Here is a 142,721-nt window from a genome sequence, read left to right as displayed (position 1 = left end):
TTATTCTTTCTGAGGCAAGTGGGATCGAAATCAGTTTGATGTCTGTATATATTATTGTATTATATTTATAATATGTATTATACCTTATCCATCATTAATATATATGCTAATATCTATGTTTATATACATGTATGTTATTTATACTTCCACTGTTTCCATTCTTTGGTTGTCTGTAAGAGATTGCCTTGTACGACAAGACCGCCCATTTTACTTTTTTGTTTATTATTATGAAACTATTTAAATATATCTTAGTGTGTACAATAAAGAATATTAAAATTAAAAAAAAAAATCCATTAAATTCGATTTTCAAATATTTAATTTTTTTTTGGTTATGATGGTATATTGATATATGCTCACCAGTTTGTTTCAAGTACACTGACTTTCCACTTGCGTTGGGTCCAGTTAGGATCTTCACGAATCCTGCCTCGGAGCTGCTGTCCACGTCATTGGGGACCAGGTGGTCGCATGAGGTGATGTACAAAGGATGCTTCCCCTGCTTTATCTTGATCACCTTATCATTACTCAGTTTTGGTCGCACAAAGTTGAACTCCTTCGACACCTTCGCTATTGCTATAAAGCTGTATGTTTGCAGGTATGTTAAAACTTTGATTATTTACGTTGATTATTTTTACTTTCTAACTTTACGCCCCCTATGTAACATGTATAATTTTTATATTAAAACGAAAGCGTTAAATTTGGTTAGTCCACTTTGAAATTGCCCCCATTTGATAATTAAATCGAAACTTTCTGGCATGGGACCTACGTTGGGAAACACTAGTGTAAACAATGCGTATAATAAGAACAATTAAAAAACTAACTTTAGATAACTTTCGAATAGAGTATTAAATATTTAATGGAATCAGGCGTTATTTTGCGGAAGTCCATCCTAAGCAAGAAAAGGACCAATATTTAGCCACTTCCGTGCAACATCGGCGGGCTGGCGGGCGGTGCCTTTGTTGCATGACTACGACTGCATGTGCGGAAGTGGCTAAATATTGGTCCTTTTCTTACTTAGAATATTAAACACCCTTACCTTCCTATTTTAGCCGTAAAACTATACTGCTAGAAATAAATCAAAGACTTTAATATAGACCTAAAAGTTAGTTGTGAATCTAGTGCTAAATAAATAAATCGAAGTCCTTCTTGTCTAACTCATGAGATTCCCTTTACGACAAATGCTCCTCATACAGGGTTAAGCTGTATGAACGCCAAGAGTCACTTTCACCAAGAACCCGCAAAGTTCTAAAGCGAACTTGAACATCATCATCATTCACAGCCATTGGAAGTTCACTGCTGGACATATATTCCCAAAGATTTCCAATAGGACCAGAAGGGAACAGCCTGTATCTCATTGTCCGACCTTAACAAAGTATATCCATGTTGTGGGCAGACGTACCACACTACGTTTGTTTGTGATATCTATTCCAGAAACTGAAGGCTCCTGTGGTCATCTATTCTAGGCGTTATGTTACCTCACACTACTCACTAACTTGCCAATTTCTGATTCGCAGATAATTCTTGAACATATCCGAACTGTGTTTTTGTATCTCAAGTTATCACCGGTAACACAGATCAACCTTAAAATGATTACAAAATGAATAACTAAAAGTGTTACCAGTCGAGCTCAGCGCACTTGTCTATGACTGCTGCGAGGGTGTGGAGGTTCTCCATGATAACGGCAGTCAGCCGCATCATAATCCTGGTTTCATGCGCCACCACCTCGGGGTACGTGTCGCCTATCATCACGTCAAGCTCTACGAGGTGGAATATTTATTTATAGGATATACATAACAGCCGAAGTACATTATCAAAAATATTTTTTTTGATTATGAAGTAGTCCTAAATTTAAAATGCAACCCACACTGTACATATATATATATACATATATATAGGTTTTAGGAAAAATACAACATATATACAAAACACTATGAGGTTAAAGAGTTTATATATTTATTCATTTTCTTCACCATTTTCATATTTTAATTGATCCGTTTTTGGGACCTCTCAACCCCTTTATTGAGCGTCTGAACATTTTTATTTTAAACATGTTTTGTTTGTTTGTATTTTCTTACTCCCTTTTTCCTTCACTATCTATATTACTTTTCTTCTATTTTTCTAATTTTTATTCGTTCTCTTACCATTTATTTACATTTCATTCAGACCTCGCTTCTCTTCCGTCACTACACCCTTTTGGTATATCACAGTACAGTTTCAATTTTGATTTTTATTTCAGAACTATCATACTTTTGTCATATTATTATCATATTTTATTTATTATAATTAACAGTTTGTATCTAGTTCTTATTTTTACCCGACTTACGTTGCGTTTTTGATTATCATCATCTTTATAATTTTTCGGCAACACTTCTAAAATATATGGCAACACTCTTTGTCTCCAAGTAGGGAGACGATAGTGCCACTTTCCACCCTTCTTCCTAACTCTAGCTCACAATCTGCAGTTCGATTGTTCTTCACTTAATCTCATGTAATGATCACTTATCATCACCATCATCAGCCGATAGATGCTCACTTCATAGCCTAGGCCCCTGGTTACTTTTATTTTGTTTTCGGATCCTTCAGTTCTGAAAACTCAATTTCGATGAAAAAAAAGCCTCCAGTCTTGCAGCATTCTAAGCAGGAGCATTTTGAAAGCATTAAGTATCTTAAATATATCTAGATTTATTATATAGTAATAACAAACAGATGTACATGTAGTATAGATATGTATATATATTAATTTACATACCTTCGCAGCCTTTGTTTTTGTAGTGAATGTAGTCGTTGTTCTGAAACTGAATATTTACTGATTCGTATATTTAAGTTTAATTTGTACTGTTAATTATAAATCGAGGTAGTGTTAACTACCCGACCCACGTGTTGGTAGTGGGCCTGGACTTCTACTAGCGTCTCCGAGTCTGATGATGGATGGATATGGTACAGTACCATCGAGGCTTTTATAGGTAGCGTGATAATAACCCTGTCGTATCCTGACAAGCAACATCATTATATCAGCCGATAGATGCCCGCGACAAGGCGTAAGTCTACCCCAAAGATGACCACAATCAGAGGCGGATCTAGCTCGTGTAGCATCTGTATGCAATGACAACCTGGCGCCCCATAGGCCTGACCCCTCCCCCCCGACGCAGCTATAAATATTAACTTTGCCGTCGTAGCAAAAAAGTTTTTTCATATTCCAACAAGCTATTTTATAAGTACGTATAGCTTATCGTATGGTATTAGTTACGGTCTTTGTTATGATGGCAGAATAACACTCATTTTTTTGTAGCTGTAGCACATCTCTGTTGCGAAACTATGCGGCGAACTGCGATAGTTTATGTTTCGTATTGTGTTTTAAGTTTTATAGACAGCGTAACAGAAGTACACGGGCGCTACTCGAGCTAGAGCCGCCCTGGTCACAATAATCCCTAAACTCCCCCTAGCGACTATAAGTGGAACGACAGATCGATGTGGCTTGTAATCAATTTGATTGCAAAACCAGGACTTCCAAGACTGGACAACGCACATGTACGGATTATCTAAATAGCGTTAAAAGGATAAGACTCTCATTGGACTATTTTCACATATTTCGATTACACTGGGCTCAAGGTAACCCAGGCACCAGTCCATAACTATGTGGACAGTATAGGTACCCAAGGGCAGAGACCTATTTATGGTATGTCTTACTTCTAGCGTCTCTGATAGTGGTGTTTGTTTAAGGTAATTACCCCGTGCGCAAACGCAGTACTGACTTTCCAAGCAGGTGATGGAGTTGTAAGGCACCAGCGATTTAATTAAATCAAATCAAATATATGTAGGAATTGATGAGCGTTAGAGGGTCGCCTTATTGACCCATCATTGTCGCAGTAGATGTTCTTCCAGAAGGCAAGATATTTGGACCGAGCCCGGAAGATTTCCCCAAAAAAAAAAAACAAGATATTGCCAACCATGAACTTCATGTTGGGCAGCTCCTTCTGTTCCATGGTCAGGTTGTCATCCCATGCCTTCACTCCCAGCAGGTAACCCAAGTGCGGCATGTACAGCATGGTGCACTCCTCGATGAAGGACGGCAAGCGTTCCAACTCAACTTTCGCCGTTTCCGACATGAGCCCGTGCAGACTCGCCATCGTCTGTTTCTCTTTTGTTCACAAAAGATATACCTTTTTAAATTTCTATCATAAAAATACTTTTAATTTTAATCGTATATTAATTTACGTCAGGTAAGTTTCTTTTCTCAGAATAAGGTAGTCGGGTCTGTCGTTATAGGGAGAGGGTCTATTTAGGGTACTCGGGGTTGACGACCTGTGTAGCGTGTTAAATGAGGCCTTCTTGCAATTTCGGCGACTCTGAGGCGGACGATGGTTCGACGTGGTCTCGAACCATCGTGATAGCACCACGAGGGTTTCGGGGGTAACGTATCCACGCATACCCCGGGACGGGCTATCGAAAAATAGCACGGCGCGAGGGAAGACCGCGTGGCGGTCCCTGACCGGGAGATACCGCGGTCCCCCGTTTAGCGCAGAGGGCGACCACCGGGGGGGGGGGCTTAGTGGGTAGGAATCCCACATACCCCTGTCCTCCCCCCAGAGGCAGAGCATCTTGAATACCGGAAGATTTCCCCCACCAAAAAAAAAGGCCTTCTTGCAATGTATTGTTTATCTTCAATAAATAACCTTCGATCCTACCAATGCTATTTATTACCAGATGTTTGCTCTAGTCTGGCTTCTTCCTTACTTATTAACTTATTAAGTGGTTTCTTCTTTCAGCCGATGGACGATCATTGTAAAGCACGTCTCATTCAAAGATTGTCAAGATCACCGATCTTGCTCTGGACGCATCCAGCGGCTATTCATGATGTTCACTATCACATAGGTCCACCGAGTAAGTGCCAATTCACGTGAACCCTGACGTGAGAAAGTCGAAGACTTTTATCATCGACGTCGTTTGTAGAATTGCTCCTGTGAAGTAGCAGTGGGCGACCGACCGATGGCTGTTGACACCGAAAGTTTCTCGAGTGGCCATCACGAGCTGGTAGACGCAGTATGGCCCTCCCTCTAGATGAACCGGTGACAAAGTTAAAGTCGCCGGAAGTCACTGAATGTTAGCAGCGCAGGACCCATTATTGTGTCGATCGTTGAGAGAGGCCTATGCCTTATAGTGGACCTCCATTGGCAGAAAAGAAGAAGTCCGTAAATAGTAAAACATTTTGATTTATATTCTGTAACTTGTGTAAGTTACTGAGTAAAAAAGAGGTGTAAAATCATGTTAATTTAAATGTAGAGAGGATACATCCTTCCACCTTAGTTTAGTGATGAGTGACAAGATAAGACATAAGGTCTAAATTGCCACTTCACTAGCGCTTTTCTACCTTTACAGTTACTTACACGCCTCATGGGTTAATATATTGTATATAAAGTGGAAGTCCAGAAAGGTTAAGTACAGGAACAAGCCATTAAGAAGGCTAAGTGTAGAGATGCCTCTACGAAATCAATCATGAATCAAGGGATCCGTGGACAAACGAAGGTATCACGCTAAACCTAATGGGTTGACAAGTTGAGGTGACATGGCAGGTCACATTATGCACAGAACACTTGGATATTTCAGCTTTAAGGTTCAGGAGTGGGAATACCAGACCGGAAAGTCCAGCGTAGAAAGTCCAAGACCTGTTTAAAGCGGGCGGAAGATTACAGACGTACTCTGCTTCTGAGCGGTCCTGTTGAAAACTATGGGAGAACTGGATATACCAGCAGTTGTCGTCCTGAGGTTGATGTAATGAAAATTAGCATGTATTTTCCAGTACATGTAGCCTACTCTGCTTCTGAGCGGTCCTGTTGAAAACTATGGGGGAACTGGATATACCAGCAGTTGTCGTCCTGAGGTTGATGTAATGAAAATTAGCATGTATTTTCCGGTACATGTAGCCGAGCTGTTCCCTTTACTAGTTACATAGGTCACAGAGCCTTCCATACCGTAAAGCTTCCGACGAAGTTGTAAAAGCTCCCATTGCTAACATCATCCAAAACAATATATAGATTGATATCGAAAGATAAATTTGTCGTAAACATGAAAGAACAGATTCAGACTTACTGATATCTAGGTCCGAGTCGACTCCTGCCTTGACTGTGAATTTCCCTTCAGTCTTGGAGAGCTCAAAGTCTATAATTCGATTCATACACAGCGCCATCTGGTGGTAGAAGTTTTGTAATAAGTGTAAAAAATAAAGCGATGTCATTATTTGAACCGGCAGCCATTTTGTTATAAATTATAAAAATGAGCTCTAAGTAAGAAAAGAACCAATATTTAGCAACTTCCGCACATGCACTTTGTTGCACGACTACCACTGCATGTGCGGAAGTGGCTAAACATTGGTCTTTTTTTACTTAGGATGGACTTCCGCAAGGTAACACCTGATTCCATTAAATAAAATGAGCTCTGTTATTGAAAAAAGCTTATTTGAAATTATATTCATTGGAAAATCATATTGTACAGGTGTCCATCTCCTGTGTTGATGCAATGGGTTCATTTTCTCTGACTTCAAATTGTAGATATCTTCTTCTATGATAGCTTTCATGGCTAGTAAGGCGACATTTAAGTGCGGTGCCATTCCCTGCTTAAGTTCACGTTATGTTGGGTTCTTGATATTTCCAACTACTAGAAAAAATTCTAGATAATCCTGGACCGAATGATATAACAGAAAGTATTCAGAAGAGTATCGCGAGAATAGAAATAGAGAAAATGATTAGAGGAATTAAAATGGAACAAAGAAATGACTTTTAACACGTTCACTGCGGCTTGAGGTCGATTCAGCCTCATGGTAAACTTTGCACTGGTGCGGCGCGTAAAACTCGTGTTTTCTCTCTAGTGCGGCGGCTGCAAAAATATTGATGAACATGTGGCAGAAAAGGCCTCAACCGCACTACTAGGAAGTTCAGCTTGAGGTTGATTCGACCTCAGCCGCACCAGCTGAAAGTTCTTCAAAATTGGGCCCGCAGTGAACGTGTTTATAGCTCTTGAGGGTAAATATGTTTACCTCGTACAAGTTGCGATTGTCGCTGCAAGCCAGCTGTTGCAGCAGTTCGCTGGTCGACCCTGCCCGCTCGCACAACTCGCAGATCAGCACCGCGTGGTACAATGTCTGTTTACCCTCAATTAGTTCAAACTTTTGCTTAAGGTTGTGCACTCAAATGTTTATTATTATAGAGCATAGACTAACTTTTTTATGAGACAATTTCTTATGACCTCCCAGACTTTATGTCGTCCAGAGACCTAACGCTGACCCTATTTACTGCATAAAAATGTTTTTTTATTTTAATATGTTTGTTTTTGCGGTGTTTTTCAATCGTGTTTCATTTAAGTGCGATAGTTCAACTGAAAGCTTTCAAAACGACGTAATCCGATTTTAAATGTGTTTGGCATGTAACTAGCTTACCATCCCGTACTCCGGATTTTAACATAAAAAATCGCATAACTATCAAATTTTTATAAGAAAGATTTTATCATCTTTTCAGTCAAATGATGTCCATTTCTGGACATATGTCTGCCTCATTGATTTCCAATAAGACCGGTTGGAAGCTGTCTACATCCAGTGTTTTTAGATATTACATATAGAAGTAAATGCCACGTAACCCTTAAGAGATTGCAGTGCAGAGTTTGAACTATTTCGTCTTGCCAAGAACAAAGAAATACACAGAAGTAGCTGGTAAAAGTTCAGTAATTTCATTTATTCCAATCAGTGCGTCTTGGAGGAAGAAGGTGACTCATCTAAACCGGCTCCACACATGGTATATTTATCGATATATATATGTGTGGTAATCGGGATGCAGGGATTGAATTTTAAAGTCCTTCGTGGGGCACAAATATTTATACCATCTGACGTTCCTATTCACGTATGATCTAACGTTCCATTCCACACACACACACACACACACACACATATATATATATATTTTCCTCTTTTCTACAATAATTTCAGCCTATAAACGCTCAAGGTAGTCAGGTAACGAAGCATACAGGGGGAGAATCAGCCAACCCGTCGTCTCTGTTTGCCAAGTATTGGCCGTTTTGCGACTGAAATGATAATTATCATGACTGTTTCAGCCCATGGACGCCCACTGCAAGGCCCAGGTCTCCCCCAAAGATATTTATGGGGGATATACTATAATCGCCAGGTTCTAAACCAGTGTTTCCCAACCTTTTTTGTGCCATGTTCCAACTAAGCCTTTCTGAAATTGTTACATTAATTTTATGTAAAAGCTAGAAGGTTAAACTTATGTATACTTTATTTTCAAATTGCCCTGTTTAACTATCAAATTGGATCTGTGGGCCCAACGTTGGGAAACACTGATCTAAACAAAGTGAAGATAAGTGATAACAAGGTATGTACGTACATTGTAAAGCGATTTCCACTGGAAAGGTTTCGCTGATAACGCCTTGATTTTCGCCAGAATACCCTGATGAGAAAAAAGATGCACCTAACTAAAGGTTTTCAAAAAAATTATTCATTTCTGGAGGTAGACTGAAGGTCTGGGTCTAGGCGTAGTCTCAAGGACTTCATGAGACAGTCGAAGAGGTACGGCATCTCAAGACAAACATATTAAATATAATTTATTTAGCCTAATAATGACGAGAGATTTACCAACGGTCATATAAATACATTCAAAGTCAATATAGATAAATAATTAAGTTATTTATTGATTCATTTTCAACATTAACTAAAAGTAAATTTAGTAGAAACCAGAACCCAAAATGGTCTTTCCTATAATGTTATTTTACAATTTAAAACTTAATATTTTTAAAAGTATCGTTATCTGTGAAAACCCCATAATAAAACTCTGTAAACGGAATTTTTTAGTTTTTAGATATATTCATTACTAAGACGTATTACAATTAAATAAATAAGAAAGGAATTAATATCTAGCTACTTCCGCTATGCAGCAGTAGTCGTGCAATAAAGTGCACCGCCCGCCTGCCCGCTGATAAATGCGCGTGCGGTAAATAATGCTAAATACAACTACCGCCGTTGATCTACTCGACACGTGTTTCACCCCTCCACGGGGCATCCTCAGATGTTAGATCGGCGCACTTCATTGCACGACTACTGCTGCATAGCGGAAGTAGCTATATATTAGTCCCTTTCTTAGTCAGAATGGACTAACGCGAGGAAACGCCTGATTCTATTAGATAATTAAATAAATGTTTATTTTAAGATATTTTATCAAAGCTTGATTGATAGTTTAAAATTTTCTTTTTTAATGACTACAATTAGGTTTTTATTAAAGATTTGTTAAACATGTAGAACCTTTAATTGCGCAAAAGGTCATCGCATTTACTGTTAATAAAAATATGGTACATCTTATTTAAAAGACTCTTCCTAGGACCAGAAGCCTTAGAGGTAATAACAACACGAAGTACTAAGTGCAAGTTTGTATATTCATTGCTATTTGCTATTTAATGTTGTGCCGCTAGCAGGTATTGGCTTTGTGCAGCTTCATCGAAATTGAGCCCGTGGAAACAGAGGTCCATGGACTAAAAAATTTACTCTGGGGATCGTACTCCAGTTACGACGAAGACGTCTACACGCGGAGAACTATAAACATGTAGGTGTATAGTGTAGTGAGTGGGGTGTAGTGTATGTAGCACGAAGCGAGGACTACTCGGCAGTCGGGAGAGACATGGGCCTCTCCGGACCGCCCTCACTTGAACGCGGGTTAGGCGGACGCGGCCGCCGTGTCATGTGTAGGTGAGTAGTGCATGACATATGCATCGAGACCGCCGGGGCTCGATGTGAGGCGTGTATCCAGGCGTTGAGACGGGAGAGCGGATATTATTTAAATTCCGCTTTAAGGGCGGGAGAATTATATTTCTGTGGAATTCCCCTTTTCGATGCGCCGTTGACGACGACGTAATAATTATAATATAATACTACACATTAGAATTAAATATTGTTTACTATCTGTCCTTGCAGAGTGTACTGCTAGATGTCATTGATCTGTTGCATTTGAAAAGAAAAAAAATAATGTAACATCAGGTGATCACTTTTTAAGTTATGATTGGAAAAATGTGTAAACGCCTTAGAGCTTTTTCACCCCTAACAATATTTATCGTGTAATAAAAGTGTGACCCTTCTTTTTCGAGAAACAGTATCAACTGAAAATGTAGGGTAGATGAAAATTTGGTATTTATTTGCGTGATAAAAAATAAAAAAAAATTAACAATTATTTGTTAGTCTTACGTTGACATTCTTTATGAAGCGAAGGGAAGAACAGATGTTCCTCATCAGAGAGTCGTTCAGTGGTTTCGTGAAGAACTCCACGACGTCGAGCCGTCGTTGCAGCGTCTTTATATCTGAACTTGGGTGACGAAGTAACACCCTGGGGTTTAGAATGAGGGTTAATCATCAGCTCCATGATATTTGGTTTCTTCTTCCAACTCTTCTACTGTGAAAACTACGTTAGAAGTTCAGAAGATATTCATCTCTGCCATAGGCTTTATCCAAAGATCACCATGATCTTTGACCTTGCGCTGCCCGCTTTTAGCGACTTTTCACGACTTTGACTTTGTCGTCGGTCCATCTAGAGGGGTTTTGATCAGCTTCCTCTCCAAGAAAGAGGCCATAGAGACAAATATGTAAACTTTCTTTATATATTCTGAAAGTTGTCAAGTAACTGTTCAATTTTTTTTTTACTTAAAGTACTTTCTTCAACGTACCCACTTTCAAAGTATAAAGAAAATTGTAAAAAAATTGGTTGAAATCTATCTGTAATTACGGTGTGACCACTTGTGGTGACACACCACACAATAAATATCTATATCACTTAACCAAGAGATATAGATATTTTTTTTAAATACAGAGAAGTTAGTTAAAGATGTGAAAGTTTTAATGGCATGTAATGTATGGTAAACCCTATCCAAAAGTCAATAGTCTCAGAAATAATAAATAACGTCATAATAATATAGTATTTAATGGAATCAGGCGTTACCTTGCGGAAGTCCATCCTAAGTAAGAAAAGGACCAATATTTAGCCACTTCCGCACATGCAGTGGTAGTCGTGCAACAAAGTGCACCGCACGCCAGCCCGCTGATAAAACCGTATGCGGCAAACAATGCGATTTATACAACTGCCACCGTCAAATCACTCAACACGTGTTTCACCCCTCCACGGGGCATCTTCAGGAGTTATGTTACACCGATTAGTGCCAAACACAGAGTTTCTCTCTAGAGAGAGAAACGCATTTATCAGCGGGCTGGCGGGCGGTGCACTTTGTTACACGACTACCACTGCATGTGCGGAAGTGGCTAAATATTGGTCCTTTTCTTACTGATAATATAGTAAATAAAGCGTGTTTAAAATACGTATTTATTTTATTCTTGCAGACTTTGTACTGCCAGAAGTTATTTTCCTGTCGCATACCAATACATTTAGCATATTTTAGGGTGATTGAAAATACACGTAAAAGGCTTTAAACACAAATGAGCACCTATAACCAAACACACTGTATATAGCAATTGAAAACCTCTATACAATGTTATCAAATTATAAGTGTAATAACTTTTAAGAACAAATTTGCAGTGACCTTAGCCGCGCGTGTCCCACGCGTGATGCGCACTTGCCCAACAGCTGGTATAAGCTGAGACCCTCTCTGCTGGAGCCGAGAGCACCACGCTTGAACGCGCTGGGATGCGGCTGCGAGCTGAACACCTGAAGACCGCGGTATGTGTCTTCGTCCATCCACACCATATCCGCTCTGTTATAACTTGAGATTTAAGCGACAAGAGGTATGTAACTTTATGCAATTTTAAATTAAGAACATATATCTATCCCCCGATTTACACGGTACTTCTTTTACACGTTTTTGCTTTTACACGGTTTTCCAAATAATTCTTTTTTTTTTGTTTTTATCGCACTCTACTAAATGGTACTGCGATTGAACACGTGTGCTGTGTACACATTTCACGGGGAATCCCGAGCGTATGAGCGGAATTCCTGCACACATATTTCTTCGCATAAAATTAAAATTTTATCTACGGAAAATTGTATTTGAGTGAAAGTTTCGCAGTTTCAGAAAGATTTAATTTTCCATATTAATAAATTACATGTGAGTACATAATTTAGATTATTATATATGAAAAAACAGTGTTTCCGTAATATATTAAATATTTTAACTTGTCAATGCATTTTATTTTTATTTCTGTGTACACCTTAAAATATTGAAAAAAATCACAACTGTTATATAGCAAAATCATGCATTTTCTGCAAGCTTTTCGATTTACACGGTTTTGACTTGAAAATTTTTAATTTTCCATTTACACCTTTTTCTCAGGAACGTATCTACCGTGTAAATCGGGGGATAGGTGTATTTGTTGAGTGGTGTGAAATGATTATAAATGATTCAAGTCTTAACCAGGAGTAATATCGAAGCCAAATCCGGGGACGATATCCTAGTGTCATTTGAGTGGTTAAAACAATGGTATCCTGACATTATACCAATTTACATTTAACTGACAGTGATTTGGCACACACGCACAAGAACATTTGAAATTTTATTATTTGTTTTGCGACTTTTATTTCGTCGATTACAGGCAAAGCATTTGACCTCTCTCTCGTCTGATGTTTTTTTTTATGGCTCCCGCTATTGGGGGCCTCTCGTACCCCTAATTCGTTGGGATCAGGGTCTTTGTTTACAAATAAGTTTATCAAATTTTTATCTTTATTCTTCACTCACTTTCATACTTCTCAATTTATTTTATTCTTACCTTTTTTTCTTTCATAATATCTTTCATTTTTTATTTATATCAATAATCGAATATTCAGTTAAGTGACGAGGTCCATTATGCCACATGCTTGTCAAGAAGAAACATATTTAACACGTTCACTGCGGGCCCAATTTTGAAGAACTTTCAGCTGGTGCGGCTGAGGTTGAATCAGCCTCAAGCTGAACTTCCTAGTAGTGCGGTTGAGGCCTTTTCTGCCTCATGTTTTAATCAATTTTTTTACAATATTGAGCCAATGCTTCGCAGACATAAAGAAAGCCATATTTGTCTTTGTCATACCTCATACGGTTGAGTGTAAACAGCCGCCGCACTAGAGAGAAAACACGAGTTTTACGCGCCGCACCAGTGCAAAGTTTACCATGAGGCTGAATCGGCCTCAAGCCGCAGTGAACGTGTTAATCTTGACTTGAAGACTCCTAAGTTAGAGTTGGCTGGAAACAATGACGCCGGTATACCCTTGACTGTTTGTGCTATGAAAATAGTATCAAAACCCATTATCTATGCCGCATATAACGGATCGTGGCCTTCACTCTGTACCTTTTTTTTTATAATGGCTCCCGTTATTGGGAGCCTCTCGTACCCCCTATCTGGTGTGGGACAGGGACTTGTTGTTTACATTTATTTTATTTTTTCACATACTTTTTATTTTTTTATTTTCTTTCATACTTCATATTATCTGTCGTTCATTTCTTTCTTTCCACAATTCCACTATCTTTCTCTTTCTCTCTGTATCGCCTTTCATGTATTCCTATGTACCTCTTGGCTCCAATCACCATTGATTGAATGAGCAATGTGCCCGCCTATTGCCACTTTATACAAACAATTGTTTTAGCTACGTCGGTGATATTGTTTCTTATGCAGATATCTTTCTGATTCGATCTCGCAGCTTTAAGGTTTACTACATGAATAAATATATTTTGATCACGCCAAATTATTTCAATGTCAACGTTTTGCTTTATTTTCTAAATCTAATATATAAAATTCTCGTGTCACGGTGTTCGAACTTGAACTCCTCTGAAACGGCTTGACTGATTTTTGCCAAATTTAATATGCGTATTCGGTAGGTCTAAGAGTCGGCTACTATCTATTTTCTATACCCCTAAGTGATAAAGGTTGTTCACACTTAAAAAATTTTTTTTTATTTTTTTAAGGAAATTTTTGTTTTTATTTTTTATGATACAGCATACAAGAATACATACAACCATAAATTTTCACCCCTCTACGATCAACCCTTATTTTTTTATTTGTAAATTAAAATATCAATTTTTTTTGCAAAACAACGTTTGCGGGATCAGCTAGTAATATATAAACACTTTACATGAGCTGGCGGTTGAGGTTGAGTTATACCAATTTTAACAAATGTATTTTTTTTGATAGAGAGATAATTTTTTATTGATCGTATTTTAATACCTATTATCCTATTCGGAACGAGGACGAATTCAAAAGTAAATAATTTAAAATGTTCAAGCCATCATTGAGTTACAAATGGTGTAACTAATATGACATACGTATATATAAATTTAAAATTATCACTTACAGAGATATTCTCTTCAAGCAGAGAAACTGCGGTGTTCCGTGCATGCTTAGACTCAATTTAGACCAATTGAGATCTAGATATCTGAGCAAGGCGCCGAGGGCATGGATACTTTGGACCTGGGCAAAATCGACAGCTGTCCGCAGGAACATTGCACGGTCCTCATCCGAGCAACCAGAGGGCTCGTGTGGAAGAGAGAGGGAGAGGACACGGCGTCTGCACGCTTCGTAGCCTGTATGCAGGTTATAATTAAAATTTCCGTATTTAATGGAATCGGATGTTACCTTGCGAAAGTCCATCCTAAGTAAGAAAAGGACCAATATTTAGCCACTTCCGCATATGCAGTGGTAGTCGTGCAACAAAGTGCACCGCCCGCCAGCCCGCTGATAAATGCGTGTGCGGCAAACAATGCAAATTACACAACTGCCACCGTTAACTCACTAAACATGTGTTTCACCCCTCCACTGGTCATCTTCAGGAGTTATGTTACAACGATTAGTGCCAAACACAGAGTCTGTGTTTGGCACTAATCGTTGTGTGAATTAACGCTACCACTGCATGTGCGGAAGTGACTAAATATTGGTACTTTTCTTATTTAAAATTTCCGTCACAGCATACATGGTGTCCCAAAAGTTTACATTTTGACTGTGATTAAAATAATTATGTTTTCGTAGACTTGTTTAAAACTTGAGAGGTGACAAAAAAAAACGAAAATATCACGAAAGTAGGTTCAAAAACTCACAAATTCTCAAATATCATGGGGGTGAATTGGATAGGTATTGAGGACTAATCGGTGTAACATTACTCCTGAGGATGCCCCGTGGAGGGATGAAACACGTGTTGAGTGATTTAACGGTGGCAGTTGTGTAATTCGCGTTATTTGCCGCACGCGCATTTATTAGCGGGCTGGTGGGGGGTGCACTTTATTGCATGACTACCACTGCATGGCGGAAGTAGCTATACATTAGTCCTTTTCTAACTTCTGATCATATTGATAAAGTCGTCTGTCCATCTCGTTGTAATCTTTTCAGCCAATGGGCGTCTTCTGCTAGGCATAGGCTCCAATTATCACCATGATGATCGGTCATGCGCTGTCAGCATCCATCGACTTCCCACGACATTAACCATGTCGTTAGTCCACCTAGTGGGCTGCATACCCACGCTGCGTCTACCGGCTCGTGATCACCACTCCAGAATATTCCATTCACAAAAACCATCGATTGCATGAGCAATGTGTCCCGCCAACTGCTACATCAGACAAGCCTTTCTTAGAGCTACGTTTGTGATCTTGGTTCCTCTGCGGATCTTCTCATTTTTGAACCGATCTTACAGCGAAACCACCAGCATAGCCCTCTCCATTCCTCCCTGGGTGACCTAGAGTCTTTTTATGAGGGCCGTTGACATAATTACGAATTAAAATTGAAATTTTATAAACACTTACTGTACTCTTTTGAGGATATGAAGATGAGCTTGCAGCGTCCGTCCTGATTGGTTTCATTGAAGACAACCGATTTGACGGTAGACACCAGGGTGCCTTGCGTCTTGCCGTCCACAAGTACCATCACAGGTTCCACTTGCCGGAACAGGCTCATGAATACCTGATGCTCTGGTGGACGATCCACCGTCTCTTCTAGCACGTACAGCTATAAACTTTGTGTTTTATTTGGTACATACTTATTAACACAACCGCGGAAAAAGTTCTATTAACAAGCCGATAAAACAAGAAGGTAGGTGTAAGTTTGGCTGTATTTGTTTTTTGATTTTATGAAAAGTTGTTCATTTTATATTTAATCATCAGTAATATAGGTTACAGTGATGTGTCATGGCACAATCTTTTCAGGTAATATAGGTTAATACTTAAGTACCTTTTATTTATACTGAAGTAGTGTCCAATTTGTTAGAATTTTCTATTAAATTGGAGAATCAAATCGACCTCTTATATAATGACATATGATTTTTAGTAGGTCGGAATATTGCTCGCAAACTATTGTTCGTTTTTTTTTTTATATTCAATAGGATTCATCATTAAAAATACACCTAATAGGGGGCGTACCAACTCAGCGTCTCATACTCTATCAACTATTATTTTTAAACGGTTTTATTTAGTTCGACTCATACGAAATTTGTTTATTTGGGTCAAAATTATAAATTGAAATTTAAGCACCTTCCCGTTGTCAGATTGATCTGAAATTTGGTACACACGTTTAATTTAGATGACAATACAATATAATAAAATCAATAACATTATTAATCTAAGATGGCCGCCGATACAAAATGGCGGATTACATATTTTTCCTTAACCCCCATAATATGGGTATCAAATGAAAGGGCTACACTAGTAAAACACGATGATTATGTCAAAATTTCAAATTCAAGATGGACGCCGTTCCAATATGGCGGACTAGATACATATTTTTCCACAACCACCACAATATGGGTATCAAAAAACGGTTTAAATTTTAAGTTTTTTAAATGTATTTATTTAATAATAATATTAATACATCAATAATTTTCTGCTCACCCCGTTTTACTAATCATCTTACCGCGTACACTGTAGTATTGAGGTATATAAGTACTAAGTACACTATAGTATGATTCCTTTACTGGTAATTATTTGAATGAAAATGCTATATTAACCTCTCCTGTTTGCAATGTGTAATATGCTGCACCCAATCTTCCGCTGCGACTGTATACCGCCAATAGACGCTGGTTCAATCACATAAATTAAATGTTAGACATAAAGACAATCATTTATTTTAAATATTATAAATATCAATAAGTGTTCTTAACACGTTCACTGCGGCTTGAGGTCGATTCAGCCTCATGGTAGACTTTGCACTGGTGCGGCGCGTAAAACTCGTGTTTTCTCTCTAGCGCGGCGGCTGTTTACACTCAACCGTATGAGGTATGACAAAGACAAATATAGCTTTCTTTATGTCTGCGAAGCATTGACTCAATATTGTAACAAAATATTGATGAACATGAGACAGAAAAGGCCTCAACCGCACTACTAGGAAGTTCAGCTTGAGGCTGATTCGACCTCAGCCGCACCAGCTGAAAGTTCTTCAAAATTGGACCCGCAGTGAACGTGTTAATATATGTAAAATAAATTTAATCCTTTATACTTGAGTACAGTAACCGACGATAAATATTGCAAATCGACTTTAGGAAAGAGACAATCGGCTGATTTCGGCTTTGTAGAGCGTTATCTCTGTCGCACGAAATACAACAACTGACAAAACGTCACATAGATGGTGTGGGACAGAGATAGTGCTTTACGAAGCCGAAAGTAGCCGATTGTCTCTTTCCATAGGTCGATGTGGAATATTTATCGGCTGGTACTGTACATGTCGAATATACCAACCAATAAATCGAAACGTAAAATAGTCACACACACTAACACACAAAACTTTTATAATTTATTATTTAATGTATCTTGACATCTTTACGAACATAATTTCTTAAACATTGAGACTTTGTAATTTTGTTTGTTTGATATTTTATAAAACAATTGCCTTCAGTAGACAAATAAATAACGAATGTTACACAATATCGTATTTTAGAGGCACAGAAAGTGCTCTGTAACAATCTTTTTAAATGCAAACAGCGATTTAGCGCATCTTATTGGTTTTATTTATATATATATATATATATATATATATATATATATATATATATGTATGTATGTACATACATTGTTTCTCAAGATGTTAATGCCGTTAGCCTTAGGGCTTCACGGAGCGGAAGGGTCCGTGGTATATATGTATATATATATATATATATATATATATATATATATATATATATAAATATATATATATATATATATAGGGGATATCAAACCGATACTACTTTCCCCTCACTACCCTGACGTGTCAGATGTCCCACATACATAGTAAGCTAGAAGGCTTTTAAAGGAACTTTGCAGGGCCTCCAATCTGATTATATTTTTTTTGCTAAACTTTCTGATAGATATGTTTAAAAATGGAATTTTTGGATATTTTAATCCATGTAAAACAATGCCTTTTTAATACAAATATACGCGTTTGTGGAAACTATTAAATTGAACTGTAAAATAAAAAAAAAACTATGGACTTCGTGAAAATTGCATACGTCGACAATACTTTGTTTTAATGCGTCATTACAAGAAAAAAAATGCGGCCAAATACTCTCAGTACGGAATTCTATTGGGATAATAATATTGTAATATTTTTTTCCAGTTTAAACACTAAGGTGATGTCAAAAAAAATATGAACTATATTTTGTGACAACGTATATTTAATGACGAAAGCACTCCATACCTCTTCGGCCTCCGACTCCTCGCTGGTCTCCTGATTGTCGCCCGTATTCGCGTTACTGTCAGTGATTTCCTTGATACTATAAAACAATAATTAACGTCTTAAAATACATTATTCGTTTTTACATCTTACTGAATTAAATTCAGGTCGTAAAACTATATTTAAAATTTTAATTAAATTTTATTTTTTTCCGAAATTTATGTTTACAGTACCCGGCGATAAATATTACACATCGGCCTTTGGAAAGAGACAATCGGCTAATTTCTGCTTCGTAGAGCACTATCTCTGTCCCACACTACCTGTGTGACGTTTTGTCAGTTGTTGTATTTCGTGCGACAGAGATAACGCTCTACAAAGCCGAAATCAGCCGATTGTCTCTTTCCACAGGTCGATGTGAAATATTTATTGCCTGGTATTGTACCTAATTTAATATCTGTACGCAATTATGTAGCGCTTATTTTTTTAATCTGTTACAATAAACAATTGCTTTAATTCAATGTAGTAGTATAATGTATGTGTATATATATATACATATATACATATCTTTAACAATTATGTAGATGATAATAAATAAGCTTATATCATAAAAATTAATAAAACAAAATTGTTTTATTCATTGTATTTGCAAATGGTGTATGCACAGAGTCTGAATATCCGACCATGGAAAGAAGTTAGATGGGTTTATTTTAAAAATGTTATGTAAAGAAACCAAATTATGTCGTCACAATTGCAATATATCATTTACGTGAGTACAAATTTAATTACATAATATTTTACGATAATCTACTGAAATAGAATACTAAATATGCGCACGTAACAATTAAATTAAGATTGTTCACAACGAATATTGTAATTATTGAAATAACATGGGAGCGGATCTCTTTCACTTACCGTTTACATCTACTAATGATGAATAATTTATGAGTAGAATCTTTATCTCTATTTTCAGAACTAGGATCAGTGTTCTGTTTTGTTATATTATTACTAGACGCACTGCTATTTTCCATATTGAAATAAATAATCACAATACGCAATCTCCGATCAATCTTCACACCGTATGTCAATACGACAGATAATTAAACATTTTCCCGCCAATTTTAAATTAAAAAAAAAAGTGACGGCGAGCTATGTTTTTGATATGTAAATTATTTGCTTATTTAAAATATTACATCTATTGTTAAAAATTTAGGAATATGTGCGCACCTAAAGATATTATATATTCGCAATTTTATAATTACATAATTATAATATTTTTAAGTACGTAATGACCTAACAATCTTACGCAATATGCAGACAATGCAGGGCAGACATATAAACCCTTTCCCGCCAATTTTAGGTTACTTTTTTTATAGTATATGCTAATGATTTTCTTTTTAATTATTTTGTATAAATTATTTAAAACTTTAAATCTTTAACGAAATAATAAGAATATTGGTAAAGATAATTATAAAAGATGAATCAATTAAACGCAAATTTCAAACAATCTCAAATTACCGTATGACAACACCACCGATATACATGTAAAACCATGAACCATGAATGATATTTTTGTATATTAATACATATATTACAAAAAACTTAAAATCTTTTTTGAAATATTTGGCAATTTTTGCTTAGACTATTATAAAAATATAAAATAAATAAAACGACTATTCACATTGGATCATTTTAATAAAAAAGTAAACAGTAATAAAGACAAAAGTTTTTTTGGTTTTGTAATATTTTTTTTCGATTTCATGACCTTTTTAATTACATATTTATTATGATTAGAAATCTTTTACACATTTTGATATTGTTATAAATAACATAATGGCGACTGTGGCGTGTTGGCGTTCGTTTGACCTGATTTGAATTTAATTTCAGTCAACAGCACGGTGGCCACGTAACTTATGGCAACATTACAGTAAACTACAACAATAAAAAATTCTCTAATTTGTTTGGATGTTTTATATTACATACTAGGGAATATAACTCTTGATTGATGTGGTGGTTATATATAAAAAAAATTAAGTAAAAAATTTAACTATATTCAATGCTTATTATATTCAATATTCATATTTTTTTTCTCATAATTTTTTTTAAGTGGAGTCATTCCGTAAATCAATAGTAATTTCATGTTCTAAAATTTTTAAAGTTACTGCGCCATTTTTTAAATTTCTTATATTTAATCAGACACTTTAAAATATAACGAAATTTATAGAAATATTTATTAATGAGATCGGTAAAATATTTATCTAGTTATGACGTCAGCAAGGGATATGAGAGTCAATTTACAATGTACAGAATTCAGTTAGTTCAGAAAGTTTATTTTTGGAGTAACTATTGGTAAACAATCCGTCAAAAACGACCTTCTAATTTTAAAAGCTAGAGCGATAGACACGTTAGGTATAAAATCAGACCAGTGTGTTTTAGGGTCACAGATAAATTAGAAATTCTCGCGAACTGAATATCTGTTCCGTAGATAATATTAGTTTGTTTTTCTTATTTTATTTTTTTTTATAAGTCAAATAATAATGCAGTAGTGTACATGCGGTTGTTTTTTTTAAATCATTTCCCAATCCTGTTCTCTTATAAATAAACTGCGCAGTTGTGAAGTCAATTTAATTTTCTTGCCTTCTTTATTTAAATATATAGGTTTTAGAATCTTTGTACCTACAATTGTATAGTCGATAAAGATTTAGTGGTTTATATGACTTGAAGGATATATAGTATATGGTGTAAATCTCTTGGAGATTACACAAGGAGCACGTCCCGATCATCAGGGGCATCTTGCCGATGGTTGATACGTATTTGTCTGAAGAGATGACCAGTAGCCTCCATGACCGGGGCCAGGGTCGCTGCCAAGCACGCCTGCACAGCACCCCGACAAGACGAGCAGCAAATCTTCAGACATCTCAACCCGGGTGTCGAACACCATATTTGCTGAGAACAAATTTATAAATTCTACACCAAGATTCAGAAATTGACATGTACTCTTACGTATTTTATGGTTTAGTATTAAAAAACCTTTCATTGGCATAGCTACGAAAATTATAGATTTTTACTTAAGGTTTTATTTCTCGGTTCGTACACATAAACGCCCACTGCAAGCCCTAGACCTTCCCCCAAAAGATATCTAAGGGGGGATATATCATAATCGTAATACTTGGCAGTAGTGTTTCCGATCGCAGAGAGCGCTGCTGTCGAACCTCTTTAAATAAGTTTGTGTGTAGTTGCTATCCTACATAATTAATGCACATAATTTCAATAATACAACACTGTATCCTGGGAGTCAAATACAATAATCGTCACGCTTGGCAGGCGAGTTGGAGATCACAGTGTGGTATTATGGTATGAAGAGAACGCTGCTGCCCATCATCTGGGAGATTCTTTGTAAGCAGAGTCAATTCTATATAATTAATGAACAAAGTGTGTATTATTCCGGGAACTGAATCCGCTACCTACGACCGCAAGTTCTCTACCACTGGTCTACCACTGCTGTTGATTGGTTTGACGTTAGAACACACTAGGTTTATGTCGATTCCAACTGCTTCTTTTGGAAATCTGTGAGGAGGCCTAGGTTCTGTAGTAGACATTTCATATCTGAATTGTTGATGACGACCATGATTTTTAATTTTCCTTGTCAAACCATATTAGTGTCCACAAGCATTTAAAAAGTTCGAAAGCACTCAACTTACTTACTGCCAAAGCCGAGGCTTTTATATACTTAGTAACTTATTTCTTGAGGCATCTTTATTCTTAAAGGCGTTAAGCAATTTAAAGTTTGAATCATCATAATCATTTCAGCAACAGGACGTTCACTTCTGGACATAGGCTTCCCCCATAAGTAAGAGAGACTTAATGAGACCGATATGTCTTCTGAACATTGCAGAATAAGGCTTTAAAATAATTATGCTCAAACACAATGTCCGCCAACAAGGTAGACTGTCGACTTAAAGTCCTCAGAGGTTGCGGAATGCTGGCCGCTTCCAGCTGGTCATATTGGCAATCAATAGGAGAAGCCAGTTTCCAGTAGCAACTTGTCTTAGTGGTGATAAAAAATGTTGATAAAAGGATAAGAAGGTACCGAGAAGGCCAGACAGGCGAAGCTACAGCCTAAGAGCAGCGCGCAGGGCGGCGCCACGAGCACTGCCAGCAGAGTGTAGCAGGCGTGGCGCGCGTGGCCGTAGCAAACGTGGCTGACACGCCACGCGCACTCCGGCCCACGCACGCCGTCCGGCTCGCCCACGATCTCGTCCCACACCACCTGATCATCACATGTTTGCATACATTACCATATTCATACATGATGATTACTGTTAAAGATTATAAGATATGTTTGATCTGACTATATGTACACGATCTCAGCTAGTGATGTTTATATAAAAGGTTGTCAAATATCTCCCTTCCGCCTTTTTGTCTTTTGAATTTCGCGGCTATGTACAAAGCGCTACAGAGCTCGTATCTGGCAATACTATACATAATTTGAAAGGTCTTAACATAACCTACAAAACGACGCTATGCATGATTAGTTTGGATATTGCGTTCAACAGTTATAGACGTGTAAACATTGAGTTCACTAACGCCGAAATTATTGTTATATTCATGAATGGGTCAATATTTTCATCACAAGTCAGAATCCTTAAAGCACTGCAAGGGGTTAAAGACGTGAATGTATATATGATTTGTCAGCAAATTTTATAGCTTTCACATATATAACTGATCAACCTGTATATAGTATCAACACCAACTAATTGTTAAATTGATAATACTTACATAGACAATGCTATAAAATAATAAACTAAATCACAGAATATAAAATTAATGAAAGTAAGTTAAATTAGTGTTGAATTAGAATATTATGTATAGAGAAAAAAATAGTAATGTATTCTATATATAAATTTGACATAAATATTATTAAACTGATTGTCTATTTATTTAATGTTTAGAACAATCAATGAATAAATAAAAACAAAAATCAAGTCACCTATCACGTTATTATGAAACGTGCTAATACACTACAGTACCCTGCGTTTAATATTGCACATCGACCTTTGGAAAGAGACAATCGGGTAATTTCGGCTTCGTAGAGCGTTATCTCTGTCGCACGACTAACGAAATATCACATAGGTGGAGTATTTCTAAGCAAATGGTTTATAAATATTTATTACATCTATGATTATTTATCCGTTAATTCATTTCTTTTTCTTTCTGTTTCTTTATTCTTTCTGTGGCAAGTGTGATCAAGTCAGTTTAATGTTTTTATTTATTATTGTATTTATATAATGTATTGTACGGTATTTATAATAACTATATATGCTATGTACATATATATGTATATATATGTTTTATAGACATTGACTACCTGTTATTTATTCCTCTGGTTACATTCTATGGTTGCCTGTGAGAAATTGGTTCGTGTGATAAGACCGCCCATTGTACTCTTGTTTTTACTATTATATAAGCATGTACATATTTAATATCGTACAAAGTAAAGCTAATTAAAAAAAGGACCTATATTTAGCCACTTCCGCACATGCAGTGGTAGTCGTGCAACAAAGTGCATCGCCCACCAGCCAACTGATAAACGCGCATGCGGCAAACAATGCGAATTACACAACTGCCACCGTTAAATCACTCAACACGTGTTTCACCCCTCCACGGGGCATCTTCAGGAGTTATGTTACACCGATTAGCAAAATAACGCCTGATTCCATTAAATAACAAAAGATTAACTTTAACTTTAACTGTGCAGAATTCTATTTTATAATTCTGAAATTTTCATAAGACCTAATTGTAGGCTTTATTAGCATTAAAAAGGGGTTTTCCCGTCCACAAAGCAAAGTCACATGTCAGAAAAAAAAAACAATAGTAGTACAACGTAATTAACATGAAATATGCTAATGGTATAAAGATCGCAGGATAAGCACGGGTCAAATATTCAGGGGGCAAGCCGTGGTTATGGAGTCACGCTAACCCTTTGTTAGCTTTCATATTTTAACCTTTGAAAAGAATATCACAGCTTATTATAATATATCGATCGAATGTTTTGTTTAGTTGTAAAAAAATGTTTTTAATTTTTTACCATCATTTTTTGAGTAGTAAATTAGTCTTAAAAAATTAAGGAAATTAAAATAAGTAAATTGCTTTCCAATCTTCACCAACACATCAACCGGCTGAAGACGGCAAAGCATATGCTTTCCTCAACGACATCCCGCGAAATTATGACATCGGTCGATCTAGTTCAGAGTTCCCCAAACTTTTTTGTGTCGTAGACCCCTTGCCATGTTTTTCCGTGTTGGGTAGACCCCCTACTTACCAGATATTGATTTCCTGTAAATTTATTTGTTTGTCCCACATTCGTATTTATACTCGTAGAGTGACGAATTGAACAAGTCAGTGCAAGGTAGCGAAGCTCTGAGACTGCGACTTTCAGGTTTTTACAAGTTCAAAATGTATTGCGACCACAAAGCGAATACCAACATCCTACAACTTACACAATTTTATTAACATATATAATTTTTTTTTTACTTCATAGGTACTTTTATAAATAATGTAAATGTTTTGGTATTATAAGATAGTATGATGTGAGTAAATAGGTACTATCAGTGTACGTGTTGAGATCCACTATCGTGGACGCTCATTTTCATTTCATGAATCCCCAAATTTTTTTTCGCTGACGTAGACCCCTTGCAGGTTGTCATAGACCCCTAGGGGTCGATATAGACCACTTTGGGAATCACTGATCTAGTTGAAGGCACAACCACGCATTGTCTATATTGTTTTCAATATGAAAATGTATTATATGTCCACACACAATTAAAATAGACGCAAAAAGCAATGTTGTACACAATTTTGTTTTGGACCGGATTGTCACTGCTGCAATGAATTTGCAGATTCCTCAAGTTTGAAGTGGCAGGGCGTAGAGTATGATTAGTCTAAGAATTAAGACCTCTTTTAAATTATCAAAGTTCAGCGGCTCCCGTTGAAGCATTGACTCGTACCGCTACATATTATTTTACCGTATTGGGAGGTCGCCAAGTTCTTATATCGCTTCGGATAACGCTCGAAGTGACTAGATTCAAGGGCTCCCAGGAGGGGATTAAGGCGATACAAGGCCGACCAGGATGGTCGAACCTTGGACGGTTGCTACTACCTGATATCACTACGACCACTTGGGAGAGCATGAGCGCTGGTAGAAGTGGCAGAAGGAACTCCAGCAACGCTTCTGTCTAGGATGACGAGATCGGTTGGTTATTAAATGTAAGAAAAGGACCAATATTTAGCCACTTCTGCACATGCAGTGGTAGTCGTGCAACAAAGTGCGCCGCCCGCCAGCCCGCTGATAAACGCGTATGCTGAAAACAATGCGAATCACACACAGGATCTTCAGGAGTTATGTTACACCGATTAGTGCCAAACACAGAGTGAGTGAGTCACTCGCCCGTGGAGGGGTGAAACACGTGTTGAGTGATTTGGCGATGGCGGTTGTGTGATTCGCATTGTTTGCCGCATACGCATTTATTAACGGGCTAGTGGGCGGTGCTCTTTGTTGTACGATTACTGCTGCATGTGCGGAAGTGGCTAAATATTGGTCCTTTTCTTACTTAGGATGGACTTCCGCAAGGTAACGCCTGATTCCATTAAATGGTCTTTATCGAGGTACCAAATCTTTTTATACTCTCAAATAATATTCAGAAAGATTCCATTGTTAGATATTTAAAATTCGAGTAAGAAATTTTATTTGCCAGGTTTATTATGCAAATTGCTTCATAGGAAACGGCACGCTATGGAAATGTGTTTGCCTCTAGTATATTAAATTTTTTATTAAATTTGTTAATATATATTATTTATAATAAATATAGTCCGTTTCATCATCCGAATAGGTGGAAGACTCAAATAATTTTTTTTGTTTATAAATAGAATTGTTTAAAATTAGTTGCTGCGTCCTTGAAGAGTAAAAGTGGTTTCTTATATCTGTTACATTTAAATCTATCCCAAACACTGTGTTCCGGTTTAAAGACACTGTACATCACAACAAAGGAATACTTTATCAACAAATCCTTCGTAAATTCATGAACAGCTGTACCAGTTCAGTAAATATTGTAAAAAGTTTTTAATGCAGAAAATAAATTGAAAAGTAGCAAGTAAATAGTAAAAAAGATGCATTATTTATTTCATATAAACCACAGATTATATTAAAATACTTGTATCCAGTTGACAAACATTTGGTGTCAATCAAGTATCATTTAATATATTGTAAAGCGGCGTTACAATGATGATAAAAGTCATCATCATTTCAGTTGTAGGATATTCATTGCAAGGCTTAGGTCCCCTATATATTTCCAATAAGACCAGTTGGTAGCGGTCTCCAGCCTTTTTCATAATAACTTCATATGGTCACTTTGTAGATGGAAGTCTCACGATGCGATATTCCATGGTCTTCTCTCCAGAAACTTAAGGCTTTAGTGACCATCTACACGCTTTGAGGCCTGATCTACCACTTTACCTGGCCAATCAACTGGGCTATGTCAATTACTTGTGCTCCTCTACAGATCTCCTCATTCCTTATGAGAAATTTCCAAACTTAACGGTTTTGTCTAGAAGTTAGGTTATTTCCTTACTTGGACATGCTGGTTGAGGTTGCGGGGATCTCTGTCCTCGAGCGTCTCCTGTAGACCGCTGTCCGGTTTCCTCTCAGCCATAGCGCCTCTGGGAGGAGAGATCACTATCCGCGGCGTTGTCCGACCCGTCGCCAGTACGGCAGGGGCGGAACCCGGCTCTTGCACCTCGGGCAGCAGGTTGCTCTTGAAGGTATACCCGGGGTACTGCCGCGGCGGGTAGCGGGGAGGTATTGAGTCCAGGTACCGTAGTACGGACTCCACCTCCAGGATTGACGATCGCAATTTTTTTTCGCGTGTTTATAGAATTATAGTCTCAAATATTCTTTTGCTAATAGATCTACGTAATATTTTATTTATAATTAAGTTTTGGTACACTATCAATCGACAATATAACTTTCTAAAATTAAAAAGTTTTTACTTAATATGTATTTACAATTAAAAACAAAACAAAATATATTGTACGATAAATACACACTTTTCTAACGTTTATTTTCAATATGCGCTGTATACATTAGCTGAAGCCAACAGCTTGAATTGACTGAAACAGTAAGTCGCACAACACTGAACACTTCCCTCCAAAACCTGAAGGTTTTTTTTTTAATAAAACCTTTTGCGCATGTCTGGTTGGTGAGTAACGTGTCACTTCTAACCATTGACGCTATATTTAGAACGTTGTTAATATTTCGTAAAACCAAACCGGCAATGTAATGCAATATCGTAAATATCGTTTAATTTTATTATTATATGTCAAATGTAGGCCGTTGCTCCACGCTTTCCATTACGTGTTAGTAGATTTTTTTTCTTTTAATTTAGCGTCGGCACAGTTAACTTGTATTATAGGGTGCACGCCTTGTTGGTTCCGGGCTGCGGAAGAGGCGCGGTTGAGTTATGAAGGTTTTATTTGAAATACCATTTCGTTAATTTATATAGCTAAATGCTTAAATTTGCCTTATAAGACAGCTATAAAACTAGCAGATATAGCTTATGCTATATAGCATGAAAAGTATATAACACTTTAATTATTTTCATAATTTTGTAACACGGTTCCTTTTAGATTTATTGTTTGTAAAATAAACTATAATATGTAATATGTGTGTATGTATGTGTGTAATAGTTTCAAAGAAAACTGTATATAATAGATTATGTTGCTGTTTAGATAAAAATTTAAGTTTAAAAATGTTCAGACTACAGACACACACTGCAAGGCATAAGCTTCACTTCAAAATCGCTAGATGACAGGTTCTGCGCTGCTCGCTTTCAACGACTTCTGCAACCTTAACACGTTCACTGCGGCTTGAGGTCGATTCAGCCTCATGGTAAACTTTGCACTGGTGTGGCGCGTAAAACTCGTGTTTTCTCTCTAGTGCGGCGGCTGTTTACACTCAACCGTATGAGGTATGACAAAGACAATAGCTTTCTTTATGTCTGCGAAGCATTGACTCAATATTGTAAAAAATATTGATGAACATGAGGCAGAAAAGGCCTCAACCGCACTACTAGGAAGTTCAGCTTGAGGCTGATTCGACCTCAGCCGCACCAGCTGAAAGTTCTTCAAAATTGGGCCCGCAGTGAACGTGTTAATTATGTTTTTTTTTGGCCCCCGCTATTGGCCTCTCGTACCCCTAATAAGTTGGGATCAGGGTCTTTGTTCACAAATAAGTTTTTCAGATTTTTCATCTTTATTCTTCGCTCACTGTCATACTTCTCAATTTCTTTTATTCTTACCTTATTTCCATCACAATATCTTTCATTTTGTTCTTTCATTACATCTTGCTTTCATCGCTTTCCTTCCATCATCTTATTACATTTTTTTATTATTTACATATTCTATTTTTTTAATCACAGTTTTCTTTGGGCTGTGCTTTCTTAATACATAACTACACTTTTCTTATTCTATTTTTTCAATTATTAATTGACTAGTTATTTTATGTGCTACCTTAATTATGTGGTCGGTCAACCTAGTAGGGGGAATGCCCACGCGGCGTCTAACTCCTCGTGGTCACCACTCCAGCACCTTTCAGCTGCAACGGCTATCACACGAGCGATGTGCTCCGCTCACTGCTATTTCAGACGAGAAATTCTTTGAGCTACGTTTTCGATCTTAGTTCTTCGGATATTCGCGTTTCTGTTATGATGTGGTATCCATTCAAAATATAGCTTTAGTCTAACATAACAACATATTTCAGCTGCACAGATTCCCAATGGAACCGGTTGAATGATGCCTGCAGCGTCTTCCGACAACCTTAACAAGCTCGAATTCGAGTGCCGGTCCGGCGTTAAAATCAGGGAGGAGTCAATAGCCTCCCTGATAGGCGGAAAAGATAAACAGTCATTCGTATCCCTCTGCAAAAAATCGCAAAAAGTGCGATAGAAATAAACAAAAAGCAAACACATTAAATAAATAGATAAAAAAGACAAAATAGAATCAAAATGATACTTCAAATTGTGATAGAAAATAATTATAGGTAAAAAAAAAGTAAAATAAAAATGTACATTAAAAAAGTAAAAAGAAAAAGGAAAAGAATGATAGATGAACAGAGCAAAACGGAAGCTTTTGCTGGCAAGAAATTCAATCTAATATTATATTATTTAAATAAAAAAAAAAACATTGTCTTGTTGAGTTTCTTTTGTTTGTTTTTTTAGTCTGTGGCATTTGTCATCCGAACTGATAGTAGATTCAATGTCAATAAAGGATGTAATCCCTTGTAAGTTAAAAAAATATTTTTAATTTCAATTTTTTTGACTGTATGTATAAAAAAAAGTGAAATAAGGATTTAAATGAAAGATATAATATAAATAAGATTATTTATTACATATCTTGTAAATCTTAAATAATTATATACACACGAATATTAGGTTATATTTACAATAACAAAAACTAAGTTGGATTAACTTGATTCTAGTTAAGGAGTGTAACTTCGATCGTTTAATTACTTAGAAGCATTATTATCGTTACAGTATTGCACGTGTAGTTATGTAATTAAAAAATTAAATATAGTGTCCAATAAATCAACGTCAATCAAAAATTGTCGCATATTGTTCTTATAATTAATATTAAAAAGTGAATAATTTTATCTCATATATAATCAATTTCTATCATTCATTTACGTGTATAATTTTTGTTCACTTTTATGATACACTTATATAAAATACACAAATTAGTAGAATGGTTTTAACAATGTTATCAAAATATTAAAATATGTCGTTGATATATGGGATAACCTATAAATATTTTAAATTCATTGTATTAAATTAAAAGTATCTTATGTTACGGTATACAAAATGGTATTAATGATTTATATATCAAATATTTTTGTGTCTCATTTGTATATTGCGAAATTAGATGCTTTAACATACGAACATATGTATGTATTAGAATTAAAATAAAATTCTAATGTCAAAAAGGTATCATTCCACAACCATATTGTATGTTATTGCCAAGAACATACTATGTAATACGTTATCATCAAAATAAAGTGACTTATATTTATTTTTAAATAATATATTTAATTATGCTTACATATATTCAATGTATAATGATATATAGTTTTTATTTGTTAAATATTAAGTAATTAATTACATGTTTATATCTACACAGATAATATATGAATATTAAAACTGTCAATGTAAATGAAAATACGAAGAAAGTAATCTAAAGCTCTTCATTTCTAAAAATGGACTGTTTTGAATATACATTAAATTGTTTAAATAAAATTTTATTTTATAAAATTATAGATGGCGTTAGTGTTCATCTGAATGTTGTTGGTGTCATAAAACAAAGGAGACATGTTTGTTGACATGAAATAAATTGCAAATTCCTTTCTTGCCCATAAACGCCTACTTTAAAGCATAAGACTCTTCCAAGGATATCTATGGAGAGATATACCATAATCGCCATGATTGGCAGGCGGGCTGGAGTTCGTAGTGTGGTATTATGGTACGCAGAGTTCGTTGCTGCTCATCATCAGCTCAGCATGGAGAGTTGTGAGTAGTGGCAATCCTATATCATTAATACATATAGTGTGTTATATATTTATTTAATCCTCTTTAATGTACACGCTATCAAATATATACCTAGTTGCATTATACTAAAAAAAATACAAAATTTCTTCCTGAAAACCATACGAAACAGTAGAGAGAATTATAAATTATTGTATATTGAAAATCGAACATGGGATTCACGGTCATAATTCTCAGTCCTCCACCGTTGGGCTACCACTGCTATGACATCTATGTAAGATTTTACAATAATCTATCCTGTAATATATCTAGAATGTGTAATATATTTAAACTTTTACAATATTAATAAAATCAATACAGAGATAATAATTTGCAATTGATAATATAATTCAGAAATGTAATATAATTATTAAGGATATTCGTAGTGATCACAAAAAACACTCGTCAGAGTTTCCTGTGGGCGCTTAGGGTGCGTTGAAGGTCACAAAGGTTCTTTAAGTTATAAGAATGTTACTATATGGGAACCTGAATATGCTTCTAGTTTCGATAGAGATAACAAAAAAAAATCTTCTGGATATTTTATAATTACTCATAAAATTCAATATAAATAATACAAAGTGAATAATGTTGTAAATAAAATTCAATATATGGCGTTGTTATCTTATTTAAACTTTGGTTATACTGTAGAAGTTTAAAGTTCATTGCAAGCAGACATCTTTTACATCTATTTCTAATCACTCTGTATAACGTGATAGATATGAAATTCGTTAAATTTATTATTTTTATTATTAAGATATCTTCTGCTATAGCACATTAATAAAAAAACAATGTGAGTGTGTTTGAATTTAAAACACATTCTTTTGTGTTAAAATGAACGAAAACAGTTAACGTTGAATTGAAATTTAAAAATTCAAATTTAAAGGCGTGTTGTGTGAAACAAAATGTCAGTAACAAGCTGTTTTGTTATCAAATAAATAATAAAGTAACATAGGAAAGCAATCGATTTGAGTCCATTGGCCCAATGACCCAGTTCGTGTACGCCATGCGACACGTACTGACATATTGTTGGGTGTCCCATAAATCAACGTCTAATCATAGCAAAAAAAAAGAAATAAAAAAATTATATCTGTCAGTAATGTCTCCGTAAATATGTGATATTTATATATTTAAATTTTGTTACCTTAACTCTAAAATATATCCATATTCACGTTTAATAATACCTCCTTGTTTAATAACAAAAAACATATTTTTCGCCGATCGATGCATCTTAAAATTATGATTCAAAAGAAAAAAAAAAAACAAAAATGCGTAATTCTGAAAACGGAGAAACGAAATTTAAAGTTATTATTTAAATTGTCGATACCTTTTAAAAGTTTGTTTTGCAATATTTTTATTTATCACTATGACAACTCAAATATCAACTGCTTTACCGACCGGCGAACGCAATGGACGCATCATAACACCATTATTAACAGCGCCATCTATGAAGTGTCAAGGTTAGACAGCCACTGCTTTACCGACATTAAATAAGCGCGCCACTATACAAAAATGAAATTAGTTTCTTTATATACGTTATATAAATTTTTAACTTTGACTGGAAATAATTAAAAAAAAAAGATCAGTTAGGTAAGTTCTATTAAAAGTTGACGCTTTTAATAAGGATTCTAAAAGGGTATAACACTTAATGGTTTATTATTAAATAAAAATCTGAAACTGTTCAAATTTTTCGAGAACCTATTTTACTCATGTTTCTAATATACACATGTATTTTCTAGGTCCCATATTTTACGCGGTTGAGGGAGATAGATTGTGGGAATATTTGTCAAGCGTGAGTGAGATAGATAGTGACGCCATTCCATTGACACGAGCCGTTCAAACCAATAGTGAGAGATTCATGCATTTATTTCTCACTATATTATCATAATTTGTTTATTGAACAAATAATTATAAAGGGTATACTATATTATCACCCTGTATAGATATAAATATGCAATGTTTAAAATTACGTGGATAATTAAAAAAGAGAGATTTCAAATTTACGCGGTACGTTTTATCTTTTACAGATAATAAAATTATTAACTTTTTAAAGAAACATATATTGAAAACATTTTATTTTAAAACAGGTATATTTATTACAAAAATTATCTCCGGATATATACACAATTTAACATACACATTGAACAGTATATATAGTATAATGGATATATTTATATATAAAACAATATATTTTAAGGTTAATGAACGGAGATTAGTTAAATATAATATAAAATAGCTCTTTCGTTATAGCTTATGCTAATGCTATCGCACTACTTAACGCTATATCGCTTAGCACCTCCGTTATACGCTAGTTAGTATAGACAGTTATAAACTATATTAAAGCTCTAGAAATCGATTACAATGGAAGACAATTAAAAATAGATTACACACGTTATTTTTAGACAAGTTATTTCGAAGGTCTGAAAATGCATGTATTTACGTAAAAATACAAATATAATATCTGTATTCTAACCTTAAAATCGATATTTATATGTTAGTTTACATTTATAATATCTATTCGTAAAATTACAAATCATTTACAATATAACTTAAACTAGATGTGGTTAAATTTGAAGTCAAGAAAGACTTTAGTTATAAAATAACTGCTTATTTTAAATTAAAAGTTAATATTATCAAATTAAATCTAACAGATTACATTGTTAACTTTGATATATTTCAAATATTGAATTATTTATAACTTTATATGATGTTTTAGTTTTAAATATCGTATCTCCCATCTAATAATTCTGTAATAAACTTTTATTAAGTTCTTCCATTCCTTCAAAATTCCAAAATCTTCATCTACAAGGCGTAATAGACCTTGTGTATAATTTTCAAATTTTTCTAAATTAGTTTAAATTTGTTTTACAAACAACATCATTATGAATTCAGTTCTAGAGTCCATTGTTGGACATAGGCCTGGTATGTTCACAATAACTACATTAATCCAGTACATTAATACAAAAATAAAAAAACTAAATTTAATTTATCGTTGATTCTCTTGTAAAATTTCATTTATTGATAACAGTTTAATAGGTGGGAGCTAAGATGTTTTTTAATAAAAAACAATTTCACACAACTCATGACATTAAGTATGAAGTTAATAATAGAATAAAGTATAATTGAATTTCATTCTGTATGTATATAGAGATACGACGAGATGCGGGTTAACAGATGTTGAGCGCTTATTGCGGTTGCTGAGCGCTTGTCGAGATTGCTGAGCGCTTGCCGTGGTTGCCTCAGCGTATAGCTAGCTGAGCACTTGCTAGCCCGGGTGGACGGAGTGCTGCTGTCATAGGCTCCTCTGTCTCCCCGCACTCACTGTATAACACAAACCGATATTAAATATATGGTAATAATTATATGAGGCTTTAATTTTTATTAAACAAGGCTCTTCACTTGAAGGACAACGACATAGTGGCGATCTTTGGGGAGGTCCATTCCGTGTGCTTATCGATAGGTCGCGAGTTCGATTCCCGAAATATAATCCTGTATATTTCACAATTTGTGTATTAATTATACAGGATTTCCACTGCTGTTAACAAGTATCCAGGGGATGCTCAACAGAGTTCTCTGCGTACCATAATACAATACTGCAATTGCTAAACAGCCTGCCAAGCATGGTGAATATGATATATCCTCCCGTAGATATCTTTCAAGGAGAGAAGTATGCTTGCAATGGAGGTTTTTGGGCTAAAACAACCATGCTACATCAAAACCTTCATGTTTTTCAATCTTTGTCATTGTGGGTTTGATTTTAGCAAACTATGTCCAATATTTTTCTTTTTTCTGAACTATATTTAAGTGAAAATTAAATTAAAAGTCTACCAACTTACCTGTCACCTGTCGTATGATGTTAATGGTTATAAAGCTCAATCCGGTATCGATCACCACCTTGGGAACACAGTAGTACAAAGTTAGGTCTACATACTGGAACAAACTGGGTAAGCAAGCGGGTTGCGTTTAATGCCTATATTACGAAGCTTAGGTAAACTACAGGATGATTGTTTTTAGGTGTATAGCTCATATAGCAGCATAAAAGCTTTGAAAGCTTTTATATATATATATATATATATATTTATATATATTTATAGGTATATGTTTCAAGAAACAATAATGTATTCTAAAAATGAAGAAACAATATTTAAAGTTTATTATTTAAATTGTTAATTACTTTTAAATGTTCATTTTGCAATATTTAAAATTATCACTTTAGCATCTCAAACACCAACTGCTTTACCGACCGATGATCGCAATGGACGCCATCATAACACCGCTACTAACAGCGCCATCTATGAAGTGTCAAGGTTAAATAGACACTTCTTTACCGATATTAAATAAGCGCGGCACAATACAAAATAGAATTAATAAAGAAACTACTTTCTTTATATATATATTATTCTGTATAAATTGATCACTCTGAAATATGTTAGATCATCCTTTCCATTGAAATGCTACAGGCCAATAACTTCTAACAGTATTAATTCTGCAGGAACAGATAGTAAGCAATAATTCATTATAATACATGAAAGGTTTAACAATTTTTCTTATTGTATTAAAATACGTCATTATTTCTGAAATAATTGATTTTTGAACAGCAAATGACCTCCTAAACATTCATTATTTTAAAGTTTTTACACCTATAGCCAATTACCTAAATCTAATAAATTCAAAATAATTAGCCGAATTTTAGATACTAAAAAGATTCTTATTAAAAGGAAAAATATAAAAATTACAATAGAAATAGTAAAAGCATATTTTTTCTTTCCCACACAAATTTAAAATATGATTTTACTTATGTCTATATACGCTAAAAGCGAAATTCTTTTATTAAATTCATTTCAATTCCGTTTTTCATATTTTCACTTTCACAAATCGATGTAAGTGATTAGATGATATAGTTATTCTTGTGAATAAAGCTAGTATATTTGTCAGTTAAAACAAACATACATGCCATCATGTATTTAAATTTCGAACGAAAATGTGAAGGCAACGTATATTAGTCTATTGGTTTCATAAAGTATATTTTCATGCGTAGTAGTTAAAACAAGGTAATCGCGGAACACAGGGTCGATTTGGACTGGTAACCGAGCGCAAGTACGGAACTACATTTATTAACGACCTCTAAACACTCGTTACATTTGTTAGTTTAAACAAAAGCATTCTCTACATTTGTTACACTAAATAATAGTAAGTTTACTAAAATTCTACCTTAAAATAGCAGTCGAGGAAGCAAATGGATTCACAGATAGGTTACCTGACTCGGACAGCTCGCAAAGAAAGCTCGGATCCAGATGAAGAGGGGGAACCAGGGGTTGGGAGCAGACGGGGCGCGCGCGGGGTGCGGGGAGAGCGACCCCGCGCGAACTCCAGACGGTAGTTGTCGGACCTCGGGCTGCCGCTGAAAGCCTCCGCCTCAACTGCTGCGAAAAATCCATAGATAAAACTCTAGCTCCAGAGTAACATTGAACTAAAGCCAAAGGCAAATACACTTTCTTATTTAGGACAAATAAGAAAGATATGAATGTATGGAAAAGAAAACTGTCGATTTTGGTGAAATCATAATGATTTTCGTTGAAAATTCCTCGCCTTATATGCTACAAAAGAAAACATTTCATAACCGCCGTTTAATCGACTAACAACGCCATCTAGTGTACTAGGATAAGACTTTAATGTACTTAACAAATAAATCCAGTAAAAAATTACAGTAAGACAGATATTGATACACAAAATAAGATTAGATGTAAGTTTTTCGTACATTCATCAAAACAATCATCTGGTTGACAGATGATGGACTTTGAATAACGGAGAAGCACTAGTTTAAAGAGTACACCTACAACCAATCATCCTGAATATATCTCACCGTGAGCGCGCGTGATGGTCGCGCAAGCTGGTGGATACGCGTGCGCCGGTGCGGCAGCCCAGTCACGGTACACACGTGCACTATTTCCCGACCGCCACTCCGGTGTCTCCACACCACGGATCTGGAAGAACACGTATACAACTTTAAGAATATTTTGTTGTTACAATAGTTGATATATCTTGTGTTGTTTTATATAAGTAAGAAAAATGCTGATAAATGCGAGATTCGAGATTGCGATTGCGAGCGTTCAGAGAGAGACAGAGAGAGAGAGAGAGAGAGAGAGAGAGAGGGAGGGAGAGAGTCCAGAGACTCTGTTTTTGGCATTAATCGGTGTAACATAACTCTTGAAGATGCCCCGTGGAGAAGTAAAACACGTGTTGAGTGATTTAATGGTATAGTTGTGTAATTCGCATTGTTTGCCGCATACGCATTTATCAGGGGACTGGCGGGCGGTGCACTTTGTTGCACGACTACCACTGCATGTGCGGAAGTGACTAAATATTGGTTCTTTTCTTACTTAGGATGGACTTCAAGGTAACGTCTGATTCCATTAAATATGTTGTTTTATATGTTATTCCCAGTTTAGATGTCAGCCCATAGATGCCTCCTGCAACGCTTGATCAACCATTGATCGTCTGGATGACCGGTTCTGCGCTTGCAACGACTTCCCGTGACTTTAACTACGTTGTCGATCCACGTAGTTGAGGGCCTACTCACGTAGCGTCTACTGGGTCGTGGTCGCCACTCCAGAACCTTTCAGCTCCAATGACGATCGGTTGCATGAGCGATGTGCTTCACCTACTACCATATGAGATGAGCATTTCTTCGAGTTATTCTGATACGATCTCGCAGCGGAACTCCGTGGATAAACTTCTCCATTGCTCTCTTGGTAAACTTGAGCCTTCTGGTAAAGCACGCATATATTACGCAATTTTAGAGAAATTTAAACTAGTTTGCGGGAGGTTGTAGTGAGAAGGACATACAGAGGACATGCTTATGATTATTTAACTATATGTGTGTTTCTCCACGTTTGTGTGTGAGTGAATGTAACACTTGGGTATATCATTTGTGTCTATGTACTGACCGGCGTGGTGCTTTTACTTCGCGAGCTGGTCTCCGAGGATGACTTGGTGTGTCGACGCTCATTGCTGCGCTCAGCTCCCGGGGAATCCCGGCTGGAGCCGTCCGGTTCATCTCTTGCCTTACAATACAAAAAGATTTTTTCAATTACATTTACATTTTTTTAAACAAATACAGTCAATTAAAGATCTTATTTATGTAATAACCAAACATTACTTGATAATTTCACAATTTTAGTTTTTGTATATATATATTTATATATATATGTATAACTTCTGGTTGCCTTGGAAATAGAAAAGTTTTGTAATATTAAATAACATATAGTACGAAACGCTACGAAAGTCCCGTAATACTGGCCACTACGGGTCAAATACTTTTTAGTGTTCAAATTCGAACGCGGATTTGAATTCGCCATCAATGATAAACTCGCTATCATTGTGTTTGGATCAAATTTTAAATACATTTATGTTTATAATATATTAATACGTATATGTATATGTTATATACATTACCACTATCACATCTGGTCGTCATATTCCTCACCATCAAGAAGGAACTATACGCGCAAAGGGTATAGGACAATGGAAATATGCCCTCCATTATCGAGCAGACAGATATCTTGATGAGAAATTATGGTAGCGATTTAGATCGTTAAACCATGTCAACTGGGGAAGTAAATGGTGATCAAAAAGAGATGATAGGTCTACCTTGGCATTGCCGGTGGGCAGGCTGGATGCTCCACTGCTGACCAGCCGAAGCTGCTGTCGAATGTTCGCTTTCTCCCGTGCTCGCTTCCGCTGGAACTCTTCCTCCACCCTATGGTTACCAATCAATAAATATATAAATAAATCATACAGTATTTACTTCAAGGATCGTAGAATATAAATATAACCGCCTGTTGATATTCAATGTTTATTTAGTACGGAAATCTACACTTGTACTATTTCCAATTGTAAAAATATAGATACTATGAATATTTAACATAATTTTATTGTGATCTCCCTAGATCAGGATGCGTTTAGAGCTTCCGACGCCTTGTATTGAAAGAATAAGGATGTCTTATGAGAGAGCTCAATGTTTTATTTACTTTTATATATGTATTTATTTATCGCACCATTCTACTAGTTTTTATTTTCTACTAGACTTTCCTATATGGAATATATATATAGTGCTGGTCCTAGCCGAGAATAAAGATGCCCTTGATATATATCTTCTGCGCTAAGCCAATTCAAACTCAATTATGAATTCCAATGGCCATGTGAGATTTGTCATTGACAAATAAATTAGTCGTAGAGAAAATATGAAAGCGAAAGACAGACATCTGTCATAGATTTGAGAAGCTATAGCGTTCATTTAAGAACGCTTCATATTGCCGGCCATTACGGTCTTCATTTTTTTTATATTTATTGCGCGTTTGTCTTGAAATTCGAAAGAGGATTAATGAGAACTCCTTTGCATTTGGGTTGATTATTGAGGAGCAAATACGCACACAGGTGGTAATTTACAGTATTTTTTGCGTTACCTTCTCATGGCCTCCAGTTCAGTTTTTCTCTGCTGTTCTTTCAAATCAGCCTCCCTCGACAGCTTTTCCGCGAGCCTTCGTCTCTCCAGTTGTCGCACCGTCGATTGGAAGGTGAACCTTTTGGCCCTTCCACCAGAACTTGTCTTGTTGCGCTGTGAATATCAGATTTACATTAGAATCTTTTTAAAAAGATATGTAACCGTACTAGTTCTAGTTATCGGGGCTGACGGCCCGTTTAGCGTATGTGTTGCGTTCACCTTTACCAACCAAACAAATTTTAAATAATCTAACCTATACTTATGTTTGCTCTTTATATTACTTTATTTATTTACTTTATTGGAGATAGACAGTAACAAAAGGCAGTAAGAAAGTACAAACTTAGAAGCTTAGAAATATAAAATTAGTTACAGTTATTACCTTTAACAATCTCACTGAGAACATATAATGATTTATAGTCAAACAATGAATAAACAAATAAGAATAAAAACATTACTAAACAGGGATCAAAGACTATGGTTTATTTATTTATATTATATTTGTTTATTATGGTTTAAATTGCATTGTATGTACTCAATAATTTCGAATGAAATTGTTTTTTGCAATGCATTCGGTAGTTCAGAATACGAAGGAATTTTTTTGTACTCTTTCAATTTTATTTTCGTAGACTGCATACAGTGGATTCTAAATGGGGGATAGATACTCTAAGTGACAGGTTTAAGTCTTTCAGGTGGTTATAGAAATATTTTCCTGTTTTATATTTCGTCTCTACCTTTGCCTCTAATTGTTTTGACACAGTTATTAATAAAACATTATTTTTAAATATGAAAAATAGGTGGTATTATGTAAACTCTTTGAACTCTGAATTAGAATAAAAATTAGAATGTGAAAATGATACAGGATGATTAGTTATAAGTGTAAAAGCCTTATGTGAATGTATAGCTAATTTTTCCTATTTGTAATCATTTTATATAAAGTGATCACTCTGAAATGTTTAATTTTTTTTTAATTGTAATGCGACAAGCAGATAACTTCTGTCTGTACAAAATCTGCAGGAATATATGGTAAACAATAATAAATTTTAACACGTAGTAATATGAATTTTGAAAACAATCTTTTTAACTATATTATGATGAATTTATTTATATTGAAACCATTTATTTTTGGATATAGTACACCCTCTATACATTAATTGACAGTAAACGATATGTACATTCATACTTTTTAAATTTTACATCTACATCCAATTCCCAAAATCTATTTAATTCAAAATACACCTATCCCTCGATTTACATGTTTTCGCTTCTACACGGTTTTCCAAATAAGTTTAATTTTGTTTTAATAACCAATTTTATTACCATCTATCATAATGTAAATATTTCTGCTTCAAACATCGAATTGGCAGAAATAACTTGGAGTGATGAAAGTGAATTCGAACCTACGATTCCGGAAAAAAGAATCAGTAATAAGAGTAATTTCTTTTTTGTTCTTCTCTTCAATGTATTCTAATTAAATAAAAAAAAACAATGTTTCAGTAATTTATTAAATATTTTAAATTGTCAATGCATTTTTTTATTTCTGTGTACACCTAAAAATATTGAAGAATATCACAACTGTTAAATAGCAAAATCATGTATTTTCTGCAAGTTTTTCGATTTACACGATTTTGACTTAAAATTTATAATTTTCTATTTACACGTTTTTCTCTGGAACAGGTATCTACCGTGTAAATCGGGGGATAGGTGTAATTAGTGAAATTGCCATTAATTCAATATTTTTATTTGATGTTTAAATACAAAAAAGTACTACTTGAAATAATGAAAAAAATATAAAAATTGCATTAGAAAAAGTAGAAATATTTTTTTTTCACATACAAATTAGATTCACTTATCTCTTTAAACATTAGTTATCGATAACTAATCATCCTGTATATTAATCAGTTTAAACACGCGCAAATGTTGGACAATTTCGCTATGAAGATGTTATATCGCATTACATAACAGTGTTTCGGGTAATTAATTTTTATTATACAAGAACAGGTTTCAAAAGGTGTTACGAAGTTACAATTACTCGCGTTATTGCTTGGTAATTGTTTAATAGTTTTTACGTGCTTATCTCACACCGGGTTCTCATGCTCCAAATCCTCGATAGCAGACGCAACAAAGATACAACTAGATGTTGTGTTAAATTTGTAATGTTCCCACTGTTGGAATACGTGAAACCAATTGTAAATATTCACGTATATAACACTTTTCTTACCACAGTACGTTCCGCCGAAGTGACGCTACTGAATATCTTTTAACATCTCATTTAACAACACATTTAAAGATTTTACTAGAATATTAATTAAAAATAGAAGTTAGGATAATTATAAGTAATTTATTTGTCTGTGATAAATCTTAAAACAGGGATCCGTACATAAGCCCATATTACAATTTTAACATTCATATTTATATTCCCGTCTTTTGAAATTTGCACTGCAAACAACGCAACTTCTACTTCATTTATATTCCTATTGATTTATAAATTGAAAGTAAATGCCTTTCGGTCATCATTAGTAGATTATTATTGCAGTGATACCTTTTTATATTTTTAATGTTAGTTTACAAATACATAGTATACTTTAGAAGGATTGTCTTTTGAGTAAAGGCGCATTCAATAACATGATTGTACCCTTAGAGGAAACAATTCAATAACAACGCAATATAAGGAACGGCAAATGGATGCCATCTAAATGCGGCGTTGGTACACACGGCGTGTTCAGTGGAAGCCAAAAACTCTATGACGGGGTGTTGACTTATAATTTTTTCCATATTTTGTTCTTCATTTTTCTTCTTCCATAATTCACATAATCTCGCATTCTCTCTTCTTTCTTCCTTCATATATTTCGCTTTATAAATTTTATTTATATTCTGTTCATATATCGCCTTCTATTCGTCGCGACATTTCTCACCGTATTACATTTTTGTTTTAATATTTGTTGATCTCAGCTGTTAAACTTTATTTATTACAATATAACAGCTATCAATAGGACAGGTTTCAAGGTTCAACTAAACAAGGTAGTTTGTCCACCGCGTGGGCGAAAGCCCAATGCGCTTGCCGGTCTGTGATCATTTCGTGTTTGTATTGAAAATGAAAACTAAAAAAAAATTGAATTCAAGAATGGTAGAAATAAGTTCCTTCAGGTTCCAGATTTAAAGAGAGCCTGTATCTTGGATAACTTTTAGGAATTCGAACATCAACTATATCTGTGTTATATATGTGTGTATTTTGCATTACTCCTTATATTCTGCAAGGCATGATATTAATGCAGTCGTGAATATTCGACAGATTACCCCCACTGCAAGGTATATACTTCTCCCAAAGGTATCTATAGGGGGATTTACCATAATCGCCACGGTTGGCAGGTTGGCGATGGCGATTCAACCCCTCATCTGAAAACTTGTTTGTGAACAGAAGCAATCCTATGTAATTAACGCAATAAGTGTGAATTGTCTAAGATTGTATCCCGGGAATCGAATCTCAGAACTTTTCATATTAATAATAAATGTATATTAGATTTATTAAACGGTTTTATTTAGTTCGACCCATACGGAATTTATTGGGATCATAATTAAAAATTGAAAGCACCTTCCCGTTGTCAGATTGATCTGAAATTTAATTTAGATGACAATACAATATAATAAAATCAATAACATTATAAATCTAAGATGGCCGCCGATACAAAATGGCGGATTACGTATTTTTCCTTAACCCCCTCAATATGGGTATCAAATGAAAGGGCTACACTAGTAAAACACGATGATTATGTCAAAATTTAAAATTCAAGATGGACGCCGTTCCAATATGGCGGACTAGGTACATATTTTTCCACAACCACCACAATATGGGTGTCAAACCGTTTAACTTAAAAGTTTTTTAAATGTATTTATTTAGTTGCTAACTGAAGTACTAATCATGTATAAGCTAGTTCAAGGACTTTATAAGAAACAAAAACATACACTTGTACGTGTTTTGTTTTCAAAATGCGCCCGGCGTGTGTGTAACATAATGTTCCTAACGGTTAGAACAATGCCAGATGATATCGGCCACGCACCGTGAGCATAACTGAGCGTGGATCAAGATTGTGCGGTCGGCGTATACTATGAGTACCTAATTTTTTCTTTCTTGTACTCTTAGATGTACAGCGTATTAAATGCCTCTTAACATGTATGGGAATACGTAATTACAGAATTTTTGTTTAAATCTAAATAAGTAGAGTCAATAATGACAGGTTATATATGTATACGAACATGTGCTGGATTTACCGTGTTGTACAAATGCGTAATTGAAAATTGATTCATCTTAGGGTAGGAACATATATTTTTTTATTGCCCCCACTTTTTGAGGATCTCTCATTCTCCTGTCGTGTTTAGAGTTAGGACGATACAACTCAGGTATAGCATTTTTTTATTTCACTTTCTCCTTTCATCCTCCACAATCTCTTTTGTTACCTTTTCCTTCTGTTCTTCACAGTCTCTATCGGTTTTCTCATTCAAATCGGTCCCCGTTTCTAGACCACAGTTTGTTGCATTATCACAATTATGACTCAATTTATCTAATTGGTTATGTTATCTTATTTACTTAACTTATATTGCTTTATTCACGACTAGTTTAGGATCTTACTTACTAAGCTATCACCGCTGTGTTATTGAGATATATATATTTATATATATACATACATATATATAAATGAATGTTTGCCTGTATGTCCTTTATAAAAACGTAAAACATGCTGATGATCTTTAGCAAAGTTGTTGTGCATGAGTCCAAGGTTTCTAAGCTGGTATGCCAATTTTCGACAGAAGGCTTCACTGTCATTCCAATGAATTTCATATATCACCGTGAAAGTTCGTAATGATTATTTGAATTCAAACAAAAACCTCGAACGAATGATGATTTTTCAAGTTGTGCGTGTGATATAAGAATTTATGTAAATTATGAACAAAAAAAAACTTAATATTTTTTTTGTTAAATTCCACGCGGACGTAGTCGCGTGGCAAAGCTAGTGTTTATATAATTTACAAAATTAGATTTTATGGTTATTTCGTGCTCATGCGCCGATTTTATTGATTAAACTATGATAAAACCTGTAATGACTTATGCATGTTTATAATAAGCACTAGAAGTACTTAACCAACTGAAATCGTTTCAAGGTAAAATATACGGCAAGTTTATTCAAAGGTAATGCATTGTTATGATAATTTTTAAACGGTTTTATTTAGTTCGACCCGTACGGAATTTATTTGGATCAAAATTAGAAATTGAAATTTAAGCACCATCCCGTTGTCAGATCGATCTGAAATTTGGTACACACATTTAATTATGATGACTATACAATATAATAAAATCAATAACATTATAAATCTAAGATGGCCCCCGATACAAAATGGCGGATTACATATTTTCCCTTAACCCCCTCAATATGGGTATCAAATGAAAGGGCTACACTAGTAAAATACGATGATTATGTCAAAATTTAAAATTCAAGATGGCCGCCGTTCCAATATGGCGGACTAGGTACATATTTTTCCGAAACCACCACAATATGGGTATCAAAAAACCGTTTAACTTAAAAGTTTTTTAAATGTATTTATTAAATATACAGGGGTGATTGCTTATACGCTATAAAGGCGCGAATAAATTCATCTTGTTTAAATCACCCTGCACAAATTTAAATATTTAAATACGATATATTAATTTCTTTTTTATAATTGTCTTCTATAGACCGTTAACTTCTGGCAGTACAGTTTACAGTAGTAACAATAATTAGTTTTAATACACAGTAATCCTAGTTCTAAAAACTACAGGATGATTGAGTATTTGTGTGAAAGTTTTTATACCTATCTTCAATCACCCTGTAAAAGCAATCACTCTAAAATATGCAACATTAATTTGTTTTTTTTTTCTATTGGAATGAAACAGGCCAATGATATCTGGCTGTAAATCTGCCGGAAATGAAAGTGAAAAATAATTAAAAAGATAAAAGATTAGATACGTTTATTCAACATTGGAACTTTTAACAGAAGTCTTATTGATGGACAATTTATTAATTATTTATATCTTTAATTTATTGTTGTTTTTACTATACTCTGCTTCGCATGCTTTTATAGTTGTGGAGACGAAGCAAGAAGAAACTCCACAACAACACATCTTTTAACAAAGTTTAATAAATATTTATAAATAAACATTTTATCAGATACAGCCTAAATGAAATCAAAATAATCAAATGACATCACCGCCAAGGATTCTTGTCATTTAAATATTCGATTATTCAATTATAAGCTTTTATAGTCAATTTATTTTTAAAAATGTTCAGTTCAATGATGTTTTGTGGCATTTTATTATATCTGATTCATTTATTTTAATATGCAGTAACACGAATTTTTAAAATGCTTTTTCGTACAATATAATATATTATTTTATATTAACACTTTTACAGTTATAACCAATAAGGTATAGGAGTTGGACGTAACTATAGGCTACCACGGTTAAATTTAAACCTCAGTTAAAGTAACCATTGATTCAAACTAGAGTTAGTTCAGTTTCTAAACTGTGACAAACTTATGTCAATATTGTTCTCAATTTAAACACTCATGTCAATAATGACATCCAAATATTTAGTCACAAACGCCGAACAATGTGTGCTTTGAAATGGAATGCTAATGCAACGTTCGGAAACCTCTCAAATGCTAATGTCACGTAGGTTTATCAACGAAGAACGCCCAATTTACAGCGACCCATGCATAATCTGTTTTTTTTTTCTATTTTTTATCTATGACCTCCGTTTTTGGTGTCCTCTCATTTCTCACGCCTTGTGTGGAATAGGGACGTGACAAATTTTTATTCTATATCCTCTTACGTCATTATTTACTGCTTTTATACTTCACATGATCATTCATTACTTGCAGATCTTTTTTCTTGCATCTCCACTGTTTTCTTACCAATTTTTTTTCTCTTTATAATATAAAGGATTTGGTAGCGTCACGTAAAAAACGTTTGTTAAACCTTTATATTCCTGGCCACTACAATAAAAATGCTCTTTGTTTTAATTTTTGACGAATTTTAATTTGAACGCAGATTTGAATTCGGAACACATCAGTGATGTGACCGTAGTCATTTGAGTTGATTTTGAGGAAAAAATACATGCACAGACTGTAGCTAATCTTTGTACGCTAAATTTATACAATTTCATAAAATTAATTTAACAGTTCTTGATTGTTTTTGGAGATGAACCACGTCTCATGACGACATTTAATTTACTTGAATCTATTATTGATATTTTTACACGGAATACACTATCGTTCGAGTGTATCAAAAGCCTTGCTATAAATTCTTATGATATTTCAATCTTTGTTTTTCTTTACAGGATTTTTTATTCAGTTCGTAGACTTTTGTATTTATTATATGCCATACACCATGGATATTTAATGGAATCAGACGTTATTTTGCGGAAGTCCATCCTCAGTAAGAAAAGGACCAATATTTAACCACTTCTGCACATGTAGTGGTAGTCGTGCAACAAAGTGCACCGCCCGCCAGCCCGCTGATAAATGCGCACGCGGCAAACAATGCTAATTACACAACTACCACCGTTAAATCACTCACGTGTTTCACCTCTCCACGGGGCATCTTCAGGAGTTATGTTACACCGATTAGTGGACCGGACTCTGTGTTGCACGACTACTACTGCATGTGCGAAAGTGGCTAAATATTGGTCCTTTTCTTACATACACTTTGAAGTTTTTAAACATATCACTTGATACCTTCTTGCATTGTTATCCTCTTTGGTCGTGATTTCCTGAACGCGGAGTATTAATCACCTTTGTGTTAAATTCTAACGTGACTGCCTTTAAGATCTATCACTCCGAGTATCAACAAGTTCACAGTCGCTTAGATATTTAGAGACTTATGTTCGAGATTTATCTGCAAGATCGAATTAGGAACGAGAGGATACGTAGATGAAAGTGACCGACATAGATCATGAGATTGGCAAGCTGAAGCGAGAGTATGCCACATAATTCGCAGAACAGAGGAGAACAGATGGAGATCACGTACCAATAAGCACAGACACAGAGACGACTTGTTAAGGCCTGAAGACACTGGGTGTAGGTAACTTCGAACCGATCCTTTTTGAAATCTATTAGAGGGGGGGGGGGGGGCTTCAACAGTGGGCTTCTTTTTGAAATAATGATGAATGAAATCCGAAAACAATGCGTACACGTCTTCGTTGTAACTGGGATATGATCACCCAGAGTAAATTTTAAAACTCGTGGACCTTTGGTTTCACAAATTTTCCAAACCAAAATGGAAGCCGCAAAAAATTGAATTAGACACATTTCAATGTGTTCTATATATTATTCTCTTGAGTTACCAAAGTAAATAATCTCTAAGACAAAACCGTTCTATGAGACATTGTTAATAATGAGAGGTCAATTAAACCTGGTCGCTTGGTACTCTTGTCTTTGCAGTTTAAGTAAGTGTTTTTACACAATATTTGCTTCGCACTAACATGTCGGTGTTGCCTTGCGCAAGTGAGACCAAGTCGCTAATTCAGATTGTTTTACCGTGCAAATAGGATACATGGTTTTAAGATTTTAGAAGTAATTTACTTCGATATTTTTGACTTCATTGGAAAGACGACTCTATTATTATAGATAATAAGAAAGTAATTCTTATATACTTTTGTCATCCTTACTACTTATTTTTCATTTGTATGATGCGTGGTTCGGACCTGGTTGTACCAGCGCATGGGGTTGCGGCTTCATGGTCGCCGTCATTCCAGTTTTCATGTGATCAAAAGTAATCACCATCTTTCAATTAAACCCGCCTTGTACATATAATGGAAAATGGAGTTCCATCAGTATCGAAGATTCAGTCTTCAGGTCCACATCTTCGGTCTGCATAACCGCTAGCAGTATTAGACGAAGTCGTACCTCTCTTCTCTTAGATACCCTCCCATCGGAATGTCAAACCAATGATCTTGGCGGCCTTTTAAATACAATGAAAAAATGCTACCAGATGAGATCATCAAATAAATTAAATCCGTCAGAAAGACCTGAATGCGGACTGTCGCAACCAGTCCTATAGAAGATCAGGGGAAGAAGGCTTATATCTAGCAATGGATATTCAAGGCTGCCTAGATGATGATGGAACAGCATTTCATCAAGACTAAAAAAAAGTCTAAACAGTGCATTGCACATTTTTTACCTGGTATAAAATGAGAAGAGTACATATAAAAGGAGTTCCGTGTTTGAAAGCAAGGAAAAAAAGTAAAAAAGGTTAACTCTATATATATTAGCCTTTCTAATATTCTTACTCTCCCATGTAACACATACATTTTTTATATTAAAACGAAAGGTTAAAAACGTGTTAGAGTCCATTTTCTATTTGACCCCCTCTTAACAATCAAATTGCCCCCCTGTGCGTCGTGAGCCCCATGTTTTTTTTTTCTTCTTTCGTGGGCCCTATGTTGGGAAACACTGCTGTTATAGAAATATTAGAAAATAAGCGAAATAACTAGAAACTTAATTGTAACAGAGCCGACGGTGGGGGGTTTTAGTCAGTGAAAGTCTGACACTGATGGGCCCTCCATTCCCAGGCGTCCATTTGAGGATCCCCCCCCCCCGTCTAGAAATTTTATTTTAGAAATATAGGCTCTGACTATGTTAGAGGAAAACTTTGTAATATCTAATATGTAAAATTCTCGTGTCACGGTGTTCGAACTTGAACTCCTCTGAAACGGCTTGACCGATTTTTACCAAATTCTATATGCGTATTCAGTAGGTCTGAGAATCGGCTACTATCTATTTTCCATACCCCTAAGTGATAAGGGTGTTCCACCCCTAAATTATTTTTATTTATTTTTTAGACAAATTTTTTAGTTTTTATTTTATTATGATACAGCATACAGAAATACATACAACCTTAAATTTTCACCCCTCTACGATCAACCCTTATTTTTATTTGTTAATTTAAAACTTAATTTTTTTTTGCAAAACAACGTTTGCGAGATCAGCTAGTAAAATATAAAAAAAACACTGCTCTACACAAGTTTGAAGATTACAAAACGCAGTACGGTTTCTTTGATTGAACTAAATTTTAACAGCTGGGCAAACAGTTCGTTCAAACTAAACAGTTTCTATATTAATACGAAGTTATCGACTTCCTCGTACATACCACGTATTATTGACCGGATCAGGTGGAGCAGTTTACTTGAAATTATGTGTAATTATTGATATGTATACGCCGGAATTCGACAGTTATAGCCCTAACTAGGTGAATTCAAAATGAAAATTAAAGTTGCGGAAAATCTCTGAATTAGGGCAGAGAAAAAACGGAGGCGTTCTTTAGGGGTGGATATTTTACTTTTTATTACACTAAAATGATGAAATAAAAATATGGTTAAGAACCATTTACTAGACCTATAATTATCTATCTGTTAATTCATTTATATTTCTTCTTCTGTTTCTTTCTGAGGCAAGAGCTATCTAACCAATACTTATCGAAGTCAGTTAGATGTTTTTATTTATTATTATTAGATATGTATGTATGATTACGTATGTTTATGTTCGTTTGTTTGTAAATATGTATTTTTTGTACACGTAAACTACCCATTATTAGTACTTTTACCTTTTCCATACTATGGTTGTTTGTAAGAGATTGCCTTGTGTGATAAGACCGCCCATTGTACCTTTTTGTATATTATTGTAAAACTTATTAAATGTATCTTAACGTGTACAATAAAGAATATTAAATAAATAAAATAATTTCACATAAATCGCTCCACCAGTATCACCTACTGCCACTAGAGACAAGCATTTCTTCGAGTTACTTCTGTAACTTTAAGGATCTCACTTCTGATTGGATTTCGCAGCAAAACTCCGACCCTTCGTTGCCCTTTTGGTGACCTTGGGCTTTATTATGAGGCTCATTTTAATTCGGATTACTGTACTTAAAAATTAATTATTGTTTATTGTCTGTCCTTGCAGTCTTTACTGCGAGAAGTCATAAGGCTGTCGCATTCTAATAAGAAAAATAATGTAAGATATACTACTAAAACAAAATAGGGCCCACCATCATTTTGCCTCTTAATTTATGCGCATACATGATTATTAAACTTTTACAATTAGTCGATGTTGTATTAGGGTTTTACACATTAAGTAAACACAAAATAACGTTTGAATTGTTTAATTTTATCGCAATACACTCAAATACATATTTTTAGAGAAAATGAGCACACAGCTAAACAAAGTGTGATCAAAGTATTGCGCTTAAAGCAAGACTGAGAACACAAACGATTGAAAATTTAAGAAATGGATAAATTTAAGCACTTTACTTTTTTGTCTTCCCACTTGAAATCATCGAAAAAGTTAACTTTTAAAACATCATTATGAACCAATAAACATGTGTGCTAGAAGTGGTAGTGCTTCATTTTGTCAATGATTAGTATATGAGTTATTTATAAACACGATTCGAGACAAAGTTGCGGTGGGCCCTATTTTGTTTTGAGTAGTTTATATAAGAGGTATAACTTTATACAGGTTGTTTGGAAATAGATGTAAAAGCGTCAAAGCTTTTTCCTCACAAATCACCTAGTAGAACATGGATGCACAGACCGCGACCCGCCTGTCGTATACAGGTGGCCCGCCGACAGCAAAAATAATACTCTCGTACATTCGAAAAATATTGAATTCTATTCCAGAATAAAACCAAAAAAATTTAATTACCTATACTTCTGGCGGCCGGCCCGCCATCAGTTCATGATTTGCCCGAGTGGCCCCTAGTCTTAATAAGTTCTGTGCAACCAAGTTGTAGAATGTACGAATAGATCATGTGATCAACACATTCAGTGTTCATCACTCGGATCCGAGTATTTGGCACCCATGCGTGCTATGTCCCGACCACTCGGTTCCGTAAAATGATTATTTTTATGAAAACAATAATAATAAACATATAAATTCATATACATTACCAAACTTCATTTGTTTTTATGAAATTAACTTTGAAAAATATTGGACCTGGTTTATTATTTTTATTTATAACGAAAGCATCAAAAGTTAGTGTTAAGACGTTTCTTTTTTAAACGGTTTTATTTAGTTCGACCCGTACGGAATTTATTTGGGTCAAAATTAGAAATTGAAATTTAAGCACCTGCCCGTTGTGAGATCGATCTGAAATTTGGTACACACATTTAATTTTGATGACAATACAAAATAATAAAATCAATAACATTATAAATCTAAGATGGCCGCCGAAACAAAATGGCGGATTACATATTTTTCCTTAACCCCCTCAATATGGGTATCGAATGAAAGGGCAACACTAGTAAAACACGATGATTATGTCAAAATTTAAAATTCAAAATGGACGCCATTTCAATATGGCGGACTAGGTACATATTTTTCCACAACCACCACAATATGGGTATCAAAAAACCGTTTAACTTAAAAGTTTTTCAATGTATTTATTGATTAATATATGTTTTATGTAAGAATTTCAAATGAATTTATTTAGACCAAAATTAGCATTAATGTATATATAATAAATTATTTACTTTATGTATATACAGACAAAGAAATTTTGAAAGCAAACAATTTTTGCATAATTCGTTTATTGCATTGCATATATTTATTCACGGATGGTTGTTAAGATGGTTTCTGCATGTCGGTCAATGAGGCAATCTTAGTTGTGAGATAATCTACGTGGAATTCCGTGAATATATTACTTTTTTATATTAATATCATTATGAAATGTTCGCACGACCTTTCGCCTCAAACTGTTGTAAATCACGATTTAAATTCCGTTATGGCTTGAGTTTTATACCAAAACATACGTAAAAATTTTGAGTTCTAAAGTGATATGTTAAATCGATTTATCGCAATCGTCTTTTCTGTCCAAAGCCGCCTATTTAAGGCATAGGCATTCAAAGATATATATATATATATATATATATATATATCAATTGGAGATATACTATAATCGCCACGTTTGACAGGCGGTTTTTATGGTGCACATGACTGCTGCCTATCCTCTGGAGACTTTTTTGAACGAGTGGAAATCCTATATATTAATAATTGTATTATTGAATGGAATCAGGCGTTACCTTGCAAAGTGAAGAGAAAGAGAAGAGAGAGAATGAGAAGAAGAGTGTGAAGTGTTTAAGATTCGGGAATCGAACCCGCGAACTACGATTGCAATCGCAGTCCTCAACAGCCTTAAGGTTTCAGTAGCCATAAGTACAACTTAAAGTTCTCATCTGCTTGCCAATGTTATATTACGTTATATTAGCACATTTTTTTTTAAATCTTTACTACGTAACTGTATCTGGATATACCATTTAAATATATCAAACATAATTTTGACTCTTATATAATGCGTTTAAATTCTTCGTTCAGCTATGCAGAAGTTCATCAAACAATATGCCTCGCTTACGTCTGTTTTAACTAAACATAAACAAGGCTTGGAGGTTGTCAGTGTCGAAACATTACGTGGTAAGGTTTTAAACTTCCAAAGCGGCTTACTTAGTTACAAGCCCGTATCTAAGTTATTTAAATGTTACATCATACGAAGGGCTCAATGCGTAACTTTTTAACTTAACTGGATATGGTTTATGTCATATTTACGTCGTAAATTTTTGACTTTCACAGCTGCTGTCTGCAAATTTATATAAAGGTGCATAAGTTTTATAACGGTAAATAAATAAATTGATAATAATAAAAATATAACGCGTTGCTCTGTCTGTTGAGATGTAAAATAAATATGAATGTTATTTTAAATTATCTACATAATATTAAATTAGAATTCATTAAATTTTATCTATCGTCATATGACAAGTGATTTTTATGTTCTGTTTGATACTTATATTTCTTCTTTCTTTAATCCGATGCACGATGTCCGATCCTGCGCTGCCAGCATTAAGCGACTTTCTACAACCTTAATTATGTGTTAAACACTGTGTTTGGCACTAATCGGTGTAACATAACTCCTGAAGATGCCCCGTGGAGGGGTGAAACACGTGTTGAGTGATTTGGCGGTGGCGGTTGTGTGATTCGCATTGTTTGCCGCATACGCATTTATCAGCGGGCTGGCGGGCGGTGCACTTTATTGCACGACTACCACTGCATGTGCGGAAGTGGCTAAATATTGGTACTTTTCTTACTTAGGATGGATTTCCGCGAGGTAATGCTTGATGATTAAAAAAAAACCTTAACTATGTCGTCGGTTCACCAAATGAAGGCTTTATCTACGCCTCTACTGGCTGGTCGCAACTCGAGAACCTTCCGGCCCTGCCCACTGCCACTTAAGATGAACGATTCTTCGAGTTACGTCGATGATCTTGTTTATTCGGATCTCAATCAGCGTACCCGAGCATAGCTCTCTCCATTTGTCTCTCGGTGACTTTTAGCCTTTATTTGGGGTCCGTTGTTAGACAATTTGTTTTATTAGTGAAATAATTTACAACGGTTAGCGTCTGACCATTCGACAGTTGTATCGATAAACAATTTGTTATTTTAGTAAATGACATCAGTGCTTGAATGAAAAATAAGGTTCAAGGTTAGTATGCTATCGGTCGCCATAAAAATGACGAAGATGTATAAAGACATAGATATGTTTTTGTATAATAAATATTCAATAGTTGAACAAACAGACGACGTCGTCCTGTCTATGAATTATCAATTCTCTAACCTTAATAAATGACAAATGTCATTTCATTATGCACACATACACGCAAACACGCACACGTTTATAAAATACATATATAGTCAGTTATTTAATGTTTTCTATTTTCTATTATATTCTGACTTGAAAAACAGGTCTATACATAGAACAGAAGTCTTGACTTAACAAATTTTGTGATGAAAATATATAGCAAAATAAATGTAAATATTTTCCCCCTAGATCAATATTAAGTTTTACAGCAGGAATCATGTAGTATAAAGCCTGATAGATTGTATGTATGTTATAAAGTGGTGAATTTTGATTTGTAAACTTTAAGGCTTTTATACCGATTTACAATCGCCCTGTATATATGGATCATGTGAAATACACGGTAATTTATTTTTGTACTTGTATACGATATACCCACAAAATAGTTTATCATGTGTTTATACTAGACAGTACTGTTCGATTTTGTGATAATATTAGGGGAACCGGAAAGTAAAGTCGTTTCTGTCGACATATTTTACAAAAAAAAAAAACGATTGTTTTTTACCGCTATGGCATTGAAAATTTGTTTACTAGATGGCAAAAGGTTGATAACGAAGGTGAATATATTGTTGATTAAAAAAAACTTGTTATGAATGCAGTCGTGTGAATTTAACTTACGAAATCGACATTACTTTCCGGTCCCCTTAACACATGATGATTTATTATAGATGTAATATATTTGTTAAATGTGTGTCATTTGTCAACTTTTACACCCATTTACAATCGCCCTGTGTAAACGGATGTCAAATATATTACGTTGATTTTTTTATTTTTATTTTTATTTTTTCTATTGCTATACGATAGAACAGTAGCTTTTGTCAGTACATTCTGCAGGAATATATAGTAAACAATAATACGGTACCCACACATCGACCTTTGGAAAGAGACAATCGGCTAATTTCGGCTTCGTGTAGCGTTATCTCTGTCCCACTCTACTTATATGACGTTTTGACAGTCATATCACATGCGACATTTATCGTCGGGTACTATATATAAAATATTCTTACTGTATTATATATATAATTTTGATATATCATACCCTATTTGAAGCTATTAAATCTATATTCAATCATATGCGTGTAATATAAACTTGTAAGTTTTACCCAGATGGTGGAACAAGTTTGGTTCCACCAACACTACGTATAGTTGTCTATTTATTGTAATGAGATGAATTTTAATGTGACGTGAGATGCTGGAAAATTACATCTGTTAGACACGAAAATTATCGCTAAAGCCTCAAGGATTTGAAAACAATTAAAATAAACTTTGATTTTTTATTAGTCTCCTAGAGTTTCCACTGATAAAACCTTCACTCATTGAATATATTTATAATAGATTTTAAGAAGCTTGTTCGTATTGATTAGTTATATGTTATTTCGAAACTCAATGACAATGTGAATACGAGGTTCTAATCTATTTAACTACAAACAGCTATGAAGGGAATTTGTTTGTGATTTATAAGTGTTTGAATCAGGAATAAGGATATTACTTGCCTAACGAAAGTAGTAATATCCCAGCTGATTGGTTGAAGTAATAGTGTACAATTTTTTTATTTCTCTTTCTCTTCGCTTTCCTAACAAATTTTTTATCTATTTCTATCTGATCTTACTTCACACGTCACATTTCGTTTTCTATACGACCTAATCGCATTTACTCTTATTTATTTGTTTTATAAATTTACAATTTTTGCTTTAATTTTTTATTTATATATCTATTCAATGACACTAATAATTTACCTTACTATCTAATATATAAAATTCTCGTGTCACGGTGTTCGAACTTGAACTCCTCTGAAACGGCTTGACCGATTGTTACCAAATTTTATATCCGTATTCAGTAGGTCTGAGAATCGGCTACTATCTATTTTCCATAACCCTAAGTGATAAGGGTGGTCCACCCCTAAAATTTTTTATTGTATTTTTTATACAAATTTTTTGGTTTTTATTTTATTATGATACAGCATACAAAAATACATGCAACCCTAAATTTTCACCCCTCTACGATCAATCCTTATCTTTATTTTGTTAATTAAAAACTTTAATTTTTTTGCAAAACAACGTTTGCGGGATCAGCTAAGTTTTTATATATTATTACCATTCATATTTACGTTTTGTTTTCTTATAGGCGAGCTTAACCAGATCTTTTATTTAGTTGCTTTCATTCCTGTCAATGGATTACTCCACCACATCTAAGCAAAACCTTAGAAATCATTGGGAATTTAAGATTCTGGTGTGGTGTTGGACCTTCATCTGTAACGTGGACAGACAACTTAGGTAGACACTTGATGCAGATCACTTCTAAGTGGTACTATAGGAAAATTATAGCAAGCAGTAGAAGATGGTCATGATAAAATACACTTGTCTCTTTCTAGTGTAAACATGATCTTATACAAAAAAAAACGAAATGTTTCTGTCTTACTCTATGTACTGTTTAGTAAACACTTGTCACAATCATGTAATGATGGTAGACTTCTATAAAAAGCAATGAATCGATGACATCAATGATAAATAACAATGCCAATGACGTCACGCAAGGCCGACGGCAGCGGGTCGACGGTGAACTGCATCGATATACAACCTTTGTATACCCATTACGATCCCAATGGCCGATGGTTCAGTGGTTAGTAGTTACGGTTTACGGTGATAGCGGGTTGGTTCTGATAGAATCACTGGACAACATATCAATGATATCACTATTTTTTCTACTTATAGCGACTTTTGGGCGATTTGTACAATTTTCGTATTATTTATTTTGATCCATTGCATATATCTTACATGGTGTTTTTGATGTAACATATAAATTCAAAGGTTGTAAAAGATGTTTTATTAAAAAAATAGTTTTTACACCTATTTCCAATCAACTTGTATAAATCAAACATTCTGAAATACGTTACATTAATTTGTTTTCTTTTTGAATGCTACAGATAAATAAATATTGACAGTACATAATCTGGAAGCACAGATAAACAATGCTTTATTTAAATTTAATAATTCGAATTTCGAATTTTTTTTTACTAGACACCACAGATTATTTCAACTTCGCATTGGCTGTAAAGTATCTATCGATGTTCTCATGTTTAAATTTAAAAGTAAAGAATACACAAACAGTTTGCATTACTTGTGATGAAACATAGTCGTGTGCATCGCTCATTTGTAATAAATGCGACGCCAGTATGCAAGGAAGCACTTTCCCCTGCGACGCCATCTTATAATGCGTATTCCGCATTGTTTTAAAAACATTGCCGGTAATTGCAAGTCATTTAAAAGTAGCACTAGCTTTTAAATGACTAATTACACTTACTCTATTGATATACAAAAACATCGATTTTAAAATTCGAAACCCTAATTAATTTGGCGGGAAATCGATACGTCATTTTGACAGTTCCAATTTGGCGGGAAACTATATGTCATAAAGAAATTACGTTTCTTAAAATGTTACTGTTAATAGAGTGGTATTTTTATTTATGTCTATATATATCTTTTATATTCACAGATATAAATGTCAGTGTAAATATGTGTTTAATTCTGAGGTTTGAAAAAAAGTGAAAGTCAATATTATTGCAAAAATACTTGAAAAATTGATCAATAAATATCTTTCCTTCTTTTTTTAAAAATTATGTATTTTAACATCAAAAATTCGAAATAATAATGTATTACTTATAAATACGAATTGAATATCATTTTTATACATATTAATTATCGTTATATCAATTGAAATAAATATAATATGTTGTAAAGATTTTAGTCGAATATACACATGCATACATACATACATATATGGCTCATAAATAAGTTTTCCAGAGGATAGGTAGCCGTGTTTATTGTGTACCATAATACCACACTGTGGTCGCCAACTATATATCTTTATATGAAACCATTGATATTTGTATATGGTATATATTAATTGACAACAAATTTAGTATACATCCAACCCTTTAGTTTGTATTTATGTTTTTTCATAACTTTACAATTTTAAAAATTACAATAGTCATATGAGTATAAAACACTGTAAAAATACATTTATTAATTATAGTAATTATTGCGTTTATTAGCGTGAAATTAACTTTTGGTTTACAGCAGTTAAACATGACGAGGTTTGAAAACTAAAAGGTTTGCTTTGATGAAAACCTTCCGCGATATACACCATTATATGCACATAGTTGAGTCATGACCTCAATACGCTATCATCCAAAATAATGATACAATACGATTATTTCAACCTCCTTGATTTGTTTATATTTTTATAATTAAATATGTCTCTATAATAACAAAGCAATTTGAATTTTAAATGTTACGAAATCATTTAAAATTTTGTTTGTGATATAATGATAAGAGACGTGATAAAACACTGCCTATTTCTAATAAAAATGCTTAAGATATACATCCTAGACCATTGATTATTTATCATTTATTTAATTTTATTCTTTCTCTATTTCTTTATTCTTTCCGAGGAATTTGCGATATAAGTCAGTTTGTTTAATTTATTATCGTATTTAAAATAACATAGTACACTGTATTCTAAATGAGTATATGCTATGTATATATGTATGTATATATTGTTGATGTATATAAGTTAACTACCTGTTATTTATTCCTCTGTTTCCATACTAAGGTTGTTTAGTAGAAAATGCATCGTGTGATAAGACATCTCATTTTACTTTTTTTTCTTTACTATTATACAGCTATGTATTTATTTTCAGCCATGTACAACGGGTGTCAAATTAAATAAAAAACTAAACTTTATTAAGAACTTAAAAAATGTTTAAGATTTAAGTTAAAATTAAAGTGATTTAAAATAATAAATAATTTTAATTTAGGCGTAAAAAATTTCTAGAATGAAAAATGAAATTTAAAAATAGAATAAAATTTAAAATGAATCGTTTAATACAAACCTGCAATCGACACACACACGTCCGCGAGCGCACACAAAGATTGACTGTAGACATAACCGAGATCCCCACCGCGAGGTAAGGGTTGCTTCACACGCGCTTCACTTTATTAGCTAACTTTAATTATTGTGTAACGTATCTCAAAACAAAGTTTCTTTTTAAACTGAACCTTTTTTATTTTAGCCGCATAACCCCCATATATATTCAAAACTACCAGTTGAAAGCCGCCTTAATCTAGAATCCTTAACAATCCTTTAGAAATAATATCATTTTTATATCAATAAAGTAAAATTTATTATAAATATACAAACTCTACGATAGCAATCTTTTGTTAACAATAATACGACATAAAATCAAAATAGATAATTAATTTAATTTTAAATAACGTTTTTTTTAATGGATTCTCACTGCTGCCCAAATGGCATTTGTATATTCTACGGGTATGAAGTGGCAGGGCGTAGAGCCTTTTTTTAAAGTAGCGAAGCTCGTAGACTGTCGAAGGAGCCTTCGCTTGGACTATATATTAAAGTGTATATATATATATATATATATAATATTCCACCATATAGCCCGGACATAGCGCCAAGTGATTACCACCTGTTCCTGTCCATGGCGAACGCCCTTGGTGGTGTAAAGTTGAACTCAAAAGAGGTTTGTGAAAAGTGGCTGTCCGAGTTCTTCGCAAATAAGGAGGGGGGCTTCTACCAGGGAGGTATTATGAAGTTGCCGTCTAGATGGAAACAGATTATCGAACAAAACGGCGCATATTTGAACTAAATCCGATCACTGTAACACTTTTTATAAAGCATTGAATAAAGAGCAAAAAAGCGGAAGGGAGATATTTGACAACCTGGTATTTGGATTGGTAGACCGCTGAGCTCTTAGATCGATCCATTGAACTCTCCATAGAGTGACTAAACTCAAGGGCCACTTCAACCCCACTGGACCTTGACTTGAGATTTCACTGGTCGATAATACTCGTTTAAGTATATAATATATTATGAATCTTTTTATCAACTACAGGCAGATCATTTGAACCTCCATCTCGCCTGATGTTAAGCGATGATGTCTAGGATGATATATCTCATCACGCGATGTTACTAAAAGATGTATATACTGCGCAAATAATCAAATCCATTAGTTATTTCGTATATATAATTAAGATTCTGTTTTAGTGCCTGAATTAATTTGGCAGTGATATAAAGGACGTCAAGATTTTTGCAAGTTTGAATACTAAGCACATATTTAATTAATTATTTGTTGATAAAATAAACATTACGTTGTTACGTTATATGTTACGTTAAATATGTGTATTCAAGTACGCTTACATAACATATATATATATATATATATATATATATATATATATACGTCATTTGCGTGTTTTCCTTATTTTTGTTATTAATTTGTAAACATGTTAATATCAAACCGTGTATCTCTCAATGAAACTATCAACTCAATAAAATACTTATAGTACCCGGCGATTAATATTGCACATCGATCTTTGGAAAGAGACAATCGGGTAATTTCGGTTTCGTAGAGCGTTATCTCTGTCATACGAAATACAACGACTGACAAAACATCACATAGGTGGTGTGGGATAGAGATAATGCTCTGCGAAGCCGAAATTAGCCGATTATTTCTCTCCAAAGGTCGATGTGCAATATTCATCGTCGTGTACTGACTTTGTCTGTGTCTCTGACTTTGTCTTCTAATTTAATATCCTACTGGATTTTCTCCATTCTTCTCTGAGCGTTTTATATTTTGTTCCTAGTCTTCAGGTCAAAAATCCATGTTTGGCATCCGTCGGTGAGGCACGATAAAATCTCAGAGTCCATAACCAATCTTCATGGTAGGTAGTCGGAGATGTGATTTGAATATGCCCTTATGAGCCCAATATTTTTTCAAGAAGATGACTACTCTTCAGTCAACTTCTATTGTATTTTTCCTTTGCTGAAGGAAACCTGTTTATCTAAGTACATATATTTTTTACGTATTCAATATATTATATATAGTAAATTTTAAATATTGTGTCACCTATAAACGAACACACAACAAACCCATTGTTGTTAATATATTATTATCGATACAGATTATATAAGCATACAGGTAGGAAATTAAAATATTTGTATTAAAATTTATTTGCATGTTTGGAAATTTCAAATTCAAAATTTTCTGACATGATAAACACTAAGTGAAAAAATTTTTGAAGATAAAAGAATAGTATTCTATATAATACAGTTGAAATCTGAGTATTTCAATAAGGGCACACAAGAAGCCATTATTTAGACCGAAATTTACAGTAAGAAAAGGACCAATATTTAGCCACTTCCGCACATGCTGTGGTAGTCGTGCAACAAAGTGCACCGCCCGCCAGCCCGCTGATAAATGCGCATGCGGCAAACAATGCGAATAACCCAACTACCACCGTTAAATCACTCGTGTTAAGTACTTACTTAGGTTAGACTTCCGCAAAATAACGCCTGATTCCATTAAATACGAAATGTACAGATATAACATATTTACATAGTTTAAATATGAAACATTTGCTGAAATTTTGCAGTAACTCAAGTTTATCGAAGCCTTCGGAAAGATCATCGTCTATAACATCGGTATAGTCAAGGTTACTATTGTAAATAGGCAGCGTATCGCGAGGCACGAAGGTAACATGTCGTATTTCGTTATGGACATGTTTGACATTGGCGGTGATGATGGAATCAGATCAACGCATGAATGCTGATGATCTATTCGTGATTGTCTACATGACCGAACATAAATGCTTAATTAGAGGAATTTGGTCATTGCTATATAAGCGCAACAGGTGCATTACAAACTTTTAACAATCTGTTTACATTCAAATGGCGTAAATGTGACATAGCTTCTAAATTTTTCGTCTCATGGTATACTGAATTTTTTCTAATCATTTTTACACTGTGGGCTTTGGGGCGTGACCTGTGGGCTTTTCGGCGATCTAACCTGACTACCACTACAAGACTCAAGACAAAGATATAAGTGTGAAGTTGTAGTTGAAGGAACGGGTGGGAAGTGGCACCATCGCTTCCATAATGGCCGCAACGATGCCACAAATTCCTAGATTATTGTAAGAATGTTGTAAAGGAGGTTATATACAAAATTAAAGTTCAGATTAAAAATATATGGTCGGGTATATTAGAAGAATAAATGTTAAATAAAGAAAACAGAAATTAGGAATTTCAAATTACAAAGTTAATGATATCAAAGAATATGGCGAAAGAAACGAGGCGACTCGTGTAAAGATTGTGAATGAAAGGAAGACAAAGAAGGGGAGCTGAAGCAATGGTAGAAAAGTAACACCATCGCCTCCCTAATGGCGGATAAAAACGCTGTCGCCAATTCTTAGATTATTGCGGGAAGGTTGTCAAGGAAGCTATAAACAAAAATAAACATTAGAATTAAAAAAATAAAAATACAGAGAATTTGAAATGTAAAATAAAAGGCATCAAATAATGTTGCGAAAGAAAAGAAGTGATACGTGTAATGATTGTTAATGAAAGAAAGAAAATGAAAGAGGATGTAGCAATAGAAACTGTGAAGGATGTGACAGGAGAACGAAAATTAAATAGTAAGAAATAATCATTATAAAATAAAGTCCCTGTCCCAAATACGACAAGGGGCACGAAAGGCCCCCCAATAACGGGTGCAAATAAATATAAACCAGACAAAGAAAAGATAACAAGAGTGGATTAATAAGGACATTGACATGGAGTTGGTAAGACTCTCACGACCCAAAAATCGTCCCGGAAATGCCAAGTGCCAAGTGCAACGCGCTAATTGTGGCCCCGAGCGTGGGAAGCGTACACCACTGGCCACGGAAAGGGGGGGGGATTGCGGCGAGGGGGGGGGTATGTCATGACGTACAGGCGGAGGCGGCCAAACTGTTTGGCCATTGTATTAACAGTTTGACTAAACCATTTATATTGTTTATTGGTTAATTAACAGCATCATTCTAGATAGAAAACTCTAGATTAAGATACAGAATTGTTAGTGTTAAACACATATCAAATTTTCTATCGAGTTTTGATGAATTTATTTATTCTATTCTCCTCAGATCTGAGACATTTATAAAAGCAATTGGTAAAGTTAACTATACGTGAACAAGTGATGTAATCTGTTGTAAGTTGAATAAAGTATATGTGAATTTAAACATGTAAAATTTGGACAACACTCCAATAAATTTGATATATTATAAACGATGCAATGTAAAAGAAAGAATTCCTCTACTAATGTACAAATAATATTATTAAAGGAATCGTAAGAGAAATCGATCAGGGCGTGTTTGGAACCCTGAACCTCGACAGCTGACAGACATCAAAGAGTAATTTAATAACGTAATTTTTGTCATATTGAACACTTCTGTATTCTTCTCATGATACGTGTAATCATTAAAAATGAATGTAAATGGTTTCTCTCCCCAGATACTTTAAACAGGATGTTAACATCTGCAAGATGGTCAAGCCTGCTATGCTGCGCTTGGTCGTGGTCTATACTGCAGAACCTTAAAGAACTAGCGGCTATTAGTTCTTTAAGAGACAGCCTTTGGGAATTAAAAATAAAACTCGAGACTTCATATTCATACCAAACTATAAAGCTATGTAAACCAATCATAGAACCAAGTTTATTTGTGCAACCAATCACAATCCATACTTTTACAACCAATCACACGTGTCGTTTGTGTGAGCGCGACGGTAGATGTCTGCGATAGAGAAAGGTATATATAAATCCGGTCACTTATTTCTATATATTTTACCGAGCTTCTTCGTTATAATATTTCGAAGACCGACTGGCATGTTCCTATGCATCGTCTTCGTCGTCTCCGCCTTCAACGTCTCTCCACCAAACTCTGACACGAGTTCCGACACTCAAACTTTGTTAAGTTTTTAAGTTCACGGACCCCTCCGTTCCGTGAACTCTTTCCGACGAAGCTGTAAAAGCCGCAAGGCTAACAGCATTAACTTCTACCGAAACAATACATACGTTATAACACAATACTGAAATTACTAAAGATTTAGTCGAATCTGTTGATTTTTGGAGCAGAGTGTTGAGTTATTTAAGAAAAGGTAGTGTATAAAGGTACTCACGTTGGTGACGGGCCTGACGGCGGCGGGCAGAGCCCTAACGGCACCGGGAGAAGCGGAGCGTTCGCGCTCCCGCATCTCACCAGCCAACGCTGCTCGTGCCTCACGAGCGGCGCGGGCCTGGGCCTCCAGGCAGCCGCTCGACTTGCTCCTGTGTACCACAGTCCTTTATTGTTGTAACCTTGACCCACCAACAGGTTGTTTATATCCATGCTCACAGCTGACTGATGATGACCTTAAGGTTGTCTGTCTGTCCACCTTGTCACTTTATGGTCCGTGATCTTCTGTACAGAACTTGGGGCTCCGAAATTTAAATCTAATTTCATTTTTCAATATGGTAGATTTAGAGGCTCACGTCTGAGTATGAAAACACCGGTCTTATTGGAAATTTATGGGTGGGCGCGGGGGGGTGGGGGTTTGAAAGGTCATTCCTTTATTCCTTTGGATATTAAATGGGAACCATTAGCTTTTTCCATCAAAAGGGCATTTCATTGAATCTACTAGTTTAAAGGGACATGTGCCATATATCTTATATTCTATTAGACTGAATTGTAACTATGTTTCTGTATTTCATAAAGATAATTATAGAAAACACAACGGTTTCAGTAATGTAAGTTCTTTCCTGCCTCAACCTATTGCGTGCTTCCTCAGAGCTGGATTTGGCCTTTGTTTAGATTCTCACGGGGTACCAGGGATTCTCTGAGTAACATCATGGGTTCAGGCTCAAGGAGAGCCCCTCATGCACCTGTAATGTGGGTCAAACCGTGGTGCACCTGATCACAAATTGTCCCTTGTGTCTGTGGAGTGACGAAAGTGGATCACCAGACGGTCAACAAAAAGGACTGAGTAGGAAAACAAAGACATATCTGGGGAAGAGTGGCAAGATCTTCCAGGAATATTGCAGGAAGGTGAAAGAAATAGTAATAAAAATAAATAAAACCTGAAAGTCGGGAAAGAGATATAGAAGAAGAAGTCTGTGATAAAAAAGTGACAATAATGTGAAGTAGATCTATTTAGCATAGTAAAAAAATAAATTTAAAATTCTGGAAGATGGAAAAGTAGTATAAGTACAGATAAGTAAACAAAAAAACACGTAAAATGCAGTATTTCAAAGGAAAGTCCTGTCCCCGTACCCCTCGTAATGCGATGTATGAAAGATAAAAAAGGTTGGAAAGGTATGACAAGAATGAGACGGATATAAATGATGTATGAAAAGAAAGGCAATTTAAAAAAAATATATTATATTTAAAAATGACTCTGTCCATCATTACAGGGGGTATGAATAAATAAACAAAAAAGATTATTATTACTAGCTAATTGCAAAAGTCATACCTGACAGGCCTGTCGAGAGGGCCCAGCATTGAGAGCGGCTGCGGGGGCGCAGTGCCAGGGTTTCGCCCCGCAGGTGTTGCAGGAGGTAGATACATGAGGTGTCCGCTCCAAGACACATACGAACTGTCCGCGCGCCACGATCCGACTCCAGGGTCCTTGTTAAACAAAGTTTTTTATAACACACACACATATATATATATATATATATATCATGCTATATATAAATCTGTGAAACCTTTACCCAATTGTCAGTGATGCATTGAACACAAAAAAAAATAATACCTTTTAAATAAAGGATTTAATGATAAAGTGTATATAAGAATAATAAAAAAACAAGCGATAATAATGTTTATCTGTTATAAGTAACTTACTTAACATCAACTTAATGGATATATATAGATATAAGAAAAGATTGTATTCTCATATTATTGTTAACAGTAACTTAGATAACCTTGCATAGATTGACTTATTTCTAGACACTAGTTTCTCTAACTTGAGAACGAATTTATATCTATTGATTTAATTCATGTAACTGTTATCCTAATATATTGCAGTTTTTTTAGAAATAAAAAGAAAACTACTAAATCCGTTAGACGCTTGTTACAACTATTTCATAAAATATAATGACTATTTCAACTTCGCACGTTTGACAGTTCTGTATGAACTTAGCGCGTTTGAAAGTTCTCTGTGAACTTCGCGCATTTGATAGTTCACTATGAACTTCGCTCATTTGACAGTTTAGTTCATTTTGAGGTTAAAATTGATTATTGAATACCCAAGACACGAACACGACAACGTCTGAGTTCTTAGCTAGTTTAAAATAAAATAGAATAGATAAAAGTTGCATATCCTTTCATTCATAAAATGATAGTAAGAATAAGTGATAGAACCTTGATTGTAAGTTCAGTATCTTCTTTAATATCTTCACCGAAGCCCATCGTTCTTGAAGCTTGGTACAGGAGTGGGTTGCTCAGTGAGTTCGGAGCTGATTTGGTGAGGAACCAGTTCTGCTCCGGCTCCTCCGGCATGGGCTGGTGCTCCAGGTCGAAGCGGCGGGATCCGAGCGCCCCCAGGGCTCCTGACACAGACTTCTTCAGCTTCTGCAGGCTGTTGAATCCCTGTAGCTGTTTGCCCTGGAAGCAGTCATAGAAGCACGACATGCCTTCAAACTACGCGAAGTTGGAACAGTTCTTCTTGAGTAACAGCTGATGAGGAATATAGTTAAAATTATTATACTTTAGTTAAAGTACTAGAAGGAAATAAAAAAATTATAAGGTTTGCAGGGAAAACTGATTAGCAAGGATAGAAGAAGAAATAGTTATGTAACAATAGATTAAACATTTTTCATTTGTCAGAAGTGGAAGTCGGGGAAATAATAACTTCATGGAGCGTTCGGTATTTCCCCCTTCTCACCGCGCCTGTTATACTCAAGGAGCGGTATAGCGGTTTCGGTAGCAGTATTGTAAGTAATACGCCGGACCGAAAGTGTAAAGATATAAAGAACTTATATACATATTGATAAGCATTTTTAACACTTCCTTTTTGTAGACAGGTTTATTATTGAAAAATGTAAGACTTGAATGATTTATACACCTTTCCAGCAAAAATTTTTTATGGGAAATTTAATGTAAATCATATTTTTAGTGCTTAAAAACATAATGTCTTTAACAAAGTTTTTTTTTTAATTTTTATGGCAGTTTCTATGTTTTCAAAATTTTCTTTTAGTTTCCATATAGGCACCGTGTTAGTACTCATTTAGATCGCCTCTTCTAAAGTTGTAATTTTCAATTGTTACCAGTATTGGTGAAAGTTGCCAAAGAGCTATGTTAAAAATAATTATTTCGCTGTGTATACATTAAAACAAAAAAGGTGATTTTAACTTCACTTTATACAATTTCTGATATGACCATCTAAGGCACATGATAAGATGGGGTTATCATATGGTATAACCAAAATCAAGATGTCGTCGGTATATGATTCTATATAAATGGCTGCAGGAAACACTGATTGTACGATTTTCTAGTTTACACGTGTAGACGTCAAAAATAATAATTTTAATATATTTACTAAGAATTGTGGCTGGTAATTTATTTCTCACATAAAAATATTGTAGCAATGATTTAAAGAAAATCTCAAAGTGTTATATTTACAAGTGTTTTTCGTCAACTCTTTGACATCATCATCAGTACAAGAAGTGTCAAGTAACATGAACTGAGGGTAAAGACTTTATGTGATATAAATGATGGGTGAAGAACTGAGATGAATAACGAGCGAAGAACTGAAAGAAAAGAGATCGATGATGGGAGGATTAATTTGAAAAAATCTTTTATTGGAGGACTGAGATGAGCGAATGTAGAATTGATAACTAAAGAGAGAATGACAGATGAATGAATCGACAATTTGAATTTAGATCAGCAAAGAGTTAAGATATGAGACGAATGAAGAAATTACATCTAAGAGAAATAAAGAGTAGAGAGTAGAGATCACTGGAGAAGAATGAAAAGTAAATAAAGACGTTAAATTTTACCCTGTACTCCTCTTCAGCGCGCGGGAAGCTGGGCTGGGTTAGTTTGTTAGTGATTTTCAAACAACTAAAAATATTTAACTAGTTAGTAATTGTAATATTTAAAATGGCAACTGAGTTAGTTTCCCGTCTAGTCTTCACATGGTAAAGGTCCCAACATCCCACGCATTAGTTGTATAAAGTACCAACCTTATCGTGGTGGTCTCTTGGCAGTGATAAGCTGAACGGCTGGGCACCTGGGCTGTAAGTGGGCAAACCGGTGAGCAATGGCACGCCCCCAGCACCACCAGCACCTTCTGAGCTGCTGTCCCCCAAATCCTGCTGCGGTGTCCACGTTGCGGTTGTCTCTAACGGCTAGAGGACAGTAAGTGATGAGTAAATTTTGTCTAAATACAATATAAATACAATCGAGTTTGTAAATCTTTCATTGGTGGATATAAAAAAATGTCAAAGTACGATTTAATGGTTACTACACTACATATGAATGACTTAATAGAAGATAGCAAACCTTGGGAATAATGTTTTAGGAACTATATTACACCATATTTAATGGAATCAGGCGGAAGTCCATCCTAAGTAAGAAAAGGACCAATATTAGGCACTTCCGCAAATGCAGCAATAAAATGCACCGCCCGCCAGCCCGCTGATAAATGCGTAGTTATGTTACACCGATTAGCGACTCTGTGTTTGGCACTAATAGCTCCTGAAGATGCCCCGTGGAGGGGTGAAACACGTGTTGAATAATTTGGCGGTGGCGGTTGTGTGATTCGCATTGTTTGCCGCATACGCATTTGTTAGCGGGCTGGCGGGCGGTGCACTTTATTGCACGACTACCACTGCATGTGCGGAAGTGGCTAAATATTGGTCCTTTTCTTACTTATATTACACCATATTCATCGGCGCATCGAAAAAGGGATATCCACAGAAATATAATTTTTTATCGACTATCGTCTAATTGTTCCAACGACTTTATACTACCTTATTATTAAGAAAAAATAAGAGTGCATTTAATTATGTTTTAAGACACTGCCTCTTGTAGTTAAAAGTAAAACGAAATACAACCAATCACAATCCTTAATTTACAACCAATCACACGTGTCGTTTGTGTGATGCGACGGACGATGTGTGCGACAGAGAAAGGTGTATATAAATACGAACGCTTCTAGTTTTGGTTGCTTTCGCTAGAAATAAAAGCTGTTTTATTTTATTTATTTATATATTCTACATCTTTTTACGAACTTTATAATGTCATAGGATCTTTATATAGTAATCAGTAACGTGTTTATGATGTTTTATACAATCACAATAAAGTTGTCTTAAGAGAACAGTTCCTTACGTGATTCCTGGATGGAGTATCCACCCCGTGGTCGCTGTGACCGTGGTCGCCGGAGATGCCGGAGTCCCCGGACTTGTCTGCGGAGGGGTCTGAGCGGGGAGAGGAGTCCGCCGTGACATCACCCTGTATCTTCGTTTCCACGGCGAGAGGTCGAGTTCCTATTGTTAATACATAATAATAGTAAACAACAATTTATTACTATTAAGCTACTACTACTAATTTATTACTATATAGCTGTAAAATTTTCTAACTGTATTATCATTAAGTTAATTTTTATTTTGATATTCAACTTGTCTGTGTGTGAAAATGTACCACTACCCACTACCACTCTTATTGTTTAATATCTGTTCCTGCGACTTTGTACTACTTTGTCATTATTTTACTAGGCAAGATTTAATATAAATAATAAATTGATACAACATAATTGAACACCTTATACGAGATGATTGTAAATTAGTGGTAAAGTCTTTAAAGTTTTTGCACTTTTTTATTTCATTTATTTTATATTCATATATATATATATATATATATATGAATATATATATATATATATATATATATATATATATATATATATATATATATATATATATATATATATATACACACACACACACTTTTAAGCAGATTTTCACACTTATTTTGTGAATATTGTACAAATCTTATATAAAAAGTTAAATTAGAATTTTTTATGTTAAGGTTATTTGTACGATTTACATGCATCTGCTTTTGATGTATTTTTTAAATAAATAAAAATAAATGTATGTACCGGATGTATGTCGTGATTCAAAACTGGGCAGCTGATCCCACGCGGCTGCTGGGTTGAACTGCGGCGAAGTGGGTTTGGTGTCGGTCAAGGAAGGCCAAAGCCGTAGGGCGGCTCCGGTCGTACGTTCCGTCAGGGAGCTTTCCGACGAAACCGACGTATCCGACGACGCTGCAAACACACATCGTGATTACTTCATAAGACTGTGTTTCATTAGTACCTCTAGAACTTCAAGAAACAGTTATATACACTAACATATCCCTTAGAGCAGCGTTTCTCAACATAGGACCCACCCTCCACAAGTGGGAAATTCGACAATGGACTCAACACGTGTTCAACCCTTTCGCTTTCATATAAAAATTGGTAGGAAGATAGAATTTCAGAAAGGCTTTCATGGGTCTAATAGAGTATCTAATAGATTCAGGCGTTACCTTGCGCTATGCAGCAGTAGTCGTGCAATGAAATGCGCACAAACACCGAGTCAAATTTCGGTGTTTGACACTGGTCGATGTAACATCTCCTGAGGATGCCCCGTGGAGGGGTGAAACACGTGTAGAGTAGATTAACGGTGTTAGTTGTGTTTCGCATTTTTTGCCGCACGCGCATTTATCAGCGGGCTGGCGGGCGGTGCATTTCATTGCACGACTACTGCTGCATAGCGGAAGTAGCTATATATTAGTCCATTTCTTAGAAATGATGAGAACAGATGCCTTAAAGTATGAGAAACAACGGATTAAGCACGAACAGTCGACATTCTTAAGTTTGTCGGAAGATGCAGATGCCTAACAAGTCCAAATCTAAGAGGGGGGGGGGGGGGTCGTATGGTTGAAATAATGAGGATATGATCCTGACCTGACATGAGGTTGGTGAAGACGGGCAGCTGCCGCCAGGCGGTGTTGGGCGAGAAGTTGAGGACGGGTGGCTTTTTGGGCATCGTGGGCCTCAGCCACAGCGTGATGCCCGGACGCTCTGACGCGGAGCTGCCCGACGACACCGGGCACTCTGTCACCGCTGCAATCGGAACTAATTCACTAAAGTACGTTTGGTAGTATGCCCACTTTTACTACTCTCTTATGGCGCCCACTCTAAATATCTACAACTATAGGCTTTTTTTATCTCCCTGTTATTGGGTACCTTTCGTTTACACCTACCATGAGAGGTACAGTAATACCCCGCTTTACGCGAGGGATACGTTCCAAAAAAAATCGCGTTAACTGAAATTCGCGTATAACGAGGTTTATGACTAAACATAGTCAAAAATTATTACAAAAAAATATAAATCATTTTAATCAATCACTTTAATTCTAGGAACAGTTTATGCAATACATACTCTTATTTTTTACGGAAAAATACATCTATTGTCTTTTGGGTAACGTTTTGTTTACGTTCTTGTAAAATACGTTCATAACACCCAACACTGTTTTTAATTGTTTAAAAGATGGTCAAGACACCATAGAGAAGTTGATGACTACATTATATTTATACGCACTCTTTCGCGTAATTCGAGACATTTGAGCGCGAAATTTGCAATTCGCGTTATAGTGAAACCGCGTATAACGGGGTCGCGTAAAGTGGGGTATTACTGTATAGGGATTTTTACCATTCAAAAATTTTTTCACAATTTTTTTTATTCTCCATTTTTCCGTCACACATTCTTCTATTAATCTTCACTATATCTCACGTTATAGATCTACACATCACCTTTCTTGCTTCTCCTTCGCTCCTAAAATATCACACTAGATTTCTTTTTATATCACAGAAGAATTTAATTCATTTCCTAGGTTATATCTCCTATTTGTCTATCTATAAAATCTATCATACTTATACAACTACAAGTATAAAGACTCAGATTTATTCATTCTTCATATTGAATAATTTTACCACTTTTAATTATTAATACTGATCAATTGTGCACGTGAAGAGAATTTAGGACAGGCCAATTTGAGAGGAACAAGAATAAAAATTAACTCGCATATGACTTGCTACAGTTTAAAATAAAGCACCTAAGTCATTGTTTTAACGTGTTATTATTATACTGTGTGATAGAAAAGTTAATTTTTCCAAATACCGCTACGAAATGTTTCAATATCATTCTATATTCCTTTTTATTAGGTAAATAAAGTCAAAAATGGAAAAATATATACTATAAATACACTTAAAAAACTTTTAAGTTAAACGGTTTTTTGATAACCATATTGTGGTGGTTGTGGAAAAATATGTTCCTAGTCCGCCATATTGGAACGGCGTCCATCTTGAATTTTAAATTTTGACATAATCATCGTGTTTTACTAGTGTAGCCCTTTCATTTGATACCCATATTGAGGGGGTTAAGGAAAAATATGTAACCCGCCATTTTGTATCGGCGACCATCTTAGATTTATAATGTTATTGATTTTAATATATTGTATTGTCATCTAAATTAAATGTGTGTACCAAATTTCAGATCAATCTGACTACGGGAAGGTGCTTAAATTTAAATTTATAATTTTGACCCAAATAAACAAATTCCGTACGGGTCGAACTGAATAAAACCGTTTAAAAATAATAAATCTTCTGTTTAATTTTAATATATATGTAAATTTGTGTGTAAAAATTGTTACGGTTTGTACACATTCCGCCTCACCTTGACACCTTCTACAATCTTCTTTAAACATCTCATTGAACTTCTCCATCTCTTCTTGTTCGTCGCGGTAATTGAGAAGCTTCTGTTCTATCGCATGGAAGTCACCAAGCTCCTCGATGATGGGGCTTCCGAGTCCCGGGAAGTCTTTCAGGTAGTCCCCAGGCTTCGACTGTTCTGTTTCTATCATCCCGAAGTAGAACTGTTTTGACGGTGCCGTTGTCGATCTGAAATGATTTTGGTGATCTTTGTTTTTAGTCTTATACAATGAAGATATGTTTCTTATAAGTCGCTGTTGGAAAACTGAAAGGTATTGAAAATGAGAGATAACGTATGCAATTTGACTTTAATAATGGGCATATAGTTTGTTAACAGTGGTTGCTTAATGTTTTTGGAAGGTGCTAGCCGATGTCGTTTCCAACCTGTCCTATTCAAAATCTATTGAGACACTAGTATCTGGTAGTGGACATCCTATATCTGATGATGATATACTTTGTAATGTCTACTGTCTTCACGCGTAATTAAAATTTCTTTATCGGCGAGTTTTTCAACCCAAAACCAAATTTACATTTTTTTAACGCTAGGAAATTTAGAATGAAGTGAATAATTGGAGAAAATTTAATAAATTAGCAAATAACAAAGTTTTCTTTACTTTACAAACTAGACCAAATATCTATTTTTAAAGATGTAATCAAGTATTTTTATTTGTCTAAATTACAATGAATATATAAACGAAATCTAGTGGTGTATGACTTTGAAAGCGAAACACGTTTTATTTATATATTTCTCTCTTTTGCAATCGAAATATAACTTTTCGTACGACAATCTCGGTGTCTAGTTAAAAATAATTTTACTATACAATACTTACTGTAGTTGCAAGTTATTATTCTCTTTCAGTTCCCTTATCCTGGTCGGCGAATGTTCCGGGGTCGACTCTTTACCTGAAGCCTGTCCTCTATCAGGCATAACCCGGTTATTTTCCTTCGCGTGTGTTTTATATTTGTTTGTTTCATTCTTCATAACATTTTTGTTCGGTTGTGTTATTTTGGACTTGATTTCGTGTGATCTTGTAACAGGTCTTCTGTTCGTTCTGGATTCGTCTTTATTGTTCTTTTTAAGACTAGATTCTTTGATTTTGGATTGGGCCGTGCTCTTGTTAGGGTTTGGCTTCTCCGCGCTATATCTACTGAGCTGACTAGCTTTGTTCTCGTTGGTTTTACTTCCTAACTCACTTCTCACTCTACTCGTTGCCTTCTTGAGTTCAGATTGAAATTCATCTTCTTCTTCATTTCTGGATAATAATGAAGGAAGAGATTTCCTCAGCGGTTTGTTGTCGGTCAATGGAATTGTTTTATTATTCCTTTGAACTCCTGAAGTCTTATGGTTTCTCTTAATACCATCTGACGGTGGTAAGTGTTCCTTGTGCGTTTCTATGAAAGAGTTATCGAATGTTTTCTCTCTTCGTAACGTGCAAAGATCTCCATCGTCTTTGCTGAATCTCTCGGAGTGTCGGAAGTTTCTGTTCAGAAGTGGAGTCTTCCATGCTTCGTTCAGGTCGGTCTTGGCTGTCTTCGCTCGGCAGCCGCTGACGACGTCCGTCCTTGTTTTCCTGGCGTCTTGCTTACTTTGTAGCAGTCGTTCCTCTCGCTTCAGTGAAACTGAGCTCTGCACCATGTCCACGTCTGGATACTTCAAGTGCGGATCCCTATCCTTGCAAGGTGACTTGTATCTTCTCTCGAACGACTGGTCGATAAAGTCGAGGGACTTAAAATCGGTGTACGTGTTTCTGTGAATCGGTAGCTTGGAGTCATGTCCGTTGGTTTTTTTTGTTTCATTTCTAGTTTTGAAAAGTCTGAGTTTTCTTTGTGGTTCCGGTCGCGGCTTTCCAGTGCTGGAATCTGGCGATGAACCTTCTCGGCGCTGAAAATACAATTATAAAATTGGATAAGTAAATCGTTTTCATAATTAGTTCTTATGAAAAATGTTTACTGCAATACACTAACGTCATTAACAGGCGGTGGTGGTGCTCGGTATTTCTTTCTGAAATGTTTGTTATTACTTCTCTGTTTCTGCTGTTCTTCTTCTACTCTTAAATCAGGTTCGGAACCGAATCTCTTGTTTAAGCTGCCTGAAAACATAACATACACTTTGAGAAAACTTATTACCTATAATTATTTATTTATTTTTAAGGAGCTTCGTGTTCTTAGGTGACTAGAAAATTCGGGGATAGATTTCCGAAAGGCCATCTTTTGATGCTAAACCTCATGCTGCGGTCCAAGATCCTGAAGATAACAGGTGACGCAGCATATTGAAGGTTACCCCCTGACCAGTGCATCATGTTACTCAGCACCCAGCGTGGCGATTATGGTATATCTTCTCATAGATATCTATGGGAGAGATATGTGCCTTGCATGCAATCCCCAAAATTATAAAAGTATTGTCACTAAAGCTAATATTGAATATATTTTTTTAAATAATCGACATTAGTATATTTCTGTGATAGATATAATTATTTTCCTAGCGTATTAATTTACTATTCAATCGATTTTCCCATTTATCTTATAGCTCAGTAACTAGTGCATAGTTCAGTTAACTATGTGTCCACGCTTTTATTGTAATATATAACTTACTGTCGTTATGTTTAAGGTCTAGATTCGTGTGCGAGCGGTGCAGGGGATCCCGTTCTCTTGGCCGCGTTTCCATGGAGTCCCCCGGCGCGCCGGCAGACCGAGACCTGTACGCGTTTTGATGCTGACACAGAAATAAATAAAAATATTAATAAAATAATAATTAAATTTTTTTTAAATTTCACAGTGGAAACGTGGCTTATATTATTATTATTCAACAGACAAACAACGAAAAGCTTTATTATATATTACCTACCCGTATAAAGTGATTACAGATAATTTTTTTAAATTGGATTGCGAAAGGCCGATAGCTTGTGTCAGTACAAAGTCAACAGAGATAAATAGCAAAAAATAATTAATCATAATATATAAAGATTCGAATTTTTTTGTCACTGTTGATATGTACACTGTTGGTACAGGATGTATCATAAATTAAATTACTTTTACACCAATAACCAATCATCATGTACAAGTATATTTATAAAAATCTTTTGATTTTATGGTCATTTGAATTATTTAAATCAAAGTCTATAGAAACAATATCTCCTTTATTATAACTTCTTTTTTGTTATAAAATCATACGTGACATTCTATTTTGCTTATAGGTTATCTTTTAATATAGCTTGTTGCCTGGTGTACATGGTATTTCGGTCCATATTTATTAGTTTTATTCTAAAAAATTAAAGTATCTTTATTCAAGTTGGAATTTATATAAACTTTCGAATCTTCGATTATTTTGATATTATAAGTAGTAAGCTACCATAGGGTCTGAACGCTGATCTGCAAAGAGCCAGTTAGAACCTCAACAGTTGCTCTATTAAAATTTAACTATTTTAGATTAGTGTACATTATAATATGAATCATGTAAATGAGTCAACAAACCAAGTTTCACACATTTTGATCAACTTAAAACTCATGAATGCTATTTTATATTTAAAACTAAGGAAAGGAAGGTGTTGTTTGATAAAGATATAAGTAAAAAAGGGACTAGTATACAGCTACTTCCGCTATGCAGCAGTAGTCGTGCAGTAAAGTGCACCGCCCGCCACCGATAATTGCGCGTGCAACAAACAATGCGAAACACAACTACCACCGTTATTCTACTCTACACTTGTTTCACCCCTCCGCGGGGCATCCTCAGAAGATGTTAGACCGACCAGTGTGCCAAACACCGAGTCAATACTCGGTGTTTGGCACACTGCTGGCGGGCGGTGCATTTCATTGCACGACTACTGCTACATAGCGGAAGTAGCTATATATCCCTTTTGTCAGGATGGACTTCAGCGAGGTGACGCCTGAATCTATTAGATATGAACAAGAAATATCTATAATTACCCCAAGACCATGTGGTAGCCGTGAATTTTCCTGTAGGAGGGAACCAGGCCTCCTACCGCTGATGGTTCCTCCAGAATGAAGGATCGCGCCATTGTCGGTACTCCGCAGGCGGGGAGAGTCTGGGAGAGACGGTAGGACCTGGAAATATTAATTTTTTTTATTGTTATATCATATTTGAAGTACATTTAATGGTTTTAAAATCCTTCTATTCCTTCATCACTTCACCCATAACACGTTCACACCTGGACAGAACCTTTGTCTATTGACATCTATTAACTTCTAATAGGACCTAGATATGTGCAACGTGAAACCGCTCATCGTGAAGATCTTCCTCAAAGATGCATGCCTTGAAATTGGCGTCTCTGGCCTGATATGATAATGAAGATAATTAATATCTTGCTAATAGTTGTTGGTTTTCTCCTGAAGTTTGAAGATCCTGAACCTGAAGCGGAAAGGCCTGATATGATAATGAAGATAATTAATCTCTTGTTAATTGTTGTTGGTCTTCTGAAGTTTGAAGGTCCTGAGCCTGAAGCGGAAAGATCTTTGAGAGAGAACTCTGCAGTAAGTTGCTAGGTAGGTTAGGACAGCGCTGTTCTGCTCTTGTTTACAGTACTGGTATTGGAGTAAAGAAAACTGAGTGTCTGATGCAGTGATGGTGAAGAGGATCACCTTGGGCGCCAGTCGCAGCGGCTCGTGCGGCAGCGTGTCGGCGCGGCGCCGCGGCGGAAACGCTGCGGGCGGCTGGCTACTCGCCTGCCCCATGCCGGCACGCTCACGCACGCTCCTTCATCTGGAAATAATTTCATCAACATATATCAGACGTTAAAAACTGCCTTAAGCCTCCCAGAATTCCCAAGAAGGAGAGGGCGTCCAAAAGCTACGTGGTGGTCTAATATCAGAAAGGAACTGGAAACCCTCCAACTTGATGCAGGGACATTCCAGGATAGAGTGGCCTGGCGCAAATTGATAAGGAGACCCGACCCCAAATGAAGGGAAAAGGGAAGGAAGAACAAGAAGAACATATATCAGACGTTGGACAATTGGACTTAAGATTCCCTCAATTATTTTAGATAGTATTGGATGGAAGCGGTCTATATCTATACGCTTATTCTTTTCACTGCAAGGTAAAGGCATTTCTCAAAGATTCCCAAAATGACCTATCTTGCGCTGGCGCATCCAGCGAGATCCCGCGACAACTATATCATCAGTCCACTTATCAACTCGTAATCGCCATTCGAGGAACTTTCTGCCTTAACGGCCAACGGTTGCACGAGCTATGTGCCACTTCACCCGAGCAATCCGAACGGTCTTGGTTCTTGGTTCTTCAAGCGAATATCCTTATTCCTGATTCGACCCAGCAGCGATACTCCGAGCCCAGCCCTCTGGGTCCATCCGGTGCACTTTGGATAATATTGAGCCTTCTTATGTAGGCTTTCGTAAGAGACCACGTCTCGGATTCGTAAGTCATCACCAGCGATAGACATTGGTCAACATCCTTCGACAGTCGCGTAATTAAAAGTACCGGGAAGTAAATGTATACGTGTAGTATTTTTCAACTGTTACGTATGGATTTCGCTTTTTAATTTTTTTAAGACACACACACAGTTTTGTACAATATTTATAATGTTAATTTGTTATATTTTCTGCATATTTTTTTAGTTATAACTTAAAAATAAATTTAAATAACGTATTATCAATAAAACAAATAAAGTTCAAATCCAAAATTTTAAAATTTATATTAAAATATTATTTACTCAAACAGGTTGTTATAAATACTTCAATCAATATAAAATATCAATATTGTCGTCCCTACAAGAAGCTACCGCCGGCTCGGAAGGCAGTTCTGCTGAGAGCCCGCGAGAAACTCAACAGTTGCTCTTTACAAATAGTTTTATAAAGAGCGCGCGACAATAATTAGCCTCCTGAGGTAAGCACTAACAACATTTTATTCCGCGCATAACATCAGTATAGTGTTCTTGGATACAATTCTACTAGTTGCAGTTTTGAAATTGATTGTGGAACTTTATCGTATAGTGCCTTGTGCCATAAATGATTTATTTAATTTTTTAAGACGAAAACCAGAAGTATATAATATATTTTTATTCCTTGTGTTAAACACGGTGTACCACTGTGTTTTTAAATAAATTTGTGATGTTTTGCGGAAAAATAAAACAGTATAATAGTTATATTGCAAGGCAAACGTAAGAATAAATTTATGAAAAACTTCTCATAAAGAATGCCGAGATCCCATCATGCAATAAATGGTATTTATGTTCATATTCATCATCTTTCTTGCGTCGTATCCTGATTCCAATTTGGCACACAAGCCCATGGGACTACGGACGTGTGGTCACCGTCTATCATTCCAGTGATCAAAAGTTTTTGGAAGTTTTCACCAATTTTCCTAGGTATGTGACCAGAAAAACTCATAAATCTGATTTGTGCGGTGAAAAGGCGAATGTACATTACTAGTTCTTTCATTATCGATGAGTTGGTTCTTCTAGCAGTCCACAGAAGTCATAGCATTCGTCTGAGCATTTCAAATCAGTCCGCTGTTCTAAGGTATATGTCTCATTTATATATAAGATTTGAAAAAGTTTTGCATGTTTATATTACAGCATGTCTGTTTATTTTAGAAAATATATAAACAGAATACAAAATACGAATGTTAAATTTTTTGAAATATCGATTTATCGCCGACCGATTAAAATTTAAAATCGTTTTCAAAACATCGGTTTTGATTATATTCGGTTTATTCAACACCAAAGATCACTTCCTTATCGTTTCAAATTTCTAAAGGCTTTATGGGTAATAAATTAAAAAAAAAACTTTCAAATGATCAACGCGAGTGCATTTTAATTGTAATCTAGCATGATAGCAGCCAATAAGTCACGGTTAAGCTTTCCCGGTTGCTAGGCTTTACAGTTAATCTGATACTTACGTAATATGGTTTCAACTGTTGATAGGTTCTTCTTGTTTTTATATAACCGTATTGCATCGAAGAGTATTGAACATATGATCAAATAACTTCATGATTAGATAATATTAATAAATAAGTATACGCCACGGGGACACCTGGAGATATATATATATATATATATATACATATATATATTTGTTTTCTTAATACTAATAATATTAAATTCATTTTGCTTTTTAAACCCTACAGCCATAATTGATAGATAATGTGACATACAAAAAGAAGCATTGCATGAAGTTGTTCAAATATATCCCGCTCGATGTCAACAAAAAATTCGCGGCTAAAACGATACATAGCATACAAACAAAACAGTTTTACGTCGTGTCCACGCGCGGCGGGACCTTGACCCCGCGGTCACGTGACCGACGGACAAATGAGGCAATAAACAAACTTTATTTTTGTACCTCAAATATACTACTACTTATACGGAATAAGGCCAATAGATGGAGAAGCATTAAAGATGTTTGTATAGTTAACTTTTTACATCTATTTCCTAGCATCCTGTATAAAGTGACCACTTTATGATATTTTTTTTTTCTATTTGAATTCGACATGCCAAATAATTTCTGGCAGTGCAGCTTAACAGATACACAGTAAATAATGTGTGTTGTCGTTGATGGCATACGGAAAGGGGACGTGGTCACTTATGAAGCGCCTTATAATAAGGTCACATAAAGAAATCCGCAGAAAAACCAAGATCACTAATGTAACTCCAAGAATTACTCGTTTGTAAAAGTAATTTGTAATTTAAAATATATTTAATTTTATTTTACTATATGTATGTGGATATATATATATATATATACATACATACATATATATACATATATAACTTGGAAATAGATAATAGAAATGGATTTAAAAGTGTATACAAAGCATAAAAATGTCCTATTTAGGAATCGATCATTTTCAAATATATATATATATATATATATATATAGGATTACATGAGAAACAAACAAATATATTAATTTGTCGTAACCCAAAATACGAAAATGCTTTCGAATAAGAGTATAACTTATCACCCTGTATATCTCAAGATCTTAAGGCCGAATATTCTAACACCGGCATTAGAAATTTTTAAAGGCAAATGACATGTATTCATGTCTGTTTTCCCTCGATCGAGACGCATGCAGCGTGTAACATTTGCAAATATAATTTTCCGTGTTTACATTCTGCGTCGTTGTTTCCAATGCTCTTCGCGGCACGGAACAACTTTGCAAGGTTCTATAATCTATTTCTGGTTTTTTTGCATATATTTTGTCTTCTTTGTTTAACAATGGTTATAAAGTGTTTAATATTTTTAAATTTACCAAATCAATTTCAACAACAATCGCCCACTTCCTAACCGCGAACAGCGTGGGCGAACCAAGGTTGGATCCGGATCCATCCTTTGCTCTGCTGTGGTCCACGCTGCCGTACCAAGCATATACACAACATCAACACTACACAGCTCTACTCGGGTAGAGCGGTTTACTACGTGCGAACGTCATCGTACAACTGGAATGCGTCTGGCCAGGTTCTGTTTAACTTGAAGTTCACGGACCCTTCCGCTCCGTGAACTCAGTTCTGATGAAGCTGTAAAAGCCCCCGGGCTTACAGCATCAACTTCAAGCGAAACCAACCAAAGTAATCGCCGTTCAATAAGATATTTTTTACAGTTTTTAGTTTGTCTTTTTCCTCTCTTCAGTGGTGAAAATAGCGTCACTGCATTTACTTTTAGAGTTAGCTAAACAGCTAAAATCGCACGGAGTCAAATCAGGTGAATACATGGGTTGCCGAACGATATCAGTCGAGTTTTCGCAAAAAAGTTTTTTGGTCGCAAAACATCCCACAAAATGGTTTGAGTTGATCAAATGATATTTCAACTTTTGACAAAGAGTCCCTTAGGACATGTTATGTACAGTCTTATTAATCTAGGAAAAATAATAAAATCGCCCGAAAGTTTTAAATGACAATTTCACTTTAGTTAATAATCACAGAGTATATCTAATGTTTCTACCGCCAGGACTTAGCTATACCGAAGTCCATCTATAAGTTGAATCGACTACCTCATATTAAGGTTGTAATACCACGTAGTATGTATCCAGTAGTAGACATTGCGACTGAAACCTGAAAATTATAATGATCATCGTCGTATCAGCCCATAGATGCCCACTGCAAGGTATAAGTCTCTCCAAAAGATATTTATGGGGATATATCTTATTCGCAACCCTTAGCAGATGGGTTGTCGATCGCAGTGTAATAATATAGTATACTAGCTGAACCCGCAAACGTTGTTTTGCAAAAAAAATTGATATTTTAATTTACAAATAAAAAATAAGGGTTGATCGTAGAGGGGTGAAAATTTATGATTGTATGTATTCTTGTATGCTGTATCATAAAAAAATAAAAACAAAAATTTCGTTAAAAAATTAAAAAAAATTTTAAAGTGTGAACAACCTTTATCACTTAGGGGTATAGAAAATAGATAGTAGCCGATTCTCAGACCTACTGAATACGCATATTAAATTTGGTAAAAATCAGTCAAGCCGTTTCAGAGGAGTTCAAGTTCGAACACCGTGACACGAGAATTTTATATATTAGATAAAGTACGCAACTATCTATCCTCTTGAAACTTGTTTGTAAGTATTGACGATGTCGAGGATCGAATCCGTGATGTACGATCGCAATCGTGCCGCTAGGATATCGCAGCTCTATTGACTATTAACCCTTTCCACTCCAATGTCACTCGACACTGATTTTGTTCCACAAGCTCCACTGTCGAGTGATACTCGACATGGTGTAATACTTATTTTTGCGGAAAATTTTAAAACAGGAAAGATTTTTGTTACTAAAATGTTTGAATCACGAATGAACGAAACGTATTCTAGAATCGCAAGATACTATAATTCAATTAAATTTTATCGATGCTTCATAACAGCCTTTGGAGTGGAAAGGGTTAATTTATATATGTTGTAGCAATTTATGAATTGTATGTCATAATTATAAATTAGTTTGTGTTCAGGTCGTTGATGTGATTTAAAAATAATATAGTTCGCTTAAAACCTCTGTTGTTAGCGATGCTGGAAGGCTTTCAGATATGCCTCATATCGGGTCGCTACTTGCTACAATTTTACTCGATTGGGAAAACGTAAATCTCTTAGATCGCTTAGATGAATACTCCATGCAATGTATACCGAAGGTAGGCAGTGTGATCATGGAGTCTAGTTTTATAGTTAACTAGCTGATCCCGCAAACGTTGTTTTGCAAAAAAAATTAAAGTTTTTAATTGACAAATAAAAAATAAGGGTTAATCGTAGAGGGGTGAAAATTTAGGGTTGTATGTATATTTGTATGCTGTATCATAAAAAATAGAATAAAAAATTTAGGGGTGTACCACCCTTATCACTTAGGAGTATGAGAAATAGATAGTAGCCGATTCTCAGACCTACTGAATACGCATATAAAATTTGGTAAAAATCGGTCGAGCCGTTTCAGAGGAGTTCAAGTTCGAACACCGTGACACGAGAATTTTATATATTAGATTATATCTCTCCCGCGAAGCGAAGGTATAGTGTATAAAGTGTTCGTTCGTCCAGAAAGGGTCCATGTTGGACGTGTACCAACATGGACCCTTTTTGTAATGATCATAGGTCGTTGCTTTTGACGGCTGCACTTGTGAGAAGCAATTGCCATTTCTGCCGGAAACAATGACCCTGTTTCTTCCTGCCTTTAAATTTATAATCCGTACATTTAATTACTGGTGAGTAATACTTCCTCATCTACAAAGGTCAAATGTATATTTACTAACATTTTCCGTGAATTTAGATAGATTCAATGATTTCTTTTTTGTAATACACTTAATGTAATATATAGAATTCGGAATATAATACTTACACGTTGTCTAATTTTTTATTAGAATCTATATTTCACAGATATTAGCGTTCGTGCCTTTGTTTTTAGTTTGAAAACTTAGATTTTTCTCTGCCATCGTTTTTGCATATATGTGTTTAAGTCTCTTAATATATTTACTAAGTTAAATCGTAAACTATTTTGAACTAAGTTGAAGTTAGTTTTTTTATAAACTATTGGTGTCCTGTTGGTTTTTTAACGACGCAAAAATATATTCTGATCGCTATTTAATCAGGATCGTTTGTGTAAAAGAGTGTTGGAAGAATATATAGTATATTAGCTGATCCCGCAAACGTTGTTTTGCAAAAAAAAATTAAAGTTTTTAATTAACAAATGTAAGATAAGGGTTGATCGTAGAGTGGTGAAAATTTAGGTTTGTATGTATTTTTGTATGCTGTATCATAATAAAATAAAAACCAAAAAATTGTCTAAAAAAATTAAAAATAAAATTTAGGGGTGGACCACCCTTATCACTTAGGGGTATGGAAAATAGATAGTAGCCGATTCTCAGACATACTGAATACGCATGTAAAATTTGGTAAAAATCGGTCAAGCCGTTTCGGAGGAGTTCAAGTTCGAACACCGTGACACGAGAATTTTATATATTAGATATAAAGTATATATAAAGTGATAAAACTTTTGTAGGTATAAAAATATTTCCGTGATATTCAAAACACTATATGTCTATGCTAGGAGTTTCGCTATGAGATTGAATCAAAAATAAGATCCGCAGAGGAACCAAGGTTACAGATGTAGCTCTGGGAATTGCTCGCCATGCCACTGATGGTTTGGTGTTGAAAATTCTCAAATGGAGAACACGGGTTAGTTGACGAGGTGTGGGTAAGTGAACCTATGATATTATCCAGGTCACGGGACGTTGATGCAGGTCTGCCTCAAAGAACGCCACAAAACTGCGTTTTTTTCATTCTTTTTTCTTGCTGGGAATCGTTTCCTAAATCATGGTGTGATTCCATTCCGCATGATATTCCATCATCTGTTCTAGTCTATATAATATTAATATGTTATTAATAACTATAATTAAGAAAAGGACCAATATTTAGCCACTTCCGCACATGCAGTGGTAGTCGTGCAATAAAGTGCAACGCCCGCCAGCCCGCTGATAAATGCGTATGCGGCAAGCAATGCGAATCACAACCGCCACCGCCAAATTACTCAACACGTGTTTCACCCCTCCACGGGGCATCTTCAGGAGTTATGTTACACCGATTAGTGCTAAACACAGAGTCCTCTTTTTAATTTGATGTATAAACTTACACTAATCGACGGCACTAAACTACCACTGCATGTTCGGAAGTGGCTAAATATTGGTCCTTTTCTTACTTAGGATGGATTTCCGCGAGGTAACGCCTGATTCCATTAAATAATAACTATAAATTCTGTGGTGAAAAAATACAAAAGTGAAAATTCGAACAAAGATTATTGTGTTCGTTTAGTCACCCTTGTTATATAACAGAATGTCTGTAAATATCTGTCTTGGAACACCATAATAGGTAAAGTCTAAATAACCCGTTGTAATAGAACAAACAAATTTATATTAAATATCGGTTGAGCGCTTCCCTGTTGCATCTCTGGCCTGCCATTAGTTGCCAACCGGTCAGTAATTGGTGGAAGCATTGTATTAAAGGTTGGTTCACCGCGCTCAAGGCAGCGGCGTCTCTAAATTATTTTAAATCGTGTAATTGCACACGATGCCCGCTCATTACATTATCCAATACTTCAATACGAAGCCACTATACTAAACATCTATATACAGTAACTGGGAGGTAGTTAGAGATGCATTTTAAGTAAAACTTAATGCTATTAAAGAGTGACTGGTCGACGTTTTTCGATATTGTATCCGAACGTAACACTTTTTATTATTGTACTTGAGTGCGTGCATCGGAACGCACGGCGTCTTTCACCGGCTTCTGACCAAAGACGATTTTTTTTTACATCTACCATCAACGGACATTTACAAGTGTAACATATTTGATTTCTTTACATTAAATAATTAACTAAATGTGCTTGTTTTATATCGATACCCAACAGACGTAACTTAAATAAGTCGAGAAATGAAGAAAGAAGAGAAAAAAAAGAGAAACACACCAATTTAATCAGAGATGTGTGCTGAATCGCTGTTAGAATTTTAAAAAATATTACAGTAACTGGCGATAAATATTAACATCGATATTTGGAAAGAGACAATCGGCTAATTTCAGCTTCGTAGTGTTATCTCTGTCACACGAAATACAACTGACAAAACGTCACATATGTAGTGTGGGACAAAGATAGTGCTCTACGAAGCCAAAAATTAGCCGATTGTCTCTTTTCAAATGTCGATGTACAATATTTATCGCCGGGTACTGTAAAAGAGCACTTACTTGCCCTCTAAAATGTGTAGCGTTTCATATTTATTCGTATTTATGTAATACCTTTTTCTCGAAAATTTATATGTACATTTACGTATGTAGGTATATACCTATACATAAGTATCTTTGTATATTTGTATGTGTGTATAGTAATGTATGTATTCCCTCCATGTCTCTCATCTCCAACCAAAGACAGAGACGCGACCTTATCTAAGTTTTCTTTTCTACTATATAAAAAAAAATATTATTTACCATATTACCGTGCAGACTTTATAATCCCAGAAGTTATTGGACTGTCATATTACAATAGAATTTATACAGGTTGATTCGAAATAAGCTGTGAATGCTTTATAGATTTTTGCATTCAAATGTAATCAATCATCATTCTTCTTCTTCTTGAAGTGCCTCTCCAACTAGTGGAGGTTGGCTATCAGCTTCCTGCTCTCTTCCTTATTTTTGGTTCTGCGTAATAGCTCAGCAGCGCTGGCGATTCCGGTCCACTCTCTAATGTTACGAAGCCACGACTTCTTTCTCCTACCAACCTTCCTTTTACCAGCGATCTTTCCCATCATGATAAGTTGAAGGAGATTGTATCGTTGGTGTCGAAGAACGTGTCCCAAGTAAGCGATTTTCCTTCGTTTTACTGTGAGAATTAGTGCGCGTATATGGCCGATTCGTTTCAGAACTTCGACGTTGGTCACCTTCTGATCATCATGTATATGTTAAAATAAAGACAGTAAATAAAAACCGTTGTTATAACACACATTTGTTGTTTAAATACATTTTAAATTAACATTGAGAGAAAATTTATCGATGGTAATTTAAACATACATCACGTTGGTACAATCATTTTGCTACACATCTTTCAGACCGGAACACAGTGTTGCCAACTTTCTGCGTAACTTACCGGTGTTTCGCTGTCTTTGCCGAAAGTACGTATTGGCAGATCGCTTTAGTTTGCTTAAATCAAGTCATTGTTATATTAACGTTTAATTTCAGCACATTATTCGATATTAAAAATAATAATTATAATAATTAAATAATTATAAACTTTATGTCGAAATTTTAGTGTACAACTGAAGAACAATATAACCAACATAATTAATTTAATATTAGGACGAATCTTGTGTAGAGAAAAAAAATTTTAATCTTGCGAGGAAGATAGTAAAATAAAATCCCTTTTTCATATTAACCACAGACAAAATACTTTGTTCTTTTCAGCCGCTGCACGCCCACTGCTAGGCTGATTTTCGACTTCTCGCAACTTTAATTATGCCTTCGGTCCCCCTAGTGGGTAGTCTACGCAAAGAATCAAGATCACCGACGTAGCTCGAAGAAATGCTCGTCTGAAGTGGCGTTGAAAGTGGCACATCGCTCGTCTGAAATGGCAGTGGGTGAGGCACACAGATCGTTTGAAGTGGCAGTGAGAGAGGTACATTTCCCGTCCGAAGTGGCAGAGGATGAGCCACTTCCGCACATGCAGTGGTATTCGTGCAACAAAGTGCACAGCCCGCCAGCCCGCTGATAAATGCGTATGCGGCAAACAATGCGAATCACACAACCGCCACCGTTAAATAACTCAACACGTGTTTCACCCCTCCCCGGGGCGTTTTCAGGAGTTATGTTACACCGATTAGTGCTAAACACAGACTGTGTGAAGTGGTGAAGAAGTGGCAAAATATTGGTCTTTTCTTACTTAAATTGATTTACAATTGAAAACTGATTTGATATATAACCTGTTACAACATATATCCATTTTAATATTAATTAAACGATTACAAAAAATTTTAAAAATACATTACGTATATTTAGCCTGTTTATAAATGAGATAATTTATTATTTCAAAAAAATGTGGACTAAATTTGATGTCAATAAAATTGAAACAATAAAATTTTTATTATATTTGAATTTAATTTTACAGAAACCTTAATGCGTCTCTGGAGTTTAAATTATTTACCTGAGTCCGTCCCTGAGCGGTTTATGAAATACCCTTGTTACAGTGTAACTCAGCGTTAGACGGGCCGATAAGATAAATGATTGTTTTCGTTGGTGAACAGTCTCTAATAATTACAGAAGCACCACGAAGGTTTTAAGGGTAGCGGTGACAACGTATATATGAACGTTTGGTACCTCTATACGTAATATATCTGGAATATATGTTTTTAATAAGAATTAATATCCTATTCACTAAATTATATTTATATTTTTAAAGATAAATAAATAAAATCTTGCAGCCACCTAATAATCGTCGTGTATTTTTTCTATACGGATATATGGCGCATTCGTTAGAATATTGCTTGAACTTCACTAACGAATATCATAGCAACCTTGAGACGGGCTGACCAGAGAAAATACATTTAAAAAACTTTTAAGTTAAACGGTTTTTTGATACCCATATTGTGGTGGTTGTGGATAAATATGTACCTAGTCCGCCATATTGGAACGGCGTCCATCTTGAATTTTAAATTTTGTCATAATCATCGTGTTTTACTACTGTAGCCCTTTCATTTGATACCCATATTGAGGGGGTTAAGGAAAAATACGTAATCCGCCATTTTGTATCGGCGGCCATCTTAGATTTATAATGTTATTGATTTTATTATATTGTATTGTCATCTAAATTAAATGTGTGTACCAAATTTCAGATCAATCTGACAACGGGAAGGTGCTTAAATTTCAATTTCTAATTTTGATCCAAATAAATTCCGTACGGGTCGAACTAAATAAAACCTTTTAAAAATAAATTTCTGGGATAATTGGGCAGGAATCCAACATAACCCTGTCCTCCAGACACATGGTATATCTCCCGTAAACCAATTAAAAACCTTTTTTAGATGACTTCCATGATTGGTGACCTATTGTTCCGTTATTTGGGACAGAGACGTCATTTAGCAATAACTTTTTCATTGTCACTATTTCATTTTAGTTCTATTATCTCATCTTTCACAATTTCTATTGCTACTCCTCTTTCATTCTCTTTCATTCATTAACAATCATTACACGTATCATTTCTCTTCCTTCGCAAAATTCTTTGATATCATTTTGTGTTACAATTTAAAATTCTCTGTATTTTTATTTTTTAATTCTAATGTTTCTTTTTGTTTATAGCCTCCTTGACAACCTTCCTGCAATAATCTAAGAATTGGCGACAGCGTTTTTATCTGCCATTAGGTAGGCGATGGTGTCACTTTCCTACCATTCCTTCAGCTCCACTTTACACTCATATCAATCTTTTGCGTGGACAGTACAGCTTGCAATAAAAAAGGTTGTATTGTGCTCTATGATCGGACATAATATTCGGGGTAAACAAGTCGTATCTTACTATAGATTTGCGTCATCTTTTCATGGCGATCTTTTACGGGTAACGGTTGTGAATCCTTCTATTTCAATGAACTTTTTAATCTCATTTCCGCATATATATTAACACAAATATACGTATATATAAAATCGTCAAACTGTCCACACTGTTTATTGACACATTAATATATGTTTTACTCTTATATCTGTAACATTGCTACCTCATAGCAAGCTTCGGTTAGTATTAGTTGGCATATTCCGTGAATATTTCTCCTACATCTCACATCATTCCTCTATCGATACAATATTCTTATTTTGGAATAAAACTGAGGTAGACTTTCGTGGTAATACCGGCCAGTATCCATGGGAATATATCTAAAGGTTAATGCTAAATGAATAGGATATTTAAATATATAAAACCAATTGACCACGTGACTAGATTCCAGAAACTTCCATTCAATATTGAGTAATGAATTATGGTCGTGACTTAGCAGCGATGGTTGTCAATTAGTCTAAATGAGTTAGATTTAGAATGATCGCGGATAATCGGTTGAACCGATCTGATGGGATTGAGCCGCATCCATCCGGGCCAAACCGTTAACAGTTAGAACGCCGACGTGGCCACGGACGCGGAAAATTATTCGCGCGCGCTTCCCGCCATCTTGCGGACGCCGACAAGATGGCGTTCCCGCGCTTATGACAACGCGACGATTGCGCGCCTAATGGCGGACCCTAATGCAGGATGAATTGTTCACCTGCATTTATAATGGTAGAGCTATGTGAACTTTGAATGAAAGCGCAATTAAAGGGACATTTCACTATTTCTTTGAACAGTAAATTAGTTTTTATCACTGCGGTACGCTGCGATTAAACTCATTTAAATAAAACAATTAAAGAGAGTATATGTACATTTTTTTTTCTTTTACTCTTTATCGTAGCTTGTCCACAGCTGGACAAAAGCATTCCAAACAGTAACTAGATAAATTTAACCATCAAACCTTAGTTTAATAGTGTTGTATAGGGATTATGTGTGTTATTTTACGAAATATACCAAAAACAGAGTAATAAAACATTTATTTTAAAATCTCAAAGAAAATATTTTATCGGCTGCTTTAGACATGGCAAGAAAAATAAACATAATGAAATATTGCAAGGAAAAATTATTTCAATATCATAGATTTCCATAATGATTTCAGTTATGTGTGTGATAATAAAATCTTTTTTACATATATATTTCTGCATTATATACAAACGTACAGTTGGTAGTGGTTAGTATATTAGTAAGTACAATGTTTAAATAACCAGCTGTTGATCTGACGTCACAATTCACTAAAATTTACATACATATCACATCATCTGGTATCATTTGCGCCACGGGAATCAGAGCGTGTTTTTAAATCAAATCATTTATGCCCGCTGATATATGTGTGCGTGAGTGTGTAATAACGAGGCATTGATTTGTGTGAAACAATCGTCCAGTTGTACATATACACTCACACATTGATGGTTTTTAAAGTAAACCAAAACACACATGAACATGAGAGCACAAATATGTTGCGGTGCGCGATTTATTTGGAAAATAGGTTCGTTTAAGACACACAAACCTACAAACAGTGAGATTAGTTTTTGAAAGTTAATTTGCTTAACAGACATTTAAATTAGTTGAAGTAGTTTTATGTATTGTGATCTGTGTTTTATATGAGAGTTGTGATCGTTGGTAGCGAGTTCGATTGCTGCGATACAATCTTGTATAATTCACTCTTTGTGCATTAATTATATCGGATTGCCATGGCCATAAACAAGTTTCTAGAGGATGGGCAGCAGCATCCTCTGAGTACCATAATACCGCACTATGATCGCCAACTAGCCTGCCAAGCGTGGCGATTACGGTATATCTCCCCATAGATATCTTTAGGGAGGCCTTAGCATTGAAATGGGCATCTATTGGCTGAAACAATCGAATGGATGTCTTCTAGAACCTTCAGTTTCTGAAGAGGAGTCCACTGATATATAAACTAGACGTGAACAGATGATGAAGCTGGATCAAACGCTTGATGAAAGCCGTTTTCAACCTATCCTATTTTTTTTATGACCCCCGCTATTGGGGGCCTCTCGTACCCCTATTTGTGGTGGGATAGGGACTTCATTAGCATTTAATTTTTTCACATTATCTTTTATTTTCTCTCTCTTCTTTCATTCTTCACATTCTCTTTCGGTCCGTTTTCTATCTTTTATATCACACCTATCCTATTAGAGATTTAGGAGAGAAACCCATGTCCAACGGAGTAGGATAAGGAAGTTGTCGTGTCCCTCGAACAGAAACCTTCAGGCTGTATAAGAGTGTCTATCATGCGGCGGTTGCAATATAACGCCACACACATGCGTGTATCACACGGACGAGAATCAAGACGCGATCGCAAGGTTCATCGATGTCGATCGAATACGGCAACCGCTGCACAGACACGCTCGCACAACCTGAGGATGCTAATATGGAGTAGGCATGAGGAAGAAATCGCAAGAAACGTAATCTTAAAAACATTGTTAGGCCGTCGTTAAAAACAAACGCGTCTCAAATTATTTAAAAAAAATAATAGCTTAATTAGTTGACTTCAAGTTAGTTTTAAATAGTTAACGATTAAGTTAAAAATATGCAAGAACGCGAGCAAAAAATTTTTTTTCGGAAATATAAAAAAATTAAAATATACCTATGCCCAGTAGTGGAACTAATTAAGTCGGTATCCTACGTTACGCTTGTCAGTCCGTGATCTTCACTACAGAGCCTTAAGGCACACGATGCCATCTGTTTTTCGTGTTATGTAGCCTATCCATTGCTACTTCAACTAACCAATCATTATGATTATTGAGGTAAAGAGAAATATGAGACGCGATGTAAAGTACAAAGCTAAGAATGAACGAGAATGTAAGATCATGTGAAATATTTTAGTAGAATGAATGAACGATTATATGAAGACTGAATGAAGAGAACGAATTTAAAAGCAGAAGTGAAAAATTATTAAAGATTGTTAAAAGTCAAAGACGCCCAATAATAAACTTTCCCATACAAATAATTACCTTCGTTTGGGTTGGAAAACTCGTATTAAAATTTTATTGAAATAAAATTATTATGACTTATATTAAAAAATATGAGTATAGTCGACGAAGTTCCTGAAAGTATAGATTTAAAAAAGTAGTATAAGAAATGGGACAATGGGACATGTCCGTACGTCGTTGGCCGTGTGGTCACCGTCGTTCTACCTCCGCTTGTGTGTCAGCAGGCGCGTTAATGACTAGCACCCGAATGTTTTTCCCGTTTGCTAGACTACTTGCTCTTCGCTTATGCTATCGTAAGTTGAAACATAACTGCAGTTTGAAAACGAAAGTTTTACTTAACTGTTACAAATACGGGTCGCGTATTACATTGAAGTATTTAAACAAGGTTTCGTATCTAACTTTTTACAAAGTGCACTGGCCCGCCAGCCCGCTGAGTTCTCTTATAGAGAGAAACTCTGTGTTTGGCACTAGTCGGTGTAACATAACTCCTGAAGATGCCCCGTGGAGCGGTGAAACACGTGTTGAGTGATTTAACTGTGGCAGTTGTGTAATCCGAATTGTTTGCCGCATACGCATTTATCAACGGGCGGTGCACTTTGTTGCACGACTACCACTGCATGTTCGGAAGTGGCTAAATATTGGTCTTTTTCTTACTAACAAATTAATATATCGCCGTTATTATTCGACACAAATCAGAAAGTCAACAGAGTATATGTAATAACACATTTACCCACATATACGGGTACACGCAACACCGGACAGTTTTCCACGTGATGAGAAATTTCAAAGCGACATACACATCACGACGTACATTCATTAGAAATCAAAGTAAAGTCGGATGTGGTTTCACTAGCTCTGCTCTCTACCGACAAACCGCGTTACGTCTTAAAAACCTATCAGCTGATTGTCACACGGCTAGTTGTATAAGTCATATAGCATTACCTTCGGGTAATACGTCGGGGTTACGTGAGATACGGAAGGATACGTTTTATTCCGTATATCTGTCATACTATACGAATCTTCCTGTAATTTATTTATCTGTGATAAATCCCTTGAGCTGTAGTTGTTGTCTTGTGATTATTTATTTATTATATCATCATTTCAGACACAGAACATCAGGTTTTAAAAGGCCTGTTTGGATGCGATCAGTGTAACTTTAACAAGGTTTTTTACCATGTGGGTGGATCGAACCTATCTCTAATATATAACCTTAAAGCCAATAACTATTTGTACAGCAAGTTGTATGATCTGTCCACTGACATTTACTTATATATTTACCAAATTTGATAGAAACAACAATACAATTGAAGTCTCTAATGATGATATTTTTATTAGGAAATTTGTAAAGAGAAAAATAAAATTTGTGAATCAGTCGTGTTCATGTTATGGCGTAAATATTGACTATTTTTTACATGTTTGAATCTAGGAACGATTTAAATATATAATAACATCATTATTATATACAATATATATGTATGTATGATGTTTCAAATTGTGGTTTATATTACTTTTTGGCGTAGCAACGCTTGGATAATAATGTCTGCAATAAAATGTGTGAAACAGGATTTAAAAATGATATTGACATTGTACAAATCATTAAAAATAAGTTAGAATTATATATTAGACACGACACATTAGAGCTTATTACGTTTAGAAATCTATAGAAATAGTTGAAATATATATCATTCTATAGCCGGTGGAAACTAATTCAACGACATTGCGAAAGTTTAAAGAAGTTTAGAAAACGTAAGATAAATACCTGTAATCACGTGTTACGATCTACTTATATGCACTTATTCGTTTATGTTACAAGAATATTTATTTTTTAAGTAAAAATTATTATTTTGCAATTTTGTTCATATTATATATATATATTATTTAATTGTAAAAAAGGAACTCCGAAGAGTAGTTTAGTATGATGTATCACATGGACTTAGACCTTTTTAAACGGTTTTATTTAGTTCGACCCGTACGGAATTTATTTGGGTCAAAATTAGAAATTGAAATTTAAGCACCTTTCCGTTGTCAGATTGATCTGAAATTTGGTACACACATTTAATTTAGATGACAATACAATGTAATAAAATCAATAACATTATAAATCTAAAATGGCCGCCGATACAAAATGGCGGATTACATATTTTTCCTTAACCCCCGCAATATGGGTATCAAATGAAAGGGCTACACTAGTAAAACACGATGATTATGTCAAAATTTAAAATTCAAGATGGACGCCGTTCCAATATGGCGGACTAGGAACATATTTTTCCACAACCACCACAATATGGGTATCAAAAAACCGTTTAATTTAAAAGTTTTTTAAATGTATTTATTTGAACGTGTTTTTGAAGACTAAAAAAGATTCCTCGTATCGCATTCTTTCATTAATTTGGATAGTGTGTACATTTTATTAATCATTTATTTATTGTTCGCTACATAATTAATTAGTATATACAGCCTATAATACATAACATTCGAAACTGTCGGAATAGTCATTTTGCAATATAGCCTTTAAAACTTTCTTCGAATCGGTTTTTATCTCCTCGTGTCAAAACTGTGTCTCCACATTGGCCAAAGTTTATTGAATAGCAAGAAGTCGCACGGAGTCAAATCAGTTGCGGAACGACATCAGTTCAGTTTTTAAGGCTTTTTTTTTGTCAAAATTGAAACATTCGTTAAAAAAAACACGTGTAAGTCAGGGATAGTTAAACTTTTTGACTAACAGACGCCTGGTAAATAGTATAGACAGTCCTACAAATACAGTTTTAAATGACAATTTAACCATAATTTTTGATCACAGAGTATATATCGATATCATTGAAAATATTACAGATAATAATAACTTTAAAGTAATATCCATATCCATATTTTAAAATCGGAACATGGAATTTTTTTTCGTAAGCATACCCACACTATGACTACATAGTGCAAATACTAACGTCTGGCCAGTACTAATAATATATCCATATTTGAAAATATTCACAGAGCTGTGTTATCTGTTACCAAATTGATTCGTGTTATTATTGTCTGCGGTGCAGGTGGGTAGAGCCGAGACCTTTCAATGAACCCGGCTATCGCGCAGACCGAATTCTTGTCGCATACAGGGTGATAGTTCTTTTATGAACCTCCAGTTTTAGACCTCTCTTTCCCCCAGTTATGTCTCACATAGGGTTGATACAACTCAGGTAAAGTATTTTTTAATTTTATTCTTATATTCCACTTCTTCCTTTCAACCTTTACAATCTGTATCTTTTTTCACATTCAAATCGCCTCCCATTCAACACCTTCCTTCCTTCATCTTCGTTCCTAGACCACAGTTTACTACATTATCAAAATTTTGACTCAATTCTTAGATTTTATTTACATTGTACAATTTTTTTGGAATTTTTATTTCTAGTTTTATTTTTATACAATTATAGCTATTATATTGTTTTCTTATTTACTAAACCTTTATTGGTTTTTTCATGATAATCTTGCTCGACCCTTTTTGACTTAGTTCCGAGTCTGAGAGTGATTAAACTTTAATTATATATACCTAGAACAAACCATCCAGCTTGGCAAGTCCAACTCGGATCGATAGCGTAAGGAAAGCTCCTAAAATACCTCTTCGTCCAAAATAAGAACTATTAAGACGATAAGTTATTGTTGCTTATTTTTAAAACAGTAAATCAATTAATATTCTCTTCGATCAAAAACATTTTCTGTTTATTCACTTTATTACACTTATTTAATGTCAATAAATTTTGACGTAACGAAATCATTAGGTTTCTAGAATGAATCGTAATGAAAATCATCGTCATTGTTTAAGCCCATAGACACCCACTGCAAAGCCTTCAGTAAAGATATCTATGGGCGGATATAAAATAACCTCAAACTTGACAGGCCAATTCGGTCCTAGTGTGTTATTATGATACACAGAGTTTGTAGCTACCCATCTGTAAACTTATTTATGAGCTGTGAAAATTCTATAAAATTAATACATAGTGTGACATACATGAGATTGTGTCCCGAGAATTGAACCCGCGACATACAATCACAAGATTCAATGCATACTTTTTTTTATGGCCCCCGCTATTGGGGCATCTCGTACCCCTAACTTTTTGGGATCAAGGACTTTATAATTTTTTTTTTCAGTCTTCTTTATTTATCACTCTCTTTCACGCGTCACAATATCTTTCATTCTTTGAATTTGGTCCTTCACAATATCTATCGTTTTGCTGTTTTATACCTTCTTTCTTTCCTCGCCTTTCTTCCATCATCTTCTTACTCTAAGGTGGCTAGGTACATTTTATTTATTTTTATTCTTTAATTTTATCTTACATTTATTTTATCTTTATTTCCATCAGTGCATACTTCTAAGCTATTACTGCTCGTAGGCGCATTAGAGTGAAGTCTTGGAATTTTTTTAAATCAATAAACTAAATAATAACATTAAAAGTATTTCTCGTATCAAATATGTACTCAATCTAGTTAGGTATGTTTACCGAATTTGCATCGACCATATCCCACCTGTGGGAAAATGCACCAGTCTCGTGAGCGGGGCGACCTTGCGGGCCGCACCTTCACCCAGTGTTCTACAGTTAAACCGGCAAGTGTTCGTGAGTTACCATTAGCGGCCCCTGTTCGTACCTCTTATCTATGTATCACTGCGGTGAATTACAATTCAAGTTTCTTTCGAGGCGTGTCTAAGCAGGTTAAGTTTATGTTACCAAACATTACTTGATAATATCACAATTTTAGTTTTCGTTTACACGAAATAAATATTCCTATGATCATATGAACGTATTCGTATTAATTCCTGTAAATAAATATGTAGGTACTTAGAGAATATATATATATTCTCTAACAACACCTAAAATTTCATTAAGATGACGACCGATGATAAGCGATATTTAAAGTTATCCGGAGAGGCTAGAGGCTCTTGGCAATATTTAACATAATAATAATTAAGTTGAAGTGAACTGATTTTACAATATCGTGCATATATATATATATGTATATATATAAATATATATGTATATATATATAAATATATATATGCAAAAGTGAGCAGTGGGGACCAAGCTGTAGATTACTGAGACTTGAAACCTTAGGTCGTGGGTTCGATTCCCGGGATACAATGTTATAATTTACACTTTGTGAATTAATTATGCACGATTTCTTTAGCTCTAACAATTTTCTAGTTACACAAGTTATCACTTAAATAAAGCAGTTCAGTCTAGAATTGAATTTACGATAATATTACGTCTAATATTTATAATAATAGGGAATAATTACAATAATAGTTACATAAGTGACAAATTTTGTATATAAATAAATTGTCTAAAGCAGGTCGCTTCAAACCAGTGCTATTGTAAATCTGAAAGTGAGGTCTATGTCCAACAGAAGAGGTCTTAAGGCTGAAATGATGAGATTACAGGCTTTCATTTTCCTCCATAATTAAAGTAACCAAAGTTAGTAGGTAATCACTGAGCTTAGACCATAAACCCTTTTCTTAAGCTAGAGTTTTTCTTAAACAACAAGATTAGTGCATATTACATTTAAATGTCAAAAATCTCTTTAACATACCTCTTTTGCACTGAAGATAAACAAATAACTCAGTTCCATACGTGCTTAAAACAATTTAGTGTGCGTACAAAGTACAACGTAACGCGTTGAACTCTAATGTACGGGCGAGCGGTGGATCAAAGAAATGTCACGCGGTCCGACCTTTTCGCAGTAATGTACGCAGCATTAAAAATAATTTACTTCATTTATTTTTACTCCATTTATCAGCAACGTAAAGTGGATATAAATTACTATATGAATGTAAAAAGGGCGTGTTGTAAAGTGTATTTGCAATCCATCCCCTTGTCAGGACATATAGAGGGAATACACAATTTGTGCATTGTGAAACAGTTTTTTTATTTGAAAAATTAGGTTCCCCTTACTTTGTTTTACTTTAACTAACAACACTTTAAAGTGGTGAAAGTTTAGCTCTTTTGCCACTAAAAAGCTTTTACACTTATAATAAATCACTATATATTTTTTTAAGTGTTTTAATCACTTTTTCATACGGTAAGTTAAATATTTTAATTTTATAAATATCAATTTATTATTAAATTTCATTTTTTATTTTATCTCGTAATTAAAGTAGTTAAATATGATAAATTATTTAATGTTCAGTACATTTACACGGAGTGTACTTCGTTTTGAAATTCCAACTATAATGAAAATGAGTTGGCAGACGATGTGGCGAGGTGTTTAGAGACGCGCTGGCAAGTGGAGCATGTGTTAATGTTAGTTAAATGACCGGGACACCATGCGTTATTGTTTCTATATAAGTTGCTCCCGCTGCGGTAAAGCCTGTTCACACGTGCGATAAGGGAATACTTTTACAATTTTGCTATCGTTTATTCATACAGGATGATGGTTATGTGTCAGAACTTTAAAGGGTTGAAAATATAGGACATTTGTCAGCAGGAAGCTTTCAAACTTGTAATATACTTCAGATAATTTTTTTTTCTTATAGAATAAGTCAGTTTAGTATCTTCTGCAGGAATAGATAGTAAACAAAAACTATTTTTAATAGCAGTATGTAGTAATCCAAACTCCGATATCGTTTTTGTTTACTATATTAGTATTTCGTAATTTACAATTGTTTGAATTATTTATTTTTGGATAAGGAGCTTTACATAAACCACTTTAAAGCTTTTACTTAAAGCCAACCACCCTGTACATAATAATTGTCTTTTTAAATCATTCACTGTGATCATTTACGTTTTTCAAGAGAAGAATGTCTCAAAAACTCATTTCGAAAGAGATTGTTATTTAGAGATTAGAGAACTTCTTTATAATCGCATCCTTCAATTTGAAATAAACTAATTGGGTTCAAAATGCATTCCTATCTAAACATTAATCAGGTGTTTAGTTTTCACTTTGGAAAATGTTCTCAATACAGTTGTTAAAGCAATTCATATACGAGATGTAAAATCATATATAATAAATGAACCCTGCTATGCATGCATGCCTTTTGTGGACTATATAACATCATTTGTAAAAGTATATATCCTGAACACATAACCATTTTGACTGGTGTTAATTAAAAACCGTATCCTAAAATAGATGCTATAGAAGGTAATACAATGCTAAAATAATAAACGAATATTTAAATGACAAGAATCCTTGGCAGTGATGTCGCTTTTGATTTCTTTTACGCTGTATCTGATAAAGTGTAAAAATATAAATTCGTATTATTAAACTATATTAAAATGTTTTGTTGTGGTGTTATTACTGCTTTCTCTCCACAACTATAACACCTTGCAAAGCAGAGTAGATCCAAAAATGAAATAAATTAAAAAATAAGTAGACGATCAATAAAACTTCTGTTACAAGTTTCAATGTTAAATAAACTTATTTTATCTATTTATAATAACAAAAGTATTCGCAGCGTTTACCGTGAGTGTGAAGGTGGCGTAACAAAAAATAATTACGTACATTTTTTGCGACAGGCTGCCGATAGCAGAGGCACATTATGGTATCATTTTATGTGACGATTTGTGGGGCTGCCGCGCTGATTGCTGGCCGATTAGCCTGCATTTCCATTACGCGGCTACAAAAACCCACGCCCGGTGCTTATTGTGGTGCGCTGGTGCCTTGTGGGAGATTGGGTTTCATTCGCATCCGAATACCAGAGTAGTGACGCGACTTATGGGACCTTCTTTAAAGTTACGAAGAATATATCATCATATTAAAAAAAAACTTTTATTTGAATTAATAATGTATAACTTATAGTATATATATTATATTATATATACAAGCGCGATGAAGGACATCCACCTACAAGGTAAAACAGAGGATCTTGTCTCAGAGATCCATCTTCGGAAGAGCGAGAGATCTTCGAGAGAGAGAGATCTTCGGAAGACGCTAAATGCAAACAGTTCTCTGTCGGTGCTTTTAGAGAAGGCCTATATACAGGAGTGGACAGTGAAGAACTGTTATTAATAAAATTCACAAAAGGACCGTAAAATCAAACCTACTTTTAAATAATAAATTCATTTAATAACATTCGGTGCAAAAGTAATGTCATAATTTGAACCTGCAGCCATGTTGTTATTAATTTTAAAAAAGATCTCCATTGTTAAAAAAAAAACTTTATTTAAAGGGGTAAGAATAATGATTATATTTAAAAAAAAAAATGTCGGTTAATTGGCTACCACCTGAGTCCCGAATTGATGCATAATTGCGCTCGTTTTACGGCTTTTTGAATTTTCGCTTGAAAAACATCTGACTACAAATTGACGATATCTTCTTGAGTGTTATCATTCGAGGCTTGTAAGGTGGTGTGTGGCGTGGTTTATTGCGATAAACACGAGATTTTAAAAAGCTTCACAGGAAGAAGTCTATCGCTGTGGGATCTGGCGATATGGAGGGCCTGTGCAAAACTTCAAAACGGGAAATCACTCGGCCTGGTAATTGGTGTCTCAAAATATCCTTCGTTGCCGAAGCTGTATAAATAAGTAGTAACAATAATTCCTCGTTCTTGAGGTATATATATATTTTATATATATTTATATATATATATATATATATATATATATCCTTGGCTTATTGACAACTAATTCCCTATATATCTACATCATAAATGTCAAAGTACAGTGACATTTAGGGCCACTTGTAAAAATCAAGGCACGTTCACATTATGCCATTACTTTTGCGCCACCTGTTATATAAGTCATAAAGTAATCGCTTATATACATTTAATATTGAAGGCAACCTTATAATGATTATTTTATATATTCCGTAAATCATTTGCGTTATTATCAAAAAATATAGTAATAAAAGAATAAGATAATTAAAAAATAATTTACCTTATGTTAGAAAATTCACAAGATATATTATTAGGTAATTTGAATAGGAAATAGTTCGTTATGGTACATTTATAAAACTACTTACAAGTGCTAAGCAAAAACGTAGAACTGAAAGCAACGTGGCCGGAAATGTTGTCGCATACCGAGCGATTAAGACGCCTCGTGGACTTCGGGCACCAACACCTCATAATGATAACTTTGCATACTTTATGTGATCTTAAGTTTAAGTTAAAACAATAATTAGACGAATAAAAATTGTTTTTTGTCTTTTATTATCGTCATTTCAGCCGGAGGACATCCTTTTAAACGGTTTCATTTAGTTCGACCCGTACGGAATTTATTTATTTGGGTCAAAATTAGAAATTGAAATTTAAGCACCTTCCCGTTGTCAGATTGATCTGAAATTTGGTACACACATTTAATTTAGATGACAATACAATATAATACAATCAATAACATTATAAAACTAAGATGGCCGCCGATACAAAACGGCGGATTACATATTTTTCCTTAACCCCCTTAATATGGGTATCAAATGAAAGGGCTACACTAGTAAAACACGATGATTATGTCAAAATTTAAAATTCAAGATGGACGCCGTTCCAAAATGGCGGACTAGGTACATATTTTTCCACAACCACCACAGTATGGGTATCAAAAAACCGTTTAATTTAAAAGTTTTTTAAATGTATTTATTTATTATTATGATATATATTCCACAGACATTGGCATACGTGCTTTTGTTTTTACAATTACGTTTAACATTTTCGAAAACTTTTTTACTCACGTTCTTGCATGTTACAGTGTTTACTCTCTTAATCCATTCAAACAACGCTCTAACAATGTTATGTTTTTAAAATTATATTTTGTGTGATCATTTCTTCATCCCTGCTCCATACGGTGGTCGATTTCGCCACATAGATGAATCTTGCGATCGCATCTTGAGTCTCGTTCGTGTAATATACGCACGTGTGTGACGTGATATAGGTACCGCCGCATGATAGACACTGTTATACAGCCTGTGAGGGCTAAAGAGCGAGGAGGACATCACTTCGATGGCCACTTGAGAATCTTTCGGTGCTAGCAGCCATCAGTTGCACGAGTGATATTCCCCGATCATTGTCACTTCAGACATGTATAAAAATACTAGCTGATCTCGCAAACATGGTTTTGCAAAAAAAAAAAAGTTTTTACTTAACAATTAAAAATAAGAGTTGATCGTAGAGGGGCCAAAATTTAGGGTTATATGTATTTTTATATGGTGTATCATAAAAAAATAAAAACCAAAAAAATTGTCTAAAAAAAAATTTAAGGGTGTACAACCCTAATCACACTCGGAAAATAGATATTAGCCGATTCTCAGACATACTGAATACGCATATAAAATTTGGTAAAAATCGGTCGAGCCGTTTCATCATCCTTTAGTGTGATTTTAGTACTACACAGATTGGCTGATATGTTTTTTAGGTTTACGACATTTTCACTTGCGAACATTACATTGGCGCAACGTAAATGAGTTATTTGTTTAGAAACGACAGTAAACGTGCGCGGTAACGCGTGTAACTAGAAAAACCGGTCGATACTATGTCAAGCATTTTATGCAGTTGTAGCAAGTAAACTAAATATATATAATAATACTTTTACAGTTTAACTAGGCTTTATATCGTCCATTCAGAATGTGGACAGATTATCTTTTTAACGCTGCCGGGAGATGCAAGACGTAGGAGGCTTTGAAACCAGTCCTATTGGAAATCAACGAGGAAAGCCTGTTTCCAGTAGTGGACGAAATTCTCCTCACTCTGAACAACTTTACACGTACAGATTTCGAGGCTATTTCTTAAAGGTATATCACAAATGTGATGATAATAAAAATGATGATAGAAAATCACTTAATCTAGTAATAATAAAGTAATAATTTATAATAACATGAGACACATACACACTCTGCGGTTAGAGAGTAAGACTTTCGATCGAAGCTCACGGGTTCGATTCATTAAATACAATGTTATATATTTCACCCCTTGAAAAATAAAATAAGAAGTATTAGAAAAATTGTTGCAACGATATGTATTCATATGGTCTAGTAAAAATTTGTGAGGTTGTTCCGAACCTTTTTCGGATGATTCCGCTAAGTATATATCAAGTACAATTTGACGGTCAACAGTAACGCCCTCTACGAAACGATGCAAACTAAAGTTGTTAGTAACACCACACTTTAGCAAATACTACCTTATTTCTCTAATTTTAACTCATAGAACGTCGTGATATTTTACCTAAATTAAGACAGTGTAAATAAAGTGCAGGGATAGCTCAACGGTAGTGGTCTGGGACTTGTATAATTCACACACTGTGCATTAATTATATAAGATTGCCATTGCTCGCAAATAAGTTTCCAGAGAACGGGCAGCAGCTTCCAGATTCAGATTTTGCAGAGAGCAGATTATTGTATATCCCAACATACACCTTTAGATGAAGCCTTGCAAGGAGCGTATACTAAATAGACGACGAGTATCTAATAACATATCGCATCTTTAATGTAATAAGATTACTTAAATTGAAAGAGAAAGAAAGAAAGATGAAATTGAAATAGTGTAGCTGAAATATAATACAGAATAAATAGTGAGCATATATATATGTACATTTAAATTTATATATATATATATATATACATATATATATTTATGTGTATATATATATGTATCACTCGACCGTAAGTAGTGTCTCAAAATCTCTTTCATTGCTAAAGCTGTATAAATAATTAGTAACAATAATTCCACGTTCTTGAGGTATATACATACACACACACACACATATATATATATATATATATATTATATATATATACGAAAAGTACGAAAAGCACCCGTAATAAAAAATGACAATGTCACGTTATTTTTGATCACAGTATATAATATTATAATTTTTGTGACAAAAGTAATATAAAGCTGTACTCATAAATATTTACTACTTTAATAGTCCTAAGGCTCTTGTGACATTCTTCTTTTGTACACGACGATTAATCACACACTCCCTATCTACTATATTAATGCTTCGTATATATACGTAGACGAATATTCTATGACCATCAATTTGAAACACAACTTAAATTATCGCCAGTATAATCATTATAATATGAAAGTCTATCTTCAATTGATATAAAAATTATATAGAGTAGGAAATAAGTCAATTTTGAGTCCGGGCTATCCCGCCGGGCGGTGCTGTGGCGGTGGCTTTGATGTCCGTGGGAACCGCACCGTATTAAGGCAACGCTTCCTGCTTCGCATTATTTCAAATTTACTACGTGTGCGATTTGACAACGGAATCTGTTTATGGACTCCGTGGGATCTCGACACGGTTTGATCCAACTGTGTTCACACACACATAGGTTAATCTATCAATCGCACACACATAAATATAAATATGAAAAACATTTAAACACCGTGAATGTTCAAACATTTTTCTATACATTGATTTTTCTATTTACGTAGACAATATATTTGTATTTGTTCTACTGATATGTTTATTGATTTATTTTGGTAATAGATAAAGTTAAAGTACAATAAAATATGTTTATTTAATATAGAACTTTTTAACAGAACTCTTATTGGCTGTCAACAAATTATCTATATATTTTTTTAATCTATTTTATTTTTTACTCCACTTCGCCAAGTGTGGAGAAGAAGCAGGACGAAACTACACAACAACACATCTTTATCAAATATAGCCTAAATGAAATCAAAATAATCAGACAACATTATTACCAAAGTTTATCATTTAAATATTTGTTTATTGAATAATAAGCTTTTTCGTCAATTTATTTTAATATGCGTTTTGAATTTTGTTAAAAGTATACCAAAGATGTATTGAATTTTGGCAAACTGTTATAAAAATCGACGGAGTTGGCTATGGGTTGAAAAGTCCATTGCAAGGGAAATGCATTCCCCAAAGATATCTATGAAGGGATATACCATAATCGCCAAGACTGGCAGACAGGTTTGCGTTCAGATGACGTCGCTGTCCATCTTCTGGAATATTGTTTGTGAGCAGTGAATATCTTATATAATTAACGCACAAAGTGTGAATAATAACATCGAACCTGTGACCTTCAGTCGCGTCTCTGTCCTCAGAGCTACCACTGTTTATTTATTAATCTAATATATAAAATTCTCGTGTCACGGTGTTCGAACTTGAACTCCTCCGAAACGGCTCGACCGATTTTTACCAAATTTTATATTCGTATTCAACAGGTCTGAGAATCGGCTACTATCTATATTCCATATCCCTAAGTGATAAGAGTTGTTCACCCTTAAAATTTTTTTTAAAATTTTTTGACGAATTTTTTTTTTATTTAATTATCATACAGCATACAAAAATACATAAAATTTTACCCCTCTACGATAAACCATTATTTTTTATTTGTTAATTAAATTTTTTTTTGCAAAACAACGTTTGCGGGATTAGCTAGTATTTTATATAAACTATAAAATGTATTCGTAATTATCTTAGTTAAAATAAAATGGAAAGAGTCAGGCTGCGCCTTAATAGAAATATCCGGGGACACGAATAGTTACAATAAAAGCATTCCTTTAATAAATACTTCACGCAATTTAAAGTAACACTTTATATATTTTTATAACAATTCACAATGATTTTGTTGCGATCTACGTTTCAGCAAAGTTACTAACACTTCCTTATTTTATAATAATTAAGAAACTATTGATAGTTTTTTACTATACGACTTACGTGAATTTAGAATCCAGTAAAATATTTTAAAATATTAAAAGATGTGTTGTGTGGAGTTTCTTTCAACTTCTTCACAATTATAATACCCTGCAAAGCACAGTCAAAACTAAAATTGATTATAAAAACAAGTTGTAATCAATAACAGGTCTATTTGAAGTATCAATGTTGAATATAGGAAACTAAATCAAGGAAATAATTTATTTAATTTCATTAACATCTTAATAATATTTTTTTAACAATAGGAAGTCGACAGCTGAACATATAATACGCATAGATCTAAGATATCATTCTTCTTATTTTCAGTCAATATTCGCCACCTAAAAGACAAAGGCCTTTTCCTAAGATCGCTACTACCAATCTATATATATATATATATATATATATATATACATATATATATATATGTATATATATATATTATGGCCCCCGCTATTGGAGGCCTCTCGTACTCCTAATTAGTTGAGATCAGGGTCTTTGTTTACAAATAAGTTTTTCAGATTTTTCATCTTTATCCTTCACTCACTGTCATACTTCTCAATTTCTTTTATTCTTACCTTATTTCCATCACAATATCTTTCATTTTGTTCTTTCATTCCTTCTTGCTTTCATCGCCTTCCTTCCATCATCTTAATACTCTTAGGTGGCTAGGTACATTTTTTTTATTCTTTATGTCATTATTTACATGTTCAATTTTTTTTATCACAGTTTTCTTCGGGGTGTGCTTTCTTAATACATTACTTCACTTTTCTTATTCTATTTTTCCTATTATTAATTGACTAGTTATTTTATGTGCAGTTTATTAGGTACCTACTTATCTATACTGTTTTGTTTCTGTTAACGGTGTCACTCACCATCCTACGAGCAAACATATATATATATATATATATATATATATATATATATATATGTATATATATATATATGTATATATATATATACGTTTGCCATCAGCGTCCTTTGAGTACCATATTACCACACTATAATCGCCAACCCGCCTGCTAAGCGTGGCGATTATAGTATATCTAATGGATTCAGGCGTTATTTTGCGGAAGTCCATCCTAAGTAAGAAATGGACCAATATATATAAATGCCATGCCAGCATTTATAAGTGGGCTGGCGGGCGTTGCACTTTATTGCACGACTACTGCTGCATGGCGGAAGTAGCTATATATTGGTCCTTTTCTTACATATATAGTATACCTCCACCATAGATATTTTTGGAGGAAGCCTATGTCTAGAAGTAGGCATATATTGGCTGAAACGACAACGATATATTTTATTAAAATACGTATTCCTTTTTTCTTTCTCTTTTATTATACACGTAATATAAATAAATGATTTTTAATAACCTTTATGTTTGGAAGTCTATCATAAATCTCCGTTTTAAGACGCAGTTTATAATCCACATAATAAACAGAGCGAGACAGCAATCTAATTTTTGTAAACAAGTTACAATTACTTCTATGGAAAATGTACTTTATTAGAGTATATATACAATGAATCTAATACCTTCACCTATTAGAACGCAGGTTTAAAATTAATAATTTTATATTTAATCGTGAATTAATTTTGAATCGATGAGAATACGATTATTCATCATTACATGCAATAATTCATTTTCTAAATCCAACGATACGCGACTCTATAAATTTCAACCTTCGACAGGTAATTATAAAGTTAATAATCGCGTTTATCACAACCAAATAAAAGGTTTTTACCACCAGTATAACTTGAACCATGAAGATAGGTATAGTTAGCAACAGTTAATTAAAATTTGTACTGGACGCGAAAGAGTATGGGGATATATTAATACTGGTGGTTGTTCTCGACGACAGATCGGCAATGATAAGGCAGAAGCGGTAATCAATGCATTACGGCGCTTTTGTTTGTTTCAAGATCTCGACATCTACACCTGCTATTATAACTATATATATACTGTATTTCAAAATATTCTTTATTTAAATAGGCTGTTACAGGCATTTTCGAATCGTCAACATAAAGTGTCGGCATTGTTGTTTCTACAGGAAGGTACCGCCTGCTCGGAAGGCAGTTCTGCTGAGAGCCAGCGAGAAACTCAACAGTTGCTCTTTACAAATACAGTTTTATAAAGAGCGCGCGACAATAATTAGCTTCCTCAGTGGAGCATCTGCTTTTAATTCCACGCATTAACATCGGTATAATACTCGTATCATTGGATACAATAAAATTGGGGTGAAAGGTTCTCGGGTGACGACCACGCCTTGTAGTGATAGAATAATGACGTTTTAGATCTACGCTAATTCTATGACCAGCTGTGGACTTTATATTGCTGAAATGATAACGATTACAATGGTGATGAAATTACATGCGTTTTGTTTATTATTTAGTTAAATTTTCGTTTTAAATTTCATATGCTAAAAAAGATAAAATAAAAAATTCATTGATCCAACATTAGAAGCTCTTATTATTTGTCAACTTGTTTTAAATTAATCTATTTTGTTTACTTTTATTATTAATTAATAATGCCAGAATATATAACACAAGCACCATTGTAAAATGCCTACCTAATGATTTAAAGAAATGTAAATATATTGTAACATTTAAATAGATACTTCTTAACATATATATGCATGTTTTAGTTAATATATTGATTGTATCCTACTGCTGGTTTAAAAATATTAAATACAATAAAGTATAATTCGACAATATTTTAAGCGACTTGTATCATATTTATGACTAGAAATTCTTTTAACTTGATCGTATAGAATTTATGTATTACGAATTTTACTTACAACACATTGTTTGAGTCTTTTCTCTATATAATACCAAGCATTCCACATATTTTAATGCACAATAACGATTGTTGAAATGAATATTCTGCGGTATTGTTTTGTATTATTCAATAATTATGCAATTTCATCGTCACTGTATTACATCAACCGTGTGATATCCATCAATAATAACAAATAATAAAATCTTACATAAGTATGTTCTTTATAACATATCTTGCATTTGAAACATAAGTCACGATTTAACGTAATTTATGCATTTTTTATCATTTTAATAATTTTGTGTCATAAAATTTTTATTTGCTATATTCTTGTCTTACATATATGTTGTTTGGTTATGTCTAGTTTATTTACTGTCAAATAATATATGACATATCATTTAAAAATTAAGTGTCAGAAATAATAAATAAAGTAATGAGATAAAAAAAAAATGTTTTCTAAATTATTTATTGTTTAATATCTGTCCCTGCATACTTTGTACTACCAGATGTTATTGGCGTGTTAAATATATAAAATCACTTTATATAGAGTGATTGATAATAGGTGTAAAAGTTTTAAAGTGTTATGTTAACAAATGAACTATACATTTAAATCTTCAAAGCTTTTAGACTCTTATCTAATCTTGTATAACATGTAAAAATGATTACGACGGTACCTGATTGTAATTATAAAATTACTAGCTGATCCCGCAAACGTTGTTTTGCAAACAAAAACTAAAGTTTTTAATTAACACATTAAAAATAAGGGTTGATCGTAGAGGGGTGAAAATTTAAGGTTGTGTGTATTTTTGTATGTTGTATCATAAAAAAATAAAAACAAAAAATTTTGTCTAGAAATTTAAAAAAAAAATTTAGAGGTGGACCACCCTTATCACTAAGGGGTATGGAAAATAGATAGTAACCGATTCTCAGATCTACTGAATACGCATATGAAATTTGATAAAAATCGGTCAAGCCGTTTCGGAGGAGTTCAAGTTCGAACACCGTGACACAAGAATTTTATATATTAGATGTAGAGTACTTCATGAAACTACAATTACGTGTTAGAAATTTATTCTCGAGTAAGTGTTGTTGTGAAGTTTCATCCGTCCGTGTGGAAGTCTGAACAGCATGCCCGCGGGAAACGCTCATTGTTCGTCCACGCTCGACTCATTGTTCGCTGGGCGCCCATTGTTGGGCCACTCCAAGTTGCCACCCTCCATTGTTGGCACATCGCTGACCATTCAAATCGTTATGCAACGATAACACCGCCCGGGGTAGCGGCCAGTTGTAAATAACAAGGAAGACCTAGACCGCAATCTTGAATCATTTTCGACCCGTTGAGCTGCGCAGACGCATCCATTATTATCTATTCAATGCATTAGTCTACAATAGATTTTTTTTATTTACTTTTTTTTTAATCCTCTTTCCGAGAATGAAAATACTACATCTAATATATAAAATTCTCGTGTCACGGTGTTCGAACTTGAACTCCTCAGAAACGGCTTGACTGATTTTTACCAAATTTTATATGCGTATTCAGTAGGTCTGAGAATCGGCTACTATCTATTTTCCATACCCCTTAGTGATAAGGGTGGTCCACCCCTAAATTTTTTTTTTAAATTTTTAGACAAAATTTTTTGTTTTTATTTTTTTATGATACAACATACAAAAATACACACAACCTTAAATTTTTACCCCTCTACGATCAACCCTTATTTTTTATTTGTTAATTAAATTTTTTTTTGCAAAACAACGTTTGCGGGATCAGCTAGTAGATTATAAATATGGCATGGTGTAATAACTCTTTATTTGCCATAAACATAATGCGTAAAAATTCGAAATTTAAAATTATTGTTTCGAAAAAAAAAATTGCTTAATTTAGAAATATTAGTAAAACATTGATATCGAAATTGTGTGAGTTTGGGAACTAAGAGCCGAGTGATAGAGATTTATAGGTCCATGGGACCTGGACAGAGTTAACCAACCTTGTCTATTATCTATGTCATGCCTTATCAAGTAGTTGGAGGTGATATGGTCGAAGTTATAGCAATACCTCAAGACTAAGGTCTTCGACCAGTGTGTTTTGCCGGTGATGACATACGGATCCGCGTGTCATCACCAACGAAGGATCTCATAAGACACAAGTTCATCCAGAGAGCTATGGAGAAGCTATTCTCGGAGTTTTTTTTTATATGGTCTCTCTTAGGGACCTCTCGTTCCCCTATCTCGTGTGGGACAGGGTCTTTTTATTTCTAGTAATTTATTCATATTTTTTACTATTATCATTCTTCTCTTTCATGTATCATCTTATCTGTCGTACTGTTTCTTTCATTCTACAATTTTCCATCCTCAACCACTACATTCTAGGTTTCCTTATTATTTTATTTCGCAACATTACATTTATTGTTCAAACATTTGACACATGTTTTCTTTATAATTATCATATTATATTATACTGTTTATTGCACTATTTTTGGTACTACTAATTAGTCATTGGGACCAAAAGGTTCTCCAGTGAAAACCACGTGTTGATTGACGCGACGTGGGTAGGCTTTCAGTTAGGTGGACCAACGATATAGTTAGGATCAGCGTGGCGACCTTGAAGTAGGCTTCAGTAGACTGAAAAGACGAAGAAGAACCGACTTTACGAAACGTACCTCCATATTTTTTAAAGTTACATATCTTGTTTTAATTTCATATTTTAACAACACGTTTTCATTTCTTTTTTTATTAAAAAGTGTACAGTAATACCCCGCTTTACGCGAGGGATACGTTCCAAAAAAAATCGCGTTAACTGAAATTCGCGTATAACGAGGCTTATGATTAAACATAGTCAAAAATTATTACAAAAAAATACAAATCATTTTAATCAATCACTTTAATTCTAGGAACACTTTGTTTTTTACGGAAAAATACATCTATTGCCTTTTGGCTAACGTTTTGTTTACGTTCTTGTAAAATACGTTCATAACACCCAACACTGTTTTTAATTGTTTGACAGATGGTCAAGACACCATAGAGAAGTTGATGACTACATTATATTTATATGCACTCTTTCGCGTAATTCGAGGCATTTGAGCGCGAAATTTGCAATTCGCGTTATAGTGAAACCGCGTATAACGGGGTCGCGTAAAGCGGGGTATTACTGTATTCTATTTAAGCTCGCGAGCTCCCTTATAAACCTCGACTTTAGACTAGACTTTGAAGTAAGTGCTTCAGCGAATGAACTTCAGCACTTAATGTCATTGAAATCACGTTTAGTATTCATATCCTAAGGTAGTCGGACCTTCGGATGCTATCATCAAATTAACTAACTTTTTTTATCGAACTTTACGTTTTAAATATGACCCGAAAAGGTTTCCAGTAAGTTATTTCTCGAATGACATAATCATTCATAATGTCGGCACGCAAGACATAACGCACACGAATGTAATTTGTAATAATGACTTGTAACGCCGTGGGGCTTTAAGAGGAAAAAGCTCCGTGGACTTGGATTTGGAAAGTTCGGTGCTTTCCTTACGTACCGATTCGGGGAACTTAATTTCAGGGTTGTCAACTATTAATACGTGACATTTTATATTTAATATTGGAAATTTGCAATATATATGCAATATATATATATAGGATTGCCTGCGCTAACAAACAAGTTTCCAAAAGATGGACAGAAGCGTTATCTGCATACCAAAATACCACACTGCGATCGCAAACCAGCTTACCAAAGATGGCTATTATGATATATCGCCCATAGATATCTATGTTGGAGGCATATACCTCATAGTGGGTGTCTATAGGCTGGAACCATGATGAATTTGAAATGTGATACAAAGTAATTTATAACTGAATGCTTTTAATTCGACATACATTACGATATTAGTTTAAAATACGAAACATAAAATAATCTGAATAAAAACATCTTATCTTTTAAGACAAAAAAAATCAGACATTTATACCAAAACTTACTATTAAAATATGTGGAGTTGTTTTAAAGTTCCTTGTGAACAAAAAATATTTTATAAGATGAAATTATATTCAGCTAATATTTCATACATTCTTAAATAATATAATTAGAATTTTTCTGTATCGTAAGGTCGATTATATCCAAAAGTGGACGTCACACAGCTGAAATGTTAATAGATAACTTTTAGTTATTTGAAATTGTGTGCAAAGTCAAGCTAAATTCTTTACTATTACCACATTTATAGTAAACCTATAATGTATATTTTAAAATAATTTATTGAGACGGATATATTATGGCGATTTTTGGATTAGATGAAAAGTATTTACTGATCAAAGAGCCGTATAAAACCGAAGAAAACAAATTTTCCCATAGGAAATTTACAGAAAATACATTATTTTATTTCTGTCATAGCCTAAAAGGGAAAAAATTAAACGTTATACTGAGGGATTAATTTATTCTACGATTTATATATCGGAAAACGAGCGTAAACGTAAAAAATCTATTTTTCTCGCAACATTTTAGCCTTTTTTTACATTAGAACCTTTGCCAAGTTGTAAAGAAAAAATGAAAAAAAATGGCGTAATTTGTCGACATCGATTCTGAGTATTCTGCTTAGCAATATCAGGCATTTACTTTTCATATATACCATTTATCGTACCTTTGGGGGAGGAGAAAGAAGAAAAAAATTAGGAGCGTATAATAATATTGTGTCAGCCCTATAGAGAAATTTCCACGCCCACACATCGAAAAATGAGCATTGAATTCGTTGAATGCACAAATTCGTATGCAACGACTTCCTGTCTCGTAAAACACACCACAAATTCCTTATCTGCAGGTACTGAACCCTATAATTTTCACAATTACATAAAAGTACTAAAGGGTCATGTTTTAACTGTATAAAATTATGTACGACTCTGTTATTTATGGGTGTTCATGTCATAAAAAATTTCAGAAGATGTTATGCCATCTTCTTCTTTCTAGAACAGTGATTCCCAAAGTGGTCTATATCGATCCCTAGGTGTCTATGATAACCTGCAAGAGGTATACGTCAGCCAAAAAAAAATTTGGGGGTCCATGAAATGAAAATGGGGGTCCACGATAGTGGATTTCAACACATACACTGATAGTACCTTTACTTACATCATACTGTCTTATAATATCAAAACATTTAATGTTACGTATATTTTACATAACAGATACAAAATTTTATTTTGAGTAGTTTTAATTTAAATTCAATTAATAAATGTATAAATTATCATGTGTTTTTACTTTAGGTTTTTAACACTAAACTTCACTACAGTTGGAAATTTACAGGAAATCAATATCAGGTAAGTAGGGGGTCTACCCAACACGGAAAAACATGGCAAGGGGTCTACGACACAAAAAAGTTAAGGGAACTGTGTTCTAGAGTGTCATCTTCTTATGAAAGTCAACGACCATCAGGGCAATTTTAATATTTAACATCGCGACTTTGAAGATCTCACAGGTACTATTTTCATACCACTAAGTTTTTTTAACTAGAATCTTCGTCACCTGTCAATACTTAGCTTTCTGTGAAACTTATCCTGTACGATAAGTTGCAGTAGGTCGTATATTAAGTTTCTTTTCATGTGGTCCAAATATAGAAGCTTTCTTGTATTTATTTTACTTAACACTTCTGATTTTTTCTTCACTCTACTTTACAGTGTTTCATAATTAACTTTATCCTTTCAGGATATCATTAGCATTCTCCTGTATACCCATATTTCGAAGGCTTTCATATTACTAATAATAAGAACTTTCGTACACCTCTGGTTAGGACTTTCTTTTGAAATATAATGGTGTGAATATATTCATTCATTTGTCGGTCATAATCTAATATATAAAATTCTCGTGTCACGGTGTTCGAACTTGAACTGCTCTGAAACGGCTTGACCGATTTTTACCAAATTTTATATGCGTATTCAGTAAGTCTGAGAATCGGCTACTATCTATTTTCCATACCCCTAAGTGGTAAGGGTGGTCCACCCCTAATTTTTTTTTATTTTTTAGACAATTTTTTTAGTTTTTTTTATTATGATACAGCATACAAAAATGCATACAACCCTAAATTTTCACCCCTCTACGATTAACCCTTATTTTTTATTTGTTAATTAAAAACTTTATTTTTTTTTTGCAAAACAACGTTTGCGGGATCAGCTAGTAATATATAGAATAATGTACATCGCCAATGAAGCTACCTATTTTGAGAGAGATTTTATTTCTTTTCATTCGCCCATACTATGTGTTATCGTTAGAATTTCAGGCAATAATTTTTTTCATAAATGTCTTTTATTTACTTTTCGCTTCTTTATTTCTACACAAGATCTTTCATAATTTTTCTTTCCTTTTATTCTCCATAATAATTTATCTTCCTTTGGCATTATTCTCGTCTTTTCACACGCCGCCTTTCATACAATCATTATATATTTTTAAGATAGATATATTTTTATTTATCACAGTATTTTATATGTCCAATTGAATAGTTAAAATGATTTAAGAAATTCCGGAAGTACAGTGAAATTATTCTAGTTAAGCTGTTATTTCTCTTCTTTAAGCACAGACTTTTATGGTATAGGTATCAACATTTTGTAACTGAAAAAGCACTCAATAATATATACATTTAATAAGATTTTGATACCACTATTACTTCCATAGCGTATTGAACTATGTTGTAGATAAGTTTTTACAGCAATCAAGTTACGAATGTAAATGTAAACTTACTTTAATACAGGTTATTATTTATTTAAATTTAGAACGATCAATTAAAACCAAAACGTGACGTCGGCCGCCGCGGTCTTGGTATCGATGTGTTATCGTTTTCCTAGAAATGAAAATGGTTAAGCGCGAATGTGAGCAAAACGAAACGCGCGTTATTGAGCGCTCCACGACGAGATAACGCGAGCCAGCTGCTCACCGCTAGCGAGGCGATTGCTAGCGATGCATACTGCAGTAAACATTTTTATTTAAATAATTCCATAATCAAAGTTCGCGAATTTAAATTTGGAATATATGAAGGCCAGTTTAATATATACATGAAAAAAAATGCAACACAAAATGTTGGTCAAAACAAAAATCTAATGGCATAATATAGCAGTGAAAATATTTATAAGAACACAATTGTATCTATTCATATCACGCCGTAATTTATTCTTGTTTGTACTGTACCTTGTTTATTTAGATATAAAAAGATTATTTGAAAAGTAAGTAGTAAGAAAATTATGTAAAAAAATTTAAAAGGTATACTGCAACTCTTAGATTGCAAATATTACAAACCTTGTAAAAAAAATAACGGCGATTGTTATTTTATTCGATGTAGGCGGCGATATATTTCCATTCTGATTTAAAGCATGTTATATTTTTAAAAAACACTATTTGAGAAGTATATAGTCAAGTACTCTAAGAATGTAACTTTTATTCTAATCAATTATATACGAAACTAACCTACATAGCCCAGTGAATGTGCCGGTTAAAGTGACAGAGGGCAGACAAAAGCGCGCAGAACAGAAAACCGCTGGTGCCTTAAGGTTCTAGAGTGGTGACAAGTGAGTGGAGGCAGTGTGGTATATTCGCTTATTATATGGACATACTACTTTGTAAGGATCGGTCCTATTGAAAATCTTCGTGCAGGCTTATGTTCAGAAGAGGTAGTTTTATGGTTGGAATGATGGTATTAGTGCACTGAATCCTGTCATTAACATAAGTTAGTCAAAAATACGTAATAATAAAGTTATATTTTGAATTATTTTAAATGTATATAATAAACTATCAAACCACAATAACAAATTGTCATATCTACTACCTGCAGTAACAAATGTATCGTATTTTATTATAGCCCGCAACGCTATCGCTTGTGGTGTAGGCGGCAGCTTTACGTGCTGGTCCAGATGCGCGTGCGTCGGACAGGTGCGAGCGATCAATTAACAGCGAGCGATGGCGGAGATTACGCAGCGCGTGCCGCCGACGCGCGCAAGTCATATGCGGAAGCGTGAGCGGGAAACACATTCATCATATTAACGCCACCGCCGCAGAAGTTCCACTAATGCACCAATATTATATGCTTTCTTATATCTGTTGCTATTATACCATAAATTGCCTTAAAATTGAGGCTGTTTCTGCTAAATACGGGATATACTTGTATGTATTGTTTTTTGTATCATTGATATAGAGTAATATCGTACAAGTGTAAATTTTATTGTAAAAGTAAATAAACACATAATCATATAGTCTACACGCGCACTAAGTTTTTTTTTTTAAATTCCTTGTTTTTTGATTTTTGACGCTATTTTTAGAGTGAAATATTTGACCAGAAAAAAAAATACGTACTGATTGTAATAACGTCAAAATAAATTTTGGAAATGTAATTAAAAAATGTGGGATCTGAAGTTGGGCTTAGATAAAACAACTAATATGAGAGAAACAAACAGGTTGTTTGGTTATATAAGAAAAAGCCTTAAAATGTGAATGTAAAGCTGCATTTGTCGCCTAATAATGTCAATATATAAAACGCTTTACAGATATAAATGACATCAGATATAATATATAACTCAATGATTTATCATTAACATTCTCAAAAGACCCGGATTACTACATATTAAAATTAATTATTATTTACTATCTATTCACGCAGACTTTATTAAATACTGCCAAAAGTTATTAGTCCGTCGCATGCCTAAAAAAATGTAAAATATTACAGTTTTTGTTGATAGATGAGCTATACATTCACACCTTTAAAACGTTTACATCTATAACTAAATTGTAAAAATTAAATTAGATTCAAAATATATCATCTCGTAATAATTCCAAAGATTTCGAAAAGCTTATCACTTGGACCACACGTCGAGCCAAAGATATTCTCATGCGCTCCAATCACTCGATACCAGAGTGGTCCCGATCGCACGCCACGATAGCGCGGTCGCATCTGCGGCGTCGCGCAAATTGCAGCACCGAGACCCTCGGTCTTTTCTTTTCCTTTTACCATCAGCTCTGATTAATTGCATCTCTATTATAGTGTTTGTTTATGGTGGTAATCTGCTGCAAGTCTTATTTTTAGACTCTCTTTGTATGCCTCTACTGTAAAATTCTTCATAAACACAAATGTAACCACCCATCATCAAAATTAACATCTACAGTCTTGGTTTCTAATCATCATTTACCAATCCCTACGGTACAGAGACAGGTTCAAGTACGATCACCAACCACAAGGCTCAGGGGCTAAAGACACCCTCGGGCTGTATAAAAGTGTCCATCATGCGGTGGTAGCAATATCACGACACACACGTGCGTGTATTGCACGGACGAGACTCAAGATGCGATCGTAAGGTTCATCGATGTGAATACGCAACCGCCGCACGGAGACTGCCGCACAACCTGAGGATGCCAATGTGGAGTAGGGGTGAGGAAGAAGAGGAATAGGGCGTCGTTAAAATAGATTAAAAGACTTAGTTAACAATGTATATATGAAAAAACTTAAGCAAAAAAGCTTCAGAAACATTAAACGTAAATATATATCTTTGTATGTTCCACAGATCGTGATAATAAAAAAAAATCATTACAACCATAGGATGCCCACAGTTGGACATAAACCTCTCTAATAGATTACCAATAAAACCGATAGGAAAATGTCTGCATCCAGATTTCTGACGATTTTAAGGTTTCTTATAGAGATAAGACTTACCCTGCCTGTAGTCAAAGGCAATTAAAACGAGTGAACTTACAATGCCTCCCATTTATCTTGTTATAGTACTAAGTGTTACCGGAGTTTACAAAGGAAATTCTGGAATATACTTTGGATATTTTATACTGATATACCAGGTCTCATATAGTGGACCTCATAAGCAAGCTCTAGGTCACCTAGAGAGCAATGGCAGCTACGCTTGGAGTTACGTTACGAGATTGAATTAGGTCATTGACATAGCTCGAAGAATATCGTCTGATATTACATTGAACGGGGTAAGAAAAGGACCAATACTTAGCCACCTCCGCACATGCAGCGACAATCGTGCAACAAAGTGCACCGCCCGCCAGCCCGCCCATAAATGCGCATGCGGCAAACAATGCGAATTACACAAATGCCACCTCTAAATCACTCAACACGTGTTTCACCCCTCCACGGGGCATCTTCAGGAGTTATGCTACACCGATTAGTGCTAAACAGAGTCTTCTTGGCGCATTTATCGGCGGGCTGGCGGGCGGTGTACTTTGTTGCACGACTGCCGCTAAATGTGCGGAGGTGGATAAGTATTCGTCCTTTTCGTGTTTAGGATGGACTTTCGCAAGGTAACGCCTGATTCCATTAAATATTGAACGGGGTACATAGCTGTGTTGCAGGAAATCGCTGGATGTAAGAAGCAAAAGATCGGACATCTTATTGATCTATGGGGAGGCATATACCTTGCATGGACGTCTATCTGCTGAAAGAAGACTTGTGTACGTCATTAGAGGAAAGCCAGAAGATTTCCTTTTGATAGAAGAATCCTTCAACTTCGCGGTATTCAACAGCTCCGAGATGTTAAAAGAGAATAACAAACTCAAACCTTAATACACTAGGAATACCTAACAATTGTATGTTTCTAGCTTAACCTTTGGTTAAATTTCTAGAAATAGATTTAATTATATCGAGATCCAGACAATAAAGTATCACATAATTGATTTCAAACTGTTAATGTATTCAATTATTTCGAATTTATATTGATTTATAACAAAATCTTGACTGTTATGTATACAATGTAAGTACAACGCAATTCATTCATAAAACCTTTGAGATATGGACAAAATAGTCAACAGAACAATAAATTTCGTAAGAGTAAAAAAAAACTTTTTGGTCTAACATCGTGAGAGCCGTCTGTAGCTTGAAGGCGTTGGGAACGGTATTGTTTTATTGTTAAAAGTATGTTCCTCTCCTTGCTAGCGACTAAGAAATGTGTACAGTGAATTACTTCTATTAGCTTCGAGGTTAGATCTATTTTCTTATCAAATGACCTTATACCGTAAATCAATAAAAATATAAATATATCATGTGGCCAAAAAAATAAGGTTAGTTTTTCGGAATGTGATTTACAAAAAAACGCATAAAAATGTTATCACACGTGTTTATTATAACACTAATCAGAAGCTACTAGATTTCCCAGCGTTTTCCGATGTGGACGCCCTGCACTGGGCTTCTAAATCCGTGATCTACACACTACAACTTTATGGCCCCAAAAGCTCATCTAGTGGCCCCAACGGAAAAACCTATTTATATAATAAACGAATTTCATTAGATAGCTTAGTTATAAATATATCTAATAAATAAAATTCTCGTGTCACGGTGTTCGAACTTGAACTCCTCCGAAACGGCTTGACCGATTTTTACCAAATTTTACATGCGTATTCAGTATGTCTGAGAATCGGCTACTATCTATTTTCCATACCCCTAAGTGATAAGGGTGGTCCACCCCTAAATTTTATTTTTAATTTTTAGACAATTTTTTTTGGTTTTTATTTTATTATGATACAGCATACAAAAATACATACAAACCTAAATTTTCACCCCTCTACGATCAACCCTTATCTTACATTTGTTAATTAAAAACTTTAATTTTTTTGCAAAACAACGTTTGCGGGATCAGCTAGTGTCATTATATTGTCGAATTAGAAATGAGTAGATTCGGAGAAGAATTAATATCGCCGACGTAGATCGAAGAATTGCCAGTGGCAGTGGGCAGGGTACGTCGATCATGCTACCAATGGCAGTTGGGTTGTAAAATTCAAGAGTGTGATGACGCGGCGTGAGTAGCTTCTCCACCAGGTGGATTGACGGCATAGTTAACTTCACTGGAGGTCGCTGGATACGAGCAGCGTTGCAACCTTTGACGGAGGCTTTTGCCTTTAAGCGTCCATCGACTGAAAAGAAAAAAAACCGGCCTTACGAATGATGTATGGCTGTGAAGCTTGGACGCTAACTTTGAAAGGAGAACAAAAACTGTTAGTGACGGAACGCAAAATCATGCGGAAGATCTTGGGACCAGCGAGAAATCAAGACAGATCTTGGAGGCTCCGAAAGAATGCCGAAATTGAGACTTTAGTAGCACAGCCAAATATCATTGGCGAATATAAAGCTCAACGAATCCGGTGGCTTGGTCACTTGGAGCGAATGGGATCGGATCGGAGCGTGAAGGTAACGTACCTGGAAAACCGAGGGGTCGAAGACCAGTGGGTAGACCCAGGTATCGCTGGATCGATCGCGTTGAGGCAGACTTGCGCGAATTGAATGTCAGCCAATGGCAGACGATGGCGCAAGATAGAGGAAAGTGGAAGTCTCTCGCTTCGGAGGCCAAGACCCACTTTGGGTCACTGAGCTAGCGGAGTAGTAGTAGTAGTAGTTACGAATCGCACCTTCACATTTTCTATTATTTTGATTCTATATTTAAGCAATACCACTTTGTAGTATATATGTTATTTAGGCTCAAGTACACCCTTGAGCTTCCTTTATTATATTTTCTCAATATTCAACCTTTAAATTTTATGGTTTACTATTTATTTTCTATTTACATTTTAAAACAATTATTCTTTAATTTAATACTCGGTGTACATGCACTCTATTTAAGAATAGAGTACACTGTGTACAATTAAAAAAAAAACTATTGACTAATATCTAATGTTTCATATATCTAATATAAAAAATTCTCGTGTTACGGTGTTCGAACTTGAACTCCTCCTAAACGACTTGACCGACTTTTACCAAATTTTATATGCGTATTCAGTAGGTCTGAGAATCGGCTACTATCTATTTTCCGTACCTGTAAGTGATAAGGGTAGTCCACCCCTAAATTATTTTATTTATTTTTTAGACAATTTTTTTGGTTTTTATTTTATTATGATACAGCATACAAAAATACATACAAACCTAAATTTTCACCTTATCTTACATTTGTTAATTAAAAACTTTAATTTTTTTTGCAAAACAACGTTTGCGGGATCAGCTAGTGTCATTATATTATCGAATTAGAAATGAGTAGATTCGGAGAAGAATTAATATCGCCGACGTAGATCGAAGAATTGCCAGTGGCGGTGGGCAAGGCACGTTGATCATGCTACCGATGGCAGTTGGGTTGTAAGATTCAAGAGTGGCTACCAAGAGGTGATGACGCGGCGTGAGTAGCTCCTTCACTAAGTGGAACGACGGCATAGTTAAGTTAGCTGAATGCTAGCAGCGTTGCAACCTTTTACGGAGGCTTTTGCCTTTAAGCGTCCATCGACTGAAAAGAAAAAAACCGACTTCCAAATCGCACCTTCAAATTTTCTATTATTTTGATTCTATATTTAAGCAACACTATTTTGTAGTATATATGCTATTTAGGCTCAAGTACATCCTTGAGCTTCTTTTATTATATTTTCTTAATATTAAACCTATAAATTTAATGCTCTACTATTTATTTTCTCTTACATTTTAAAACACTTATTGTCTAATTACAATCTTGGTGTACATGCATTCTATTTAAGAATAGAGTACACTGTGTATAAATATAAAAAACTATTGCTTAATATATAATGTTAATATCATTTTTTACTTTTACTTTTTTTACCCTTTTATTGGCAGGTCCTAACCAGCGCGTGGACGACAGTCGGCCGAAGACATGACGAGGCGATCTTAGAGATTCCTAAGCTTAAAGCTTAAAGCATCCATTAGCTGAAAATATGATGTGTAACATTCAAGATTACCTTAAGTAATGATGCGTGCAACTTAAACGTCCCTTGAGGACACGACGTTTGGGCTCCGACGACAACCTGATGACAAGAAACATGAAATTGAATAGTGATTCTTTGTAATGCTATATTCCTTGTTCCATGACATTGACCCATGACATGGATATGTCCGTGGTAAAAATCTTATGCATAGATTCAATGGTAGTCATATTAACTATACAAGATGATTAATTAGAGGTTGAAGTACAGCTTTTGCAGGCATAACAATCATCCTTTATAAAGTGATCACTCTGATCACTCTGAAATATTGCATTAACTTTTTAATATTGAAATAATAACAGCGGGTCAATTACTTCTAGAAGTACAGTCAGCGGGGACAAATAGTAAACAATACGAATTTTGGAAACACTTTTTTCTTCTACATTATCATTACTATATTTATAATTTCAGTAACTATGTTTTTAGACAGGTTGAACCATATATCAATTGACAACAATTTTTTGATTAAAAAGTGAGTACACATTGCCATTGTTACCTTCCTAAACTGCCCTTCCTAAATTCAGTGTTAATTTTTTAATATTTAATCTATTGAAAAACTTTAAAAAGATGTGCCAATAGATTGAATATCTAATAGTAAAAACGAATGACAGTGAAACCTCTTTATTTAATGCCTGTCATCTGACATAAGCCAGTGTTTGTCAAAGTAAATAGAAAAAAAAACGGATATGCTACGATCGACGCGTCACTACTTCGACGTCGACTTTCTCCGACAAAATATTTGCGAAGATAAAACCAATATTGAGACGTATTGCGCCCAAATTTCACCGCGCGCCAATGATTTCATAGTTACACGTGTGTCGCCTTACACGACGGACCGGTTCGTGTAGGATCACCATGGCTTTTGAGTCTAAATTGGGACAATAATATTATATTTATAGTTAAGTTTTAACAAAGTTTTTATTTTAATCATAAAGACTGATATTCAAGAGCATGATAAGACCTGTTCTGATTTATGGGATTGAAACATGGGCTATGACACAAAGGCATATCCGTTCAGTCCAAGTCGCCGAAATGCTGATGTGCGGAGTAATGAGACTCCATAAAATACGCAACGAGTACGTTTGCGGTAGTCTCGGGGTACGTGACATCGCTGATAACCTACAAGAGAGTCGGCTTAGATGAGATCTCCTGAATACATCGGGAATGTCGCTATGGATCTAAACATTTCTGGGTGCAGACGAAGAGGAAGAACTAAATGAGATGGACAGATACCATAGCGAAAGACATGACTGCCTGTAAAGTTTTTGCGAACGACGTGTCGAATCGCGCGAGGTGGAGAAAGAAGATAAGGAAAGCAGACCCCATGATCAGATGGGATTAATAATGCTCATGAGAGAGAGAGAATTTTGATCATAAAGACATACTAATATTGACTCGCTATTGTCTATAATAAATTTATAATTACAATTATAATAAACATATAAATACTTGATTGTTATGTAAGAGGCATTAGTTATTATTTTTATAATAAATATTTTTATTATTTATATATTTATAGATGCATGGTGAAATTTATACACAAAATATTTATAGGAAAAAGAGCAAGCACTTAAAGAAATTATTCGATTCACTGAAGGGAGACAGACACTATTCGGCATCTTCATAATGCAACATTAACACGTTACTACTTCATGTTAAACTTTTTTTTTTGAAATTTCGAAAGTCCCAAATAAAATTAATATATTGTCACCCCATGTACGGCATCAGTAATGCCGGCGGATTGAGAAACCGTTTCACTTTCAACGCCCACCTGTTGCGCGGGATTTTTTTTTCGATACTGCGCCCACTAGCGGCACCCTAGTTGACAGGTGCGCCAACTGCTCGAAGTGGGGGTGGGGGGAATGAGTCATTCTTCTTAATTGTGATCATACGGGCCTTTTGGCACGGCTTTTCTGAGCTGGCTCTCCGAGTTGAACACTTCTTTCACAATGCCATCTCTTTTTCTCTCTCTTTTCAAGGCACTCGGCACGCACAACTTCAAGAACGTCGGCTTCGAGTGCCGGTCTGGCGTTGAAATCAAGGAGGAGTCAATAGCCTCCCTGATAAGCGGAAAGGATACCAGGGAAGAATTCCTCTATTATTGCAAAAGAATCACACAATATGTAATAGAAAGAAATAAAAGTTAGGCATAGAGAACAGATAAAAACTAACAAGACAAGTTAAAAAAAAAAATATAAAACTGTGATATAGAATAGATAAAAATGTGATACAATAAAAATATAAATTAAGAAAATGTAAAATGAAAAGAGGATGAAAGAAAGGTAAACAGAGCAAAAGGAAAAGAAAGCAGAATTGTGGCATAAAAGAATAGAATGAAAGATTATGTGAAGTATGAAAGTAGAGAATGAAAATAAAAAAATAATTATGTGAATAAATAAAATTGCCCATAAAGTCCCTCTCCCACCAAAGATAGGGGTATGAGAGGCTCTCAATAGCGGGGGCCATAAATAATAAAAAAAAAGTTCAAGAACGATTGGTGTACTAACTTTAACATTGAACCACTCACTGTGTCAATATGTTTTGCATAACTTGCCAACTGTATAAGAAAAAATGATGATCGATTTAATGATTGCAAAAAACAGAAAACAAGAGTAGGTAATTATATCATCATCGTCATAATATCGTCTATCCATCTTGTGAATGGACATACTTGTTCTAAAAATAATTTTATCGGTCAGGTTAATGTTTAAGACCGTAATATTCGTATTTCTGCTTCTTTTATATCTTCTTCTTTCTAGTGTCTACTAGGGGGATTCATACATTATCCTCCAACTCACTCTTTGGTCATCTTTACAAGAGATTGCAGCTTTCCATGTCTTCACAACACTCACCAACATTAGTCCGGTCTACCATGCGTCGTTTGCCAGTGTCAAGGTCAAACATCATATAGATGATGAGTTTTGGGTGATTTCCTTTGCCTGTTATGATCGCAGCCGCTTTTCTTAGAGCATGGTTTTACATCTCGTTGTTTTGGGCTACTCGTAGAACCAAAGCACCATCCTATATGCTTCGTCTTTCGTCAGGCGAATTGGTGGTCGAGCGCGGGCAAGAAAAAGTAAAATAAATATGCACTGTGTAGATTTTACATTGATGACCACCGCAACTTTGTAGTTGTAATGAATGTAACTATTACAAGGGAACCTAAAAAGGGTCGCGATCCTCAGAAGAGAGGGATATTACTAAAAAATGTGGTGTCTGTTACATTAGTACTCGTTTAGTAAATAAGCGGTCAATATATTTTTAAATCAAATACTTCATTCATACACTACTAATTCGCAGATGAAAGGGAAACCTGTATGACTCGTATCGGTCAATGACCTGCGCTGACGTCATCGGCAATTTGAACCACCACGAAATCGTGATAAAACCTTTTCCATTTGTACAGCTGTTCATTGATGAAATTCTTGCATGGGTCGGCAATAGAGATAGTAACGTTAGGCCTGTTAACTAGTGAGCATATAAACAATATGTTACATAAGATAGCTCGATTTCAATTTTGTTTTTATAAAATTAAGTTCTTTATAAACGGTTTTATTTAGTTCGACCCGTACGGAATTTGTTTATTTGGGTCAAAATTAGAAATTGAAATTTAAGCACCTTCCCGTTGTCAGATTGATCTGAAATTTGGTACACACATTTAATTTAGATGACAATACAATATAATAAAATCAATAACATCATAAATCTAAGATGGCCGCCGATACAAAATCGAGGATTACATATTTTTCCTTAACCCCCTCAATATGGGTATCAAATGAAAGGGCTACACTAGTAAAACACGATGATTATGTCAAAATTTAAAATTCAAGATGGACGCCGTTCCAATACGGACTTAAAATTATAACTTAAAAGTTTTTTAAATGTATTTATGTCATTTTACTATAGTGCCCATTATTCTCAATTAAAGAAATATAAACAAACGAATAAAAAATTTCGTAACAAATTTTATCATCTCTTCAACACCCGCAGAGCATCTTGAAGTGTTTTTTTATGTCAAACACATTATTAAATCGCTTTAATAATCACCTTTGATAGCCACAGGTGTAATACGTTAGCAAATATTTGCCTTTCGCAACGTGTTATGTGAAAACATTGGCAGACTTGAAACGAGGCGTGCGATCGAAAGTAAACTTTAAGTTATAGGTCATAAAGTAAACATTTGCATGGACAGTGGTAGATGTTGACATCTTAAAAGCGAAGGTAATTAAAAAAATTGAAAAAGTTTTATAATTCCACGTTTAGCATAGTTGCGGTTGTAAAATTACTAAGCGGCCCATAGTCAACATTGTTTTTTTTTACCCCTTGGCTATTGGAGACCTCTCGTTCCACACTCTATTTTGTTGGGAACAGGGATTTACTTTCTTTATTAATTTTTTCACTTCCTATTTATTATTTTCATACTCTTCTTCCATTCTTCACAAACTCTATCATTCTGTTCTTCATTACATAATTCAATCAATTTTTCTCTTCCGCTCTAATATCCTTTCTTCCATCCTCAATTATTGCAGTTTAGTTTATTTATACAATTTATATATATCACAGCTTTTTCAGTTAATTTTACATCTTATACCTATATATCACAGTTATCTTATTTTCAATATTAGTATTTACATAGCCAACATTGTTGACAGCATTAACATTGTCAAACTGAAAAGAGTACAGAGTATCCATTCGCTTTATCCTTTATGTAGATCTTTTTTTATGGCCCCCGCTATTGGGAGCCTCTCGTACCCCTATTTTGTTTGGGACAGGGACTTTATTTACAAAAAAAAATTTCAGGGTTTTATCTTTATTCTACACTCACTTTTATTCTTCTCAATTTCTTTTATTCTTTCCTTTTATCCTTCACAATATCTTGCATTTTTTTTTTGTTCTTTCATTCCTTCTTGCTTTTATCGCCTTCCTTTCCTCATCTTTTTTACTCTTAGGTGGTTAGGTACAATTTTATTTCTAATCTTTTTTTTTATACATTTTCTATCATTATCTTTTAATATCACAGGTTTGTTTAGATTAGACTTTTTAATACATTAGAGTCTTGTCTTATATTATATTATTATTTGATAAGTTCTTTTACAAGTGCATATTATTCATTTTGGTTCAAGTTTTCCTATTTGGTTTTTTTACTTTTTATTGCATTGCTTACCAACCTGCGAACAAACGACAGAAATGATGGGCGAAGGTTGTCGTCGCCCATCATTAAGGCGATGCTTTCCGTATCTATTTTCGTTTTAGTCAACGTTTCCAGGGCACTGCGCATCCCTTTATGTAGATCGGATATGTCCTGTAGATTTTAACAAAGTCAGACAAGTAAGGACTACCTCTCAAAAGCATGGTATTAATGCCACATATATCGATAAATTCTATTGCACATCAACTGCGTTATAAATACATCAACTGAAAGCAAAAGACTTCGAATAATTTCCATCGACATTGACTATATCTCGCAGACTAAGTCACATAGAGATCGACAATGTTCTAAAAGCAACGACTTACTGTCATAGATATAGATTAAGTATCATAATAGAAGCTTTGACCATGTCCCACAGACACCTACTATGCTATGTATATATCTATGTGTATGTCTCACAGAGGCCGAATATACATTATATACATATTATTATATAATGTATATTCGGCATTATTAATATACATTGACATCAATTCACGATTAGAAATTTACTTAATGTTTTTTCGCACAAAAATTATTTCAATAGCATATTTTCCCTATTTTCATATTAGAAAAACGGTAAAAAATCATTCACAGTGACCATTTAGAAACGTTCAAAACTACGATGAAATAAAGGACCAAATTGCATTTGTTAACTTAAAATTAAGTTAAGATAGTTGTTAACGCAACCTGATTTATTTGTGATCACATACAGAAATGTTTTTTAATCTAGAAAGGATGTAAAAGGATTTTAAGTTTCAAACGTCTACCAAATAGTATTGGAGTCAGTTCGTTGCAAATCTATGTTCAGGGTATGTCCAAATGTTATTTATGGTCAATTGTGTATTTCGTATCGAGATCATGGGATACAGGAAGCATTGTTCTAACAAAAGTCGACGAAGCTTCGGCCGGTATTTCCTGATATGATAAAACTATACGCGTTTGTTTTTAATACATTGTTTATTCGATAAACTAGTGGCCGCCTATATTCATAGCTTACCAGTAGATCTGTTCCTACTCTTGGGCGGTAAAGATCAGTAACTCGACTTCCAGAAAAACCCGTATATCCAGGACACCAGGAATAGATGCATTGATATATGACAACTATTTAATGGAATCGGGCGTTACCTTGCGGAAGTCCATCCTAAGCAAGAAAAAGACCAATATTTAGCCACTTCCGCACATGCAGTGGTAGTCGTGTGACAAAGTGCACCGCCCGCCAGCCCGCTGATAAATGCGTATGCGGCAAACAATTCGAATTACACAACTGCCACCGTCAAATCACTCTATATTTATACTCTGTGTTTGTCACTTATCGGTGTAACATAACTCCTGAAGATGCCCCGTGGAGGGGTGAAACACGTGTTGAGTGAGCAGTAGTATACCAGCGGTGGAGAACTAAGACTTGCGATAGTTGGAGACATTGTGCATTGATTTTATAGGAAACAACTGCTTATAAAGGAGTCTCCAGAAGATGGACAGCAGCGGAGGACGTACCATAATACCACACCGTGATACCGACATGTCTGCCAAGCGAAGCTATTATATCCTCCCATCTCTGAGGGTGGTCTATGCCTTGTAGTAAGAGTACATGGGTTAAAAACAAGAAAAGATGAAGGAATCAAAGTTGAAGACGAAGTAACTCCAGCCCGAGGGCGCATCTGATAAATTCGTCAGCGAATTGAAATCAACTCGAGAAACAATGCAGTGGACGATACGAGGACAATAACAGATACACTCGGCTAGGCAGTGGAAAACAATGACTTTCTATGGCGCCTTCACGCGAATATCGACCTTGAAATGATACACCTAAAAATCAATATGGTTTACATCACCACCCAGTCAATAGCCGGTGTGGTCGAGTGCTGAGAAAAATGAGTACAAAAAGCGCTAAGGCGCCTCAAATATTTCAATATCTTTAACAGCCTATTTTGCCAGAGCCCGCTGGCGTTGTAAGGGTGTTGATACACCACAGTGACAGCAATATAAAACCTACTGATAGACTTAATTTCTTAATAATATTCAATCATCAGCCGATCTGCCCAGCGTAAGGAAGGATAATCGAAGTCACAAAAGAACTATTTGGCTCCGGTCAGAAACATTAAAATTTAGCCAAAACAAAATTTGAATACAGTTTTATTTTCACATTGTTTTGCTAATTTTAGAGTTCAGTTTCAGTAACGTAGTGTGTTTAATGTAGTGTGTTGTGCTTTTTTTAAAAGAGAATTATAAATTTATATACAATTTTACGTGTTGTTTCTGGTTACAAAAGGTTAATATTTTTTCAATTTATTTATTGGCAGAGTATTTATTATTGTTTTTTTAAATGTTTACTTTGTTCAATTTTCTTTTTAAAAAGTAGTATTTTCGTAACACTGGAACCTATCTTCGATCTTTACACGGTTTGCTATAGAAAATCTTAATTCACTTTGCGGCGTTTCAATTTGCGTCGTGTTTTTGTGGAACGTAACCACGACGTAAAGTGGGGTATTGGTGTAAGATTTTATTTCGAGAATTGAACCCGCGACGTACGATTGCAGCCGTAGAGGGCTCGTATAGTCCATCGTGCACATTTGTCAGAGTGATTTTGGTCATGCCTCGGTCAGTTTTGATAGCTCTGGTTTTGCTAAGTGTCGACAGAATTCATTTATTGACTTATTAGTAAATGTTTTGATGATGTGTACATCTGGACATCTACAGATGTGAAGATAAAGTGGTCAGTTTTGTCTCGACAAAATGAACTCTAGTGTATTAGCACCCTATTCACACTTGACACTACAAAACGCAAGCCCTGAAGCCGCCGGTAGAGAAACACTAAACTATTTCGGTACATACAAATGAGTGTTTGACAGATGCTTGGCTTCAGGGTAAATGGTTTTTGGAATGGAATTACTTTGAAAATTTTATACTTGTGAACTATTTATTAATTCATGTTATTATTTATTTGAAATAATCAAATTGGGGTCCGTATGAGGTAAAGGGATCCTAGAATTTAAAACTATAAAGATGATACGTACTATGAACTAAGAAAAGCTTTCAACAAACGGGTTGATTTATGATAACTTTATAAGACTTTTTAATAGCTTTAACTTAATAAATCTAATATATAAAATTCTCGTGTCGCGATGTGATTGTACTCCTCCTAAACGGCTCGATCGATTTTCGTGAATGTTACCGCGCATATCGGCCAGGGTGGAGAATCGGACATCTATTTTTCATCACCCTAAATGTTAAAAGTGGTCCACCCCTGAATTTGTTTTTTATTTTTTAGACAATAATTTTTGTTTTTATTTTTTTATGATACAGCATATAAAAATACATACAACCCTTAATTTTTACCCCTTTACGATCAACTCTTATTTTTTATTTGTAAATAAAAATGTATGTAATTTTTTTTTGCTAAAACAACGTTTGCTAGTTTTAATATAAAGAGGTTCATCAAAGTTATACTCCTATCAACCGACCTCCTTCAAAGATCAACACGAAGACCGGTCTTTTCTACCGACTTCTCATGGCTTTAACTAAGTTTTAAGTCTGCGTCATGGAGTGCTTATTGGCCATTCAGGAACCCGACAGCCAATAGCCATGTGCACCAGCCAGTGCCACTTCAAGCAAACAATTGTTTAGTAAGTAAAGGACCAATATTTAGCCACTCTTGAAGATGCCCCATGGACGGGCGAAACACGTGTTGAGTGATTTAACGGTGGCGGTTGTGTAGTTCGAATTGTTTGCCGCATATGCATTTATGAGCGAGCTGGCGGGCGGTGCACTTTGTTGCACGACTACCACTGCATGCGTGGAAGTGGCTAAATATTGGTTCTTTTCTTACTTAGGATGGACTTTCGCAAGGTAATACCTGATTCCATTAAATAAAACAATTGTTTAAGCTTCGTCAGTGACCTTCGTTCTTTTGCGTGATGACCCACTGACATAATTATACTTCGCTGAAGATTTTAAATAAATAAATAAAGTTTCAGTTCTGATATAACCTATGCCTTAAGGGCGAGTGTACGAAGGCTTCTTTAACATAAACTGCACAACTGAAACATATATAAAGTTGATGATAAACCAGTGAAATCTTTTCATGTCTTTTTTGGCCAAAATACAAAGTATCGTGTCACGCTATACGATTTTAGATCTCGCAACACACGAGGTTATTTCACGTACTAACCTACCACACCTACACTAACAAACTTTCTACATACGAAACCGAAACGAAATCTATCGATTTGCAAAAGCCGCGTAGTACATTGCGACATCCGTACCGATACGGTGTCCTTGAATTGCGACGCGAGCCGGCAATGGTGCGCCGCACAAACATCTGATATTTTGATACCTTTCACTGCCAATAACCGCTTGCACACCACTAACTTGTAAACTCTGGCGCAAAGTATAAGCGGAGCGATTTTAATAAACTGATTTTGTATATTGATAAATTTTGTATAAGTCATTACTTATTATATATATATATATATATATATATATATATATATATAATATATATATTATATATTATGTATTATATATTATTAGTGAGTGGTTTGGTGGTGGCGGTTGTGTGATTCGCATTGTTTGCCGCATACGCATTTATCAGCGGGCGGGCGGTGCATTTCATTGCACGACTACCACTGCATGTGCGGAAGTGGCTAAATATTGGTCCTTTTCTTACTTAGGATGGACTTTCGCGAGGTAACGCCTGATTCCATTAAATATTTAAGTCATTAGTCTCAGTTAGTCGTACAAAAAGAAAATATTAATTAATGTATCATATTATAAAGTGATATTTTTATTGACTTAAAAATATTTTTTTTGAAATAAATAAATAATAGACTGATGTTGGTTTTCAACAACAATTTTATTTTTATTCTGAAGTATCTTTATTATGTGTCTGTGTGAGTAAGTGTGTCTTCTATGTGCGTGTTTAATATGCACAATCATATTACATCAATTATATGTTCCTTCCTTTTCTAGTTTTTCTGCCGATAGACGCCCCCTGCAAGGCCCCACCCACTACTCTGAATATATTTATAGAAGTATATACTTCGCCTTTGCAAGCACGTTGGCAATCGCATTGTGGTATTATAGTACACAGAGAATGCTGCTGCCTATCCTGGGGAAATTTGTGAGCAATAGCATACCTATATAATTATATTAGACTTTATTCCGGTAATCGAAACCGGGACCTACGATCCCATGTATCTGTCCTCTACCGCTGGACTACTTTAATTCAAAATGATCTTCTTCTTCTTCTTGAAGTGCCTCTCCAACTAGTGGAGGTTGGCTATCAGCTTCCTGCTCTCTTTCTTATTTTTAGTTCTGCGTAATAGCTCAGCAGCGCTGGCGATTCCGGTCCACTCTCTAATGTTACGAAGCCACGACTTCTTTCTCCTACCAACCTTCCTTTTACCAGAATGATGGTTGACGTAATGACCGCCGTAGCATAAGACATCCATAAGCTATGGCATCAGTTTGTATGTCTGTATGTACGTACATTCACATAGTGTCCGTCTATCAACTATGATATCTAGATAAAATATATGACGTTATCTTCGAAACACCATCTATTCTAAGTAAGAAAGGGACTAATATATAGCTACTTCATTCTAAGGATGCCCCGTAGAGAAGTGAAACACGTGTAGAGTAGATTAACAGTAGCAATTGTATTTCGCATTGTTTGCCGCACGCGCATTTATCAGCGGGCTGGCGGGCGGTGCACTTCATTGCACGACTACTGCTGCATAGCGGAAGTAGCTATATATTAGTCCGTTTCTTAGTTAGGATGGACTTCCGCGAAGTAACGCCTGAATCTATTAAATACCATCTATTTAAAATCAATGTTACATAGATTAATATAAATACAATCGCAAATAAAACAGTGTTCAGCGTATCACTTGGACCGTAGCTGTTGTAGTGTAACATTGCGTAAGCTTACGCGAGTTTAGTGGCCTCACAGGCCAAGCTCTTCCTGCGTCCGTTTTATTGCGCGGTATTACTTCAATCTTTTGCAAAGTGTATTTGGGGTTAACAGTATAGTGTAATGATTCGTTTAATTTTACTCATATGAGGAAGATACGCAGTTATGTAATATGGAGTGATCGAATAAGTGTGGAGATGTAGGGAACATTATATGCAAAAGTATATGTTAATATGGACATACCTATTTGTAATTTCTTATTGTTTTTTAACCGCTATTATTTTTAATAAAACGTACATACTCGTATAGTCCGAAATTCAGTAAATATCCGTAGAATTAAAAAAATAACCTTTAGTTTTTTTATATTGAACATTAGAATTAAAATTAATTAAAAAAAACATCGGTTTTAGTGTCTAAAATAGTGTGTCATGTAAATTGAAATTAATCCTGTGTTTTTTATTACTTTGTATTTGTATGTGATATTGTGAAATCATGGATACGGCTCGTTATGGCGGTTTTTGGGGGAGGCCTATACCTTAAAGTGGGCGTCTGTTAGATGATATCATGATGATAATTGGTAAATTAGTTGGCAATAATTAGTAAAAAAATAAAAAATAATAAAAAGACATATCCATGTTATATCTTTACAATGCAAATAAATAACTTACCAATGCATATATTTAATTACTGTCTTCTTGATTGATATTATGTTCACTTATTTCATCGAAATATGTGTAACTTGTTTTGTTGACTCATTTACATTATTGATATTATAATGTACATATAAAAAAATATTAAATTTCATTTAAAAGAGCAACTGTTGAGATTTGCCGGCTCTTCTCGAATTATCGGCGTTCCGAGCCGTTGGTAGCTTACTGCTTATAATGTTAAAATAATCGACGATTCCAAAGCATGTAATTGCCAACTTAATTAAAGATGTTTTGAATTTGAACTGATTTTAAATAAAAATATTTTAAGGACCATTTTGCACATCATATATATATGTATGTATGTATATATATATAGAAGTACAAGAGGCGGTCTTATTACTCGAGGTGATATCTACCAGAAAACCTTTGTATAGAGATGAGAGAAATTAAGGAGACGGCAATTTAGGGCGTACACACATAAATACATACATTAATATAAGTCTGTATATATATATATATATATATATATATATATATATATATATAAATGCGCACTGATATATATGATAAATGCGCATGCGGCAAACAATGCGAATTACACAACTGCCACCGTTAAACCACTCAACACGTGTTTCACCCCTCCACGGAACATCTTCAGGTCCACGAAGCGTCAGTTATGTTACACCGATTAGTGCCTCTGTGACTATGTGTTTGGCACTAATCGTGCGGAAGCGGCTAAATATTGGTTCTTTTCTTACTTGGATATGTATAGAAGAGGCTTATGTAACAGCTAATATGATGTTGAAAGTAAAAGTTAGAATTATGACTTATTTATCGCGCGCACACTCAATTTTTTTATGACAATTAGTGGAATATATACCAATAATCCACCTACATCATTCTAACATTATTAAAATCAAAATATTCTTTATTCGAATAGGCTATTACATTCACATACCTTGTACCAAATATGATTTATTTAATTTTTAATGAATTTTTTAAACCAGAAGTTACAGTTTTTTTGTTATTCGTTGAATAATTTTGAATGTATTTGCGGACAAACAAAACGTTACATATATGTATATATATTGTTAGTTATTACGATCAATTAGTCTAAATTATTATTCGATCACGGTGATATTACAAGAATCACTCGTCACGCGCGAGGAAATAGAGAAATATAAAAAAAATCAACTCATGCGCAACAAGTGCACGGCCTTTAGTCAAACAAGAGGCCAATCGGCATCATCACGTCTTCCACGCTTATTGGATCGTGACCTTGTGGGTAAGGTGACCAAACTCAATTCTTAAATACCCTAACTAAGGTCATTACCAAAATTACTATACACCAATACCTCACTTTGCGTCGTGGTTACGTTCCAAAAAACACGACGCAAATTGAGACGCAAAGTGAGATAATATTTTCTATAGCAAACCATGTTAAGATCGAAGATTGGTTTCAGGGTTACGAAAATACTACTTTTTAAATAGAAATTTGAACAAAGTAAACATTTATAAAACAAAAATAATATAACACTGCCAATAAAAAAAATTGGAATAATATTTACCTTTTTTTGTAACCAGAAACAACACGTAAAAATGTATACAAATTTATTATTCTCTTTTTAAAAAAGCACAACACACTACGTAATCGAAACTGAAGTCTAAAATTAGCAAAACAAAGTGAAAATAAAACTGTATTCAAATTGCGTTGTTTTTAGTTAGAAAAGGAATCCCCGAGTTTTGATGGCATAGCGCGATTAGAAACAAAAGTATTGCCATCTTTTAGAAAAAAAAAAATTAAAGATTCGGACTCAAAACAACGCAACCTCGTAAATCTAACGACGCACTGTGAAAATTAGTACTAAATAAACAACGACGCAACTTCCAAAATAACGCAAAACGAAACGTCGAAAAGCGAGGTATTGGTGTAATAAAAAGTTCAATTCCACTACATTTACAATTAAAACCTAGAAAGAATTTTAAGCTTTTGAATAAGCTGTGGACATGAACAGTAAACATTATTACTAGATCTATTTTTTTTATTAATCTATCTAAAATTATAGATATAGATAACTATAGGATAGTTTGTCGCATTCCGATATAAAAAATAAAATAACTTAAGATATTTCAGAGTGAACGCTTTATATACGAGGGTGAATCAAAAAATTCTTGGAATCAATATTAAAAAATGCAGATTTAAATAATAATATTTTATTTTTCTACATAATCTCCCTCCAATGCAATGCATTTAGAATAACGCGTTTCTAACTTCCTTATTCCTTGTGAAAAAAAATTATTTTCTTGACTCTCGAAAAAGTCCTCTACGGCAGCTATAACCGCGTCATTATCGTGAAATTTTCAAACTGAGATATTTTATCACCGCACGTAACTCACTTTTATCCATAATTTTGACTTTTTAGCAACTCGTTGCACAAAAAAATTTATTACATGCGAACGAACTGACAAAAACAAGTGACAGTCTGCATAAATATAGTGTGATAGACACTCTTTAATTTGAATATCGAACTTGATCCAAAAAGGTTTCATATGTATGCACTTCTAAGAACTTTTTGATTCACCCTGGTAAAGTGGTTGGATATAAGTGTAAAAGCTTTAAAGTTTTTTCTGACAAATGATTCATACTTTTAAAGCTATACACAACCAATTAGCCTGTATATAGCGAACTCTGTTTCCGGGAGCGACTTCCCACTATCCACGCCCACAGATCCTTCCGTCCCGTGAAGTCTTCTGAAGAGGCTATAAAAGCTCTCCAAGTGAAAACAACCTCAAAAGTCTTAGTATAGCGAATTTCTTTGATAAACTTTCTGTTATTAGAAATAGCGGAGCTGTCAATAATTTGTAAATTCTATTCAAGAGTAAGCGCTTTATTTATTAAGTATCACAATTATAGAAATATAATTACTTACAAAAATAAGTATTCTGTCTTGCAGTTCTGTGTCTCAAGTGTTGTCCAAGTAAACTTGATGCATGTCTTTTTCTCGTTAAGATCGTTCAAGTACTTTTTCAAGGCTGTCAAAATCTGCTCGGACATTTCATAATCATTTATTCCTATGTCCTCAATATGGGGCAGAGGGTGTCCACAGTACGTCGCCATCCTGAGCGGTCTTGAACCTCGCGCTTTACTTCATTCCACATCATTCCTTCACTTCTGCAGTGATCGTCCTCGCTTTACTTAAGAATTCCATTCTAGGGCTTGACTCGGTATGTGATCAGGGTGCCTTCGGAGCGTGCGACCTATTCAGTTCCATTTGCTGCGCTTGATCTGCTGGTCAATCGGCATCTCTCCGCTGATATCTACGTTGGAGACTTTCTCAGGCCAGTATATACCGAGAAAACGTCGAAGACAGTTGTTAACGAAGACTTGGAGCCGACGCCAGATATCTTTGGTGTCCTTCCACATCTCGCATCCATATAGCAACACGGTTTTTTATATTGGACTGCAATATTTTGAACTTAACTCTGCTAGTTATTTTCCGTGATTGCCATAGAGAACGGAGCCGTGCGAAGGCTGTCCTCTTCGGTCCCTCCTGATTCAGGCACGACTCGAATAGATAGTAAACAATAATTAATTTTAATTCAAAGATTACAACACAACACAAACGCAGTAGATTTGTCAAATTTTATTGAACTTTCATATAATACTAGCTGATCCCGCAAACGTTGTTTTGCAAAAAAAAATTAAAGTTTTTAATTAACAAATGTAAGATAAGGGTTGATCGTAGAGTGGTGAAAATTTAGGTTTGTATGTATTTTTGTATGCTGTATCATAATAAAATAAAAACCAAAAAAATTGTCTAAAAAATTAAAAATAAAATTTAGGGGTGGACCACCCTTATCACTTAGGGGTATGGAAAATAGATAGTAGCCGATTCTCAGACATACTGAATACGCATGTAAAATTTGGTAAAAATCGGTCAAGCCGTTTCGGAGGAGTTCAAGTTCGAAAACCGTGACACGAGAATTTTATATATTAGATTTGTACATCTGTGTTTAATTTGTGTGTGCTATTAACAGTCTGACAACTTAAAGTAAAAAGTTACGTAAAGCTTATGCCGACATTATAAGTTAACAAGGCGTGGTGAAGTCCGGATCGTGCGTGGGTAAGCTGACCTTCTGCGACATTGTCGGTGTTCGATTTTGACGCAACGATCAAATCGTTTACTGTATACATCTGTCACGGTTACCGGCGCACATCGAGTTTTAGTTATTAATAAAAATCGGTAATTATATATATATACATTGGTAATTATACATATACATATACATTTAAAAAACTTTTAAGTTAAACGGTTTTTTGAACGGTTTTATTTGATACCCATATTGTGGTGGTTGTGGAAAAATATATACCTAGTCCGCCATATTGGAACGGCGTCCATCTTGAATTTTAAATTTTGACATAATCATCGTGTTTTACTAGTGTAGCCCTTTCATTTGATACCCATATTGAGGGGGTTAAGGAAAAATATGTAATCCGCCATTTTGTATCGACGGCCATCTTAGATTTATAATGTTATTGATATATTATATATAATGATGTATTATATTGTATTGTCATCGAAATTAAATGTGTGTACCAAATTTCAGATCAATCTGACAACGGAAAGGTGCTTAAATTTCAATTTCTAATTTTGACCCAAATAAAAAAAAATTTCCGTGCGGGTCGAACTAAATAAAACCGTTTAATATATTTAAACATTAAATATATAATTACGACAAACTTCTGTCTGTTGTGCAACCATACCAGACTTTCTTCCTGTTAACCTTCAAATGAATTTATAAAATTAATTTACTTATTTCACATTTATGATAAAACGTTTTCAATCAAAGAATTAGACAAGTCAAAAGAGAATTAAAACAAAAAAAAGATAGTCGATTCGAAAAACATTATAAAAGGATAGTCGCAGAATTCGTATACACCTGTCCCCCGATTTGCACGGTAGATACGTTCCTGAGAAAAACGTGTAAATGGAAAATTAAAAATTTTCAAGTCAAAACCGTGTAAATCGAAAAACTTGCAGAAAATGCATGATTTTGCTATTTAACAGTTGTGATTTTTTTCAATTATTTTAGGTGTACAAAGAAATAAGAAAATGCATTGACAAAGTTATTATTAAATATATAACGGAAACACTATTTTTTTTATTTAATTACAATACATTAAACAGAAGAATAAAAAAGAAATTACTCTCATTCTTTTTTTCGGAATCGATTCGAATCACTTCGAGGTTCTTATTCACTTTGATCACTTGAAGTTATTTGTGCCGATTCGATGTTTGAAGCAGAAATATTTACATTTCGAGAGATGGTAATAAAATCGGTTATTAAAACAAAAAAAAAACTTATTTGGAAAACCGTGTAAAAGCGAAAACGTGTAAAACAAGTACCGTGTAAATTCGGGGATAGGTGTATTTATATTACAACTAGCTGATCCCGAAAACGTTGTTTAGCAAAAAAAATATTTTTAATTTTCAATTTAAAAATAAGGGTTGATCGTAGAGGGGTAAAAATTTAGGTTTGTATGTATTTTTGTATGTTGTATCATAAAAAAATAAAAACAAAAAATTTCGTCCAAAAAATTAAAAAAAATTTTTAAGGGTAAAAAACCCTTATCACTTAGAGGTATGAAAAATAGATAGTAGCCGATTCTCAGACCTACTAAATACGCTTATAAAATTTGGTAAAAATCGATCAAGCCGTTTCAGAGGAGTTCAAGTTCGAACACCGTGACACGAGAATTTTATATATTAGATAATAAAAGTTAACACACAAATCGACGCAAGCGCACAAATGAGTTAACTCCGTCCGGAACCACTGGAGCGTCGTGTCCTCGTTCCTCATTAGGCGCGGACGATTAGTGCTCTTTGCTGCCTCTTTCATCTGCCGAACTCCCGTGATTTTTTTCTTCTTGCCGTAATCGATCAGGCACTCACAATTTAATGTGTCAATAGCGTTTCTAAAGCACGACCTCCACGATCGATCGATCACATCGCTACTGTTCCTGACCGAATAATGACAAGTTGATAGACATTTATTTTTTTTATAACTGGCCAGTTTAAAAAAAATTTAAAAAGGTTCTATATTTGCGAATTTTTTTCTAAGATTAGAAACAGATTGTAATATTTTTCTACCATGATACCAAAGCAGTTTTCAACATTTGAATAAAAATAGTTATAAGTCTCGTCTGCAGTAGAAGTAAGGGAGCTATTGGGTGAGTGATTAATATACAGGTTGATAGGTGTTTTTATGATTCTTGTTATTGAGATCATAACTATTGAAAATTTTAATGTATTTACATCATACTTTGTGAGAAAAATTATCTTTAAAAATGATAAAGGAGTAAAATTGTAAATAAACTAAAATTGTAAATAAAGAAAAGAATTAATATGTGCTGGGATATAAATTGCAAATGTAATCAGAAATGTAAAAGATATAAGTAAGACGACGTGTGAAGGAAGATCGGCACGTGGAGAATATAAGGAAGTAAGAATTTAAATTTGAATTTATTAAAAAAAAACACATGACAGGAGAACAGTTAATAAAACCACGCTCGGTGGTCAATAGACCCTGAAAGTGGGTTTCCAACTAATCCTATTGTCAATATATAAGGGATATATGGGGAGTTTATGCCCAACAGTGGGCTTTCTACGGCTGAAATGATGATAATAAAACCGGAACCATCAGTAAACCTGTTGTCAATCATGATCGATCTTTTCATTGTAGAAAGCATTGAACTCTCACGTATTCAGTGCGTATCGTGTCAATAAATACCAGAGTTATTGCATAATTATTCAATAAGCAATTAATGGTAGGGGCAAGTTATTGATGGCATTATACAGGATGATCGTAAATAGGTACAAAGTGGTAAAAGTATTTTATTTATCTCCAAAAACTTTAAAACTTCTATACCTATTTTTAATCACACTGTATAAAGTCGTCACTGTTGAAATCTAATATATAAAATTCTCGTATCACGGTGTTCGAACTTGAACTCCTCTGAAACGGCTCGACCGTTTTTTACCAAATTTTATATGCGTATTCAGTAGGTATGAGAATCGGCTACTATCTATTTTCCATACTCCTAAGTGATAAGGGTGGTCCACCCCTCATTTTTTTTTCAACAAGTTTTTTGGTTTTTATTTTATTATGATACAGCATACCAAAATACATACAACCCTAAATTTTCACCCCTCTACGATTAACCCTTATTTTTTATTTGTTAATTAAAAACTTTAATTTTTTTTGCAAAACAACGTTTGCGGGATCAGCTAGTATACTATATTATTATATCTATTGTAATGCTACAGGCAAATAACTTCGAGCATTATTAATTCTAGATCGAAAACAATGAGAGTGGAGCATTTTATTAATACATTATCATTACATTATTTATTACTGAGATCATATATTTTTAAATAGTGTACCATACATTTATTTACAATAAGCCTGTAAAAACATTCAAAATTATTTAAAAAACGGTGATAGACTTGGTGATAATACAAGGATTAAAAATAAGCTGTGTATTGTTAGTTTTCGTCTTACAATAAAATTTCAATTTCATTTTCAGATCTACCACTGGAGAGATTTAAAACCAATAATATTGTATCCAAGAATACTATACTGATGTTAATGCGTGAAATTAAATGTTGTTGATACTCAGGAAGCTAATTATTGTCACGCGCTCTTTATAAAACTATATTTGTAAAGAGCAACTGTTGAGTTTCTCGCTGGCTCCCAGCAGAACTTCCTTCCAAGCCTTCCTGTAGGGACAACAGTGCCGACATTTTATTTTCCTATTTTGCCTATTCGAGTGAAGAATATTTTGAACATATCATCCTGTACATTGATCACTCTAAAATACGTGTGATTTATTTAATATTTGTATTTAACTTGTACAAGTCTATATCTTCTGAAAGAAGTCAAGGCTGTTAGTATTATATAAAATAGCCATTATTCACGATAGTGTTACTTAGCCATGTTCGCTAATAGTGATTAAGCTAATAACTTCGGTACTTGTCGATGAGCTGCCGAGCAAGGTGTATTGGGAACAAGTTAAAATTTACTTTCGCTTCGGAGCAAACCGGCCGACGGTGAACCAGCTTTCGCGTTAATTCGACAGTTACGTACGCTTCGTAATAACCGGTGATCGGAATACATACGAAAGATTTTTGTTAAACGCACCGCCGTGATATAACGTAGATATGTCTTTAATGTTATTTAATTTACAATATAAATGTAAGTAAGAAAAGGACCAATATTTAGCCACTTCCGCACATGCAGTGGTAGTCGTGCAACAAAGTGCACCGCCCGCCAGCCCGCTGATAAATGCGTATGCGGCAAACACCCGACGTCATAATCA

General features: G+C 34.6%; 3 protein-coding genes across 3 annotated transcripts in view; all 3 read right to left on the bottom strand.

The window, feature by feature from the left end:
• The window catches only part of LOC137926626 (mutS protein homolog 5-like), a 26,290-nt gene extending 6,682 nt beyond the window's left edge, over nt 1–19,608 (bottom strand). The window contains exons 1-14 of the mRNA XM_068770291.1: nt 19,493–19,608; nt 18,605–18,680; nt 16,941–17,009; nt 15,745–15,946; nt 14,307–14,535; nt 11,572–11,742; nt 10,229–10,367; nt 8,385–8,447; nt 7,028–7,132; nt 6,085–6,181; nt 3,945–4,135; nt 2,747–2,792; nt 1,616–1,754; nt 358–578 (exon numbers count right to left, since the gene is read on the bottom strand). Coding sequence (XP_068626392.1) covers nt 358–578; nt 1,616–1,754; nt 2,747–2,792; nt 3,945–4,135; nt 6,085–6,181; nt 7,028–7,132; nt 8,385–8,447; nt 10,229–10,367; nt 11,572–11,742; nt 14,307–14,535; nt 15,745–15,946; nt 16,941–17,009; nt 18,605–18,680; nt 19,493–19,608 — 1,864 coding nt within the window. The remainder of the gene's footprint in view (nt 1–357; nt 579–1,615; nt 1,755–2,746; nt 2,793–3,944; nt 4,136–6,084; nt 6,182–7,027; nt 7,133–8,384; nt 8,448–10,228; nt 10,368–11,571; nt 11,743–14,306; nt 14,536–15,744; nt 15,947–16,940; nt 17,010–18,604; nt 18,681–19,492) is intronic.
• Nucleotides 19,609–21,334: 1,726 nt separating this feature from the next.
• On the bottom strand, nt 21,335–27,285 carry LOC137927118 (caveolin-3-like). The gene is made up of 3 exons (XM_068770919.1): nt 27,205–27,285; nt 22,668–22,847; nt 21,335–21,523 (listed from the first exon to the last, which is right to left on the bottom strand). The coding sequence occupies exons 1-3, from the start codon at nt 27,283–27,285 to the stop codon at nt 21,335–21,337; spliced, it is 450 nt and encodes a 149-aa protein (XP_068627020.1).
• Nucleotides 27,286–34,244: 6,959 nt separating this feature from the next.
• Nucleotides 34,245–77,221, bottom strand: LOC137926624 (uncharacterized). Its single transcript, XM_068770289.1, has 20 exons — nt 77,195–77,221; nt 76,953–77,090; nt 75,621–75,741; nt 74,994–75,118; nt 73,859–74,910; nt 72,994–73,217; nt 71,223–71,381; nt 70,374–70,541; nt 69,605–69,762; nt 68,458–68,622; nt 66,635–66,877; nt 65,745–65,899; nt 64,416–64,563; nt 39,666–39,817; nt 38,851–38,959; nt 38,148–38,264; nt 37,064–37,184; nt 36,458–36,623; nt 35,037–35,094; nt 34,245–34,521 (listed from the first exon to the last, which is right to left on the bottom strand). The coding sequence occupies exons 1-19, from the start codon at nt 77,219–77,221 to the stop codon at nt 35,088–35,090; spliced, it is 3,555 nt and encodes a 1,184-aa protein (XP_068626390.1). The 3' UTR covers nt 34,245–34,521; nt 35,037–35,087.
• Nucleotides 77,222–142,721: the final 65,500 nt, after the last annotated feature.

Source organism: Battus philenor, unplaced genomic scaffold (assembly GCF_028537555.1).
Source record: "Battus philenor isolate CCGP_79_NKW_IND1 unplaced genomic scaffold, ilBatPhil1.0.hap1 SCAF_3, whole genome shotgun sequence".
Classification (NCBI taxonomy): Eukaryota; Metazoa; Arthropoda; class Insecta; order Lepidoptera; family Papilionidae; genus Battus; species Battus philenor.
The sequence above is the reverse complement of the archived record's forward strand: the minus strand, read 5'-3'. Positions and strand labels throughout refer to the sequence as shown.

Bases quoted from the DNA above. Each gene is read 5' to 3' on its own strand.
- LOC137926624 (XM_068770289.1), bottom strand. From the start codon at position 77,221: ATGTCAATAGACAAAGGTTCTGTCCAG. The intron at 75,742-76,952 runs GTAATTATAGAT...TTTCTGTGTCAG, and splicing joins GGCTACCACATGGTCTTGGG to CATCAAAACGCGTACAGGTC. The intron at 69,763-70,373 runs GTACATACATTT...TATTAACAATAG, and splicing joins TGAATCACGACATACATCCG to GAACTCGACCTCTCGCCGTG.
- LOC137927118 (XM_068770919.1), bottom strand. From the start codon at position 27,285: ATGGCTGAGAGGAAACCGGACAGCGGTCTACAGGAGACGCTCGAGGAC. The intron at 22,848-27,204 runs GTAAGGAAATAA...TGTGATGATCAG, and splicing joins ACCTCAACCAGCATGTCCAA to GTGGTGTGGGACGAGATCGT. The intron at 21,524-22,667 runs GTACCTTCTTAT...ATTTGTTCTCAG, and splicing joins TCGCCTGTCTGGCCTTCTCG to CAAATATGGTGTTCGACACC.